The sequence below is a fragment of the Adiantum capillus-veneris genome, chromosome 1, assembly GCF_014529385.1.
Source record: "Adiantum capillus-veneris isolate H3 chromosome 1, ASM1452938v2, whole genome shotgun sequence".
NCBI lineage: Eukaryota > Viridiplantae > Streptophyta > Polypodiopsida > Polypodiales > Pteridaceae > Adiantum > Adiantum capillus-veneris.
In genome coordinates this window covers 69,969,600-70,113,778 of record NC_140931.1, presented here as the reverse complement: position 1 = coordinate 70,113,778, position 144,179 = coordinate 69,969,600, and the positions used below count along the sequence as shown (strand labels likewise).

Genomic DNA, 144,179 nt, shown 5'->3' with positions numbered 1-144,179 from the left:
CACACACACACACAGTAGTGTCTGTACTATATGAAAAGATTGAGGACTGAGGCCTGGGCCCGGGCTTGGGCTTGGGCTTGGGGAATGATCCTGATCCTGATCCCTTATTTTTACATAAGCTTTTTCTTTTTTCTTTTTCATTTTTGAAATTTCTTTTGATCTCAAATTTTTTGAGGGTTTTTTAATTAATTTTTTTAAAAACTTTTTCAAGAAAAACTTTTTGTGGATAAGGTTGTGCTGCATGAGCGTCGAGCTCATGTGCATAGAGTCTGCCTAACACGCGCAACTGCACCTTGCAGCTACAACACACTGCACACTAATGAAACTAGCACTCCACACTGCACACTAACTAACACTAACAACCTTCTCAACACTATCCACTGCAAAAAACCTACACAATGCAAAGCTGCTAACACTAATAAAAATGCTAAAACCTGTACATTATAGAGCTTAATAGATCTAACAAAACCTATTAAAACCTGCAGGTTGCAGCAGTAATAGATCTAATCCAAACTTAGAAAAACCCAAAAAGGACAGGAGTAAATGGTTTCACGAGGGAGCACTGAGTGCTCCTCGAGCTTGGTGCAAGGAAATCCCCGAAAATGGTGCCAAAAATGTGTGCTTCTACTGCAAGTGTTGGAGGCTGGGGACTTGCCAAACACTGTGTACGAGCCACAAATGGCTGCAAGCACACAACCAGGTTATCCCAGTAAGCTGAAAGTGGCAATGGTGTGTCATTGACCGCTCAATGCTTGCCGTGGTGAAGGATTTCGTTGTGAAGAAGAGGGAGCCGCCGTCGCCAAACTCAACCAGCTCGCCAACGTCGATGACATCGTAATGCTCGATCACTCTCTCTCTCTCTCTCTCTCTCTCTCTCTCTCTCTCTCTCTCTCTCTCTCAAGCATACACACACACACATACACACGTGAGCACACGATGGAGAAGAAGATAGAGGTAGAGCAAGAGCACTTCTTTAGCATGCACCTCAAGAATGAGGATTTTAGGTCAAAATGGACCTTTTTTATGAATCTGACCCATTCACACATGGGCGCTCACAATGGCCGGTCATAGCAAAAATAATGTAAAATTGAGATAAGTGGTGCGTCTTTCATCGGGGATCACCTACGCACCTATAGGACCAACATGCCTGATCCATGACTCAAATAAAGTGATAAGGCGCTGTCAAAGGTGATAGGGTGTTCGTAAGTGGTTAACAATTGCTCTTAGAATCACTTTCAAAACTTCACATTTCCACTAGCAAAACATTGTTGGCTCACATACCAATGCACCCACACTCTGCACAATCACTAGACAACAATCACCTTGATTTTTTCCGCTTCTAGCACTTCCACAACTCAACACCTCTCTCTCTTTCTCTCTCACATACACAGACTGTCCGGGGGATGCACACGCTTACACACATTGAAACCACACTAGAGATGAGCAAAGAATAAAAGGGGAGAAGGGAGAAGATTTGGAACCAAAATTGGCAATGATAGAATCAACTTCCATCAAAAACACCATTTACATTATTAATATACTATGCTCTAGGCCGCACCATAGCCATATTCTTCACTTCACATAGAGGGGTACCACCTCCCTTCCAATTTGACAGTGTTGGCACACACTTCAATGGAGAACCCTCCTCTTGGATTCACTTTGGTGCATTGACTCCCTCTTTTGTAGAGCTCTAACCTTGGAGCTCTCTCCAAGAACCCCATGAAAATGAAAAAATATCGAGCCCTTATAGGGAAAGTTGTCTATTTCTAGCATCTTCTATATTTATTGAGCACTTGTCAGGTCTTTTTAGCATGATTTCATGTGAATTGTTGCCTTGTCAAGATTCCTTGCATATTACAACACGCGGGGAGTGCTCTCTATGTAAGGCATTGGAGCAGGCGCTACTGGCCCCAAATCTCTTGTGCATGCAAGCCCTCATATAAAAAGGGGAGGGCCTCAAGGGCCCTGTGTGTGAACCTCTTGTTACGAGCTCTAGGCCAGCAATTGATGGCCATCGCCATCCGGCATGACACAAATGCCATCACGCCAGTGCGCCATCCAGAGCCATCACCAGCCCCGTCGGTGGCACCGCTCACACAGCACTCGCTTAAGATCGCCATAGCTCACTGAGAGGAAGCTCCCTCTCTCTCCACTTGCTTGTCCAAATGAGGTTTAACACAACATATATACCTCACCATTCTCCTCATAGCTCGACATTTGGGTTTTATGCCCGCCCACGTGGCATACCCCCCCTTAGGGAGTTCAAAATCTTCATGGTTTTTTTTAAAAAAATCTAAATTTTATTCTATCTTGAGAACCCTGCCACTTCCTTCTCATGGACCATATGCCCAAACCACAAAACCATGGTGAAAGCCCGTGTGTCGACTCCCATCCTCAAAATCCGCACCGCATTTCAAATTCTTTGTGACCACAAACTGTCGGTCCAAAATCGAGAAAATCATCTGGCATCACTCATGCAAGTGCTCCCGACTTTAATTGTGCATATCATCCCACTCACAATTTCGATTGATTTACCATAATTTCTAATGAGCTTCTCATGTTGCATAGTACCCTTGCAAACCCTGGCAAGGCTAGAAAACCACTTGATGGCATGGTTGCCAAGACGACCAACCTGGCACACAACTAACCCTGGGTGAAACTTCAACGACTCATAACTTGGCCATTTGACCTCCGATTGTCAATTTGAGAAGATTAACATGCACCGTAAGATGAGCACTTTAGGCCCACACACTCACTTCCACCATGATCCACCATCTGCTATCATCCACTACAGGAAGGATCTACAACTTGCTTCAAACTTCAAACGGCCATAACTCGCACTCCGTAGCTCTGTTGAGGATTCGTCTAGACCGGCCCATAGACCACCCTAAGGGTCAAGTCTGGCACTTCCATTCCTGCACTTTTCACAGTTCAACCAACCACCTTTGATAGGCACCATAACAGAGCATTCTAGCCCAAAAAACCTCACAAAGCATACATATATGATGCCGTTTGCCTATCCTTGACCTTCATAGTTCTGTGCCCCTTAGAGCACACATAACCTTGCAGTGAACACCTCATAACATTGACCAACTTTAGATGCACCAACATGCACAGCCCATTCACCTACAGGTTATCATCATCTAGTTGCCCCTCGCCATCGTAGCTACTTTCCATTAGTACTGAAACTTGGAGTCTTGCCAAGTAATCACGAGCCACTAAAAATTTGTTGTATAAGTCTTTAATGAGTTTTGTTTAGCAAGGAAAAACCCACCTACGTTTTTGGTATTCTATAGTAAAAGACCCAGCTCAAGCCTTTCGTCTTCCTGGATTGATTCTTACCACCGCTCACACTAGGAACATTTTACCTACAACTTTCATTTAATATAAGCTTGGACCTACAAGAGACTAAGGTCAACACATACCATGGGCAACCTATGGTGTGAAATGTGTAGTAGGCATTAGGCCTCTTAAAGGTTAAAATTGTTTTGGGGAGTCATGTGAAAACCAAACACCACCTAGAGGTTTCAAACCAAAAGAGTAACTTTCATTTTGATCTACCAAAGCGGATACTATGGATGGTCTTCAATTTTCAGTCTTGCTTTCCATGGTTTGAGGCTATCATCATGGCACACTCGCTTTACAGTGCCCTATGCACTGGTTGACTATTGTCTTGTCATCACCTAGAGTGCTATAAAACCCTATCGGAGTCGCCATTGGAGACAACTGCCTTGCTCGCACACATTGTGTATCTCTTGCTCTTGTTGCTCTGTCACCAATTTCACTCAACCTATAAGCTTGCCCCAGTTTTTTAATACTTGCAGTAGTTTGTCTCACCACCAAGTGCATGCAATCAAGTGCCTCATCTTGATTTCCTGTCAATTAGCAATGCTCCTTGAACCGACTTGCTAATGCGTTGTAAAGCGCTCGGACCAATCAACCCTTTTGAGCCTTAAGATTTCAAGGCACATAAGCCTTGTTCCCATTGGTCTTCTAGTTGACACCCTCCCGATGGCATGCTCATTGAGCTACATCATCAAGCCTTAATGTGATTTCCAAGCTCATCTCATCAAAAGTTCTCTGATGGCCTCAAGAGACACCCATTCAAGCATGGTTTTACTCAAAAGATCAACCATGTCAACCGCTCAAAGCAGCCAAAAGCTCAATCCAAAGCAAGATTGCAATGCATACCAAAGCTTTTGGGTATCTAAGTTGCATGGGGAAGTCCTACAGCAAGGTGACTTGCTACTAGACTTTGATCCTATTGAAGCGGTAGAAAAAATTGATCTCAAGTATGCAAACATGGTGTATGAAGTATACACAACCTCAATTGGATCCTATTTGAGAAAATGGTGTCGGAGATCTTTGAAGATGGAGAATATGGAGTCACATTGCCTTCCATTATGGGTCCCCAAGGGCTTTGACACCTTGGATTTTTTATGGGATTATGAAAAGGGGATTGGAAATCCTTGGAGCATATAAATCCATGCAATAATATTTCACTCCATAAGGAGATCCTCATTGGAAGATTACTTGAAAAAATTCTCTAACCTAGCCCTTCCTCCCTGCTCCACACTGCTAGATTAGAAATCTTGGAAGTGGCCTCGAGAAAGGCTCTTTAGTTCGCCCAAGACTAAAAGAATTTATAAAAAGCTTTGCTCTTCAAAGGATTGGATCAAACACCTCAACAGGATCTTGTCCAAAAATTGGGCTATGAGCAAACATAGCCAAGTAGTTGGAAGCATTTGGAAGGCCAAATATGAAGAGAGAGACAAAGTTTTCCTTTGGGAAATACTTTTTGGATTCATGCCAACCGAAGATAAGACAAAATCAGGAGGCTTAGGCAAAGGCACCTGTGTCAGATGCAAGCACCCAAATGAAACCCTCACACACCTGTTATTGGGGTCTCCACAAATCAAAGTCTTCACAAGCACAATCTGCATGTGGGTGTACCACATTTGGAAACTCCCTTCTTTAAACATAACCTTGATATGGGCTCTAGAAAAATTGACAATAAGGATCTCTTGACTGACATAGGTATAGTAAGAGCTACAGTATTCAGAGTAGTTTGGCAATATAGAAATTTTCTACTCTTTCAAAAGAAGTGTGAGCCTATGGACACAAAGTTAGTTCTGGAAACATGTTGGTGGAAACTCCTTAGTAGAAGGAATAGAATTGTAAGCTACATAAGAAAGAGTAGTCGGGATGGTGCAACACCATTGATTTTTTTTTTTTTTGGAGAACCCTCTGCAAAGGATATGCCAGGAATTGGTTGTATCCTTTTGGATTAATGCAATTCAACCTCAATTGAGCACTTAAATGATGGAGTCACACTACCTTCAAGTCCTATTAAGTTTTTCTTTTTGTCATGCATAAACACATCTAAGGTTTTTCTCCCTTTGTGGTTTTTTTTTGGATGTAAATATTCATGTAGTCTAGAAAAGGGTTTAGACACTATCCATGTGATTCAAGCATGAGGTAAGAGTTCTCTATGCATTGGCCGCAATAATCGCTTGGAAATAGTCCTGAGGCACAACGACCACAAAGCTAAAAACATAGATGAAGACCAATTTGTAAATGAAGAGAAAAAAGAAACACAAAGCACAATTTTACCATTTGACTTTGTATTTGCAAGGAGAGTCACGTCTGAGTCAAATCCATCAATTGAATGATACGTCCTTTCAAAATCTAAAGAAAAGTCTCCAATAGCTAGTTGAAGTGTAAAATGCGTGCACAATTTCCCTTTGGCACTGGTCAAAAAACAGCTTACCGCGGTGGCCAGCTCTGAAGGAGAGGAGCCGGGAGCATAGCAGAATAGGAAGAGGAATACGCACACACACTTACACACACACCACCATATCCACACACACAAGTTGGAGGGGGAGAGCCGACACACTGTGTGCCCCCTTTCTTTCTTCTCTATCTTATGCGCTAAGGCACAATACACATTGTACTTAGTGTTAGTGGCTCACACAAGTGTACAGATGTACACTTAGGGTTAGTAGCAGTTAGTGATGGGCGGTCAACCACATGGCCATTAAACCTAACATTCTCCCACTCGATGGCCGATGTGGGAGACCAAAAGAATGGAAAAGAACCACTCTTCACCCAATGCCTATCAACTCACAATATTGCTAAAGCTGATGGCTGGAGAGACTTTTAGTGAGTGCATCCACTGTGTTCTTTGACGTATAAATCTTCACTAAATCAAGGATCTTGTTTGCTAGGCATTCAAGACTGAAGTGATAATGCACATCAATGTGTTTCATTCTGGAATGAAACACTGGATTGTTAGTCAAGGAAGTAACACTCTGACTATCACAATGAAGAACTGGTGTACACTACTCCAATTCAAGATCTTTCACTAGGCGAGCCAGACAAATAGATTCTTTGCATGCCTCACTCAATGCAAAATACTCTGCCTCTGTGGTAGAAATGGATGTATAGTCTTGAAGAACGGATCTCCAAGAAATAGCAGAACTAGCAAATGTGTAAATCCAACCTGTTATTGATTTACGACTGTCAACACAGCCTACATAATCATTGTCTACAAGTCCTTGAATGGATGACTCTCCACGACCATAGCATAACTATCTATCGGCAATGCCACTCAAGTATCTGAGAATCGACTTGACAACAGCCCAATGCTTTTTACCAGGGTTAGACATAAATCTGCTGAGAACTCCCACTGCATGTGCAATGTCAGGTCTTATAGCCACCATGTGAGACTACCACAAGCTGAAGCATAAGGAACCTTAGCCATTGCAACTTTTTCCTCATCATATTTGGGACAATCGTTCTTGCTAAATTTTGAATATGCAGGCAATGGAGTACTCAAATTCTTTCTCTTCTGCATATTGAAACGATCAAGAACCTTGTGCACATAGTCTTTTTGAGAAAGTTACAACAACCTCTTCTTACGGCCACGAGTAATGCTTATGCATTGGATTCACCCACATCTTTCATGTCAAATTGACTTTTCAGCTGGGTTTTCAAGTTAGCAATGTCCTTCTTGGAATGACCAGCAATAAGCATGTCAGCTACAGAAAGGATAAGCAAAATAAGATGTCCATTGGGTTGTCTTTGAATCACGTAAAGACATGGATCCTCATTACCGCGCTTATAGCCTAGGGAACGCATAAACGCATCAAAATTTTGATACAATTGTCTGGATGATTGCTTCAAGCCATAGAGACTTTTCAAAAGCTTACAGACCAAATGTTCCTTGTCCTTTAGCACAAACCTCAAGTTGCTGCATATAAATCTCTTCATGAGATCACCATATAAGAAAGTTGTAATGACATCCATTTGATTAAGCTCCTAGTATCTTCAGTGGCAACCAAAGCAAGCAACATTCTCATTGTGGTCATCTTGACCACTGGAGAAAAGATTTCATGGAAATGGACACCATATTCTTGCTTGAAACCTTTGGCCACTAAACAAGATTTGTAATTGTAAATCTTCTTCTTGTAAACCCATTTACAAGGCAATGCTTTCCTACCTTTTGGCAATGGAACAAGTTCCCATGTTTTGATCTTTAATGCAATACAGGACAACTCCGTCTTCATAGCATGTTCCCACTGAACCTTATCATTGGCTAGAATAGCCTCTTTGTAACAAGAAGACTCACCACTATCTATCAGCAAAACAAAATCCACGCCTCAAACAAAACGTTCTGGCGGATGTGAGACTCTTTGAGGTCTTCGCGTGGCTGATCAGAACTCGTAGTAGCCTGTGTAGTAAGTGGCTTAGGAGCTGTCTGGATAGGAGGTCATACATCAAAAAATGTCACTTTCCAAAATTCAACCTCTTTCATTGGTTGTCTATGCATCTTAATATCATTAAAGACTACATCACTGCTACGGATCATTGATCAACTTTTCGGATCCCATAAACGATAGGTAAATCGACCATCTACACAGTATCCAATGAAGATGCATTTCCTGGACTTAGGATCTAGCTTAGCATGCAACTCCTTGGGTACATGTGCATAAGATTCACAGCCAAATGTGCGGAGTTTTTCATAAGATAATTTGTGTCCTGACCATAACTCCAAAGGTACACAAAATTGTAATGAAGCATGTGGTGACCTATTGATTAAGTACATGGCTGTGTATAATGCTTTAGCCCAAAACACTTGTGGTAAATTAACATGTGATAGCATAGACATAATCCGCTCTTGGATGGTCCTATTCATTCGTTCCGCAACACCATTGTTTGCAAGGGTATAAACTCACGCTTAATTCCCCTACTTGAACAGAAGTCTATAAACTCTTTGGAGACATATTCTCCACCATTGTCTGAGCGCTAAGCTTTCAACTTATGTTCAGACTGAGTTGCAACACTAGATAAGAACTTCTTGAAGCAAGAAAAGGTTTCATCTTTAAAATTCATGGCATAGACCCAAACATGCCGTGTTGCATCGTCAAAATGAATGTAACATAATAGGACGCACCACCATGGGATTTAGAAGGCATAGGCCCACATAAATCACTGTGCACAAGCTCTAAGGGTTTTCTTTCTTTGTCAAAATAATGTGTACGATGTGTCTATGTTTGCTTTCCATATTGACATTGCTCACAAAAGGGAAAATAAAAAAATGACAAAGATGGTAAGTAGCCAAACGAGAGATTGTCTCCATTCCCTTCTTTAACATATGTCATAACCGGCTATGCCACAAAGCAATGGTTGGCAGCTCGGTTATAGAAAGAACGTTTTTTTTATTAGATACATAAAGAGGGTAAAGTCAACCAACTTTAGAAACATGGGCTACAATAAGAAGACTTTTTGTAACACGCCAAGATTGCTGATAAAAAGTGACTTTGTAACCCAAGTCATCATGACGTCCAACCGAAATCAGATTGCGTGTCAAGGCTAGAACATGATGCACATTAGGGATGATAAATCTCACCCCATTTGCTATAACCATGGCAATATCATCTACGCCAACAATATCACAAGAGTAAATGTCACCAAGTGTAACAGAGCCAATGGTTTCCTCGTATGTAGTAAAGCAATGCCTATGAGGTGTGACATGCAATGAAGCACCCGAATCAAGAATCCATGTATGGGATACTTCACCCCTAACAAGGAGTTCAACTGGCATAGAACTTTGCAAAGATAGAGTTTCATGTGCATCATAAAAGACATCATTATTTTCAATCAACATAATAATGTCTTGCGCATCACTGTCATCCTGAACTATGTTTAGTTCTTCAATTTTAACTGAACTCTTTGGTTTCTCCTCTTTATCATCATGATCTTTGCCTTTACCTTTGCCCTTCTCTTTGTCACGCTTCCAAACATAACAATCCTTCTTTATGTGACCAAACTTATCACAATAATGGCATTGAACATTGTGGCAACCACGAGACTTTGATCTACCCTTTGATGCATCTCTATTGCCCTCTTTCTTGGACTCACATTGCGAAGAACGGCCCTTACGTTGCTTATCATCCCTTTCCACATAATGAGCTTCGCCATAATGCGAGCTAGTCATGGTCTTTTGATGCATCTTCTCTAACAAAAGTATACTAGTAACATCATCGTATTTTAGTGTACCATTAGGAGCAGAGTTACTAACAGCTATGTAAAAGATATCCCAAGAGGGTGGCAACGAGCAAAGCAAAAAGATTGCTTTCATCTCATCATCAATGGTCATGCGCTGTGCATGAATCTGGGCAAAGAGAGAATCAAAATCATTGATATGGCTGGCAACGCTAGCTGACTCCTTCATATGAAGGTTGAAAAGTTTTTGAATCAGGAAAACCTTATTGCTAGCCGTATCCTTTTCGTAAGTGTCGCATAATTTCTGCCATAAAGCATGAGCAGTCTCGCATTCTAACACTGAAAAGTACACCGACTCACCAAGGTGCAGTCTCATCGTATACCTACATAGCTCATCAAGCTCCTCCCACTGAAATTGAGTCATGTGTATATCTTCAGTTCTAATCGCATAGGCAATAGGCAACTTTTGCTTCTTTTGGACAAGCACATCATGCATTTGGTTCTTCCAAAGCTGAAAATTAGTGCCATCAAACTTCTTTATGTCATAAATGTCACAGTATTTGCTAGTAGACATGGTGACAAAACTACCAAAAGATTTTGGGAAAATTTTGGCAGAGTCTCCTTTGTATTTTGGACTATGTCAACCAAAATATGAGACAAAATGGTCAAGTATGTCACTCACAAAGAATAAAAGAGGGCAATGCCTCTCAAAAGCACACTGTATAGAGACCAATTGAGATGCATAAACTGTCAAACTGACCATAGACCGCCAACTTGGCGTCAAAAGAACCTATATCACTCTATATATGTCATATGGTGATGCCTCATAAGGGATGCTCCAGCTACCTATATCACCGAAGGTATGTCCACATTTGAGAATACCCGAGCTCAATGAAAACCTCGTGCTATCAACCTCAACAACATAGGTTATGCAGCAAAACGTATAGCCAAGTCTCAAAAAATGGCTATCATTCGGAACAAGTCTCAGAAATGGCCGAGACTGCCGTACTAGCCAAAAGATGGCTCCACAAAATCGTACAATGGCAATATCCACAAAGACATACAAGTCTATCACGACGCTCAAACAGGCACCAAAAGCATGTGCATGCAAAGAAATATCCCTACAGGGATATTTCAGTTGATACCGATGTTGTAGCCGAAGCCAAAATTGAGGCCGAGAAGCATAGAAAAAGCTAACCAAGCCGCTCTATGTACATGTACCTATACCTGTATTTGTACTTTTAGTCAAAGAAGACAATGCCGTCAAACTCCCACTGTGTGTGTGTGTGTGTGTGATTATGAGGCCACTCTGAAAGAGGCTACACACTCCCGAATGAGCCGTGGGCTCTTGTAGATGGAAGAGACTGTGACAATGGTACTTGTAATGGCTATGGAAGCTCTGCAGCACAAAGTACCAAAAGAGGGCTGAAAAATGCAGCTCCTGAACCGTAGCTCAAATGAGATTTTTGATCGCACGAATGGCCCCAAAAGGGAGGGAAAAGTTACCATCTACATGTGGTAGTGACGTGTGTGAACACACTAGGACCACTAGGGCATTTTTTCCCTCTTTAGGAGGTTTTTTCCACTGTGCATTGTATATATGCCCATCGCTCTAGGGCTATCTATCTTTCCATTGCACACTAAGTAACACACTCTCTATTGTGTGCCTTGAGATTCCTTTGTCTTCTCCAAGCTGTGTGCGTTTCTCTACAACCCTAATTCCAACAATTGGTATCAGAGTAGGTTGCGTCTCCCGAGCTCAGTTGCCAGTAGCTCCAGCACATGTCTGCTCACTTTCTCCGATTTCTGTGAGTTTTGGCAAGCGTTTGCAGGTCAACAAAAATTTCAAGCGTGCTCGTAGAGCTCAATCTGCTCATATTTTTTATTCGGGCTCATTTTGGCCTCCGTTTCTACTACAGGCTGTACTGCACAGGCTATTTTGTCATTTTGTGTAGAATTTTTGTCAGTGCCGTTTTTTGCATAACATGTGCCTTACATTCTTCTATGGTTTGTGCTATATAGCACGTGTTGTTCCCGCTTTATTTCTCCAATTTTCAGGCAGTTTGCACATCAGGTGCAGCATTTACCATGGCTAACAACAACACAGATTTCTTCAAGATGTTTGCTGCTGAGGACAGATTGGATGGGGACAATTACCCTATGTGGGCTTACATGATGCAACATGTTCTTGTGTCAAAGGGCATCTAGAATATTGTGTAGGGCATTGATGTACATCCTGGTTCTGAGGATGTAGGCGATGTTGAGAATGTTGCAAGGGTTACTGCTATTAGAGTTGTTTTGCCTACGGTCTTGTTGGGATGTAAAGGATGCGCAGGCTCATGCATTGATTGCGTTTTTTGTGAAATGCACCATTGTTCCTCACATTCGTTCAGCAAAATCTGCAAAACAGGCTTGGGATATTTTGGTTGGTTTCTATGCAAGTTGCAATGAGGCTAAAATTGCTTTGGTGCGTAAAGAGCTGGAGTCAAAGATTATGCATGAGGATGATGATATGGACACTTTCTTTGCTGGTGTCAAGGATATCAATGAGTGACTTATTTCTGCATGTGAAGTCATTTCAGACAGTTCCCTTGTGTAGACTGTTCTTAATGCCTTACCAGATTCTTACCAGACTTTTGCTAGTACTTGGAGACTTATGACCCAAGGAAATCCTGAAGTTGTCAAGTTTGATGCATTATGCAGGTTGCTGTTGCAAGAGTCACTTTCCAAAAAAAATAGGACTAGACATCATGCAATTGAACAAGCTTTTATTTCTTCTCACAAAAAGGGTGGTAACAGCAAGGCAGCCACTTCTTATGGTTCTGCTGCAACGAGTGGAAACACTTATGTTCCCAATGCTTCTGCTAGCAGCACTTCGTCTGGCAATTCTGGTGATAAGGGCAAAAAGAAGATGCGTTGCCATTATTGTAAATCTAATGATCACTTGATCAAGCAGTGTCCTAAGTTAAAGGCCAAAGAGGCTTAAGAAGAAAGAGGGTAGTTCAATTGCAAATGCTAGTTCCACTACCAATGTAGCCATTGTTGAGTCTTCTGTGAAAGGAGAATGTGATGCAGATGTTGATGCAGAATGGGCTTTTAGTGCAGAGTGCACTTACAATCATGTTGTCCATGATGCATGCATGCCAATTGCTGCAGATTCACATGTGTGGTATTTCGACAATGGTGCTACAAAGCAATTACCTCACATCGTGAATTGTTCACCTCTCTCGAGTCTGTCCCTCATGGGAATTGAGTCACTTGTGCCAAAAATTCCTCTTATCCAGTTCAGGGAGTTGGAAAGATTGTGCTTACTGCTGCAAATGGCAGTTCTTTCACACTTGTTGATGCACTTTATGTACCTGGGATCAAGAAGAATCTTTTGTCTGAATCTACACTTGCTAGACTTGGACTTGTAGTCAAATTTGTGGATGACAGATGTACGGTTCACGATCTCAGTTTTGGTGATGAAATTGTTGCATCTGGGCTTTTGTGTTGTGGGCTGTATAAGCTCACTTTGTATGACAAGTGTGGATAAAACTTTGGCATGCACGTTTTGGTCATCTGAATTTTGCCAGTTTGCTGCATTTGCAGTAATATGATATGGTTTCTTCTTTGCCGCCTCTTGAAGCACCTGTCAAACATGTTTGTGAAGGTTGTATTTTGGTAAAATGCTGCGTTCTAAGTTTCCAAAGGATGGTTCAGTTAGGGCCACATGCAGGTTGTAGCTTGTGCATAGTGATGTTTGTGGGCCCATGCAAAATCCGTCCTTGGGAAATTACCTTTACTTCGTGACTTACATTGATGATTACTCTAGGCATGGATGGGTATTTTCGCTGAAAGTGAAGTCCAAAGTTTTTATGTGCTTCAAACAGTTTGTGGCTATGGCTGAAAATGTCTCAAAATGCACTATGGGCACCCTCCGTTTAGATCGAGGGGGGGAGTATATGTCTCGTGAATTTAATGCATTTATGGCTAGTCGTGGGATAAAACACCAATGTACAGTGCCTTATATGCCTCAACAAAATGGTGTTTCTAAGAGGAAAAATAGGTCACTTATGAAAATGGCACGATGTATGGTCAAAAGTCAAGCTTTGTCGCATTCTTTTTGGCTTGAGGCCATCATGTGTGCCACTTATGTACTTAACAGGTGGCCTATGAAAGCTTTGCAGTCTATTATTCCATATGCAGCATGGCATGATAGAAATCCTTCTATTGAGCACATGCGTGTTTTTGGCTGTTTGGCATATGCTTTGCTACCACAAACACAACGCAAAAATTGGATGATAAGGCTGTCAGATGTATTTTTGTTGGTTATAGTGCTGAAAGCAGGTTACATGTATCATCCACAAACAAAGCGTATTTTGTTTTCACGGGATGTAGTGTTTGTAAAAGATTCTGTTCAGCCCTGCTGTCATGTACTGGAGACACTAATGTAAGCTCAGAGGACATTTGTGACACTTTGTTGCCTCTTTTCAGTGGTGGAAGTTTGAATGTAAATTCCCATGAGGCAAATGTACAGCCTATGGGGGTTTCAGAAAATGTTATAGATCAGCTTATTACTGATGCAGATGTACATGATGTACTTGATGAGGAAAGGGTTGAAAATGAGCAGGCTAGAGGTATGCCAAAATGGCTGGTGCATACATTGCGTGACAGTAATTGGGTGCACCTTTGTCTAGTCGTACTCGTTCAGGCTCTCGCCATGCATCTTATGCATCAGATTGTTATGCGTTGGCTGTGTCTAGCTTACATGATGTTGAGGAACCTCTGTCTTTTGATGAAGCACAAAATTCAAAATTTTGGATGGCTGCCATGCAATTAGATATGATGCACTTATAGAAAATGACACATGGACTTTATGTGATTTGCCTCTTGGCAAAAAGACCATTGGTACGAAGTGGGTTTACAAGTTGAAATGCAAGCCGGATGGTGAGATTGATTGCAAAGGGTTATGCATAGAAAAAAGGCATAGATTATGAAGAGATTTTTGCTCCCACTTGCTGTATGACTACTGTGCGTTTTCTATGTGCATTGGCAGCTCATTTTTGTCAGGATGTACATCAATCAAACATTGTTACCGCTTTCTTGCATGGTGACATATTTGAGGAAGTTTATGTAACGCAGCCTCACGGTCTTGTCAAGAAAGGACAAGAGGACAAAGTGTGCAGATGTAAGAAGGCTTTGTATGGGTTGAATCACTCTCCTCGTGCTTGGTATGAGAAAGTTGACACTCATGTGGTCAAACAAGGCTTTTGTAATAGTCCAACAGAAAGCACATTGTATGTAAAGCGTGAGGGTGATGTACTTCTCATTGTGGTTCTTTATGTAGATGATTTGTTGATTACTAGACCAAATGAGAGACATATTGCTGAATTTAAGGCCGATTTGAATGCTACTTTCAAGATGAAAGATTTGGGGTTGTTGCATCATTACTTGGCCTTATAATTTAAGGAGTGTGATGGCGGTATTGCCTTGTGTCATAAAAGTTACATAGAGACATTGCTATGTAAGTTTGGAATTGAGGATTGCAAACCTATTGCCACTCCCATGGAATCGGGTTTGAAATTGAGTCTTCATGATACTGGTGAGCCTACAGATGTCACTTTTTACCAAACTATTTGGATGCCTCATTTATGTATGCAACACGAGGCCGGATATTCAGTTTGCAGTCTCACAGGTCAGCAGATTTATGCATAGCCCAAGGTCTATATTGACAGGTTGTCAAGAGGATTTTTCGCTACCTTAGTGGCACTTTACATCTTGGCTTGTTTTATCCCAAGGGGGGATCATTGCTGCCAGACTTACACGCTTTTTCAGACTCAGATTGGGCTGGTTGTTTTGACACGCTAGTGTCCACAAGTGGTTTTTGTTTCATGCTTGGCGGTTCATGTATATCATGGTTGATAATTTAGTGTGTATGTCTTAGACGCCTTATGGCTGATTGGGGTGTTGGACAGGACACTACCAACACTATCTACACTGACAGTCAAAGCGCATTGGCAGTTGCGAGAAACCCAGTTTTTCATGCTCGCACAAAGCACATTGAGGTGCATTACCACTATGTTAGGGAGAGGCTTTCAGCAGGAGAGATCAGCTTGGCTTATGTGCCAACACAGGACAATTAACCTTGCAGATCTTTTAATAAAGGCATTCTCTCGTGAGACGCTCAAAGCTTTCCGCAAAGCTTTGGGCTTACTCCCCTTTGTGGACTGATCATGTCCTCAGGGCATGGCACTTCCCTTTACTCATGTGCCAGCTCTCGCTCACCGCATCACTCCAGGGGGGATTTGTTACCATATACATGTGGTAGTGATGTGTGAACACACTAGGACCGTCGGGGCATCTTTTCCCTCTTTAGGAGGTTTTTTCCCCCGTGCATTGTATATACACCCATCACTCTAGGGCTATCTATCTTTCCATTTCACACTAAGTAACACACTCTCTATTGTGTTCCTTGAGCTTCCCTCGTCTTCTCCAAGCTGTATGCGTTTCTCTGCAACCCTAATTCCAATAGTAAAACTAGATGACACATGCGGAAATGCTCTCGGAATGCTGAATTTATCGATGCCGAAGTTGGAACCTTGGTTGCACTCTTGGAAGTGCGCGCGCGTGGAAGCGATTTCGGGAATGAAACAGCTCTGATACCAGATGAAGGAGAGGAGCCGAGAGCACATCGGAATAGGAAGAGGAATATGCATGCAACACTCACACACACACACCACCATATCCACACACACACATGTTGGAGGGGGAGATCCGACACACACTGTGTGCCCCCTTTCTTTCTTCTCTATCTTATGCACTAAGGGACAATACACATTGTACTTAGTGTTGATGGCTCACACAAGGGTATAGCTATACACTCAGGGTTAGTAGCAATTAGTGATGGGCGGTCGTCCACATGGCCATTAAACCTAACAAGCTCATCCTTGGTGTTTTTCTTTATGGGGCAGGGTGCAATCCCAGGCAAAGCTCATCGGCTATCCAGCCCTGCAATCCTAAACCGTGGCCAAACGGTTGATTATGTGCAATACCTGACCAAAGGGTTCTACACTATTCGGTTCAACGACCCTGTTGTAATTGACAAAATATTGGCAAAAAGCCCGTTGTACCTAAATCGCTCCCCGGTTGCGTCACCATGGAATCCATCATTCGAATCTTTTGAGTCCTTCACGGATATGTATCCGTTGTGGGTGGACTTTGTAAACTTGCCGATCTGGTTGTGGGATAATCTAAGAGAGACCTTGCAACAAGTACCCTGGGTGCTCTGTTGTTCGTATCAGTGCACAGAAAGCTGGGGGCCACGGAAACTAAGGTGTGCATATACTGGGATGTTCGTAAGCCGCCTCCAGAGAGCATGGTAATTAATGTAGGTGCAAGTTCAAAAGTGATTCCTCTCATATTTGGTACGTTCTTTGGAGCATGTAGGTGCAAGTTTAAAAGTGATCCCTCTTAAATTTGGTATGTTCTTTGGAGCATGTTTCAAGTGCAATGGGTTCAGAAGTCTACCATCTGAATGATGCAAATGAAGCAGTAGAGGGTGGGGCTGAAATGTACAAGCAACCGCACCCAAAGAACCGACAATTGCCCACATGGAAGTCGAAGTTTCTAAGCAAGGTGAAGGTGGGAGCGGCACTAAAAATGAAGTGGTTGAATATGGCAAGACGGACACTCATTTGGACACCCCTCAAGACCACTCTATTGATGAGCTCAGGTCAAATGTTAGTAGCAGTCAAGCCACGGCAAGATTACAATTCTCTACATTCCCCGTGATCAAAACTCCAATGAAGCCTCGTCATAAAATTGCATTAGCCCCTACCCCGAGATGAATGGATGAGGGATGGCAACAAGTTTGTGTGACGAAGTGCAAGTGAGTAAAAACCTTGGTGCATAGAAACTTTCACCACAAGGAGAATCTCCCTGATAATCAAGATTCTCCCATTAATTTGGGAAACTTCTCCGAGGTACTTCAAGCCAAGAATGTGAGGGGCCTATTTACACATACCTACTCCTACCAGTACTAGTTCTTCCGAGGAGGCATCTTTGTGAGCCCATTTAGATGGGAGACATATACCCCACTCGAAGGACATTTGATTTAGTGTTCACAATTGCAAAGGGGAGAATTGTTGGGGTTGTGCTTACTGATACCTCATTCTTCATGAGAGTCATCTTTTACACATATCTGGCTAGGTACATTTAACATAGTGACTTGTATGCTTTGCTACATTTGGTAGATGCTTGCACACTAGCTAGGGTAAAGACCCCAATAGAAAGCCGCCCCCTGGAAAGGAGGACACAACTACCGTCTGCATAAGAATAAACTCGCACCAGAGATGAGACAAGCAAGCGCCAATGGGTGGGTGGTTTAAGGCATACATCTTGGCTGTTCGATGAGGAATTCAAACCCCCGTGGCGCAACGGTTGCTTTCATGCCCATTAGTGGTTCACATTACGCTCCAATTTTTTATACAAAGAGTTCGCTATTCGTCGTCATTCTGCATCTATGTTTCTCTGTCGCGATTCAAATTTTTGATGCGTGTAGGGTTCTTGCTCCACTTTCAACGCACCTCTCCAAGGCGAAAGTGGTGCAGCATCCTCTGTGAACGACGCATGCTCTCTTAGGTGGCCTTAAGTTTGGGGTTTTACCCTACATCATCAATAGGACCTAGTCAAGTCCAAATTGCCAAAATTGGTCTGACCACGACCCATGTAGCCTAGGTGCATATGCAAGTGGGTGCCCAACCCAAGTGCACACTAGTCGTATACATGTATGCATATCCTCTGCAAAGCATCACAATAGTGTAACTCTAATAGAGATGTTGACAGCTAGCAAGGGTTAGCACCGCGTCATGAGCCTCTACCCTCACCTTCCTGAGCAAGAGGACAACGTCATCGAGCACCTTTTCAAAGATGCAACAAGAGGGCTCCTCCATGGACCCTTTAAAGGTGATATTAGGGGGCGGGTCTCTAAACGAATAATGTAGGCTCCATAGGTTTTTTCCAAAAGTGAAGGAGTCCAAAGAGTCATTCTCCTAAATTTTCTCACACAAAATGCAAGGGGTGCTTCAATCAGCCCCTCTCGCCTTTTCCACTTGTTGTGTGTACTCTGTCTGCATTGAGGTGTAGAGTTGACGTGAAAACTTGGCTTTAGTAGGCATGATGGGCACATAGAAAACGTTCAAGCACCATACAAATTAAAGAGGGCGGCCGCACCTAGAAAGATGGTAGTTCAGCTGACGAGAGCCTTTATCCCAGCTGCCATACGAAACTCCGCTCCAACTTCATCTCCATATTTTTTTAGCTCCATGTGCATCTTCTCCGAAATAAAGCCGACTCCCAGCCTCCAGGAGGGCCATTCCCAAAAAGCCTGAGCTGGACTCTTGACTCTTGACTCTTGAGGGGATGCAAGCGACAACAGAGGACACGTGGATCGCACTAGACAGCCCACCACCAATGGCAAGATGCCAGACAGACGCTAAGCGTTTGTGGGATCACCCTCAACAAACATCGGGGAGAGGCTGCAAGCCACACGTCAACATATAATGAAGGAGTGAAGAGTCAAGGGGAAGGCCAGCTCCGGTGCGGCCGGAGACGCGGAGCCTCGACCTCGCAACGTCGCCGCTTGTTTTTTTCCTTCGCTGACTCAGCAACCCTATCCGCTTCTCTGTTCATGACAACTCTCTTTACCTTTCACGTTCTGCACAACTTTGCTTTCGAAACTTTACCTCCTTTCCACGCAAGCTCATATATATATATATACATACATGCACAAGAAGTTTTGGACAAATTCTCACAACATTTCCCACATTGTGACTTACGTCAACATCATGAGCTTCCCTGAGGGAGGCGCCACATACCTAGCTAGGTACGATTGGGGGCAAGAGACCGCCGACCCCCCCCCCCCCCCCCCCCCCCCCCCCCCCCCCCCCCCCCGCCCCCCTCCCTCTATGAGGGAGGCGCCGCATACCTAGCTAGGTACGATTGGGGCCAAGGGACCGCCGGTCCCCCTGGTTTCTTGCGCTGCATACCTAGCTAGAACGATTGGGGGTAGGGGACCGCCGGCCCCTCCATCAGGGGCCGGCGGTCCCCTACCCCCAATCGTACTAGCTAGGTATGCGGTGCCTCTCGAGCAGAAACTCATGATGTTATGCATTGTATGAAAAACACCGAGAAAGACTTTGTTTTCCTAGGCAACACTATCCATCGGCCTTGTGTACTTTTCATCAGCTCAAATCCCAAAATACATGCTCGAGAAAAACTTATTTGAGAGGTAAACTGACCATATCATTATTTTATTTTACTAGTTTTCTCTAAATTTTATGTGTTTTTTCGCCTTCATTTAGAGAAAAAAATTTAGGTGAGATTACAGTAAACCCTAGGTTTTTTTCGAGCAATGCTAGTAGTAGTAGTAGTAGTGATGATGCTACATATCAAACTTGTCTTGATAAAACCTACGAAATTTGACAGATTTTAGTGTAAATTTTGGCAAATCCTGCAAAAAGGAATTTTTATCACGTCCTTTTCTCACTATTTTTTAAAAATGTTTTTGTGAATAATGATCCACAATCATGTTTTACAAGCTTTTTCCACCACAAGGCTACTTTCTCTCCACACATTTGTTTAAGGCAACCTTTTCTTTTCTTTGAGAGAGATACCTAGAGCTTGAAATTACAACTCACACACCTGACTCGGGAGGTAGAGCATCCCAGTCGGATAAGGCGGTTCACTTGATAGAGCAAGAGCCTCTTATGTCCAAGGTCTTGGGCTCAAACCCCCTTGAGAGCTCTCATGACATGTATCCCTTAGGGTCTATTCCCCGTGTCTATCCGAAGGTGGCCTTTCTTGATAAAACACTTGAATTAGGGAACAACCATAATTGTTGGGATTAATATCATAGTGTCCCTAAACATGGCCAATACCAAAACAAGAGGAATCCCAATCACTATTGTCAACGGTACCCATTGCCCAAGCAAGTTTACGCCAATTTATGAGACCTTTGCACAATTTTTCTCGCCCAATTATCCTCTAGCATACACAATACTTGTTTAGACATTCCTCAAACTTTTTACTGTTCTAATTATGGAATTAGGACACTTTTCTCCAATTGGTAGTATATGCAACAAGAGTTGGGTCTCAATTGTCCATCACTTAAGTTATAGCATTAAGATCCCAACCAAGGCTTTGCATCCGTTAGCATGCATACACAACTCCACTTTCCTCGCTCTATAGAATGAGATCGAACGCTCTATAAGCTATCCATGAAGACCTAGACCTGGCCGTATGAAAAAGAGGTGAAAATGGATAACGGTCCCCTAAAAATGTGTAAAAGACATAGGACAACCATAAAAGACCTAATGTGTGTGAGAAAGTATTTAAGTGTTTGTGAGGGAATTAGAGAGCCTTGATGATGTTAGTATTAGCACAAAGTAGAGATAAGGGTGTACTATATTGGAAAAAAAAATAGGATAGGGCTTGTGGAGTATACCAGTGAGTCCCTAGACATCTTTTTACTATACAGAATCACAAATTGCCTAAGCAGAGTGCACTACCTTGGCACACTGATTGTAATGTCATCCTCTTGGCGGTAGGGCAAAGAACTATTACTTCTTCATATGGGAACAACATTGATTATTTTTTGAGGAGGATGCTTATTTGCAATGAAATCATGCACTCCTTTCAACTCAATCAAAAGTTGGTCATACTTAACACCACCTCAAGTCATATCTATGACTACAATAGAGCATTTTGAAGCCACAAGTCATGTAAACAGGAAGGGATACAATAAAGTGACCAACCAAATCCGAGCAAGTGATTATCGAAAGCTTTGAAAGGAGGAAGAAGAGGTGAGGATACCCTTACTATGTTTGCCTTTACTTGAGAAATAATGAGCAAAACAAGAACCTATGGTATGGAGGAGCCATCAACAAAGATCTTCCACTATGGAGACATTCAAAGTCAAAAGGTTGGGGTTTTAAAGAGGATTGATAGGAAAGCTACAGAAGCTAGCACTCCTCCTTTAGAAGTAATGATGGAGGTTCTCACTTCACTTTTATTTGTGCTACTATGCATACTTGCAAGTTGTATGTGGTATGTTTGTTTGTTTGTTTGTGTGTGTGTGTGTGTGTGTGTGAGAGAGAGAGAGAGAGAGAGAGAGAGAGAGAGAGAGAGATTATTGCACAAGAAGATTTAGAAATTTTCTCATGTAGGAAAATGGAATCTTTCTCAGTGTTTTTCATACAATGCATAGCATCATGAGCTTCTGCTTGAGAGGCACCGCATACCTAGCTAGGTATGCAACGCCTCCCTCACAAAATCCCATGATGTTGACATAAGTCCAAAACTTCTTGTGTTGGCATTGTTGCCAAAGCAACTTGCTAAAACACGTTGCATTTAATCACCTCACTAAACAATTTGGAGCTACAAACCTAAATATTTGCCAATCTATAAAGCAATCTAAGTAAATGATGAGGGTTTTAATTTGAAACCCAAAGTAGGCAGACTAGAAAAAAGGATGGAATGGGGCCACAAGATGTATGACCTCTAAACCTTATTAGTCGTGATCCAAATCACGCACGGAAGCAGTGGTCATCGCAAATCATTGACATGTTTCTTTGGCAAAGGCCATCTCCAATTCCTCAACTTCAAGGCAGTTTGTGTATCCTTTAATGGTCAGCACCACAAATCTCATAGTGTCAGTAAGAACCAAAACAAAAATTTATTCAAGATCAACAATACAATTTGTCCTTATTTAATTAACTTTGTATATAATTGCATATATATTTTCACTACTCTATAGAGGAGGCAAGAAAAGGACTTGCCAAAAATATTGCCATTAGATGTTGTGGGATATTTAAAAGTAAGCCATTAAATAAGGGGAATCATGAAACAAATTTTTTTCAAGAGGAGTCATTTAGGATCCATTGACCTAACAACAGCCTCCAAGGCATAGAAAGAGGCCTTTTGCCATGAACACATTAGGGCAGCACTTCGTTCATCTAGAAGAAACATTCTCGCCATGATACACGCTTCTGGCGATCTTTAGCCAAGATTACTACTTTTAGTGTTTTTAAATGTGCGGGCTGAACGATGTTACCCGACTATTGAATCTAAATCATCCACAATGCCTTCATATCAAATGTGGGATCAGTAATGCCAAATGATGCTTCACAAGAAATGTGAGGCTACCCAAATTTCCTAAGAAAAATCATGCATATCTTTGTTTCGAAATAGCCCATACCATCAAACTCCTACCAAAATGCCTAAGGGAAAATTTCAAGTCTTTGTTGCTTCATGAGCAAACATGTAGACCAAAGGTATGCCCATCCTCCCACAAGAAGTTTCAGAAAAATTCTCACAATAATTCCCACATTGTGACTTACTCAACATCATGAGTTTCTGTGAGGGAGGCACCGCATACCTAGCTAGGTACAGGGGACTGCCGGCCCGGGTGGGGGCGCCGGTGGTCCCCTGCCCCCAATCGTACCTAGGTAGGTATGTGGTGCCTCTCGAGGAGAAGCTCATGATGTTATGCATGGTATGAAAAACACTGAAATAGACTCCGTTTGCCTACATGAGAATATTTCTAAATCTTCTCGTGTCCATAAGCCAAAGATATGGAGCATAATGCTTGCTCTATGAACTAACAGTTGTGACAAGCTTGCAATAGTAGTCAACCATCTAGGTCAAGTTAGGACAAAATTTGATTACAATACTTAAAACTTCTGAGTTTCACGGCGGCATTAAATCAAATATAAGCATACATTAAAGTGAGTCAAATAAACTTTTTGTGCTAATATTCAAGTGACCTTAATAGGTGTTAGACCCTTCTCACAATATAGACATTCAGGAGCAAGTGCAAGGTGCTTTATGAAAGTACTAAGATGAAAACCAGTGCAACTCTCTCTCTCCAAAAAAAAAAACAAAAAACAGAGAGAAGAGAGGGTTGTATTACCATGGAAAAGACCACCACACAAGCAAATGTAAGGTCTCCTATAAACATGATTGATACAAGATAATAAACATTATCAAGGTAGCTAACTCCAAGCACCACCCATTCTGCTCAGAAAATGAGTACCTAACCTTGGTACTTGGAAATTGAATAAACCATTCTTTGTAAAGCAGATAAGCTCTTGCTTAAAAGCAAACCCACTACTGTGCCCTACCTATAGTAGATGAAGTAGCTGACAATCTTCTTGCCTTGCCATGTTAGTAGCAAAGGCTCTGACACCGGAGATTGACAACTCCGCCGTATCTACACTCGTCACAGAGCCCTCTGAATTCATCGATAGCGAGCATGGGCTCGACGCCCTCACTGCCTCAACCAATGAAGCATGTTCTCCTTCACTGCACAAGCTTCTCACAAACTCAATGTGATGTACATGGCTCTCTACATCATGGTAGGTATTGCCTCCTACTTTCCCATCATCACACCTCTCCATTTTCCTTGCACCCACCTTCTCCTGCGCATTCGAATTCAAAGAGAGGCCAAGCTCGACAATTTCCCGGCTCTGCCTCTCTTGCTCCTCTTGACAAGATGCCTGTTGGTGCCTTCTCACAACCATTGTAGCAAGTGCATGCCCACCTTGGGGATTCACTCTCCTGGCCACCGGTGCTATTAGCTGACCGCAAGGCAAGGCCGGACTCTGCTCTTGTCTGGAAGCTTCGCAATTCCCCAAAAATACTGGGTTGCTGGATGTATTTACCTCAAAGTCAGGCAAAAAGGCAGGCATGCTATGATCCATAGGAGCAACATCCACATTGCTCCGCAGTTCAGGTCGCTCATCGTGCCAATCTGAAGATCTAAACCTTTTGGCCTCTACACTGGAGCTCATGTTTGCCTCTGTCATGCTATGGGGTCTCTTTAAGGATGGGTTCCCAGGGGATTTGTGAGGAGGCATCGTAGATAGAGGGCAAGCTGTGGGCTTCAGCGACCCGCCCTTGAGCACGGTCTCGACCGCTGCTTGACATGCGGCCCAGTTCCCACTCCATAGTAATCCAACTGCGCCAAACACAGGATTCACTGTCCTTCCACATGCCTCATACAGTAGAGACTGAAAAAGGGCTGCACCCACAAAAACCACCATGGCAAGAGCTTCAACAATGGCTGAAAATCTACAACATAACCCTTAAATTCCACAAGAGAAACAGACTTCCTAATCGGGAGAATGTGGCAAATGCGCCAGAACATCGACATTGTGATCCATGTCACGATCATCTCGTTAAGCAGTGCCACAAATGGAGAAACAGAATATGAAGTAGACGTTTCTAGCACCAATTTCTATATACATAAGAAACTCTGGTCATGTGCAAGATCAGAGGGAACAGCTAGCCAAAAAAAAAAGCATCAATGCTTTGGGATTTTTATGTATGCAAGTTTCTAGAAGAAAGGACCCCTAGTTAATTTACCTGGCCTCTGGCTCTCTGCTACACTATTGATAAAGCTTAGCATGCCGGCACGGCCAAAGAATTTTGCGACGAAGACTGTCGCATGTCCCTGTGCTTCAGGGGACTCTATCCACTGCAAACAGGACCTAAGGATGCATGTGTCACTGCATCCTTTCCTCAAAACCCTGCATCCATTGCAGCTCATGTTGGTAATATTTTGTACCTCACCTGGACATCAACATAGAGAAAGCCAAAGTAAGCCCCATTATCATGCTGGCATATCCCCCTCATCATCAGAAGGAAGGGCTTGGCTTACCTCTTCTTGAGGCTGATGCCGGCGGGGTTTGAACTCGAGACGTCAAAGTTTCTATCGGACAAAGATTTGCACCGAAAGGAGATCCACGAAGGAGATTAGGAGCACTTGATGGTGCCTTTGGTTTGCCAGTTTACCAACTCACGGACGATTGGAAAGAGGAAAGTGGGATCTTCCAAGGTAGTGGGGGGAGGTGGCAGGTACTGATAAGCGCGAAGGCAGGGAAGGGATATTCAGCTCCCACAACAAAATGCAAGTATATAACGTGTGTGTGTGTGTGTGTGTGTGTGTGAGAGAGAGAGAGAGAGAGAGAGTGTGTGTGTGTGTGTGTGAGAGAGAGAGAGAGAGAGAGAGAGAGAGAGGGGTAGGTATATTGTGCAGCTCTGAAGAGCCAGAAGGGTGAAACTTTCATGAGAAGAGGGCGTCAATGGCCTCGGCCTCTGGGTCATCAAGCTTTGGCCCAGGGCCCTTTTAGAATATTCTGGATGCAGGGCTAAAGAGAGAAGAGGAGCAGGTCCGCAGGAGGCTCCAAGGGAGAGAGATTCTGCTAGAGAGAGAGAGAGAGAGAGAGAGTGTCATCAGAAAGAAAGGTCTGGTGGAATCATGGAGCCTGGCGGGAAGAGAGTAAGCGTGAGTGAGTGAAGAGAGAGAGAGAGAGAGAGAGAGAGAGAGAGAGGAATCCTGGTCTAGAGAGAGATAGGGCGGCCGAAGCAGCTCCGCAAGGCCAGAGCCATTGCCGACGTGGCTTTCTGCAAGGGCGTACATCCAGTCAGTGATCTCTTTGTAGATTTTTCATGTCCACGTGGCACAAGGGAAGTGGATATATTGCTGTAGACGCGCAAACTAGGGGCCGTTGCCTTGTTTGTCAACATTGACGACATGTAAGAGTGGCTTCGCACGAACATAGGTCGAACTGGGACCCAACACGAGAGCTCAAAACAATGGGAAGCTGGTTGCAGCCTGAAGAGTCAAGGGGTGTTCTCTCACTTTAAGGCAAGTTTGTCATAGAGGTGTTTTGCACGGGTGGGTGTTGCAAGTAATTGGCAACCCCCGTTGGCCCTTCTAGCAGCCTCCACCTCTTCAACCTTCGCTTTCGTACGCATAGAACCCCGGCCAGGTGACTCCTCAACCGATAAGAATTTCCAAGCTCCACCCATTTGGGTGCAGTTACGAAATTGGGCAGGGTTGACCCTCGTCTATCCTCACAAAACCATCCACAGTTGCACTTGTAGAGGTTTACCCCCTCCCTTGTGAAATGCCTCATAGTAGTTAAAAAGAGCTCATTTTTTTGCAACGCACACATCATGACATCACACTAACGTAATGAGTAATGTCTTCACTTGACCAAGTTTGTATGGAAAAAACCTCACCTTTGAGAAACTACAAAAGAAAAAACAAGACACTAAGATAAACTTATTGTACTAAGACATTCTTCAAAAAAATCAAAAAAAGTAGATCGTGCATGGTCTACATGCATGCCATACGAAATATATATGGAGAATGGGCACATTGTCTCTCCAAAATTAATTAAAAAATGGAAGGTGTGCTCTGCCCAGTGGTCCATTTCCTACTACGTAGTCAAGGTATTCAAGAATAAGGTAAAGAACCTGAATCTCTCTCTTGTAATTTTGTATTCAAGTCCTTGCCAGAGCCATGTTCAATGTATCCTATAATCAACATGTTCCAAGAGACAACATTTTGAATAGAAAATTGTTAAGATTTTTATGTGCTTTTGTAACAGTACCAAGGTTGGTATGCATATCCATTTTAAAGCACAACATGTTTCTCCAACACCCCCTAACTAGGAATGTTGTCATGAATTTCTCACCCATGTGAGGTCTTACGTAAGGTCAGAGGTCTTCAAGGTACAAGCATCGGCGATTACTTTTAGCAAAAGGCCTCCCCTTTGCATTTGGTAAAAACACCCAAAGCGTCCTTGCCATTGCCATGTTGGGCATATCGTGCAATCAACGCATTCCAGGAGACAACATTCTGAACAAAAAGCTCACTGAAACCTTGATGTGCTTTTGTAAAGGCACCACTTTTGATATACATATCAAAGCATTGCCCAACATAGCATGTTTCTCCAACTCATCATGAATTCTCTCACCCATGTTGAAGTCTTACGAATGGCCATATGTCTTCAAGGTGCAAGCATAGGTGATTGAAGAAAGTCCATCCCTTCGCATTTGGTGAAAAAATCCCAGAGCTTTCTTGCCATAGGCATGTTGGGCATATCTTTCAATCAATGCGTTGCAAAGAGATGACATTTTGATAGAAATCTCATTAAGATTGATATGTGCTTTCATATCTTTCAATCAATGCATTGCAAAGAGATGACATTTCAGATAGAAATCTCATTAAGACTGATATGGGATTTCATAAGGGCTCCACATTTCGCATTCAGATAGGAAAAAGCATTTCAAAGCGCAACAGGATAGTTGTCTAGCAAGCTCATTGTCAATGATGGCATGGAATCTTCCCAAGGACGATGTAAGATCCTTTAGGATGGAATTAATCATAGTCATTTGTTGCTACTCTCTCGACTCTCTCCTCTCTTTGGCTAAAGTAGATCGTGTCATTGCAGCTCTCTGAAGTGAACCATCTAGATTTCTTACAATTTTCACATGTGACAGATCAATGGAGTACCTTGTTTGCCCTGTTAAGAAGGTTCATTAAGCTCAATTTCAAGCTCCTCAAAAAAATTGGTAAAATTCTTGAAGATTGGGCTTCATTTGAAAAGGTCTCCTTAAAACCCAAAAATGAATTAGAAAGAGATTGGGATGATTGCAACGAAGCTTTGCAAAGAGGCAAGCCAATACTTACTTACAAAGATGAATATAGTGAGATCAACCTTAAACTTTAGGGTATCGTTGACTTTCATATGACGCGAGGTTTCATCATGGGGGAAGCATTAATTCAAAAGAGAGGTAAAAAGGAGTGCTCCTAAGACTTTAGAAGATGCAATTAAATTTTCTTAAATTCATGAAGATCACACCTGCTTCGGTGGCATTTCAAACCCTGTTGATTGTGAGCCCAAAGGAAGGAAATAGGAACTTCACTACCATCTCTAAAGGGAAAAAGAAAATCTCCATTTTCAAAGGACAAGAAACCACCTTTTAAGAAGAAAATGATAAAAGGGCCTAGGCTTAGTCAAGAAGATTTTGAGAGCAAAGAAAGAATATCTTTGTTACACATGTTTATCTCCAAACCACTCTGCATGGATTTTCCCTAAGGCTACCATCTCACATGGCTCCACAATTTAGAGTATATTTGATCATGCTCATATTTTCCTTTAAAGATTCCAAAAACTCACTTTGAATCTCTATCAAGAGAAGAGAGTTGATAACAGGCATACGGGTAAGAGCATCAACTACTACATTGTATCGTCCTTTATAATACCGAAGCTTCGCATCATACTCCTAAAGAATGTCAACCCATTTTTTCTTTCGACCCTTCAAATTGGCTTCTTGTGTAAACCATTTTATACTTTCATGGTCAAACACAATCTCAAACTGAGTCTTAAATAATGTCTCCACGTTTTCAAAGTAGACACTAATGCATTGAGTTCTCTTTTGTAAGTAGAATAATTCTCATGTGCAAAATCAAGTTTTTTGCTTTCCAATACAATTGGCCTTCCCTCTTGTAGAAGAACTGCTCCAATAGCACCATTACTAGCATCCATTTCTAGTACAAACAATTTCATAGAGTCTGCAATAGCTAAAATAGGACCTCTAGCTAATGCGACCTTGAGAGCGTTGAAACTTTGTTGTTAAGATTCTCTCCAGTGAAAGGTTTAAGATTATTCTCTCCACTGAAAGGTTTCTGCGTTGGCTTTCAGTTGGTCAACCATCGAAATATAAATACTAGCATAGTATTTAAACAATCGTTCATAAAAACCTACAAATCCCAAGAAAATATGTAGTTTTTCTAGATTTCTGGGAGAATTCCATCGTCTAATGACATCCACTTTGGATTTATCCATATGGAGTCCGAAAACTTCAATTACATGTCCCAAATAGTGAATTTTCTCCTTGAGAAAATTACACTTGGATTCCTTGGCATATAACTTATTTTACCGTAATTCCTCCTTAAGAGATTGTAAGTACTCTTTCTCAAAGGCCCTATATACCAAAATTTCGTCAAGAAAAATGATTAAAAAAACTTGCCCATCTATGGTCTCAAGAGATTGTCCATAAGAATCATGAAAGTAGTTGGTGCATTGGTCAACCCAAAGGGCATAACCAAAAACTCGTAGTGTCCATCAAGAAGCAGTTTTGGGTATATTAGCAAACCTAATGCGTACTTAATGATATCTTGACTACAAATGTACCTTCGTAAAGATACGAGCATGGGTGAGTTTGTCAAATAACTAATCCACTCTTGATAACGGATACTTGTTCTCAACAATAACCACAATGAGGCCACAATAATCTATGCACATGCATATACTACCATCCTTTGTCTTCACCAACAAGATGGGAGAGGCCCATGGTGAAGAGATGGATAGTGTAAACCCTCTATTGAGGTAGTCAACAAGGTGATGTTCCACCTCAGTAGCCTCAGAATGACCAAGTCTATGGGGTGGTGCGCAACACGTGTCTATGGGGTGGTGCGCAACACGTGTCTATGGTAACCCTAGTGGAAAATCATGCAAAAACACATCCTTGTATTTTATTAATAATTCTTTTAATCTACTAGCAACGTTTTTCTTGTTCTGGTGAGAGAGAAGTAGGCATATATGGAAGAGAAGAGAGAAGAACACGGTGTTGAGGAGTTGTAATTTAAAACATTATCAACATTTGACAAAAAATGACACTGTGAGTAATGAGCTTCATAAGCTTGGTTGTACAAATAAGTGGCAAGAAAGGAATATCCTTCTTCCTCAATAGTAGCACGTGCACACCATTGGATTTGCACATCAAACTATTATACTCATAGCTACGTTTTAATGATGACCCTAACTCATATAACCACTCTCAACTAAGTACCACATCTTCTTGATCCATATTCATGAGTTGGAAATTGAAGGATGTGTGATACCCTTGAATCTCTAGTGGTACATCCTTTACTTGTGTATCCAACACATTGACATCATGGTTGTTAATCATTTCTACCTTGTAGCGATGAAAACTAAGAGTCTGAGGTAAATTGAGCCATTTTCACTAATTTATAGCTAATGAAATTGTGCAAAGCACCCTCGTCTACCAAGATTCTCACCTTGTAAGCTCGAAAAGACCTATGCATGTGTACCAGCTTGTATGGACCAAAGGTCGACTACCACATTGAGGCCATAATATAGCACTCATGCACCACTTCGATGTGTTTTACTTCCACATTGGAAATGTGAGAGGAGGACTCAAGAGGAAATAATTTCACCATGTGCACCTCTTTCTCTTTACCTTGTGTAGTAGATTTGCCCTTGGGACAATCCTTTTTGCCGTGTCCACTCCCTAAATGGTTAAGATATACCTTTTCCTTCTTTGCTTTCTCAAACTCTTCACTAGATAGATGGCCCCTAGGTCCCTTCACCTTCTTGAATGCATCAAATGCAGCTACTATAAATTTTATCATATGACATGTTTATGCATTTGCATATATAATGTTAGGCGCATGAGTGTTATGCAATGCTTTTTCATCGGGATCATCGTGTATATCCGCTTGCACTATAGCTTCAAGAATCTTGGATTCTTGGATTTTAACAGGATTCTTAAGCTCTAGTGTTAACCCATGGATGAACCCACACACTTGCTAAAAAGATATCTAGACCCTCCAACTTGAGAATCACATCATGATAGTGCGAGATATGCTCTAATTGTGTCTTATGCCGACGCATCGAGCACTTGTCCCAAGTAGACCAATTTCTGTCTGCTTTATTTGTGGGTAGAAATTCCTTTTCAAACACAATTCATCTACCTCTTTTTGAGACAGAAGGTGCAACCCCTCCAAATTGGAGCCTTGCTCCTACAGACCAAGTGTGTTTCTGCCAGGCATTGCGGTCACAGAAACCCTAGTCCGCACATTAACTTAGCCCTTGGCCGACTGTTGCATGAATTGCAAAAGCATATCAAACATCTTAGTGACATTCACATTCAATTGTGAAAAAATAGCCTATAAAACAGTCATACATGTTTGCGATGCTTTATACTCTTGGTGGATGTCAAGCAATTCAATGCTATCATCTGCCTAGCTGCCGCATGAGCAACCTCCACGAGAGTGGCCGACCGCAAGGTAGTAAAAAGTGAAACCGAGGCGTGGTTCTCAAAATCAAAGGTATGCTACATGTTAACATCCAAATCCCTTGCGTAACGTGCTATGCTAGCAAGAGAAAATATGTACCTTGCAATGTAAAGGTCGCTTGATGAAATCAAAGAGTAACCGGCTAGAAACAACTACAAAATAAATTGACTAACCTTGCTAAATTAAAAGCATCAATTTGCAATCAATTGCCGATGTCGATCTCGAATGTCGAAAGTCACCGTCCAATCAAAGAACTTGCCGACAAACTTGAAACCCCGCCGTAATTGACCGTGTCAACTTCGATGAAGAAAAAAGTCTTGCTATTCATGGGGCTGACTTTGATTTATCACCCGCCTTTATAGAGAGAGAGAGAGAGAGAGAGAGAGAGTAAAGGTCGCTTGATGAAATCAAAGAGTAACCGGCTTCTGTACTAAAACCTTCAGTCCTACTCTTGAAAGCTCTCACAATCTCGGAGGATATTTTCTTTTTCTCCTCATCAGTGAGGGCATGATATTGTTGCTCAAATTTCATTTGTTTCTGCTCCACTCCCGTTGTTTCCTCTTTCTTACTCTCTCATAATCCCTGATTATAGAAAGAGCTAGATCTTGGGAGTTGTAATTCATTCCCTCTAGTGGCTCTTTTTTTCTTTTTCCTGAGAACTGTAGACGTGCATAATCTGTTACTTACTTAAAATCACTTAAATGTATAGTTGTCAACACTTGATGCTATAATACACACATACTATGAACAAATGCCCTCACAAAACTATAGATGTGACCAACAAAACCAATGACTTCATTTGGAGTGGGTGGGCTACATATAAGATTTGCTTACCATTACATTACAGTACGGCTCCATTTACAGCATTGGAGATAGTGGCAATAATGTTGATTGATGGTTCTCCATTTCTGTAGGTCTGTGTCGGAAGAAGAGAAAGAGCTCAGCTTTAACAACTCATCTTTGAGGCAGGATGCCCGGCGCAAGGGGGGGGGGGGGGGGGGGGGGGGGAGAGAGAGAGAGAGAGAGAGAGAGAGAGAGAGAGAGAGAGAGAGAGAGAGAGAGATTCTCCATGTCGTCTTCAGTAACTGAAAACAGAAGCACATGAAAAGGGAAAATAAATTTTTTATGGAACATTTGAAATTCAAAGGACTTGCCCATCCATTTTTAGTGTATGCTAACAAGCACAAGTAACTAGCACTGTTCGAAACAACATATTCAGTGACACGTTAACAAGTAACAAGTAACTAGCATTGTTCGAGACAACATATTCAGTGACACGTTAACATGCTTCTACCCAAATATTGTTGCTTATCAGGAAAAGTCAAATTGCTTCCTTTGAGTGATCAGCCGATGGCTCAAAGATTTGATGCAAGGGGCTACTACCAAGATCAAAAAAATTCTTAAACACATCAGAGCATATAATAATGTATTGGATTTTGATTCTCTAAGTACTCATGTAGATGATCAACTTGAGTGGGGGAGAGGTGTATACACATTTAAAGTTTGAGCTCAACAATATATTGCATCATGTGCTAGATTTAGATAGAGATTCCTTGCATAGTTTGTAGACTATGATGCATCCTGTTAACCCATATGCAAATGCCTTTTGGTCTACTGCTATAACAATGCAGAATGAAGGAATCCCAAACATGAAGATGGTCATTATTGAAAAGCGTACAAATGGTTGGTAATATTTAGTCCCACATGGATCTAAGGTTGTAGAAATTATGCCAAGGCAAGGAGATGAGAGAAACATCCGCCATCATGATATTATAGTGCAGTATCGTGATGGGGGTCTTAAAAGTATCTCCATCCTGCATCAATCATACATGCCTTTATATATGGTCTATTGTGATGGGTGGAATCCATATATACCGCGGACTCACAATGAGCAGCAGTTTGCTACACAAAAACACTTTTACACTTTTAGGTTGCAGATTAGGAGTGACACCATAGAGTTCCTTTTACGTGAAGGACAATTGTTGCAGCAGTACATTGTTGATGCCTACAATACTATGGAGGAGTCAAGGTTATTATGGTTTAGAAACAACCAGAGATCAATTCATGTAGAAGTGTATCAAGGCCTTGCAGACATGGTTGCTTTTAGCGATGGTGCGCATGGATTCATGGGTGTTAATGCTAGAAGAAGAATTGTATTGGCTTCATCTTTTGTGGGGGAACCTCAGTACATGCATCAATTCTATCAAGATTCCATGGAAATTTTACATAAGAGAGGAAAGAATAATCTATTCATAGCTTTCACATGCAACCCAAGGTGGAAGGAAATAGAAGATGCATTATTGCCAGGACAGACTGTTTCTGATTGTCTTCACTTGACTAGGCATGTCTTTTATCATAATTTTAAGATTTGATGGACTTTATTCTTAAAAGAGCTATGTTTGGAAAGGTTGTTGGACATGTTTGTGTGATAGAATTTCAGAAGCTAGGTCTTCCCCATGCTCATTTCTTACAGATTCTTGCATTTGAATATAAGACAATAGAGACGTGGTATTATGATAGAATGGTTTGTGCTGAACTTCCAGATAAAAATATCTTTCTTGATCTGTATGATGTTGTGAGTCGTTGCAATGTTCATGGTCCATGTGACACATTGGATCCAAACACTCCGTTCGTATGGTAGATCAAAGATGTAGATTCAAATACCCATGCAAGATTTGTGAAGCTACTTCTGTTGATGGCCTAATATATTGCGTTTGCAAGTGCTTCTCCCTCAACATAAAACTCTGGGATGTCCAACGTAGACCGTTTTGTATCATTTGGATGTGGGAGTGGTTTGATAGCAAAGAAGAGAGGATATTCAATGCAAAAGAGAAAACGAATTTAGCCATTTGTATGGAAGCATCTTTAAATTGTGGGCAAAGAGTTGCTTATAATGAAATCATGCAATCAATTGACTCAACAAATGGGAGAGTTTTTAATTTGTTTTTTTCTTGGATGGACCCGGTGGGACTGGGAAGACTTATCTCTATAATGCCCTACTTTGTCACATACGTGGTTAACAGAATGTGGCTTTAGCATGTGCATCCTCGGGGAATTGTGGCTTTACTTCTTAGCAATGTACGTACAACACATTCAAGATTTAAGATACCAATAGAAGTGCATTGGGAATCAACATGCAACATCAAAGTAAGTAGTCAACTTGCAAAGCTTTTGAGATTAGCATCATTGATCATCTGGAATGAGGCTCCCATGATCCATTGCTATGCTTTTGAGGCCTTGGATAGGACATTGAGAGATGTTATGCAAAGTGATGCATTATTTGGGGAAAAGGTGTTTCTCCTTGGGGGTGGTTTCAGAAAAATTTTGCCAGTTGTGCCCAAAGAAAGTCAAGCAGATATTGTGGATGACTCTTTGTGTCGAGCTTATATATGGAAACATGTGAAGACTCTAAAGCTACTAGAGAATATGCGTGTACTTCATTGTTCCAGTGACTTGGTTGAGAGAGACTTTGCAAAATGGGTAATAGACATTGGCATTGTGAATGTTTATGATGGGGATTTACTTGATACTGTAGCATTTCCAAGTAGTATGATACTCAAACATAACAATGTTCAAGGCCTAATTCACAGTATATATGGTGACTTACAAAATGTCCGAAGACATGCAAAATTCTTTAGGAACAAAGGTATTCTTGCACCATGCAATAAGGATGTTTCTATAATCATTGACTTGGCTATGCGTAAAATGAGAGGACTTAACAAAAAATACTTGAGTACAGATTCTCTTTGTACATCAGATTGTAATGGTGGGTTATATCCGGTAGAGTTTTGAAACCCATTGGATCTTGGTGGTGGCTTCTCACCACAATGCTTACACCTAAAAGAGAATGATTCAATTATGCTCTTTCGCAACCTAGATCCAAAGCGTGCTTATGCAGTGAGACAAGATTGATATGTAAGCATTTTATCACAGGGTCATTGAGACGGAAGTAAACACAGGTTCTCATGTTGGAGATAATGTATTCATACCAAGGATCAACTTTATCATAGGATGTTCTGAAGGATTACCTTTTGAAATGAAGCGCAGCTAGTTTCCTATGAGAATTGCATTCGGAATGACCGTCAACAAAGAACTGTTGGAATTAGGGTTGCAGAGAAACACACACAGCTTGGAGAAGACGAAGGAAGCTCAAGGCACACAATAGAGAGTGTGTTACTTAGTGTGCAATGGAAAGATAGATAGCCCTAGAGTGATGGGCGTATATACAATGCACAAGGGAAAAAACCTCCTAAAGAGGAAAAAAATGCCCCGGCGGTCCTAGTGTGTTCACACACATCACTACCACATGTATTGATGTGTTCACACACATCACTACCACATGTATATGGTAACAAATCCCCCCTGGAGTGATGCGGTGAATGAGAGCCGGCACATGAGTAAAGGGAAGTGCCATGCCCTGAGGACATGATCAGTCCACAAAGGGGAGTAAGCCCAAAGCTTTGCGGAAAACTTCAAGCTTCTCATGAGACAATGCCTTTGTCAAAAGATCTGCAAGGTTGTCCTGTGTTGGCACATAAGCCAAGTTGATCTCTGCTGCTGTGAGCCTCTCCCTGACATAGTGGTAATGCACCTCAATGTGCTTTGTGCGAGCATGAAAACCATGATATACATGAACTCCCAAGCATGAAACAAAAACCACTTGTGGACACTCGCGTGTCAAAACAACCAGCCCAATCTGAGTCCGAAAAAGCATGTAAGTCTGGCGGCAATGATCCCCCCTTGGGATAAAACAAGCCAAGATGTAAAGTGCCACTAAGGTAGCGGAAAATCCTCTTGACAGCCTGCCAATGCTTAGACCCTGGGCTATGCATAAATCTGCTGACCTATGAGACTGCAAACTGAATATCCGGCCTCGTGTTGCATACATAAATGAGGCAGCCAACATCAGTTTGGTAAAGAGTGACATCAGCAGGATCACCAGCATCATGTAGACTCAACTTCAAACCTATTTCCATGGGAGTGGCAATAGGTTTTCAATCCTCAAGTCCAAACTTACATAGCAATGTCTCTATGTAACTTTTCGGACACAAGGCAATACCACCATCACACTGCTTAAACTGTATACCCAAATAATGATGCAACAGCCCCAAATCTTTCATCTTGAAAGTAGCATTCAAATCAGCCTTAAATTCAGCAATATGTCTCTCATTTGGTCCAATGATCAGCAAATCATCAACATAAAGAACCACAATGAGAAGTACATCACCCTCACGCTTTACATACAATGTGCTTTCTGTTGGACTGTTACAAAAGCCTTGTTTGACCAAATGAGTGTCAGCTTTCTCATACCAAGCACGAGGAGATTGCTTCAACCCATACAAAGCCTTGTTACATTTGCACACTTTGTCCTCTTGTCCTTTTATGACAAAACCGCGAGGCTGTGTTACATAAACTTCCTCAAATATGTCACCATTCAAGAAAGCAGTAACAATGTCTGATTGATGTACATCCCAATCAAAATGAGCTGCCAATGCACATAGAAAATGCACAGTAGTCATACGACAAGTGGGAGCAAAAGTCTCTTCATAATCTATGCCTTTTCGTTGTGCATAACCTGTCTACAAAGAAAACCTAGAGGTAAAAAATGTTTAAGGTATCATACTATCTTTCATCCATGCATTACTCTTTGTCATTAACTTTTTGTCAATTGAAGTTTTATATTAAACTTACTTTGTGTTACTGTTTATAGATGGCCATACGATCTACGGTTAAATATATAATGGATAGGGTATTTGAATATATTCGAGGTAATTTGTTGAAACTTTACAAAAAAAAAATTCTCACATGTTTTCAATGTTTGAATGAGTAAAACATACTAACCATGTTGTATGAACCATAGATTCATCTTTTTGGAGAGGACCTAACCCAGCAAATGATGTTGTCCATATCTGAGAATACTTTGATGTCATAAGGTACGACTTACGACTTTTGAATCAATATTTGTTATGTCTTGCAATAGCTTTGGATTTTTCTTCAGATACTCTTTTTTCTTTGTAGAAAACACTATTATCCAGCCCATCTCTTGGTAGTCTTTATGAGTCCACGTGCTATTTAGGACTCATAGGGTACTATCATGTTTGCCTAGAGTTGGACAAGGCAGCATGACGGGGTCATCTCTCTCTTAGAGAGATAGAATATCAACGGCCTATAAATGCACTACCTTCCTTTGGATTTGAAGCAAAGAATTGGAAAGTGAGAATGTATATTGTCGATGATACTCCTAGGCGACTTGGACGAAGTGTATGATACATTGGGTCCTGAGTACTATGGGTGTGAACCCATGTCTTTTGCAAGCTTTGCTTGAAACCCAAATGATAACTCTTACAATGAATTTTGTGTTTAGGACTATATCTAAATTAGATGGGGTTTGGTTTAATCACTATAACATATGCGCGGTATTATCGCCTGCATTACCGCACAAAAACAAATAAACTTGTAATATGAAATTTCTTGTAAGCGAAAAAGCGTGCGGCAAAGATTGCGGCAATGGTCTAGCGGTAAAGTTACGGTAATGGATGCAGCTAAATTCTCGCATGTATTACCGCGTTTATTACTGCAACCATATCCGCACTCATTACCGCCACTCTATTATCGCAAGCATTACCGCGCGCTGGTTTATTATGAAAAAATAGATGACCGTTTGGATGATCCTTTGCAGGACCATCCAAAAGGTCATCTATTTTTTTATTTATTTAAAATATTTTTCAAAATTATTATTAATTACAAGAAATTTAATTACAACAAAATATCAATTCAGCAAACTACAATTGGACAATACATTGAGCCAAAAAAATGATTGATAATTTTATTTACATAAGTGGAATTACAATTGGACAATACATTGAGCCAAAAAATGATAGGTAATTGCATTTACATAAAGAGGGCAAAAAAAGCCCGCGTATACAAATTAGAGGATGGTCATGGCCAAAACGCTAACGCGTTTGTGTAATTTGCTCATAGGGGAGAGGGCGGCATTTTGCGTGGAACTCCTTGACTCTGAAAATCAGAAAAAGAAACAATTAACACTTTGTTATTTAATATTTGATATAAAATCAATAATTTGATAATTTAAATAAGATTAAACTTACATGTTGCAGACTTCTGCACGCATTTTCGAACTCCTCTCGAGAGATCATTTGATTTTCAAAAAACCAACACCAAGTTTGATACTCGCTATGGTTCTCTCTATATCTCTGCACATCTCTAGTCGGGTGACTCATGGTAATATTATACTGACAAAAAAATAGCAATGAATTAATTAAATGAAAAACATTAGGTTTTTTACAATAAAACTAATATTTTTACTTACATATTTGTCTTTCCAAGCCGTTTTTCCTCTCGAACCATAATGCGTAGGAGTCTGATGGGATCCGGCCTCAACTTGGCGCATATACATCCTCACGCCCGTTGCCCTTTCGTCCTCTTTCTCTTCCATAGCTGTCTCCCACTCCACATCCTGGACATTTCCTGGCCGATAGCTGTGCTCAAGAGACTCCATTGTCTTCTTTGCAGCTCTCCTCACACTAGATTTTTCGTTCTTGAGAAATGTTTTGACATGCTCTTGCAACCAATGCCTTGAGAATTGTTGCTCCTCAGGGTTGGGGAAACGCATGTGCATGGTTGTCTCTATATATGTGAGGTTGTAGGGATCCTGTTGTGATCAAATTTGAGAAAACAATTGATATATGTGGAGTGGATTAATTGGTTGACGTGTGTGCGGAATCTCCTGCCCTGCGTTGTCCCGAGATCCACCATACCTCCTCTATGAACCTGGTAGTATAACCCGCGAGCATCTGGTGCACGCATGTCATGGTCCTCATCTTCTGCTGGAGCAGGGAGTAGTGACCGTGGAGGAGAATCTGTAGTACTCCCCCCCCTCCAAAACAACAACTAGCTCCGCTCCCTCGTCGAGATCGATCGGTGCTAGCGCGCGAGCTGCCCTTGCGCTGACTGCCAGAAGAGCATCGACGTGAATCTGAGGTAGAAGGTGGGATAGGTGATGGATAGGTGGACGCCCGTGGCGTCAGACCCTATGGTGTCACACCCAACAGCGTCGGACCCTGTGAAGGAAAAGATGAACATGGAGCTGTAGGTGGAAAACTCTGCAGGTACGGAGTGCCACCAGTCGGAGTAGAGACCTCATAATCCAAACGTTGCTAGTTGCGCCGATGAATAGTGCTGCGTAAGGGTCTGCTGCGAACCTAACCACTCAGCTTGAAGACGCAATGCCCTCTCCACATCTGAATCGGTCATAGGTACGGCAGCGGACCCACCAAGAGCGTCTCGAAACCAGTCGAACCCTGATGATGACTGCTGAGGCGACGGCTGTGAATGATAGACAGAGAGAACGTCGAGATATGACATCCCGTCCGCCATGAACTCCTCAATGCTACGAAAGCGTGGTGTGGAAGAAGAAGACATGGTCTGCATTTATTGCGACAAAGATTAAACTCGCTAATAAAAATTGAAATATATGCTTAAAAACTTACACATTGATTTTTTTCAAACATTGGATTTTTTAACATTGGATCAAAGCCTTGAGTGCTAATAAGATATTAGTGTGTGTATTGGCTAATAAGAGATTATTGTGTTTATGATTAGTGTGACCGATTGTGCGATCACTTGGACGGCCATTGGGGCCTAATACGTCACCTACGACTTAATCATGGAGGTATGTTTATGTTTTTGTGTTGATTAGTGTTTAATTTAACATAATTAGTGTGTGTAATTGACATGTACACACACTAATTAGTGTGTAATTGACATGAACACACATTAATTAGTGTGTGCATTGGCTTGTGCACATACTAATTAGTGTGTGTTAACATACACTAATTAGTGTGTGCATTGGCTTGTGTAATTGGCTTGTGCACACATTGATTAGTGTGTGTTAACATACACTAATTACTGTGCCATTGGCTAATGCACACACTAATTAGTGTGTGTTAACACACACTAATTAGTGTGTACATTGGTTTGTGTGATTGGCCGATGCACACATTAATCACACACTAATTAGTGTGTGCATTGGCTTGTGTGATTGGACAATGCACACACTAATTGGTGTGTGTTAACACACATTAATTAGTGTGTGCATTGGTCAATGTGATTGGCCAATGCACACACTAATCACACACTAAATAGTGTGTGTTAACACACACTAATTAGTGTGTGCATTGGCTTGTGTGATTGGACAATGCACACACTAATTGGTGTGTGTTACCACACATTAATTAGTGTGTGCATTGGCCAATCCTATTGATCAATGCACACACTAATCACACACTAACTAGTGTGCGCATTGGTCAATCACATTGGTCAATGCACACACTAATCACACACTAAATAGTGTGTGTTAACACACACTAATTAGTGTGTGCATTGACCAATCCCATTGACCAATGCACACACTAATCACTAATTAATGTGTGCATTGACCAATGCACACACTAATCACTAATTAATGTGTGCATTAACCAATCCCATTGATCAATGGATACACTAATCACACACTGAATAGTGTGTGTTAACACACACTATTTAGTGTGTGTAATCACACACTAATTAGTGTATGCACACACTAATTAGTGTGCGCATTGGCCAATCACATTGGCCAATGCACACACTAATTAGTGTCTGTTAAACTAGTGTGTGTTAAGTTTAGGTTTTTGCAAGTAAGTGTTAATTTTAACATGTGCACACACTAATTGGTGTGTCTTTACTTACACTACTTAGTGTGTGCATTAGAATAATGCACACAGTAATTAGTGTGTGTAAAGAACACATTAAGTAGTGTATGTAAACACACTGTGTGTAATCACGCACTAATGTGCATTAGAGTAATGCACATACTAATTAGTGCACACATTGGCATATGCACACACTAATTAGTGTGTGTAATCACACACTAATTAGTGTATGCACATACTAATGCATAACTTAAATTAACATATGCATGTGTGTGCGTATGTGTATTTGCATGCGTGTTAACTTGTGCATGTGTATGTGTATTTGCATGCGTGTTAACATATGCATGTGTATGTGTATTTGCATGCGTGTTAACTTGTGTGTGTGTATGCATGTGTGTGTATACGTGTGTATGAGTGTATGCATGTGTGTGTGTGTGTATGCGTGTGTATGAGTGTGTAAAAATCAAGAAACATAACAAGAAAACTTACATGGAATTGAAGAGCTTGTTGGGAGAGGGTAGGAGAGTATAGATGGAAGAGCAGAGATGATGGAGAGTAGAAGAGTAGGTAACAATGGTGTAAGAGCTCAAGGTTGTGAGGTTCTTGCTTTCGGCTTCTGTGAAGAAGACGATGAAATTTGAAATTTAAGGTTTTGAACTTCGCGGGGCACGCGGGTGTCCCTATTTATAAAAAAAATTGAAAAATATTTTTCTGCGCCTATTATCGCGAGCATTACTGCAACCTTTACCGCAGTGATTAACGCAACTATTACCGCACAGCAATTTCGGCGCAACCAGAGAGAAGGCCACGTTTTGACATTATGACCTTTGATTTTCAAAATCTATTGGTACTATGTTTTTTATGAAATGTATATAAAATGAAATGATTCCTAGTACTTTGAAAATGACATTTTTACCTAAAAGTTTTGATTACCATGCATGTTAAATGTATATAAAATGAAATGATTCCTAGTACTTTGAAAATGAAATTTCTACCTAAAAGTTTTGATTACCATGCATGTTAAATTTTTTAAAAACTTTTTGTTGATATTTAATTAACCTTTTTTTGTAATTTGATTTTAATTAGTGTATGTAATTTATTAATGTAGGTTGCTTGGGATGATTTTAGCCCGTCCACTGAACCGGATAGATCACGGTGGTTGACCGAGCGATTACCATACCCATGCGTGCGGTGCAAATGCGCCATTGCTCGACTTCGACGGATATGCTTGAGTTATGTAGAAGATTATGGACTATGGGACAATCCTTGTAAGCGTACACGGATGGAAACAAATGATCCGCAAATTGTAGCGGCTATTGACGTCACCCCTCATTGACGTGTGGTTGGTGGAGGAGGGGAAAGGAGGGTGGAAGAGCGCATGCGCCAGGAATCCATTAGAGAGGGAGGAAGCACATCAAATCAGCCAACTACTGCTCCCTCTATGAGTGACCACATCCCATCTCCTTACGTGGATGCAGAAGACGACCATTTGCATAGAATGGTTGAGGATCTCCTTGCACAAGAGGAGGAGCATGAACCAGAGTGTGCATGCGAAGAAGCTTCCAAAAGAACGAGGAGTGAGCTACTTGATTCGACACACACTGCACTACATGAGAGATGCTCTTACTCCATTTTAAGGGCATCTCTCGAAGTCCTTAACCTTCATACGATGTTTGGATGGAGCAATGCTAGTGTCGACGCACTTTTGAGGTATGTATACAGATTGTGAAGGATGCTTGTGGAATGCATAAATTAGCTTTTAATGTACTTTCTTCTTGTGATAGGTTGCTAAGAAAGATGCTGCTAGCTGGCAATCACATGCCAGAGAATAGACGAAAAGCACGCAAAGTGGTGACAGGATTAGGGATGGATTATGATCGCATTCATGCTTGCGTGAAAAATTGTGTGCTCTTTCGTAATGAGCATGCCGATTGTGACACATGTCCATCGTTGGGGGAGCCTAGGTTCAAAGAAGGAATGCAGAGCAACATAATTCCACGTAAAGTTTTGAGTCATTTTCCACTCATCCCTCTCATCGAGCACATGTTTAGATCAAAGGGTACGAGCGAGCTTTTGAGTTGGCATGCAAAAAATCGCTCCACAGATGGTATTATAAGAGTGCCAGCTGACTCACTAGTGTGGAATCACATAGAGGACACATGGACAGAGTTCAGGGATGAGCCTCATCACTTGAGGATTAGGTTAGCTAGTGATGGAGTGAATCCATTTGGGCACCGCTCTACTTCGTGGAGCACTTGGCCGGTGGTGGTTGTAAACTACAATATTCCTTCTTGGGAGGCAACAAAAAAGGGAAACATTTTACTATCACTTCTCATTCCAAGAAAGCACAAGGTAAAAAACATGGATGTATATCTGTAGCCTCTTATTGAAGAGCTTCAAGATCTATGGAGAGGCATAGATGTCATTGACATTTCACGACCACCACGAGACCGCAAAGCCGTCATCAAGTGCATCCTCATGTGGACTATGCATGATTACCCAAGATTTGGAGAGGTATCTGGTAAGTATGCACATGTTAAGTGTACTCTTTGCTTTAGGTTTATCATCTCATGTGTAACGTTTGTTTACCTCTTGGTAGGATTGTCAACATTTGGACATAGTGTGTGTCCAACTTGTGGCCCTTCCCTTGTGACAGAGAGACCTCCTCTTCTTGGGAAGGTGATCTATCCCAACAACCATCGCTTCCTGCCTCCTTCACATCGTAGATATGCTCCCCCTATCAATGGAGTGAAGGCGTTCCATTGGAACATGGATGATTGGGCGAAGCATTGGGAGGAGCATCACGGTACCTCACCCCCTCCCAATGGGCTGCCAAGGGGTATGTCGAGGTACTCTATCTTCTTGTCGCTCCCCTATTGGGCTTCGTTGAAAATTCAAGACTTGTTGGACCCTATGCATGTGTTCAAAAATGTTGGGCAAGCTATATGGGATCACATAATTGGCAAGAAGGATTCATTGGGTGCTAGGGAAGATTTAAGAGCGATGAGACGTCTCCCCCCTTCAGCCACACCCTGCATGGGGGAGCAGTGAAAGATGATTCACCCAAAAGCACCGTGGATACTATCAAAGGCAGACCAAGAGCGGACAAAGCAAGTTATGGTATCCATCCGAACTCCAACGGAATATATGCGGTTACTCAAAGGTGCTTTCACAAAAACCAAAAAGGGTGGCTCCACTCAATTGTATGGATTGAAATCCCATGATTGGCATAAAATTCTTCAGGTAAGAGTAAACAGTTTGTGGTGTCTATGTGTCCTTATATATAAGTTGACATTCACTAAGATGTTTTATTGTTTATAGTTTGTACTTCCCATAACTATTAGTGGTTATGGAGACACTAAGGTGAAGGCTTCAATATTCAAAGTGGGTGAGATTGTGAGGTAATGGGTTTTTTTTCAAGTACTATATCATGTTGTGCCATGTACAATGGAATTTTTTTTCATGTACTATATTATTTGTGCCCTGTAGATTTGTGAGCTCCAAGGAGATAGAAGTGGAAGCCATACCAATAGCCCATCAGCTAGCAGTAGAGACAATGTGTGCTATTGAGGATGCATTCCCACGTACAATCCTTGTTAGCCAAGTACACCTATTGCTTCACCTTGTTGAGGAGATTGCCATTTGTGGGGTGATTCACTCTAGATGGATGTTCTTCTTGGAGAGATTCTTGAAGACTTTAAAGGATTTTGTTAGATTAAGGTCACAACCGGAGGTATGCAAAATCAATACAATATAGATAGTATTTATACGCTATGGAGTTACTAATAAAAATATGTGGTTTTAATGTTTTCAGGCAAGCATGGCAGAAGGTTGGGTGGTGCAAGAGGCATTTGTGTATGTCTCACAGTATCTCATCACAGTGGATCCATCATTGCCTCGTCTGTGGAGTGAGGAAGAGGATCCTAGGAAAGCACTCAACCATTCCCATTGGAAAAGGCTCACTCTTGGTCATGGATAGAGAGTTTCATGCCATAGTCAACAACTACTGTTTACTCAATGCCACTATTATGACCAAATGGGTCAATATGTACTTGGAAGCCCGCACAACTAGAGAAAGGGATAGAGATGCATGGAAGAGGTCGCATGGAGGTAGACGCGCACCTCCTTTTCCTAAAGAGCTTACAAAATATCCCGATTTGATTCAAGTAGAGTGGATCCAATAATGCCATGACCAATGCCAAAGCACAAGAAGAACAAATAAGCCCTAAAGAATGGGAGTATACCCGAGGATGCTTGCGCAAGGTGAGTGTGTATATGTTATGTGTACATGTATGCAAATCACTTAACAAAAATGCAATGTAACCTCTTATGCATTGTGAGTGTAGGGTCTCACTTTCAATTCCATTTGGTCCGAAGGCCGACATTTCCGCACCCGCAAGATAGATGAGCGTCGGATTACTAACGATTATGGAATGATGGGAAACTTTGACACAGCAACAGATGAGGTCAGATATTGTGGTACTACAGAGAGAATAATCAAAGTGGATTTCAGATCTTTTCACAAATTCCTCGTTGAGTGCCGATGGTTTCCGGGTCAGGTCAAAAGACATGAAAATGGGCTCATTATGGTGGATTCTACCCAATTCCATCAGGGAAAAACCGAAAACTTGGTGTATCCTAGTAGTTGCGAGCAGGTAATTTAGGCTATGTGCAATCAACTTAAATTAAAAATTTAATATATGTATATCAGCTTATTCTTTGTGTGTGATGTACAGGTTTTTTATGTGCCATGTATATATCAAAGAAGACTTTGGTATGTCATTCCAATCACGCCGCGGGGTAGATCTATCTTTACAGAGACGGACATTGAGCCAGTAATTGATCCCATCATACCATCACCACAAGATGCAGAGGAAGATGTAGTTGAAGTTGAAGAAGGTCAACCAAGCCTTGCAACTAGTCATCTTGAGGAGAAGGAAGAGGGACAAAGCGATGATGATTCTACAGGAGGTGATGGAGAGGAGGAAGAATTTCTAAACTTGTTTATTGATTTGAATACTATGGGTCTAAATATGGACCCTAGTGCTTGTAGAGATCTTATACAAGATGAGAATTAATAAAACTCTCCATTCTTTCTTTTGGTGTAGTATATGATTAATTCGCAAATATTTAGTTATGTGCTACTTATGAATAGTATTTGTAATGGTTTTGTTGTGAGTATTATGATTTATGTAGAGAATTTTTAGAGTGAAAGAGAGATTAAGTGAAGTGAGCATTCTGGAGGGTGTAGGAGTTGTAGTGTGTAAATACATTTTGAGTTGTATTTGATTTAAATGGTAACTTGCGGGAGAGGGAGGGGGAAGGGGGTCTATGGCCTTGGCGGTAATGGGTGCCGTAATAAGCGCGGCAATACGCGCGGTAATACTGGCGGTAATACGCCACATGAACAACAAAGCGGTTTCTCTCTCCTCATTTTGAATTTCTCTCTCTTGTTTTGCGGTAATGGTCTGCGGTAAACACCACGATCTGTCATAGTGGATGGTAATATTTTTTTGGACTTGAGATTCCTTATGTTGTTTAAGATTGCTCTCTTATCAAGAAACTTCTCTTTTGTAGCAGAACTACTGGCGCAACTTTGTAAAAAAACTCAATACTTCCTAAGATTCTCCATTCACTCGTCATCCGTCACGTGCGTGCAGTGGTTTGCACAGTGCCCCCACCTTTGGCAAGTCGTCGCTACACCCCCTCCTCCTATGACCCACCTCATAACTCCTTCCTTTCATCGTCTCCTCCCTTTGCCCTTGTGCATCGCCAAAGAAGTGCCTTTGAGTATAGACACTGCTTGCATGTAGATAACTCTCAGAGAGAGAGAGAGAGAGAGAGAGAGAGAGAGAGAGAGAGAGAGAGAGAGAGAGAGAGAGAGAGAGAGAGAGAGAGGGGGGGGGGGGGGGGGAGCGAGCTTCTGCGTTATCCTCTGTGAATTCTCTCGCACAGAGCTTCATGACGTTTACACTTAGCCTTCTCTTCATCACTTTAACTGCACACAGACATGTAGCCTCACAATACCAAGTACAAGGCCTGCGTGTAATCGCATGGACAAGAGGAGGGGATGGCATAGGTGAAGTGACACATATGACCACTGAAGAATGACGACATCTCTCGTTTTCTCTCTCTTCTAAAAATAGAAATGCCTTCGACAACACATATACAACACATTCCCTATTGTTTTTTGCTCTATCGGCATCGAAAGATTCTTTCTTCTTTTCTTTTTCGAAATGTGTAACACCTACTGGCTCCTATTTGGAATCAAAATCATGTTGTTATCCACACACACATGTGTGTGTGTGTGAGAGAGAACCATGAAATCAACTAGTTAAAGTCATACAAGCACCATGTGTGTCATGATAAGACCAGAGTCGCACCCAAGGGCAGTGGGGGAAGTGGGGGGAGGAAGGAGTTCAAGATTAGAAAATGAGATTTTTTCTGCGTGATTGTAGAAGCCCCGTTGATGCTGTGATAACCCTTTGGAAAATGAGGGGGTTAAGCTATAGTTTCGGAAAATAACGTAGCAACGCATTTCTCTCTGGTTCTGTCCAATGAGCGACTATGCTTTTTCCCATATCCTCGCCTTTTTCATAGCTTTCTCTGTGCGAAACTGTAGGTGCGACCAAAGGTGAGATAATTTCCTCTTGCCCCTGTTGCACCCTGGTGCGACTTGGCTCTAAGAGCGAACTACTCTGGTTGAAATGTGAAGAGGTGCAAAGGTACAACCGGCCCGGCCCAAATCCACTAACTTTAAAATGCCCGCTATGTAAGTCTTGCTCCCACGTAGGGCGATCTGTCGCTTCCTCATCGTCTTGCTCAGATATAACGTCTTCGTCCTCCTCCTCCTCCTCCTCATCATCAACATTATCAGTCTCTGATGATGCATGTACTTTACCTCCCTTTTCCATGCTTCAAAAGCTTCTCTATTGGCGCGTTCTGCAATACCCAACTCCTGGTTCTCAGTCGAACTTGTGCTCTCTTTATCTTCTGATGTTGATGATGAAGCAGAAACTGATAGAGAAGCTTCTTCTGACAAACTCTTGTGGTCTCTCTCGGGATCCCAGCCAGGCCCATCAAAGAGGACTCCCACTTTGTGAAGATTGGCCGTGTCCTCCCCTACACACACCAAGAACAACCCATAAGAATCAGAGCACCCCTGCAGCTTGTCTTCTGCAAGCAAAAGAAGCCACAGTTTGAGAGACATGGACAGCAGCTGTTTCAAACTAGTCTCTGCCTTGATTGCCATGCTGCAAGCTGGAGGGAGTATTGTCACAATCGCACCTCATTTGCATTTTCATGACCGGTGTCGTCAGGATACCCCCACATGAATGCAGAATAATGCTGCCAGATCTCTTGTACTTCCAGAAGAAAATGTTTGGTGCAGTCGGGAATCATTCGAGTAGAGCGTGTACAAATCTTGCATGCGCCACACTTCTGTTGGTGTTGCGCGAAAGGAATTACCATCGCACACATGAAGGGGCATTGAAGCTTTAGGCCCAAGCTGCTTATTTCCTCTATCTCAGCTATGGTCTTAAAGCTGTTAAACATGTTAAACATGTAGGCAGAGAATTTCTGGAATTTCATGTAGCCCATTACCTTTTGCTGCGTGAAGGTCGGAGCCCATGACATGCGAACGGTGGGGTTCCCCGTAAATTGAGCCAAGCAAAGCAAGGCTACAATTTCCTGACTGTTTTTGTGGTCCATTGAGGGTATGGCAGATCGGGATATGGGCATACCATTGCCATTTCGTAGGCACTCAACTACATCTAAAGACTGCTGCTCCAGGCTTTTACCAGTCCTTACCGGCACTTTTCCTTCAATCTCAAGAAGTGCCAGAATAGACAGTAGCCTATCTTCGTCATGACCTTCGGAGCAATCGCACACGCTGATTTCTCGTATAGCTAAAGCGGCAAGCTGCAGTCTTCTGCACTTTTTTGAGAATTGACCTTTCTCCACATCAATGCCAAGATTTGTTACTCCTATACTGCCATATCCTTGCGCTTCCTCAAATCTACCTTAATTACGTGTTTGTTGGTTCTTGCAGGTTCACTCCCTCATCTATTTGATGTCTAATGGAGTCCCGCTCTTCCATTTCGCACCACCATTGAAGCAAAGACGGCAAGTGTTGCAATGCAGATATCAGATACGACCCGAAGGTAGCAGGGATCCTATCATTTGCGCATGATTTCAAGCTACTTTTCTCCATGAGTTCGAGGGAGCTCGATCTCTCAACATATACAGTAGACATGGCCAATATTGGAAGTATGGTTAAATCTATCCCGATTTCTGCAATGCGGGCACGGAAAATGCTTCTTGCTATTCAGCAAATGCATGGAGAGCTCATACGTTGGCCCAAATTTGGCTTTGGCACCATCATTCATATGCTCTTTTGGATACCATGTTAGCCCAGTGGAGCGACAAAATGCCATGCAAGAAAAATACCCCTGTGAAGCCCTCTGGGTGGATGCATGAATAGGTGGCTCGTTTTTAACCGGTTGAAAGTTGCTTTTGGAGGCTTAAAATTTAGGGGGTATGAAACTGGTGTTATGGGCAAGAATTGTTTGAATTAAATAATCGTGTGGAGGATACAAAATCGTTTGAATTTAATAATCGTGTGGAGGATTCAAAAACCCGTGTGGAGTTCACGTCAAACGAATGTTCAGTCGAATGTTTGCATGACTGTACTTCTCCATATCTCTGTGCCTTTCTCCTTCTGCGCTTTTCTTAGCTCACTCTATAGTTCCCTGTGCACGTTTCTTATGCTTCGCTATGGATAGCAATGTAAGAAAGAGCCCAAGGAATGCAGTCCGACAGGTCTTTCCCACAAAGACCCAACATTCTCCCAGGAAGGTACGTCACTTCTCTCTGTCTCTCTCTGTGTTGTGTACAATGGATTTGTATGTGTAGTAGAGTATTGAAGTGTGGATATATTGAGTAATGAATATGGATTTATTCTTTTCAGAGATAGAAGTTACAGTCTTCTCCCAAAATCAACTGCTTTGTTCACCTCAAGGATGTGGAGGTGCCATTAAAGGCATTCTGCACGACAAAGGAGGATTTTCACAGGGTATATGGGTTAAGTCTTGAGGGGAAAGATGTTAAGAAGTTGACAGATGCAGATGTGCCCATATTCGATTGGATGAAAGTTTTCACGTGTCTTCCAGTGAAGGAGAAAAAAGTGTCGATAAAAACAGCAAGGCCGGATCACTACAAGGCACTCTATCAGCTCTACAAGCAGGTGTATCAATCCAAACCACCAAACTATCTGCTGGGAGTGAAGTTTGCACGCGGATATGTTTATTTCGTATACACAGGTTCGGTAAAGTGGGCTGAGTTTGCATCTGAGGTGGTGAAGAATGTGACCAATGAAGATCACTTAGATAGGAAAAGAAAACAATGAAAGTTAGAGACTTTCCAAGTATCCACAAGAACCCCAAGTGGTTCTGCCATCTTGTTAGTAAATACCCCATCCGGAAGTACATTAGCCGGAAATGGGCTTTTTGCGACTACTCAGTCTGTGTTTAGTGTTGAAGTATCCACTTCCTTACAAGAACTACTTGTTGAGGTTAGAAAATCTCATGACAGTGTATCAATCGAGTGTCAGAAGGCTAAGGATTCTATGGTCAAATCTGTTGTTGATGTGCACCGTTACGAGGGTGCCCTTGACACCATCCGAATGCACTTCCCTGACGATGCCAATGTACCAACAGGCTTGCTTGCAGACAGCCTCCAAGAAAAATTTGACCAAGCAAAAGTCACCCTACAACAGGCACAAGTATTCTTTTAACTCCATCTGATTGTAATATAATACTTGCAAAGTACTGGTTTGGATGTACAATATACTATAGTCTAGATACTGTTGTGGAATGATTACACAATAATACCTATAAAGTAGATTGATTACTATAAATAATGATAACATACCTGCAAAGTAACGGTTGTAATACCGGTATTGGTATTCTATTGGTGAACATGTTACTATAAGTTTTATCAATGATCACAATAATGTTATGAAAGCAATATAATACAGGTATAACAACAAAATAATACCGATATAGTAACAAAATAAAACAGTAGTTTAACACTAAAGTAATGGTATGATTATAATAACCATATTGTACTGAAAATCTAATAGTGAAAATGGTATTATAAGTTTTACAATACCGGTATTATGGCTCTATCATGTCGGGATGGGTAGAATGTGGTACCACAAAACCGAATTATAAAAAAACATAATAGTATGACATTAACATCAATTCGGTAAGGGTAGATGACAATACTGGTATGATGTTATCATACCTACCGGTATGATTATATCCTACCGGTATGGTTACATTTTACCGGTATGGTTATATCCTACAGGTATGGCTAGATCCGATCGGTATGATTACACCCTAACGGTATGATAAAATCCAACCGGTTTGATGTTATCCTTCCGGTATAATGTTATCCTACCAGTATGATGTTATCGGATGTTATCCTACTGGTATGATGTTATACTATCCAATATAATAACATCATACCGGTGGGATAACATCATACCGACAGGATGTAATCATACCGGTATGATAACATTATTATACCGATCTTCAAGCATTCATACCAATTTTATACCTGTTTGACATTGTCTGATAACAGAGGTCTCTTGCCTACAGGAAGAATTATCCAAATGCTTGGAGCGTGAGAAAACCTTTGGTCTCTGTGGCACGTTTGCGACAGACATGATTAGTCAACCAATGCTACCTGAAACTATAGTCTTGCCTGCACGAGTTTCAGCTCCTGGACATAGTGTTGTTCTCATTGATGTGTGCAACGCTTGTGGTGTAAAAATTCATGATCACAACCAAGCCATATTGTTCTATTGCCTTGTTCACATGCATACCATGCATTCTGCTATGCTCACTTGGCTGAGAAAGGAAAGTGTCTGCTTAAGGATTGCCCCGGAGTTATTTCTGCAGAAGACCAATCCCTTCTAAAGAAGAAGCCACTTGAACCATGCCCAATAACATGTGAGAAAATTATTTCAACGGGTAAGAAACACACCATTGTTTTAATAAAGTGGTCGATTTTTGTCTTCTTTGATGTTTTTTCAGAGTCAAGCTGCTTCAGAACTACTGCCGGTAAAGACACTGGGAATGATGCAGTGATGCCTGCATACAAGACACTTGTGGAGGTTTTGCTTGATGAAAGTGTCCCTGGTAATACTGAGAAACCTGCTTCGGAACACCAGAAGAAGAACAAAACTTTGAGGTAAAGGAGCAGAGTACGACTGGTGCTAAAGGGAAAACCCAATATGAGGAAGACGATGTGTTGCTAGACACTGGCGTGCGGGTGACAAGATCAAAGACCTCGAGAAAACGAGGCCAACGTGGCAAGAATAAGTTTTTTCATTGATTAAGACTCTAATAAGTGATCTTTTGCTGCACAACTTTCTAAATCTGATGGTCGTGTAGATGTCAGGCTGGAGGGAAGTCCCGAGGAGACCCTTGCTCAACATATGAGAAAGGCAAAAATAAAATAAAAATCGAGAAGACTGCAGATGAGAAGCCTTAAATGGAGCAAAAAAGCAAGGAAGAGGAAGAGACCCAGGGACAACCAAAAGAGGAGATGGACATAGAAGACACTAAGGAGATGCAGAATATCGGCACAAGTTCTGACCCTAAACCCAGGGCCTATAAAAGGTTATAGTTTGCCCCCCCTATGTTTCATTTTATGTAACCACTTCTAAAATTAATATAACTTTCTTTTCCATTCAACTTCTCTTTCATCTTGTGCCTAATTTTTGAACATCGTGTATTTTTATTGTATGATTTCAATTTGTAGATATGTCCTAATTGCATATTTAAATTTGAGTCTTGTGTAATTTTGCATCTGCAAATATGTTTTCAATTGAAGAATGGCGCCTTGCAGATAGGTTCAGGGCTGACAAGCAGAATGGCAGGGCTGACATTCGTGCAATATGGAATTGGGCGTTGTCTTCTCCAGTGCTCATGTTTCCTCTATGGTATAGACTGTGTAAAAGAATCCCACTGATATGGCCAAGGCCACCACCTCCGTTGAGTGTCCAGTGTAGGGTTCTCATTTTGGACCTTAATGGCTTACTGCTCAAGAAATTTGATGTAAAATATGGTGAAGAATTGCCCTACTGGTCGGAAATGCGCCATGTTGTTGAAGGGGATACACAGTTTTGGGTAAGGCCCGATGCAAAAGTGTTTCTGAATTTTTGTTTCATATGGTTTGAAGTGTGGATATGGAGCTGCTACGAGTTTGAGAAGCTCAAACGCATGCTAGTGACAGTGTTCCTAGATCACCACAAAAGATTCAATAGAGTGGTAAGTCAGGCGCAGTGCACAAGGGCCCCTTTTAAAATGGGCAGGATAGATAAACCGGTGTTCCACAAGAATCTCAAAAATTTTCTTGACCTACCACTAACACACTTATCTTTGATGATTCTGGATATAAGCTAATGTTTAATTCATTGGGGTCATTTCTTGTTTTTCCCAAGCTAGAAAAGCAGTCTAAAGAAGTGTGTGCCTGTTTTCTGTCAACCATTGTTATAAACTGGCTGGCACACTGGTTGATCTCTAAGGATAGAATTGAGTATACAAAGAGGACTATAATTTGTGAAGACGGACAACGTGACGACACCTATATGTGCATCATTTTTATTGGAAATGGCGGATTAACTTTTCCAGAACAAAGGAACATTTTTTTTTGTAAAACAAAAGCTTCATAAAGTCTGTGAAGTGGGCGACTTTTGTCGATGTATTTTTTTGTCGATGGATGTAAATGGAGAATTACTCAGACTTTTTGTCAATCAATGTAACAGAATTCATGTATAATACATTTACAAGCAAGTTGCATGGAAATACGTTGTATTCTATATTTGAAGTATCTTGCAAATAAAAGGAGAGAGGGAGAGGGACAAAGAGAGAGAGAGAGAGAGAGAGAGAGAGAGAGAGAGAGAGAGAGAGAGAGAGAGAGAGAGAGAGAGAGAGAGAGAGAGAGAGAGGCTGATTAGGGTTTTTCAGAGAGTGCATCTTCTGGCGAAGGAGGAGGAGAAGCAGGCAGCAGGAGGTTTGGCAAGCAAGTTGTCAATGTTGCATCTTTCCTGGTTAGAGTGGACTCATAGAAGCACATTGATTCTGCTATGTCCACTCCTTTTGGTGGTGGGCGACCTGGTCATGTGAAAAAATGAGAAGAGTCAAATAGGGACTTGTATGATACCGGTATGATACTGAGAAGTGATTGGTTTCAAATACAGTTCAGTTTACAGTTAAAGACAGAGTTAGAGAAAGGGATTCTGCCATCATGTTTGTACTATTATTGTACTTATACTGTAATCTCCAACTTGTATGATACCAGTACAAACCATTAAATTGCCGCCTTTATAGAACCATTTTATTTAAAACGTAAGGACATGTAGTGATTCAAAGGGACAAACAAAGATATTTTTTTATTTTAAAAAGGAAGTCTGGACAAAAAATTTAAACAAACTGATTGCTACAGCTCAAAAGGCATACTATTGTAGATAGACTCACTGACATCAAGTGATATTGTATATAGTTTTGAGTTGCTAGGATGGGGTATCATGGGGATTTTGATTGCCCGAACAAGATGTGAATATATCAACACCTCTGGATTTTTGTTCAAAAGCTCGTAGGTCTTCTCATTTATCATACAATAGTAAAACCCTTTGATAGGTAAGCCAAAGTGAGCTTGTCAAGGACTATCTTGAGAGTTTTGAGTGAGCCTTAACCATGATAAATCATCCACCACCAGGGTTCTCTACTCCACTCAGAGACATGAAAAACGCTGTAATGCCAACAACAATGGGATTGGGAGAATACCTAGAGGATAAGCATCCACTGATCAACAAATTGAACGTGAGGTTCATCAAAGCCAATGAATCCATGAGAGTGCTCATAGATTATGCTCATGAGGAATCATATAGATTCACAAACGGGAATCCATACATCTTCTACATGTGTGTAAAGCCCAATGCTAGAGAGTTGACCACCCATAAGAATCTCTATTCATTCACGTATAGAAATGCCCATGGAGTGCAAGTTTTGATGGTGGATAAGTATGGACGTGAGTACAAACTTGTTGATCCAAATGACCTGGAGACATACCCATACAAGGTACTCCAATCTTTACTTACTTCAAGCCAAAAATGATGCCAGAGTACACATCAGAGAGGATTCCACCAGGATTCTCTCCAAGACGAGAGGAGAGAGCGAGAGACATCTTTACAAGAGACCACGAATTGGTTAGATTGGTGACTGGACATGTCTCACTCTTCAAACAAGTTTTGAGAGCTGAAAACATTGCGGATTTTCATACTCAATATGAGGGATTTGGGTTGACATTGGAAGGAACAACCTTGACTTGGTTCCAACCACTAAATAGAGATGATTTTCCCAACATAGTACAACTCTTACAAGAGTTTGTAGAGGAGTTCTCAAAAATGGGAATCTAACATAACACGGTGTCAAACATCTATGCTTTCAAGCAAAAAGTGAATGAGCGAGTGAAGGAAGCTTTGCTTCGCTTCAAACAATACATCAAGAGATGTCCTATGAGAGAGCTACCGCAAGATGAGAGACTATCAATTCTCTTCATAGAGGACATGAGGAATGAAACTCTCAAAAAAGGACGTGCATTTGAAAGGATGCACAACGTTTGAGCAAGTCACTAGAGAAGCTCTATACCTAATTGACAATTGTAAGGCCTACGGAGAGGTGAGTGAAGTACAGACAACACGACTGGTAGTGCCTCATCTCTGAAGAGCGAATCAACAACAAAGAAGGATGTTCAAACTCCTTGGGAACCAATCATTGATCAAGTGGTCGAGGGGGTGATTAGAAGAATAAACCAAGGCTACATACAGAACCCGATTGTACGGCAGCCTCAATTGAGGATATGTAACACTTGTGGATGGGATCATCCCACTCCATGGTGTAACACTCAACCAAAAATGCAACAAATTCTAGGGAAACAACCACATCTTTTGAATGATGGTAGAGTAGTAGTCAACTACACTCAGCCAACATGTGCTGCAACCCACAAGAAACCAGTACTCCATGGATGCAAATACGCTCATGTTCATAGCCAATCATCAAAGGTATGGTTCAAAGAACATCCTCACAAGGAAATAACAACCATCGACTAGATCACCAACTATGAAACAAGAATGTCCATGCTATGAGTGTGGAGGTGATCATTGGGCACAAAGTTATCCAAACAAGGGTCCACAAATTGAATTCTTTGTATTCTGTGAACGTTGTGATATAGACCATCTACGCCAACACTGTGCTAAGAATCCAAACTACAAGGGAAAAACAACAATGAACGTTGTAGGCATGATGCCTTCTTCAAGCGGATCCGAGGTAGAACCCGCCATTCCTTTAAACGTGATGACTCGAGCTCAAGCTCAAGAAGCTGCCAAAAACAAACTAGTTGAAGAATCCACATTGCCTGTTCAAACACAAATTGAGAACATATCGGTGAGAACCTTCGAAAGAAGATCATGGAAAGGCAAACGAGACAAAATGAAAGCGAAGATATTAAAGGAGAAAGCGGCTTTGGAAACTGAACTGAATCAAATAAGAGAGCAGCTTAGACAAGAGCAAGAAAAGAACAAAAATGCAAAGGGACCTAAAGAGTCAAAGACTAACTCGAGAGGTTCAGTCTTAGTAAAAAAAGTCTTTGAACCTTTAGATGCAATTTTGAAGGCCTATGAAACTAGGCTAAAACCCAACCAAACCCAGGAGGATAGATGGCTAACATATCCTCATCCAGGGTATGAAAAAGAGAGGTTGCAAATGTGCAAGGATCTCATCCAGAAGGACCAAGCTCTTATGAAACCAGTTTCAGATGCTCCAAAAATGGAGTCGCTAATCCGCAATAAAGTCCAAGAATTAGAGAGCTAGGGTATTGTAAATAGAGACCATGAATAACTGGGAGTTGAGGCACCTTTAGATACAAGGGAAGTAGCCAATACCACAGATGGGGTGGGTTCACAAGCAGTGATGCCTATTCCGGAGGTAGAAGAACCGTGGCCAGAATCCTTGTGGAAATCAATCAGAAATCGAAAAGATGGTAGTGTTACTTTACAGTCAGCACCGATCCCTGAGATAAACATGAATCATGAATTTTTCCTAGGGGATATAAGATCTTTATATGGGGATGTCAGGTCTGTTGCATCTGAAGAGAGTAAACAACGCTCTCTAAAGACTTTACCATCTTTCATAGGAGAACACAAAAGAAAATCAAAGGTTAAAATGGTACTTTCTCAGTGAAAAGCCACACCAAAAATGATGGATACCAAGAGCTTGCACGAATTGATGTCTTCTCCTATACAATCCACACTTTATCTCTCAGAGCTACTAAAATTTAGACCGCATCTATGGGGCCAAATGGGCAAAAACTGAAAAACATGGGGTTGAAAATCCCTTCACGTAACCAGCTTGTGGACAAAAACATGGATGACACCTCGCCTAAGAAACCACAGACAAAGCCAGTACTAGTAAATAAGGTGGGTGACTACTGTGAAGGAGAAGAAGGAAACACCACCTTACCACTTGAGTACAAAAGAGTAAAGATGGTTGCTATATTAGATAGTGGGGCAAGAATTGCCATTGCAACCAAAGAAATAAGAAAAAAAAGGGGAAAGCATGCTCTTACCAAAACTTGAATGAAACTGCAATTAGCAGATGGATGCATTGAGAGACCAAAAGGAATATTAGAACAAATCATTGTATCCTCATGTGGCATAGAGTATGAGCATACCTTTGCCATAATGAATTTTGACGAGAGCATCAACTTTGACATCATATTGGGTAGGCCATTCATGTGTCAACTCAAAATAGTACAAGGCTGGGGCTATGACTATATCTACCTAAGACACAAGGATGTCACTACAAAGATCAGTGTCACAGATCATATTTAGTAGAACGAACCCCGGGAGAAGAATTAAACTCCACAATTGCTTTCAAAAGTTAAGTGCATATTTGGATGTACGGAGCTCCTAAGAGTGTAAGTCTGAGGAAGGAGGATTGTATTCTCGATCAACCTGTGGAGGACACACACTATATTCTAGAACCATTTCCAGAGGAGTTATTTGAACCCTTTGGATGGGATCGAATCGGCTGACGACTCTTGATGTCTGCGTAAATTAGGTAACCCTGACTAAATTTTATGATGAAGATGGGTATGATATAACTCCCGTATGTACGATAAAAGTGTTGAAGGAAGCTAATGAAGTTTGTGAGTGTGAAAGCAGAAAAGGTGAGACAGATAGCTACATCTTGGAACATGATGCCAAAGTGCACATGAAGGAAGCAGAGAAACAACGAGAATATGTCATCATTGACATACCTGAAGAATTGACAAAAGTTGTTTCAAAGAAATCGACTCTAAAAAAGTGCAAATGAAAGCAAATGAAGGAGAAAATTTTCCAATTTCAACGTCAAATCTTCAACATACGCAAGATCAAAAGAAGAATAGGGATAAGGACGAAGATCGATTGTCTCCTACGATGACCAAATTCAGCATACGTGGAGAAACAGGACAGAAATAGGACTCAAAATCACATGTTCAGCTGTGATAGATCCAAAAGCAACAAAAAATCTAATGACTAATGGAACGTGGATCATGATGGGATAGCCATCAATCACCGAGCTAGAGGAGATCATGCACACAAGTTCAAAAATTGTAATTCCTAGCTTTGGAGTGGCAGAAGCTGTACTAAAGTTGAGTATTGGGGAGCTAAGTCGCACCGTACGTTATACGGTGTACGTATAATACGCCTTAAACGGGCGTATTATATGACACCCATTTTTATTCGGCCGTATTATACGGTGCCACATCAGCAAAAACACCGTATCATATAATTTCTTAGCAATTCGATCGAAATATTATTACGATCGAAATATTAGTTCGATCGAAATATTAGTTCGATCGAAATATTAATTGGATCGAAATAAATTTGTTTATATATGCTGAAACGGATTGTTTTGCTCATTCCATTGATCTCTCTTCTCTCATCTCACCTATAGGTGAGACTTACAAAACAAAGAAAAATCTAACAATGTTAGTTTAAATATGCATATTTTTTCTAGTGAAAATTTAGAGCTTGTATATATTTATTTTTATAGGCTTTGGAGTTTTGAGTTACCTGCTCTATGTGAAGTATATCTTACACTGAGAGGTAAATTAAGTTAAGATAGTTAATGATTACTTGCCTTGTGTAGAGGAAACTCACACTTGGAGGTGATTCAAGGTAGTTAAAGTTAGCGGTTATTTGCTTTGTGTTGAACTATGTTCACACTTAGAAGTAACTTTAGTTAAATAGTTAAATTAAGAGTTACTTGTTGTGTATTGAACTATGTTCACACCTGGAAGTAACTTACATTAGATTTATCTAATGATTGACTGTTATGTGTAAAACTCACACTACAGACAATTTAGGTAGATTAAATAATAATCTCTCTCTTTGTGTAGAGGTATTCTCACACCTAGAAGATATTTACAGAGTAGTGAATTTTGATTGCTTGCCACATGTAGAGTTACACTCACACTTGGAGGCAATTTAGACAGGTCTTTTAAAGATATCTTGCTTTGTGTATAGTTTACTCACACTTGGAAGTTATTGAGATAGATTAAGCGATTTATTTATCATGATTCATGTGCAAAGTGAAAGCTCACACTTAAAAACTTATTTTTGGTATTTATAATTTAAAGAAGTTACAAGAACGATGGATTTAAAAATCCTAAACCTCTCCCTGCAGTGCAACACGATGGTCAACAGCAACCAAAGACGAGGAATCTATTGAATCCAATCTCCTTGGAGTGCGACACGATGGTTAGCAGCAACCAAGGATGATGGATTTAAAAACTCGAAACCTCTCCCTGCAGTGCGACATGGTGGTCAACAACAACCAGAGACGAGGAAGTTATTGAATCCAATCTCCTTGTAGTGCGACGCGACGGTCAGCAACAACCAAGAACGATGGATATAAAAATCCTAAACCTCTCCCTGCAGTGCGACACGATGGTCAACAACAACCAGAGACGAGGAATCTATTGAATCCAATTTCCTTGGAGTACGACACGATGGTCAGAAGCAACCAAAGACGAGGAATCTATTGAATCCAATTTCCTTGGAGTGTGACACGATGGTCAACAGCAACCAAGGACAATGGATTTGACAACCCTAAACCTCTCCCTGCAGTGTGACACGGTGGTCAGCAACAACCAAAGACGAGGAATCTTTTTTTTAAAAATCCAATCTTCCAATAGTGCGATGCAATGGTCAGCAATAACTAGGAAGAAAATATGCATAATAGCTAACTCCTCCCTGTAGTGCGACTCGATGGTCAGCAACAACCAGGGACGGAAAGTCTAATTGTACAGCCTAAGCCACTCCCTGAAGTGTGACACGTAGATCAACAATAGTCAAGAAAGAAGCGTCTAAAGTCTAGCCCCCCTTGTAGTGTGTCACGAGGATCAACACAGCCAAGGACGGGTGTCTAAACCTGCAAACTAACACTGAGGTGTGAGCAAAGCTCCACATCAATAGCGCTAGCAAAAAACAAAATACAAATTAACACTGAGGTGCGAGCAAAGCTCCACAACAACAATGTTAACAAATTAACTGCAAAAAAAACATAAAAAACACTGAAAGAAACTCTATGGCTCGCTCGGGATGTGCTGGGCTGGCTGTCTACTGCTCTCTAAAGCTCTGCCAACTATCTCTATCTCTAGCAGTCACTATCGCAGCAGTTCGTTCAACTGCCGCGGCGCCTCTTTTTTTATAAGTATAAATATATTTCGATCGAAATATACTTCGATCAAACTCTTTTTTATTTGGATATGCGCATATAATACAGATATACAACGTATAAATCTGTATTATACATACAATTTATAATATACTGGCATATAAATGCAACTTAGCTGGGGAGTACAAGGATACTTCTACATAATCGACTCCCATCACATCAAGGAGAGTCTAGTCATGACAGAAAGCTGGAAAAATATCTTCTTTCAACAACAACCAAAAGCTTCAACAACAACATCATCAAAATCCCCAAAAGCACCTCAAGTCAATGCAAAGAACGAGCAACCAACCATCATGGGAAAAGGTAAAGAAAAGGTAAACATTGAAGTATATCAACCTCGCAAGATGACTTTACCTTCAACGAGCCTCCATCAAACTTCCTGCGAAGCCTCTACATCAAGAGCCACATCACCAACAATGCAATGGAAACCAAAGCAAAAATTCTATCAACCAAAGTTTCCATCACAAAAAAGCATCCAAAAGAAGCCAAAGAATGTCAACCAAGTGTTGGTATCCAAACGAGCACATTAAAGTCAAAGACCAGTATGGATACATGAAGCTCAAGTTCAAAATCAACAATCAAAGGTCATTGGGTGGGTAGCATCAAACGAGTCAATCACTGCTCAGGGCTACTTCCAAGGAAACACCAGTGTTTGGGCCAAAAAGCCTAAAATAACAGCTTGGATGTACTCACCTCAAGAAAGAAGTTCTACAAGGAGCGAGCCAAACTATCAACGGAATACAAAAAACTCAGGCAAGCGAAGGAACAACAACAAAAGGTAGACAAAAAGACCTTCCAAGCGGGCAACGCAAAAAGTATGGGTGCTGAAGTCAGACCTTAGTCAAGTTACCAAACAAATACAAGTGAAGCAACGGATGATTCCAATGAAGCACAAGGATTTTATGAAGGTAACACTCAAATATGGTTACCAAAAATTGTAGCTCAATCTGGAACAACCAAGAAAATTCATGCAGCACAAGCGTCTACTCCAAAGCAAGAAAAGAAAACCAACAGTTAACATAAGCCAATTGCAACAAAGGCTGCTACAATCTCTAGATGGATACCTTGTCATCAACTCCAAAATCAAGGCTGCTACAATCTCTAGATGGATACCTTGTCATCAACTCCAAAATCAAGGCTTCTACAAAGGAAATAATCAAATTTGGATACTGAAGCATAGTGTCCATCAAATTATAGAAGTAGGTAAAATGCCAAAGACGGTCACACAAGGACAAAAAACAAGATGGGTTCCAAAATCAATAGTGGAAAATCAATCATAGAGAGCCCACACATCTCACCAAACCGCTTCTCATGCGAGATATAGCAAACGCTACATCAGTCACTCAACAAGAAAGTCAAGAGGAGCCAAAATATACCAACCTACTTGACAAAATGGGGGCATCAAAAGACCAACATAATGGAAGAGGCCTAAATTTCCAAAACTTATGGAATTGGGTTTTTGGCCTTGAACAGGTAAGTCTAAGTTTCCATTAAACATACATGGAATAAAAGTTAGACTCGAGCAGCTAAGCCACAAAATCAGCGAGGCCTTAGTCCCGAAGGTTCATGTAATATTCTCTGTGGTCTAAGCGTCTTAGTTATTCTAGGTACTGCTCAAGCTGGAAGAGTTGAGTATAATTACGTTGTGTCGCTCATGCTGGTGTAGGTGAGCATAAGAGTCGAAGTCATTGTAGTATAGTGGTAAGTGAAGGAGGAAGTCCAAAAGACACTCACACACTCAACACAGTGAGGTATGAGTGGAGAAGCTTCTACATCGAAAACCTTTCTTGGAGACATGGAAGCTATTGAGACGTCTTTTGATGTCACATGTGCTACATTTGTTCCTTGAAGCACCCATCAACTCCATCACTTACACTGCATGCTTTTGTTTGAAAAATTCTCATAAGCATATAGAGTGTCCCATAATTGGCACTTGCATTAGGCACTCTTCCTTTGTTTCTCCCAAGCACTCACCTTGCATGACAAGTACTTCATGTCCAAATGCTAACTCCAATAAGAGCGTATACCAAAGGCACTTTTTTTCCACCGGTTTTTTTTCCTTTTGGTCATCCGAATTTTAAGACCCTAATCTAGAAACCCTCATCATTGACTTCTTGTATATATTCCTTCTACATCAACAATAAGGAAATGGCTACCCAAATCAATCGACAATGACTTGGAACAAAAATTGCAAGTCTCCATATGCTTATCAAGAGAATCTTTTATCTCCAAGGTCGACAACAAAGCTCCATAAAAAAATGGCAAGCTAACGAATGGCATACAATGCCAAGCAATGATGGCATCAGCAACAAGCGATATCTCCACAACAAACCATAGGGAGATGAACAATTTTGCAGCTAATGAAGTATTTCAAGTCAACCACAAAGGCAAACACATCAAGAGAAATCTTCACGGCCAAAAAGACACCAACAAGAAGAATGAGCAACAGATGCAAAATTCCCTCGACAATTGAAGTCCAACACATGCATAAAAAGAGCACGACAGATATGAATCACTCAAGGAAGGGGGGAGCGTCATCAACGATAAAGCACTTCCCAAAAGCTGGAGTCCAACCTTGAAGACATAGCTAAAGACAACTCGATGACAAGACTGAACAAGGTCGTGTCAAGGGACGACACGAATTAGGAAGGGGGGAATGTTTGAGAACAGATCAAACGGGCGCCCAACTAGTCAGACACGTAGTCGGACACCACATTTGTACTCTATTAGTTTTCCGAAATAGTGTAGTAATACTCTGTGTAAATCTTGATTCCAGAGCAATGGATCAATTCCATGAGTTGTAATGCTGTCATGACAATTGTAAAGGTCCATGTGATTCGACCATTGGCCATTTAGAATGCCCTAGGTATAAAGGTCAATAACCTTAATGTGAAAGGAAGCTTATCTTGAGAAGAAGAAAGGAGCTCTAAAAACGTAGCTCAAGCTATGAGGTGCTCCACCTTGTAATCATTGCAACTAATGAATGGGTAATCAGATTTCAGCTTTGATACTTGCATTGTGTTCCTCTCTCTTTGCTCTTTCTTTCAAGTGTAAGCATTGTAATTTTGTTGAGGTTTGCGACTATGTGTTAGTGAGCCTAATCTTCATATTTGAGTGCTTAAATCATTGTTTTTAGTCATTTTGACCATAGGAGAGTGTTCTTAGACCATAGGGCGACATTTTTGGATAGTTCTGTTGCAGTTTTCAGGACCTTTTTCATGATGGATTTTGATTTTGGTACCTTGTCGGATTGCGACCAGACTTGCTAGGATAGTGCCCTTAGGTGTCCTAGACCTCCACCTAAAGTTTCGTTGGCATTTCGAGTTCGTTCAAGTGCCAAAATGGCGTGATGACCTAGAGCTGTGAGAAAGGACATAGGCAGATTTCCCTGATCTTTGAGTGTTGGTTTGCTTGTCGAGTTCTTGTGTTAGCTTGTTAATGTTCACTTCTTAAGATTGACGATCTCAAAGCGTCTCCGTGCCCCATCCGAGTCACTTTCCCTGAGTATTGACATTATGTTAGTACCAAAAAGCTATGCTGCAAACGTCCGTCGTGGCGACCCGCTAACACTAGGGTACTCACAAAAACCCCGTCCACTAGAAATCACAATCAAAGCAGCACCTCTTGGCAAGCACACCACCGTTTGCACACATAACAACACACACATGCTTTGCATCATCAATTGACAACACACCACACCAATTTTCCCCCTTTACAACAAGTCCACAATGCACACCTCTCTCTGTTTCTCTCTCACACACAAACGGCTTGGGGGCACACACAACTCACACAACCGGCACCCAATATTTGAGCAAAGCAAGGTCAAGAAGGGGGGGAAGGGGCAAGAAATGGCACAAAAATCAGCTATGGTTTGCCCCAATTTTGACAATAAAACACCTTCTACAAACACCATACGACTTGCTACAACACGGCTCCGTCGGCACGACCTCGATGAGTGCAAAAAAAATTTGATAGTCCTCGACTTTGCCTCTGTGGAGCTCTCCTCATTGAGAGCGTGGGAAAATCTCTTGTTAGTGCCCTCGTTGGCTCCAAAGTTGAGCTCTTCCCTTGACTTCCCAGACGAGCTGAGAACCCCCCAAATGACAAAAAACGTGCCCCTTTAGGGTGTGGGCTGTCGCTTCTAATTTTTTCAACCCCTTTTTTCTATTTTGGGCCATCTTTTTGCATGAACTACCTCCTATTTTTGGCTTTTCCTTCAGCCCAAGTATCTCATGAATACCCCCGACAGTGCCGTCTGTGCCCCAACTTCATCCTCATAAAAGGTTGGTGCGAGAACTGTTTTGTTGCTAAGTTGCCACATCATCAGTGCTCCACTAGCCACCGACTGCAAGCTGTACTGTCATTCATGAGCATTCACAAAAACCCGCCTGAGCACCACCATCATCTCCATGCACCACCACCACAGCAGCACCGACGCTTGGAGGCCATAGCCCACACCTCAAGAGCTCCCTCTTCCTAGTGGTACCCCCAAATGCTTTACGCTGCAGGCTTTATACACATCTTTGTTGTCTCTTGACTGCACATATGGGATATGCCCATGACAAGCGGCAGCCCTCTAGCACTCACCCCTCAAGGCCTTGAAGGCCCACCCAAGAAAACTTCAAAAAAGTCTCATCAAAAAGTGTTTTTTTTCCCTAATTCAGTTCCCTGCCATTTGTGGCTCACCAAATTGATGACTGAGCCGTAAATTCCAACCAAGAGTCACCATTCCGAACTTCAATGCTTGCAAACCTTACCGCATTCTGACCATGCTGGACCCGTAAACCAAGTCAATCAAAATTGAAAAAAATCATGTACTAGTACCGCTCGACTGGCAACCACTATCGACTTCAAACTGTTATATGTTGCCGATCTAGACTCCATTTGATGTGCCATCAAATTCTATGGTATTCATATACCACATACTTTGCATAAATTTTTTGGCAAGGCTCCAAAAACCTCAGATGGCACACCGACCAAGGCAACCAAACCGTCACAGAATTGCCCCCCCTGATGAAACTTCAATTGGAAATATCTTGGCAACTAGGACTCTGATTGCTGATCCAAGAAGACCAACATGCTCCACAAGATGAGCACTTCAGCCCCATGCATTCACTTAATCTCTAATCTCTCATCTGCAATTGTCCAATCCAGTACGGATCGCCATCCCATATGGACCATTTTGAAGCCCTTTGGGCCTTAAAAACCACAAAAAGCATACATTTCCACTGCCTAGGTCCTCTATACATGTTCTAGCACTTAGCCATGCATCTATGAGCATGCATACCTATTAGCATGCTATGGTTGACACATGTTGGCTACACCAACGTCTGTTTATAGTCAAATCAGGTGGATGCACTTACATACTTGTTAACCTCTTTAATCACAAAGGAGGTGGTAGCCACTATACTCCAGGTTACCCTAGGGGTAATGTTGTCAAACATTCAACCAAGTCCAAATTTGAATGAATAACATATCACCCCTACTGTGACTATGGTTGTCTCTACCAATGTGGCAAAGAAAAGACTATCATTCCACATAATTTAAAAAGGAAAAGATGTAGCAATTTTTTTTTTTCATTTGTTTGAAGCCACATCAAAAGAAATATTGTCCCCATGCACTTGATCATTAAGACTTCATAAGATGCATTTAATAAGTTGCAATTTGTAATCTACAAGTAGCAATCTAGGTACGGAGTGTTCTAGTTCTTTGCATATGATGCATCAATACTGGTATATAAGAAGTATGTAGTAAGGGCTTTGCAAAATTTGGTTTCCTCTTTTCATGTTTGGTTCTTTAAGAGTTTGTTTAGCATACACACATGGTGATTCCCTTACGCATATGGTGTCTAGAACTTAACTTTTATACATATGACAATAAGTGATGTCAGTCCAAGGTTTTTTGGGAGGGGAAGGCCGCTTAAAATTAAAAACACATTCTCTTACTTGGATTTAATCAAAACATGTGCATCAAATTATTTGTTGCACTTTTGGCTACGAGCCTATCAACCTTTCTTTGATCCCAAACCGAATACGGCTATCTTTGGTTTAGTTAGTTCAACTTCCAATTAGTTGTTGCTATACTCAGGTATTTTCAAGATTTTATGCTTCTTTAAATACATGAGGGTCTAGGAGCCTAAATCATAGAAAATTCTCCATGATGCATATATAAGAAGTCTTTTTCTCTATTTTAGTGCATGAAAGTAGTGCATTTACGAGCTAAAAAAATAAATATTTTCAAAATATGCTACATAGGCACAAAGAATAAAACAGGAAACACATAAACATGGCATGAACTAATATATTTTCCTAAGGAGCTATATATTCCATTGCCACAATGTCAGAGTATGTTCTAATACATATGTCTTGTTGGATGGTGGCAAATATAAACTTAGGTCTTGTTCCTTAGAGGATTCGCACTTTCAAAATTCCGCCAGGCAATGGTGGTCTAGCCTACAGACCAATGGTGAAGCTCCACAAACATGGAAAGCTTTAAGAGCTTCCATTATGAAGCAGTTTTTGGCCACCAACGCAAAAGACAAAGTACTCACCAAATGGACAAGCTTGAAGCTCTCTCCCTATGAATCCATTCACAAATATGTAGACAAGTTTTGGGACTTACAACTCAAAGCCACTGTCTTCTAAAAGTTGGATTTTGGAGAGCAGAAGCAACAATTTTGTGCGGGCTTAACTGAAGAAATGGTGGAGTATGTCAACTCCCAAAGGCCACGCACCATATCGACGGTTATACTCCATACTATGGTGGCTTCTCGAATCAATTTCCAAACAGGGGCTAAGAGAAATTCTAAGCCCACGGAAAACAAGGGTTCCAGTGAGCCTAAGGGGAAGGACAATGTCCAAAATTCTCCTAAGGGCAATTCCAACAAAGCTAAGGAGAAGGGAGTTTACAAAGGCAAAAACAAACTCTCTCCTGAAGAGATTGAGCGTTATCGCAAGGATAATCGATGTTTCAAGTGCGGTGAGCAAGGGCATGCGTACCGTGATTGTCCCCAAAAGAACAACCGCCATGAACCTCCTAGAGCTACCTTGGTTGAAATCCAAGAGGAGGAAACTCACCACAAAGGATCTCCTCTATGCCATGCTTGGGGAAAGGTAAGAGAACATGATGCTTTTATTCTCTTTGCCCCTGGTTCTACTCACAATTTCATATCCACAGAGTTGGCCACCAAGCTAGGCATACAAGCTTACGAGATGGGAGATGTCCTACCCGCAGGCGGTGCTTTCAAGGGGCAAGAAGCTTCAGTCACTCCCTTAATCGAGAAATTGAGGCTCCATGTCCAAAGCTTGTGGACAAAGAGGACTTCTTTATCTCTCCTCTCAAGCACGAGGATGTAATCTTAGGGGCACCCTGGTTTGATCGCATGGCTGCCAATGTTAAATTCCTTGAAAGAAGAATCTACTTTAGGTTCAAGGAAAAAGATATGTACATAGATGCCAAGAAAATGGGTAACACCATACCCATTGTACATACGCAAGCTTTCAATAAGTCAATAAGAGCTCTATTTCCGTGTACATGATTTTTGTTAAAGATTCTCAAAATGAAACTAATGTTTTAACAAAAGAAAGTAAACACGCTCACAAGGAATTAGAGTTATCCAATTTTCTCAAGGGGTTTCAAGATGTCTTTATTGACGACATCCCTTGTGAGCTACCTCCTAAACGAGGCAATGATGACCATGCAATTGAACTTCTTCCAGGAATTTCACTACCTAATAAACCTCCTTATAGAGTTTCTCAATCTCAATAAGAGGAGATTATGCGGCAACTGCATGAGTTAGTTGAGAAGGGCATGGTTAGGCCTAGCTCATCTCCATTTTGTTCTCCTGTGCTGTTAGTGCAAAAGAAAGACGGCACATATGTGTGTCGACTATAGAGCACTAAATAGGATCACTATCAAGAATAGGTTTCCCGTTCCATGGGTAGAAGACCTATTTGATAAGCTACAAGGGTCCACCTACTTCATAGCATTGACCTAAAAAGTGGCTATCATCAAATAAGGATAGTTGATCAAGACATTGTAATGACCGCATTTTGCACTACATTTGGTCTTTACGAATACATTGTCATGCCTTTTGGCTTGACCAATGCACCAGCCACATTCAACCGCTTGATGGAGAAGCTATTCAGGCCTCACCGAACCTTTATTGGAGTATTCTTTGATGATATCATCATCTACTCTAATTCATTAGATGAACACAAGCAACACCTCCAAGTAATATTTCAAGTTCTAAGAGAGAATAAACTTTATATTAATCGAAAGAAAAGTGAATTTTTCTTACAAGAGATTCAGTATTTAGGTCACATTATCTCTCAAGATGGCATCCAAATGAATACATCAAAATTAGAGGTAATAAAAGGATGGCCCAAACCAAGGAATCTTCACGAACTAAGAAGCCTTTTAGGTATGTGTGCATACTATAGACGCTTCATAGAAAAATTCTCACTAATAGCAGGACCATTACCTGACCTAAAAAAGAAAAATGTTAGGTACACATGGGCTGCCAAGGAGAACAATGCTTTCAATAAGCTTAAAGAAAATCTTATCTCTCAACCTATGCTTACACTACCGGATCTCTCAAAGCCATTTGAGGTCCAATGTGATGCTTGTGGTGATTTCCTTGGAGTTGTTTTGCTCCAAGAAGGGCACGCCATAGCTTATGAAAGTTGAAGGCTTGACCCTATTGAGCAAGCTCTAGGTATATATGAAAAGGAACTCCTCGCAGTTCTACATGTCTTAGACTCATGGAAGCACTATTTATTTGGGACTCCTTTCATTTTGCGAACGGATCACCAAAGTCTTAAGTACTTCATGACGCAAACCAACCTCTCCGACAAACAAATGAGGTGGGAAATTTCCTTTTGCAATTTCATTTTCATATTGCTCACATTGCTGGCAACCATAATCAAGTAGCCGATGCACTCTCAAGACGGCCGAGAGTGAATGCGGTTTCCATAGCAACTCATAATGATCTATCTTCTATGATAGATGAGTATGCTATTGATCCCGATTTTAGAGATGTGATTTCAGCCTTTGCACTAGGGAAGAAAGAGGAACCATTTACTTTACAAGATGATTATCTTCTTTATGGCAATATACTATGCATTACTAACTCACTCCGTGAGAAATTAATGTATGAATCTCATGCTCCTCCTTATGTGGGGCATAGAGTGATTTAGTCCATGCTAAAGGGGATTGAAACATATTTCTATTGGCCTACCATAAAAGCGAACATACAAGAGTATGTTTCTAAATGTGTGGTATGCCAAAAGACGAAGTTTGATAGAGGGAAGCAACCTGGATTGCTTCAACCTTTGCCAATCCCTAATTCACCATGGGAGAGCATATCCATGGATTTTATCTTTGGATTGCCTAAGTCTATCCATGGGAAATACGGGAATATGGATGATAGTAGATAGGTTCCCTAAACAAGCTCATTTATACCTATCAAAAAGACTATCAAAGCCCATCAAATGGAAACCCTCTTCATTTCACAAATCTTCAAGTACCATGGCTTGCCAATGTCCATAGTGTCGGATAGAGATCCTATAATGACCAGTAATTTTTGGAAGGGTCTCTTTGAGAATTTAGGAACAAGGCTAAACTTCTCTTTGGCCTATCACCCGCAAATGGATGGCCAAAGTGAAATAGCTAACCTAAGAATTCTCGATCTACTAAAAGCCTATGTAACAGAAGTAGATCTAAGATACCAATGGGAGAAGTACTTACCATTAGTGGAGTATGCCTATAATAATACTGTACATACTTACACGGGAAAAACACCTTTTGAGGTAATTGAGGGGAGGTCAAAAAGTCCCCTGCTACTTAAGGTACATGGGAAGATCTTCATTGCAGATGAGTATAGTCGAGACCTACAAGAATCTTTCCAAAGGATTAAGGATGCCATCTCTATCTCAAAGCAAAGGCAAAAGGCTACTGCTGACAAGCACAGAAGATCCCAGGCCTTTAAAGAAAATGATTGGGTCTTACTCAAATTTCCCAAGGCTCGATTAAGGCACACCACGGGCAAGAATCCTATGGGACACCAAAAGTACTATGCTAGCAAAAAGGTACTATGGTCCCTTCCAGATTCTTAGGCCAATCAATGAGATGCCTATCAACTCAAGTTGCCCAGCCATTGGCTCATACACAATGCTTTTCATGTGAGCCTATTAAAGGCTTACAAAGGAGAGCCACCTCAAGAACCAACTATTGAAGACCCACCGGAGATTGAGGACCAAGAAGAGGTGCTGCAGCCCGAGTTCATCCTCCGACATGAAGACAAGGTACTAAGAGGCGGTAAGACTATCCGATGATATCTTATTAAGTTTAAGATTTATCCTTTTGAAGATGCTAGATGGATGTAAGGCATACAATTAAAGGATAACCTAAACCTTGTCAATGCTTACAATGCTTCCCAAGAGTAAGCAAATGTACAAATGTTAAAAATGAACAAAGTTTTTGTCTTATAAGACTCTCTTTTTCTTTATTGTGCACAAAAATGAAGTAGTATGCATGCTTAGATCAAGTTTGCGGAGACGATGTCTCCCAAACACCAAGTAGAGATTCTCACTCTACTATGGAAGATTGACCGGACTAATGTGCAGACATACTTGCGACAGTTTAGGCTCTTAAGCGCCAAATGGACTATTCATCCATTCTCGAATGATGTCGGAGGGTAACATAGGGATCCTCTATCCGCTAGGAAAAGGACTAATGAATATGATTTATCTTCTCTACCCCATAGTCGAGGACGAATATGATTTCAAGAGAGAGGTAATATCATACTAACTAATATCTAATTCTCCTAAATGATTTTCTCATGTTAAACTGATCATTTAATATGGGGAAGTTCCAAGGGAGAAAAAGCTAGAATATTGGTTAAGCTGGCAGACCGGCCACAGTAGGGGATCCAAAGGAGGGAAAATAGGGATCCAAAGGGGGGGCCATCTGCAAAAGAGCAAGGTGCAACAATGGGCTAAAAAGACCCTAAGGTTCAGCCCATTAAGACTTACAAAATGCTAAGGTTCCAAAATTCAAAGGTTGTGTCCAAAGGCCAAACACTAGGGAAATTGGATGCTTTGTGTGTGTCCCAAAAAGTCTTCATAATCCCTACATAGGAGGGGGCGAGCCTTGCAAGTAGGAAATGAGAGAGAAACACACACACACACACAAGCTCCCTTTACACAAAGGGAATGAGGGACACATGTCTGCTCCCTAGCCCAGATGCCCGCAAGGTGTACTTAAATCCTATTGGATGGCCATGGAGGTGGACCAATGAGAATTAGTATAGAGTAAATCTATTTTAATATTTAGAAACACTTAACAAAACAACCAAGAAGAATTAAGCTCTCTGGAAGACTATTGGACAGTCTCCCAAGGGGTCTAATGAGGATTCAACAGCCCAATGGCTTGCCTGATTCTTATTGGCCAGGAGGCAAAGGGGTCAAATGAGAGTTTAATTGCATTTTTTAATTACCTAAAGCTCTCACAAAAGGGGAAAAAGAGGGACACATCTCAGAAGGCTATCACTTATGCTTAATCTTAATACTCATTGTCTAAGCTTGGAAAGGGCCAATAGGGTTGCAGCATGAGCAAATAGCAAGAGGGGTCGACCAAGAGAGAGAGAGAGAGAGAGGGCTGATTTTCTCAAGGAATTATCCACACAAACTCACACAACTCATGTGTGAAGCAAGAAGACTCTCCGTCTCCTTCTCAAGCTTTAATGGAAAGCTTATCACCTACTCCAAGCTTGTAAGAAGGGAGGCCTACACCAACAACTCTTGGCTTTGTGATGAAAATCCAACCAAGAGCCAAGATTCAAAGCATGATCATCTCCTCTACCATGCTAATTATGAAGCTAAGCTATGCACATATGAGTGATTATGTGAGGAGATGCACATATTTCTCGTAAGACTACTCCTTCTTCCTCTCAATCTACTCTCATACCCCACTAGCTCTCACCATCTTCAAAGGTGTGTGAGGTCTTGGGTCTGAGATCGTAAGGGAATTGATGTTGTATTTGATAATTGTTTTGCTTAATGCTTGAAGTTTCCATCTTCATTGCACTAGCCAGTATTGAAGGAACACAAAGAATTTATTGTAAAATGTCTCTCTTGATGGGAGAAACCATAATACAAAGCCTTTTGGAGGGGGGACCGGCTCCATGAAAATCCGGTCTTCAACTGCTGTCAATTGCTTATTTTCTCTTTCTTTTGAAGTATTGTTCATGCTATCTAACAAGGTGTTATACTTTTTGTTTCTCTCTCCACCCAAGCACTCTTGTTATTCTCATTAGGAATCTATTCTAATGAAATGCTCACTATGATCATGCTATTTTCTGCTACACACAAGTTACTAGACCATTAGAGGTTACTCTCTCTCTCTCTCTCTCTCTCTCTCTCTCTCTCTCTCTCTCTCTCTCTCTCTCTCTCTCTCTCTCTCTCTCTCCAAGAATGCATTACCTTCTGGGGATCTAAGCGAGCTCGTTCACAAATTGGGAGCATGGAGAAAAGGAAAGCAGACATGCCTCACTATATATATGCATATTCTACTCTCTAGCTTTGGAAGACAGGGACTGATCAAGGAAGTGAGAGAGGAGGGCAACAACTGTCAACTCAAGCTGACATTCACTAACAAATGGTCTTCTACTCTATGAACCCTAATCTCTCTCTCTCTCTCTCTCTCTCTCACACACACACACACACACACACACACACACACACACACACACACACACACACACACACACACACACACACACACACACACACACACACACACACACACACACACACACACACACACACACACACACACACACACACACACACACAGTAGATGATAAAGTTGCGAGATCTATGGGATGGTGAGAGAAAAGCAGCATGATTGCTCAAACAGGAGGTTGATGGGGTAGCAAGTACGGGTGAAACATGGAAGGAAGTGGGTGTAAGACTCAAACTAGGGTGGATAACAATTAGTCACATTCATAATTAGGGAATTAAGTTAATGTGTTGATTTAATAACTAATGTAGGTAGCACAAGTACAAAATAGGTAGATGTATAAGTTGCATATTCTTTTTGTACAATGAGTTGTGTGCTTATATAGCACTATGAGAGTGTAGCCTCAAGCCACATTTCCTAATACATGGCATAGGAGGTGGCACTCTTAGATGAGAGGTAGTGGCATGTAGGTGGCACAAAGGTAGTCATGCAAAGTGTGGGGTTTCTTCCCACTAGAGTGTGTGAGGTAGTTCACATAAGCATAGGATGTAAGCGGATTTATCCCTAACAATCACCCCCTTAAACTTGATTTCATCCTAGGATTGCCTAAGATACATCATGTCTGGATTTCAATGGACTCAATAGGTCATGGTTCATACAAGACTTCCGTAGGTACATGCATGGGTTCACATTTGGATACATCATGCAAGTATAGAGGGTAATTTTAGTGTGTAGGGATTCAATATCGACATCCTTAGAGTAATGTGATCCTCGTTCATCGTGTCATAGTCATCGTGTTGGTGATGTTCTTCACAGTCGGTTGTCGATAGTCCACCCTCCAAAAAGGTTGATATTGTTGCCTCCTTTGAGTGCATGTCTTTGTAATTTGAGGTTGATTTGTTGAGGCACTATCAGTATTGTCAATGAAAATACCTTTACAAGTGGCCGTGAAGTCGACTCAATGAAAGGTTATTGAAAAAACAAAAGGTGTGATTGCTTTCTTAATTCAAACAGAAAAGGCTTGTAAAATTTTAAAGAAAATTAAATTATGTTTAATAATTTTGAACGTATGATTACTGCTGGCAACTTCCTCTATTTATTTAGTATGTTTAATAATTGTGAACTTCTCAAAACAAGGCAACCCAAAGAGGCTGATCTGTCGGGCTATGAGAGGATGGCAATAATGCATGACGATTACTTGATGGGAGCTGTCCAAAGGGTGTAATAGTAGTAGTAATGTGCGGGGCTTGAAACACAATAGCGCATGCAGAAGCTCACCACCAATTGATGGGATTTGCACGGATCGTGGGCTTGTGTGCGCTTATATTTCTGGTGCTAACAGTAGGTTATGTCGTGCAAGATGCAGGTAAAGGATGCCAACCTTATGAAAAACAAGCCATTGAATAGGACGTTCTATGAGCGACTGCCAATGCTTGGTTGTTGGATGGGAGGCGAGTTGGTGTTGGTTGTGAGTTTTCTCTGAAGCCAAAGAGAAAAATGGACGTGAGTTTTCTCTTAAGCCTTCAAATTAAAGGTTCGAATGTCTCATTGATCGAATGACTAAAGACAAAAAGTTCAACACACTTGACACTTGGCTTAGACTTTTTGACTTCTCTATGCCACTTATCACGAGTATAGTGAGACACTTAAAAGGGGAAAATAAAGATATTTATAAAAATAAATGTTCTCATTAGTCAAAATAAAGCTAACAATAGATAAACAAACCTTACATTATCCTCGATAGCACTTGTAAGGCTCGAGTTAAGGCGGATAATGGTTAGTTGCATTCATAATCAGGGCATTAAGTCAATGTGTTAATCTAATAACTAACATAGGTAACATAAGTACCAAATAATACAAAATAAGTAGATTGATAAGATGCATATATATATATATATATATATTTTATTTATTTATTTATATGTATATATATATAGTGTGTGTGTGTGTGTGTATTCTATAACGACAAAGGGAGTGCGTTTTACACGTGTCGAAAACTGTGAAATGAAGGCTAAAGTCCAAAAAAGAGAAACTCCTTTGCGCATGATAAAGATAAAGAGGGGGAGAGAGAAAGAGAGAGAGGCCGCCGAAGACGGCCAGCCATACTAGTATATATATATATATATATTGTACAATGAGTTGTGTGCTTACATAGCACTATGAGAGTGTAGCTTCAAGCCACATGGTGTGCCACATGTCCTAATACATGACATAGAAGGTGGCACTCTTAGATGAGAGCTAGTGGCATGTAGGTGTCACATAGGTAGGCATGGAAAGTGTAGGGTTGCTTCCCCCTAGAGTGTTTGAGAGTAGCATCATTAGGGGTACTTCACATAAGCAAAGGATGTGTCATAAATTCTAACCAACCCAAATGACTTTCTTATATTAAATGGATCATTTAATATGGGAGAATAAATGGGAACAAGGGTTAGAATATAGACATGTGCTCATGGATCTATCTCAACACGGGGCCAATGTTAAAGGGGTCCAAATGAGAGATGGTATGTCAAAGAGCAAGGCTAGCTAATGGAGCTTAAATACCTTAGGGTTAGATTCATTAAAGACCTCCAAAGGTTAGTGCTAAAAGTCTTTTGACCTTAGGCAAAATCTAGGACTGTGCTTAAGGTGGGAACCCGGCCCAAGCTTGAGGTGCTTGTCATACTTGCTGACTAAGGTGTTTGAGGTGCTTGTCGTGCTTGTTGACTAAGGTGTTTGAGGTGCTTGTCGTGCTTGTTGACTAAGGTTCTTGAGGTGCTTAATGACTAAGGTGCTAAGGTGCTCCATGACTAAGGTGATTGAGGGGCTCAAGGTGTCCAAAAGTCAACAAGTATCCATACTCATGGGCATGCGAGCCCTCATTGTAGGAGCACGAGAGAGAACACACACACCCTCACACAAGTCAAGCCTTGCCTAAAGAAGCAACAGGGACACATGTCAATTTCCTCTCCATGTTGCCCTCATAAGGTGCCTAAAGTCTATTGGTTGGCCTCTCAAGGGGTCCAATGATAATATAGCTAATTTAATTAATTGTTCATGCATTTATCAAGTCCTCTCTCTCAAAGGGGAAAGGGGGACACTTGTCCCAAGGCTAGCATGGTTGCTTGATATGCACTCTGTATGTGATTGGTTAGGCTTGTAGGGGTCCAAAAAACTTCTAGCATGTGCTACAAGGGGGTGTCGATGAAGGAAGCTAGGGGCTAGCCTGGGGGTATACTCTCCCCCCCCCCCCCCCCCCCCCCCCCCCCCCCCCCCCCCACACACACACACACACACACACACACACTCTCTCTCTCTCATTGTGTGAGGTACAAAGTGCAAGAGCTCCATCTCTTTCTCCAATCTTGTTGAGAAGTTGAGAGTCTACACCAACACTCTTGGCTATGGAATGCAAATCCAACCAAGAGCCATGCGTCAATTCTTAAGCGTGTCATCTTCTTCATCATCATTATTATGCTATTATGCTATGATATGTAAGAAGAGTGATGATAAGTGAGGAACTATCTGTTTTGCGTACGTTACTTCTTCTTCCTCTTACCTACCCTCATTCCCCTCTAGCTCTCTCCACCTTCGAAGGTGTTTGAGGCCCTGGCACTGAGACTGGGGATGGTTAATGATTTTACAAGACTATGTTATGCTCGTGATGCATGAAGCTTTCCATCTTTATTGCATCACCTAGGTCACAAGAAACACAAAGATTGTATTGTGCCAAGTCTCTCTTGATGGGAGAATCATCAAGAGATCTATAATACAAAATCCTATTGGAGGGGGGACCAGCTCCACATAAATCCGGTCATCAACTGTTGTCAAGTTCTCTAACTCTCTCTCTTGGAAAAATATTCTTCATGCCAAGTTAATTAAATATATGGTTATGCTGATGTCACTAATTAAGTTCACCCTCTATGTTCTCAAAGTAGTCTCATGAAAATGCTCACTCTAAATTCTCTTAATTCCTCTATTCTCAAAGTTTTTAGGCCATTTCCATTACATTGGTATCAGAGCTATTGGTTTCTCTTTTCTTGCTTTAGAAGAGAGGTCCTCAAGTTGTCCATGAAAGGTTGGACTTGTTCATTGCAATAGGGTAAGTGGGACAGGGATCTGTTATCTTGGTTGAAAAGGACTTAGTTCAAGGTACACCATTGGGAACTATAGTCTTAATAATGGAGTCTCTCGAGGCTTGCCTTTGGCTTAACCATTATTGAGATACAAGCAAGCTCATCAGGAACCATAATCAACCGAGCAATGTTAGACCCTCTCCACTAGTCTTTTCAATCAACAGACTCTAAACCACGAGTGTGGCTGCTTGAGGACTAATTTTCAAAGGTAAAGAAGAGTAGTGACTAAGGTTTTTGAGGGTAGTAAAGCACAGAGTAATCTATACATAAGTTTAATTAGCATGGCTGATAATAACCAAGAGAGGAGAATGAACATTGATGTTTGATTTTCCACATGAGGGTTCTAATGATGATGTCCCTCATGTTTGTTAATTATCTTGTTACTAGGTTGCAGCAAGCTATGGGCAACCCTGCTTTGCAAGCCAAAGTTACTCAACAACTTTGTACTTATGGGATTTCCCTTCCTCTCGAAGAGAAGAGAGAGCTTAGGAGGCCTCTTGATAAGACTCCCAAAATAAGACTCTCTCCCATAAGAGAGGAGGAATCCAAAGAACAAGAAATCAACAAATACCTAAGTTCCTCTGAAGATATGGCTCCACAAAGATGGCAAGTCTAGATGGTCGCCAACTCCTCCCAAGAGGAAATGGTCAACTCATAGTCCTCCTCGTCACTCTGAAATAGAAGAGAGGAAACAAAGGAAGAAAAATGAAAGAAGGAGGTTACCCTCTTCTCCTTCTTCTTCACCTTTCGCCTCTTTTGACGGAAGTAGTGGATATTCTCCTAGAGAATACAAGAGGAGAGAATCCTACCCTGCCTGGAGAAGGTTCCAAAGCTCAAGAAATTCAAAGATGGAGGAAAGAGTGTCTCTTTTGTTACTTATGATGGAACCTTTGGTGCCATCGACAAAGTATTGGCCTTCATCCAGCAATTCGATGCGGCCTTTGGAGACGAGGGCTTCATAGAGTCCTCCAAGCTAAGTCATGTAGCTATGTACTTCCAAGAATCTGCTCGTCAATGGTGGGCTAGCCTTCATAGAAACGGTGAAGCCGTAAAGACATGGAAAACTCTATGAGTTTCCATCATGAGGCAATTCCTTGTAAGCGATGCAGAGAACAAAGTGCTTACCGAATGGCAGAGTTTGAAGTTGCTCTCCAATGAGTCTATCCACAAATATGTGGACAAGTTTGGGATTTACATCTCAAGGCTACTGTGTTTCAAAAGATAGACTTTGTCAAGCAAAAGTAACAATTTTGTGCGGGATTACCTGAAGAATTGGCCGAGTACGTCAACTCTCCATGGCTTGGTTCAATCACCGAAGTAATCCACCACACTATGGCTGCTTCGGGCTAAAAGGAATGCCAAGCCCATGGAAAGAAAAGACAAAAATGATGCAAAGGGAAAAAACAATACCCAAAATTCTTCCTAAGAAATTCCAACAACAACAACAACAAAAACAATAGGTCCAAGGAGAAGGGAGTTTACAAAGGTAAAAATAAACTCTCTCCTAAAGAGCTAGAAGCTTTTCTTAAGGACCACAAATGCTTCAAATGTCGGGAGCAAGGATATGGCTACCGTTCTTGCCCCAAAAGAAATGCTTGTAACGAGACTTTTAGAGCTTCAATAATTGAAGCTCCAAAAGAGGATGCTCATTGCAAAGGATCACCTCTCTCCTATGCTTGGGGAAAGGTAAGGGAGCATGATGCCTTCACTTGTTTGACCCTGGCTCTACTCAAAATTTCATATCCATGGAGTTGGCCACAAAATTAGGCATTCATGCTCATGAGATGGGAGATATTGTTGTAGTCGATGGAGCCTTCAAGGGGCAAGAAGCCGCAATTACTCCCTTGATTGGAAAATTGAGTCTTCATGTCCAAGGCTATGTTGACAAAGAGAATTTCTTCATTTCTCCTCTCAAGCATGAAGATGACATCTTAGTGGCACCATGGTTTGACCATATGGCTGTTAATGTAAAGTTCCCTGAAAAGAGGTTGTACTTCAAGTATAGGGAAAAGAACATGTAAATAGATGCTAATGAGCCTGGTTGTACCATACCCCTTGTAAAATCTCCTGCTTTTGACAATTCAATGAAAAGCTCAATTTCTACGTACATGATTTTTGTCGAACAATCTATAAAAAGTCCTAATGTTTTATCAAGATGGTAGGAATCAAGAAGAGTTAGAATTGTCTAATTTTCTAAATGGATTCCAAGATGTTTTTATTAGTGATATCCCTTTGGACTTACCGCCAAAAGGAGGGGATGATGACTATCCAATTGAGCTCCTACCAAGAAGCTCACCACCTAACAAACCTCCTTATCGAGTTTTCCAAGCTCAGCAAGAGAAGATTATGAGGCAAGTACAATAATTAGTAGAAAAAGGGACGATGATGCCTAGCTCCTCTCCCTTTTGTTCTTCAATCCTTTTAGTGCAAAAGAAATATGGTACATACCGCATGTGTGTGGACTATCGAGTGCTAACTCATATCACTATATATATAAAAAAAAGTATTGTGGGTAGAAGATCTATTTGCTAAGCTACAAGGTTTGACTTACTTCAGTAGGATTGATCTTAAAAGTGTCTATTATCAAATAAGGGTAGTGAATGAATTTATCGTAAAGACCGTTGTCGTGATGTGACACGAACATAGTGGGAACAAATGCTACAAGATCTATGTTATAACTTTTTAGATACATAAGTATATTTTCTATAATGTGCATATGTATATCTAAGTATAATAATAAGCTTTCTATCTCATCCTATTATTTATCTCAAGGGTAACATATTCTTACTTTATTGTCAAAAAGTACTATGGGGAAAGCGTTGTTAGGAGTTTTTTGGAGCAAGGGATTGCGCATATGTACATACCCATGCATGGTGCATCAAATAAAGTATTGTCCATTTTCCAGAGCCAGGTGGTTACGTGGGGCCCACATGTGTACAGGTAGGACACCATGTACATAGTGCATCGATTTTCATCGTTACTAGCTACATTGTGTTTTTCTACAATAAGGAGGAGTTGGTAGTGCGTAAAACTTCTTGAAGAAGCTATCTGCGGGCCGACGACGTGAGGTCAGCAGGTGCGTCAGATGGCATCTAGTGGCGTCAGGAGGGCGAACGAGCTCAATATTTGCACGCAGATGAGGACGGACACAACGTGGGTGTTTGCTTGTGAGAATTATGCAGAAAGGTCATCATGAGGACCTTTTTTTGGGGCCACTTCACGTGGTGGCGAGGTGCATTATTGGAAAAAAGCTGATTGCCAGATGTGCGAATGATGCAAAAAGGTGACAACTATGCACTGCGAGGTCTGTTTTTGGCCTGTTCGGGGTCCGTTTGAGGTCATCTAAAAGGCCAAGGGTGCCCAACTAAAAAATCTAAGTGTGGGAACTGAAAAAACAGAGAGAAGACCAGAAAAAATGTGGAGAAGAGAGGAGGAACAGCCGTAGGTGTGTTTTTTGGGTTTTTGGAGCCTGTTTTGGCCGTAAACTGCTCATCCGAGGTCGGATTTGAGCACTTTGACATTGTAGACTGGGATTTTGGGCCGTTCCGAACGCGATGGCGCTGTCCATTTTTCCAAATTCCTCACTATTTTCCTGCTGTTTTTCTGTGTGAGTTTTTACTATGAGCGAAGTTTCTGCTCTAGTTTGTGATTGTATCTGGTATCTTTTACCCATATTATGTGAGCTGTTTTCCCCATTGGTGTTGGCCCAAGCTCATTTGTATCTAAACATCAAAAGTTCTCCTCTTTTGAGCTGAGTTTTTGTGTGTGTGTGTGTGTGTGTGTGTGTGTGTGTGTGTGTGTCTGTGTGGAGTGGGCAAGTGGATAGTCTCTCTCCTCTCACTCTAGAGGTGTGTTCCCTGTCTCGGCCAGGTGTGTTGTGTAAGCCGAGTGGTGCCCCATAGTGTGTGTGTGTGTATCTTCACAAGAGTGTGTGTCGGGTCGTTATAGAGGTGCTGTGTGTGTTTTCATCCCGCTCACATTCTTTTGGCGCCCCCACGGAGGATCTTCTTCGGTGATTCACACAGGTACAGGTGATTCACACAGGTACATGTAGCTGGAGTACAGTGATATACTAGCAGTGATGTCACTTACAATTGTTGTCGGAATGCATCACTTGGCGCCTATTTGAGCGCATTGTCTGCTGGATTGTACGTTACTTGTGGAAACTGCCATTGTACGCATTTGTGGAGCCATACTTGGTTGTATTTGGCAGTCCCAGCCATTTCTGAGACTTGGTCTGGAAGATAGTCATTTCTCAGACTTGACTATATGCGATTTGCATTAGCCTTCGTGTGAGGGTCGATAGCGTGAGGTTTTTATTGAGCTGGGGGATTCTCAAATGTGGAGATCCTTTCGGTGATACAGGTAGCTGGAGCACCCTTTTCATGACCTCGCCATAGGCTATGTACTAGTGATTCCTACTTGATGCTCGGGTTCTATTGTTGACAGTTTATGCATACATAGACAGTCTATATTTTGGGTTCCTACTGCTCTACTTCTGGGGAAACTCTGTCAAAATTTTCCCAAGTTATGATGGCTGGTTTTTTGGTATTTTGAGCCATTATGCTGTTATGCTGCTGAAATTTTGGCAAAATCAGAGGTTGAGTCAGGTGTGCCTTCTTGGGAGCTTCATGGTTGGCTTTAATGGATGATCAAAATGGCCCTCAGTTCACTCCTTTTCATTTAACTCAAAGAATTCAGATTAATGTTCATGTGTCCAGGAAGATCTTTTTCCAGCAGCGCATAGTCTTTATGTTTGGGCCAAGAAGATTGAGAGAGATCCTGGAATGTCCGTTGCCTGTTGTAATTCCGATGATCAACTATGAAAACTCATTTGATGTGCATGTGTTTGTCCTTATCTAAAGTTGAGCTCCATTGAAGTTTCTGGGGATTGGGTAGTGAAAAGTTTTGGGTTCTTGCACGTGTGTTCGAAGGGGTTCTCAAAGCATCATAATTTGGGTAGCCATGGCTTTCTCTTATCCGGAGTTTCATGGAAGAAGTGATGAAGATGTGGAAGAATTTTTGGAAAAGATGGAGGTTGCCTGCATTAGCAACCAGATTCATGACCCTACACAAATGTTACGCCTTCTCCAAATTTGTTTGAAGAGTGATGCACGAGTTTGGTGTAAAGCATTTGAAGAGGAGTTGCGTGTGGCTGATCCACCTGTAAGGTTGAGTTGGGACAATATACGAAAGTTTTTATTGGCATGGGAGCGGATGTGCAAGGCTTTAGCACCACAGGTACCCCCGCCTGACATGATGAAGAAGGACAGGTTCTTGGCTGGTCTTTGGGAGAATATACGTTGGAGAGTGGAGCTAAAGAAGCCTAGGACATATGAGGATGCACTAGAGGTAGCAAGGAACAAAGAGTGGAAGCTGAGGAAAATGAGCCAGTTAGGGGTGGAGTCTTTGCCAATGAGGTCTGAATTTCAGCCTATAGAGTCTTTACAAGGGCGCATGTCAGGGGTTCATCATGAACCAGTAGTTCCTGTTACTACTCAGGTTATGCCAGCAGTGGTCACTACAGAAGTGCAAGATGATGGCCTAAGGCAAGACATGAGGCAAGTGGTTGATTTGATGAAGAATCTCACCCTAAACATGCTAGGTCAAGTGGGAAATAATCGAGGTCGAGGGCGGTTTGCAAATCAGCCAGGAGGTGAAGAAAGGCCTAGGAATGGTGTTGGACAAAGCAATGGTAGGTTTTGGAGGCAGACGTCCACATGTTATAATTGTGGAGAATTGGGTCACATCAGCCCGCAACGTGATAAGCCACCAAGGATGGGGGGAGACATGTATCCATTGCCAAGACAGGTGCTAACTAGGTCAAATGATTATGGCATAGAAATTAAAGGAGATGAAGGAACCAGCGAATTAACCCAGGAGGAAAAGGGAAAGAGAAAAGTGCTAAGTGTAGTCACCTTGCAGAAGGCATCAAAGCTAGAGGATACATTAGTGATGCCTATTGGGAAGAGGACCACAGAGGAAAAGGAAGGAAGAAGTGCCCCAGGTCCTAGTAAGAAGAAAGGAAAGAGCCATGAAGGCGAGGATGTCAAGGCCAAGAGCAAAAGGAGGGCTCATCGCAAGTTTCATGTTTCAGATTTTCCACTATGGGATGGGCAATTAAGCTATGACTTGAAGGAGGATCTAACCAGCAGGAAGGCAGATGTTACTTTTGGGCAGCTTATAGAGATGGTGCCTAAGCTAAAGCGCTGGTGGAAGAGGATGGTTAACCCAATGGAGAGAGAGCCAGAGAGAGGTTCAGTAAAGGTGTTGGCAATGGATGAGCTACCAGACATTTTCCCAATAGTAGATGTGTGGCACAAAAGAAAAAATATGGGACAAGGTTATGTGGATGGCGGAGCCCAAATATGTGTCATAACGCACTCATGCGTTGAGAAGATGGGTCTTACAGTGACTAGGGTGTCAGGTTTCCAGATCAGATTGTTAAACCATCAAAAAGTAAAATGCTTGGGTGTTGTAAAGAGCTTAGAAGTGGAGGCATATGATGCAAAGGCAGTGGTTGATTTTCATGTGATGCCAGCAAGGTTGGGAGCATATCCTATTATACTGGGCAGACCATGGTTACGTGCAGTGGGAGCTGTTCAGGATTGGCGACATGGTACGATTAGCCTCTATGGAAAGACAGGTACGAAGAAGCTTTATAATATGGACACAAGGAAACGATTAGAGGAGCTTTATGAAGATGAGGATGAGTCTAGTGATGAAGACTCTTCCACGGTGACAGATGAGGACAGTGATAGCACTACCAACAGTGATGAGGATGCTGATGTTGCATTTCTTTTGATGGATAAAGAAATCCAGGAGTGTGGTTTAGTCGCATTTGCGAATGAAGTTGAAGATGAAAGTGAAGGGCCTTATGAAGTGATTGAAGGGCTGATGCAAACCAAGGTTGAGTTGTCAAAGAAGCAGGAATTAATGACGCAAATGATCAGTGGAGACCTCTCAGCTATGGAGAAGGATATATATTTGCACATGCTGGCTAGTTTTCCTGATTTGTTCATTACTTCATATGAAGAGATCAGAGGGTTCAAGGGCGAAGAGATGCATATAGAGCTGAAAGAAGGTGCTAAGCCAGTGCGGCAAAGGCTAAGAAGGATGGGTCAAGAGCAAATGGAAGCCTTGAGAGAAGAGGTGGACAAGTTATTGAAGGCAGGGTTCATAGTCCCTGTGGAGACCACAGAATGGGTGAGTCCAGTAGTAGTCAGTCCAAAGAAGGATGGGAAGTGGAGAATTTGTGTAGATTTTAAACCCTTAAACGCAGCCACTAAGAAGAACCCATATCCTCTTCCATTCATCGATCAGATCTTGGATTCAGTGGCAGGTTATGAGAGGTACAGTGTGTGTGATGGTTTTTCAGGCTATTTTCAATTGAAGATTGCTCTTAAAGACCGCACAAAGACATCATTTATTACGCCATGGGGCTGCTATTGCTACACAGCGTTGCCGTTTGGGTTGTCAAATGGACCATCTTTCTATCAAGAAAGAGCAAATTGGGTGCTGGAACCATTCATTGGTAGTTGTTTTAAGGCTTTTATGGATGACTTCTATGTTTATAGCAGTAGGGCTGAACACCATGAGAAGCTGCAGATGGTATTGGCTCTATATGATGAATGTGGAGGACAACTAAATCCAAAGAAATGTCATCTAGCACAGCCAAGGGTGAAGCTATTGGGCCATATGGTGTCAGAAAATGGCATTGAGGCTGATGCAGATAAGGTGAAGTCTATTATTCTTCTTCCATCACCTATGAGTACGAAGCAATTGGCAACCTTTATACACAAAGTGAAGTACATGGCACGGTTTATTCCATTGTCTTCGCAGCTTCTTTATCCATTACAGCAAGTGGCAAAGCATGATCCATTGCAATGGGATGACAAGTGTGAAGAAGTGTTTCAAGAGGTGAAAGAGGTGTTAGGGGGGTTGTCAGCCATGCAGGCCCCTGATTGGGAGAAAGTTTTTTATGTAAATCCATCAGTAGGGGATGATGCCATTGGAGTCATGCTATTGCAAAAGGGGAAGGGCAGCCATTATATGAGGCCAGTGTATTGTGCAAGCCGAGTGAAGTTGGTAGCGGAGAGAAAGTTATCGGAAGTAGAGCTAGTGATGGCCAGTGTAATATTTGCTTGTCGACGATTTCGTCATTACTTGCTACCACGGCCTTTTGTTTTCTTGACGAGTTATGACTTTTTGCCACAGTTAATTAATGGTATTAACATGTCAAATGTGGTGAAGAAATGGGTAATTGAGCTGCAAGAGTTTGAGTTCTCTTTTCTAGTGGAAGATAGTACAAGGGCTACCCTAGCTGATTTGTTGACCTACAAGGAGAATCCCCTTATTGTTAAGGAAGAGGTGGTGAGAAAGGTAGTTGAAGAAGTGCCACAGATCAGCAATGCACATGTGTTGTTCTTTGATGGTTCATACAGAAAGAGCCACGATGCAGCTTCAGGGGGTATAGCACTTTATGATCCAGAGGGGAAGCTAGTATGCAAGAGAGGGTTCAAATTGGATGCGCATAGTAACAATGAGGCTGAATATGCTACATTGGAAGCAGGATTACACATTTGTTTGAAGCATGGGGTTCGAAGGTTGAGCATAAAAGGTGATGCCTTGTTAGTGGTGAAGCAAGTGCTGGGTGTGTGGAAGAGCAAGAACACCTCATTGAAGGAAATGTGCTTCAGAATTAAAGGCCTGTTAAAAAAGTTTGAAGCATGGAGTATTAGACACATTGAACATGCTCTAAATGGAGAGGCACATGAAGCAGCTCAAGGCATGATTGGGGAGCTATTTGTGTTGAGGACCACTTTACCTCTTTATCATGGCCGGGAAAGTTTGGCTCAAGAAGAGGAGTTTTTGCTAACAGGAATCATTCGAAAGGAGATTCAGAAGTCTAAGAAGTATGGCTTTGTGCGTAGAGCATACAGGTACAAATTGATTGGTGATGTCTTATACATGAAAGGGGCTGATCTCGTGTTGAGACGTGTACCTTGGCGGGAGGAGCTTTACAGAGTGTTGGAAGAGAATCACGAAGGCGCATGTGGTGGCCATTTTGCTCTAAAGATCACCTTGCATAAGATTTTGCAAGAGGGGTATGTATGGCCTAGTTTGCACAAGGATGTTCACCATTGGTGTAGGTCTTGCAATAGGTGTCAAGCATTTGGGAAGAGAGTGTTGAAGCCAGAGCTACGAAAAACCATTATGGCGTTTGATGTGTTTGGAAAGTGGGAAATTGATGCAATAGGCCCGTTACCTATCACAAGTAGGGGCAAAAGCTATATTTTGACGGCAGTGGACTATCTCTCTAGATGGGCAGAGGCTATAGCAGTAAAACAGATCACTGCAAATGATGTGGAAAAATTTGTGTATGATGAAATATGTTGCAAGTTTGGGGTGCCACTGGAGTTACTTTCAGATAAGGGTCCTGACTTTAGAGCTAAACTGCTAGATTTTTTATGTGCAAAGATGAAGATTAGGCACCAGCATACCACTCCTTATTACCCGCAGTGTAATGGCTTGAATGAAAGATTCAATGGTGAGTTGGTACAGATTCTTTCGAAAGTGACAGAGCACCAAGGAAAGAATTGGGATTTGGAATTGCCTAGTGCATTATGGGCTTACCGTACTTCGGTGAAGACAGGTACAGGGTTTACTCCATTTCATTTGGTGTATGGAAAGGAAGCACTATTGCCTGTGGAGGTAGAGTTGCCTGCGGTCAAGATGTTAGAGAAGTTGCTTGGGCCGCCTAGTGATGCATTCAAAGAGAGGCTCTTGCAGTTACAAGAGGTCCAGTTGGATAGGATGAGCGCATTGGAGCATTATGGGCAGATGCAGGATAAGGCTTTGACAAAGATAAATGAAAAGGTCAAAAGTAAGGGTATCAAGGAACATGACTTGGTTTTGCGCTACAACAGTAAGCTGGACAACACCTTCCAAAAGAAGTTTCAAATTAAGTGGGAAGGCCCTTTCAAGGTAGTAGAGTGTTTTCCAAATGGCACATATCAGCTGGCTAACCTGGATGGTGTTCTACATAAGTCAAGGGTAAATGGATTGCGTCTTAAATTGTATCATGCTAGATTGATGATGGTGGAGCAAGATGAGTTGTCGGTGGAGCAAGAAATGTTGGTGAAGGATGAGGAGACTTGTGATGCGGCGAGTCTCATATCTCTCTTTGCTGCTGCTGATCATGAATGATCTAGCAGGCTAGGGGATGGGCAAATTATGTCAGGAGTTTTTTGGAGCAAGGGATTGCGCATATGTACATACCCATGCATGGTGCATCAAATAAAGTATTGCCCATTTTCCAGAGCCAGGTGGTTACGTGGGGCCCACATGTGTACAGGTAGGACACCATGTACATAGTGCATCGATTTTCATCGTTACTAGTACCATTGTGTTTTTCTACAATAAGGAGGAGTTGGGAGCGCGTAAAACTTCTCGAGGAAGCTATCCGCGGGCCGACGACGTGAGGTCAGCAGGTGAGTCAGATGGCATCTAGTGGCGTCAGGAGGGCGAACGAGGTCAATATTTGCACGCAGATGAGGACGGACACAACGTGGGTGTTTGCTTGTGAGAATTATGCAGAAAGGTCATCATGAGGACCTTTTTTTGGGGCCACTTCATGTGGTGGCGAGGTGCATTATTGGAAAAAAGCTGAGTGCCAGATGTGCGAATGATGCAAAAAGGTGACAACTATGCACTGCGAGGTCTGTTTTTGGCCTGTTCAGGGTCCGTTTGAGGTCATCTAAAAGGCCAAGGGTGCCCAACGAAAAAATCTAAGTGTGGGAACTGAAAAAACAGAGAGAAGACCAGAAAAAACGTGGAGAAGAGAGGAGGAACAGCCGCAGGTGTGTTTTTTGCGTTTTTGGAGCCTGTTTTGGACGTAAACTGCTCATCCGAGGTCGGATTTGAGCACTTTGACATTGTAGACTGGGGTTTTGGGCCGCTCCGGACGCGATGGCGCTGTCCATTTTGCCAAATTCCTCATTCTTTTCCTTCTGTTTTTCTGTGTAAGTTTCTCCTATGAGCGAAGTTTCTGCTCTAGTTTGTGATTGTATCTGGTATCTTTTACCCATATTATGTGAGCTGTTTTCCCCATTGGTGTTGGCCCAAGCTCATTTGTATCTAAACATCAGAAGTTCTCCTCTTTTGAGCTGAGTTTTTGTGTGTGTGTGTGTGTGTGTGTGTGTGTGTGTGTGTCTGTGTGGAGTGGGCAAGTGGATAGTCTCTCTCCTCTCACTCTAGAGGTGTGTTCCCTGTCTCGGCCAGGTGTGTTGTGTAAGCCGAGTGGTGCCCCATAGTGTGTGTGTGTGTGTATCTTCCCAAGAGTGTGTGTCGGGTCGTTATAGAGGCGCTGTGTGTGTTTTCATCCCGCTCACAGCGTCAATGGCTCCGCCTCTTTAACTAGGGGCAAAAAGCATTGGTTCTTTCTTTCTTCTATCTCATTATTACCTCACACACTAGCTTGATACTATATCTAGGGTAACTTTCAATATATATATATATATATATTCTATGCATTTTTTATATTTCTTTTTAGTAGATACTAGGAAGGAGTCAAATCCTAGTGGGACACTACCTTGCATGATTCTCAAAGATTCACCTATTTTAATGCATTATTGCAAGGATGATTACAAAACTGTGTCAAGGAGTAATGTCATGCTTTCATATTGCATGAGGTGTCCATTGGAATCAAATGAATGTCTAGGCTAAAGGGACCACAAGAAGTTTTTCGCTGCCAAAATTGTACTCTATTTTGATGATTTTTTCACACAAGGTTCCAATCCGAATTGGAAAAAGTATACAAAATATGAGTCATAGTTTATGAGCTGAATTTTTTGCCCCTATTTTTACTTTTTTATTTGGAGCCATGGTGTCGTGCTGTGGCACGTATATAGTGGGAACGGGCATTAAATGATTTATCTTGTAACTTTTTGATGCATAAGTATACTTCATATAATACTCATATGCATAAATAAAATCTTTCTACCATACCTTAGTATTACCTTTGAAGTAATATAAATGTACATTACTATTAGAAAGTACTACAAGAGAAGTATCAATGATTGTGCCTCTTTTTGTCTGGAGGAAAAGCATTTGTATTTCTTCTAATATCTCAGCTATACCCTACCATATATAAATTATTTTCTTCTTTTCACATTTATTTAATAATATAACCATTCAATAATGCATACCTTCTTGGATACATACAAGAGGGAAGGGCCTACTACAAGACTTTATGAAAAGGAAGATCCAAAGCTTCTTGGACCATCCCAATTTGAAAACCACAACATAAGGGCGTGGAACAAAGGCCAAAACCAAGTCAAGCTCTTTTAGTAGGACAATTTTGCCTTTTGAAGCATGTCAATCCGAGTTACAGGTCAAAAGTTACAGGGAAACCAGTGAAAAACCCTCTCACAACTACACTGCAAGAAGAGATGGTAAACAAGTGAATCAAGTGAAAAGAGGTAATCTTGGTCTTTTTCCATAAAATAAGATATTTTGCGGATAAAAGACATAAGCATGTGAATGTGACACCTCAAACATGCCTTGAAGGACAAGACACACAAGTTGGGACCCCCTACTGGAGCCACACAGAAGATGCCTAGGTGGGGCCCATATACATCATGCATCCACATGGAGCCTCAACGACCAAAAATGCTGAATTTCATGATATTTTGAGTCCTAATATAGCCCATTTTAAGAAATATCCAAAGAACATTTGATTTGGGCTAACTCTTTAGCCTAATCAAGTGATTATGTAAAACATGGCTCCCTTACCTATAAAAAGGGCAACCTTCTCTTCATTGGGGAAGTTATGAGTGAGTGAGAATAGCTCAATTCCATTGTGACACACTCATCTTAGTGCCACACTTTCTCTTGAAGAAAGGCTGAAGTCTTGCCTCATCTTCTCTCTCCATTAAGGTGGTGGCGATTGCTCTCATGTAAGATATATGTTGCTAGTTTTACTTTCATTTGCATATCTAGTCCAATACTTGTCTCTAACTCTATCTCTATCTCTCATTATCTATCTTTAATACCACCACCATACTTAGATCTATCTCTAATTCTATCTTTACTCCTCCTTTGATCTCTCTTGTTGTGTCCTAATTGTTTCATTGGAAGGTATTCAAGCAGAAACCTTGTCAATGTAATGAGTACAACCTTCTTGCGGGAAACAATTATGTAAACAAGGTTAGTAACCATATCTTCATCTTCCACAAGCATCTCTCTATCTTAAGGTTCTAATTCTCTTCCACAAACTCTAGAATCTCCTTGCTACAGGTACTTCTCTCCCCGCAGTATCCTTATTGCCTAAGGGCAACAATAGGGCTTGGGAGAGAAACTCTCTTCTTCTTCTCCTTTCACTTCTTTCACACCTTTATCTTTGTGCATACTAAGTATATCATTGATGAATAACCATAATCCACATAGAGGTAATTTCTTTCAATTCCATTCAGTGCAATCTAGTAGGGTCAACATTTGGATTAGTCAAAAGATTCACTTTCAGCAATGCATAGTGTTTCTATTTGGTCCTGAAAGGCTCAACGAAATACTTCTCTCACCAGATCCCATCATACTACCTATTATTGACTATGACTTCTCTTTTGATGTGAATGTGGTTATTTTATTATGAATCAAGAGGATTTGTACTCACAACTAATCCCAATCGCTAGACAAAACATATACATTATAGTAAGCACAAAGCTACAGTTCCAAAGAGCAATCCGCAGCTTATTTGGACAACAAAGATTAAATATCATTAACTCATCCATTAACCCTTTTATCCTACCCATGATACGATATGATTGTAATCTCGATGTTTTCATTTTTGTTTTGTTCTGACTATCTTTCATGAGTTCTCTCCATCACGTGTGTGTTTGTAAGAGAAAGTGAGCGGCTTCTTTGGCTACATTTCTTCTTTAGCTCTAGAAGCTATGTTATCTACACCTTAACTCTTTCTCATAACCCTTGAGCTTCCTCACAAACTCTCACAGCAAGAAGCCCGGTGCCTTCCTGGCAAGACCGCCTACTTTTTGACAACGGTTGAGGAGATATGATCAAAATACTAGACCCCAGTATACCCACATCATGCAGGGACAGCCCATTTCAAACTTTTTTAGTTTCTGTTCACACTGGCTCTTCTCTTGTTGTGTAAACCCTTCGGGGTTCCCTTCACCTTTAAAAGGGGACCTCTTCTTCCTTGAAATTCATTCAAGCCATTCATGAGATGAATTCATGAGGGAGTGAGAGGATTGATGCCTAATTGTACTTAACCATTAACATAAGCCTAAGCCTACACTTGCACTTAAAGGAAGATTAGCCGTTCTTGTAAGCTATCCTTGAAAGATTAACTCTAATAAAAGAAGGTCATGAACTTGGTGCATCAATTAAATTTTAAGTCTTCCCTGTTCTTCTCTCTCCATCATAATGGTGAATAACACCGAAGAGTTTGTCAAGTAAGATATGTTCTACTTTGATATTTTGTTGATTTGTTGTTGTTTTCTTTTTCATCTCTAATCCAACATATATCTCCAATTTTGTATCCTTCTCTAACCAAACCTATCTCTCTCACTCTTTAAAATTCATTCCCTCTACAAATTCTACGTTCTCCTTGCCACATGTACATCTCTCCCCGCAGTATCCTTATTGCATAGGGGCAAGAATAGGGCTTGGGAGGGAAACTTCTCATCCCTTCACTTCTCTCATATCTACATTTCTCACATAGTATCCTAGATGAATAATCCAAATGATGTGAATTTCTATCGCTTCCACTCTGTGCAATCTATTAGAATTAACATATAGATTAGTCGTAAAATACACTTTCAACAACATATAGTGTTTCTCTTTGGCCTAAAAAGGCTCAATGAAATAATTCTTTCATTGGATCCCATCATACTACCCGTTATGGACTATAAAGTTTCATTTGACATAAGTGTAGTTATCTTGCTATGAACCAAGAGAATTTGTACACACAATTAATCCCAATCACTAGACAAAACATATATATTATGGTAAGCACAAAATTACAATTCCAAAGAATAATTTGTAGCATGTTTGTTCGGCAAAGATTGAACACCATTAACTCATCTATTAACCTTTTCATATTACCCATGATACGTTATGACCATAGCCTTGATGTTTTTATCTTTGTGTTATTTTGATATTCTCTTTTGTGTTCTTTCTTTGTGTGTGTGAGTGCAAGAGAGAAAGAGTGGGACTTCTTTGATTGTACTTCCTTACAAACCTTAGACTTCATGGCATCTATGTTTTAACTCCTTCATATAGTTTTTGGAGCTCTCTCACAAACTCTCACAGTCAAAAGACCGCAAATTTCTCAACACCCCGTTTCGTACAACATTTGGTTTTTATGAATATCTAGTCATGCCTTTTGGCTTGACTAATGCACCGGCCAAATTCAATCATTTAATGGAGAAAATATTTAGACCCTAATGCAAATTCATTAGAGTGATCTTTGATGATATCATTATCTACTCCAAGTCCTTGAAGGAGCACAAGCAACATCCCCAGGTGATTTTTCAAGCTTTGAGTAAGAATAAGATTTTTATCAATCAAAAGAAGAGTTTCCTTCAAGAGATTCAATACTTAGGTCATATTATCTCTCAAGATGGTATCCATCAAAGTTGGAGGTAATAAAAGCATGGCCTAATCCAAGGAATCTACATGAGCTAAGAAGCTTTATTGGTATGTGTGTATACTTTAGACGCTTCATAGCCAAATTCTCTCAAATAGGGGGACCATTGCATGACTTAAAAAGAAGAACGTTAAGTACTCATGGATTGCTAAAGAGAAAAATGCTTTTGACAATCTCAAAGAGAAGTTTACCTCCCAACCAGTCCTTATGCTTCGAGATCTCTTAAAGCCATTTGAGGTCCAATGTGATGCTTGTGGTGATTGCCTTGGAGCAGTTTCTCTTCAAGAAGGGCATGCCATAGCATATGAGAGCCAAAGGCTCAATGTCGATGAGCGAGTCTCGGGCATATACGAAGAAGAGCTTTTAGATGTTCTACATGTCCTAGACACATGGAAGCACTATCTACTGGGGACTCCGTTTATTTTGTGAACGGATCACCAAAGTCTCAAGTACTTTATGACGCAAACCAATATTTCCGACAAACAAATGAGAGGTTGGCAAATTTTCTTTCGCAATTTTATTTTCATATTGCTCACATTGCTGGTAAGCATAATCAAGTGGCCAATTCACTTTCACGAGCGATGACCAAGAATTAATGCGGTGTGTATAGAACTCATAATGATCTATCTTCTATGATAGAAGAGTATGATATTGACCCCAACTTTAGAGACATAATGTTAGCCCTTGCATTAGGGCAGAAATAAGAACCATTCACCTTGCAGGATGGTTATCTTCTCCATGGAAATAGGCTATGTGTTACCCACTCCCTTCATGAGAAAGTCATGTATGAATCCCATGCTCCTTCCTATGTGGGACATAGAGGCATTCAACCTACTATTCAAGGAGTACATACATACTTCTATTGGCCTACCATGAAAGTAGACATACAAGAGTATGTTTCAAAAGGTGTGGTATGCCAAAAGACCAAGTATGATAAAGGGAAGCAACCTGGATTACTCCAGCCATTGCCAATCCCTAATTCGCCATGGAGAGTATATCCATGGATTTTATCTTTGGATTATCCAAGTCTATCCATGGGAATACAAGAAAATGGACAATAGTCGATAGGATTAGCAAGCAAGCACACTTTATTCCTATCAAAAAGACTATTAAGGCACAACAAATGACAACCCCCTTGATATCTTTGATTTTCAAACACCATGGATTGCCAACATCCATCGTGTCAGATAGAGATTCTAGAATGACCAGTAATTTTTGGAAACGTCTCTTTGACAATCTAGGTACAAGATTGAATTTCTTTGTCCTATCACCCACAAGCAAAAGGCCAAAGTGAGATAGCCATCTTACAATTCTCAATCTACTAAAGACTTATGTTACAAAAGTAGATCAACACTCACAATGAAAAAAGTACTTACCCCTTGTAGAGTATGCATACAATAATATTGTCCATACTACTACTAGAAAGGCACCCTTTGAGATCAGAGAGGGAAGACCTAAAAGTCCCTTGCTACTTAAATTACATGGGAAGATCTTTGTTGCCAATGAATATAGTTGTGACCTACAAGAATATTTTTAAAAGATTGAGGAGGCTATATCCATCTCTCAACAAAGGCAAAAAGCTACTGCTGACAAACACAGAAGGGCCTTAGCGTTCAAAGAAAATGATTGGGTCTTACTTAAGTTTCTTAAGGTTTGATTGAGGCAAACGACGGGCAAAAATCCTACGAGCCATCAAAAGTATTATGCTAAACTAGCAAAAAGATACTATGTTCATTTTCAAATCTTGAAGCCAATCAATGACATGGCTTATTACCTCAAGTTTCCCAACCATTGTCTCATACACAATGCTTTTCATTTGAGCCTACTTAAGCCCTAAAAGGAGAGCCACCAAGAGAACTAATTATTGAAGACCCTCCAGAAATCGAAGACCAAGAAGAGGTGCTACAACCTGACGCTATCCTTTGGCATGTAGACAAGGTATTACAACAAGGTAAGATTATCCGATGGTATCTTATTAAGTTCAAAAATTATCCTTTTGAAGATGCTAGATGGATTCAAGGAATACAACTTAAGGATAATATAAACCTTGTCAATGCTAACAATGCTACATTAGAGTAAGCAAATGCACATGTCTTTTCTAAATGACAAATGTTTTTGTCTTACAAGACTAATTCTCTTTTTCTTGTGCACAAATTAAGTAGTATGCATGCTTAGAATCATGTTTGTGTTGATGGCGTCTCTCAAACACCAAGTAGAAATTGTCACTCTACTTTGGAACTATGATATGGACTAAAGAGCAGACATGCTTGTGGTAGCTAAGTCTCCCAAGCACCAAATGGATTACTCATCCATCTTGGAATTATTTTTTAGGTAAAAAGGGATCCTCTACTCGCTAAGAAACATCAATCAATAACTACGGGTTTCTCTCTTCTACCTCATAGTCGAGGACAACTATGATTTCAATATAGAGGTAATGTCATAAAATCTAATATCTAACCAACCCAAATGATTTTCTCATATTAAGCTGATCATTTAATGTGGGAGAATGAACAAGAACAAGGGTTAGAATATAGACATGTGCTTATGAATCTATCTCAACACGGGGCCAAGGTTAAAGGAGTCCAAATGAGAGATGGTTTGTCAAAGAGCAAAACTAGCTAATGGAGCTTAAATACTGATAGCCATTTTTCGGCTCCCATAATTGCCATACTAAGTTACTCCACCCTACCAAATTCACCTAAACGCTATGGCTATCCCTACCATTTCACTGTACATAGGCGTGTATGAGTTAGGGGGCTTTTTCCATATCTTCTTAAAATCCTCAGCTAGCTAGTCACTGGGCTAGTTGAGTCAAAAAAATAAAAAAAATAAAAAAAATAAAAAATATTATGGCCCATTTGTGTGTAAATATTGCATTATATATATGGCCTAAATATAGATATTTTTATAATTATTATGGTATTTTATTTAAATATTTATACTTAGGTGTGTGTTTTATTAAACCTGTGTATGCCTTCTTTCATCCTCTTACACCATAATTATATTTTTTGCCAATATGTACATACTCTAACCTCATATTTTTTCTTTATACAAATCACTCCCACATTTTCACCCTCACCGTCGTGAAAACAAAAAATTGATTTCTACTCATTGGTTACGTTTATTATATTATTTACTTGCATACCTTTTCCTCTTTCACCCAAAATAATTCAAGGAGGGACCATATCATATGATTCCAATATCTTTCCATGTCCATAACTCCTCCATATTTTTATTATTATTTTTTACTCATTATTCTAACACCATGTGCTCATTGAGCTAAAGTCCATGAATAGTCCATACACTATTCCCACCATGTATATATTTCTTTATTCACCAATAATCCTCCTCCATGTATGGGTCAAGGGCAACTTGGATGCTTTGTATTATAATATGACAAAGGAGGGGCTCACTCTTGGATGCACTGTACAAATTCAACAAAGGAGGGGGCCACTAAAAGACTTTTGCAGGCATAAAATACAGGCTTTTTGGTGAGAATTTTGGCACCTCTTTCCACTCCGAATTTGGAGCGGTGGTCAAAAAAGAAAATTTAGCCCACGCTCTGAATAATCACCTCAAATTTTTTCATGATTTTTGGAGCTACCAGCGGTGAGCTATGATTTTTTGAGTGGACCCTAGTCTGTCCACTTTTCTCACAAGTAGCCCTTAGTCTTCTCTCACCCTTCCACACACCTACTCACTCTTACACATCCCTCCCTCTCCTTCCCTCACTCAAACCTGCAATTTCCATGGCTTCTCCCACCCTCTTCACCATTACCCTTCTCTCTCATCCCTATAGTTCTTTTATGAACCTCTACATACATACACCCTCTCCATGTCTCTCTCTATTGCTTCTATGTTACAATTTCATTTACCTCTCCTAAAAATATCTAAAATTCAGCATCTTAACCATGATAACTTCTGAAAATTGAGGATTTTTCATCAACAAATCCTCTTTTCATCGTGGTGGTCAACCGTGGCGGCGGCGTAAAGAACCGAAGAAGAAGAAGAAGAAGACCAGCGATCATTTTTTCCACAATCTACACAAGGGTGAGTTCAAGCTTCTTCAAAGCTTCACCATCTCAATGATTCTCTTTTAATTCACCCCTCTTCCTTCATCAAATCAACTCACTCTACCCATTGTAAATGTAACATTAACTTTCTAGTGATTACTAACGACTAACATACTAACACAAAATAGCATTGACCTAACCATAAAAGACACCTCACCTCAAGACATGTACAAAGTAACTCTCTCTCTCTCTCTCTCTCTCTCTCTCTCTCCTTACTTACTTTCACCTTATCTACCATCAATAATGCTCTCTTTTGAGCCCACACCCATGACTCAAGCAGACAAAGAAGGCCCACAATGTTTTGATATTCAAAAAAATCATAATCCTGATTTGTTAGCTTGTAAATTAGGATTTTCAATAATCTTTATGAGGGGTCTCCAACCTATAAATAGGCCCCTCTCCTTCTTGTAAAACAACCTCCAACATCTCACATAGCACCCCAACACTCTATGCGTGAGGAGAGACGTAGGTGTAGCAACCACTTGTGAGCTTCACTCTTGGTGTGAGAGAAGCCTTCAAGATACACATTGCAAGTGAGAGAGCGTGAGTTCCACAAATCTCAAAACCACTATTGTATATGCTCCTTCATCATCAATAAATTGAGGTTTGGTGCATCAAAGGCGTGATTCGACGTTCAAATCTTCGTCCTTCCATTTGTGCAATACGGTTTGTTGAATTCAAGGTGACTTGTGTATTTTGAGTTTTTATCGGTTGATCTTGATTTTAGAAAGTGTTTTAGTGTGTTTTTCATTGCCAGTTTTTTGTCCATTGTAAGAGGGTATTGTGGTGAGAGGTCTCCCACAGCCTAAGACAGTGTGTGTGTGTGTTTTGGCAATGTTTAGCAATCACTAAGCATTGAGTGATTTTTGTACAAGCTCTACGATAGCATCATAACGAACCATCTGCATTTGCAAGTCACAAATAAGGTATTACGCAAGATCCTTTCCTCTCTCTCTTCCCTTTGCTCTAGCTCTCTCTGGTCCATTTCATGTGTGTCTTGGTGTGAGGTTGCTTGTGTGTGTTGTGTGGTGCATCTTCTTGGTTGTGCCAAAATCTCTCTTGCGTCCTAGTTCGCATACCATAACTAGGTGGTGCCCCTATCTTGTTTGGGTTTGGCTGTGGGTTTGTTGTTTTGTTGTGCTTGTGGTTGCCCCAGCTCCAATTGAGCAGCACGGGAGCCTTGAGGGGTGTTTAGAGGTCGCCTCTCTTGTTGCCCGCCCCGGACCGCCTCAATACCTTAGGGTTAGCTTTATTAAAGACCTCCAAAGGTTAGTGTTAAGAGTACTTTGACCTTAGGCAAGCTAGGGTTGTGCTTGAGGTGGGAGCCCGGGCCCCCAAGCTTGAGGTGCATGTCGTGCTTGTTGACTAAGGTGCTTGAGGTGCTTGCTGACTAAGGTACTTGAGGTGCTTGAGGTGCTTAATGACTAAGGTGCTAAGGTGCTCCATGACTAAGGTGCTTGAGGGGCTCAAGGTGTCCAAAAGTCAACAAGTATCCCTACTCATGGGCAAGCGAGCCCTCATTGTAGGAGCACGGAGAGAACACACACACACACTCGCACAAGTCAAGACTTGCCTAAAGAAGCAACAAGGACACATGTCAATTTCCTCATCATGTTGCCGTCATAAGGTGCCTAAATCCTATTGGTTGGCCTCTCAAGGGGTCCAATGATAATATAGAGAATTTAATTAATTGTTTATGCCTTTATCAAGTCCTCTCTCTCAGAGCGCAAAGGGGGACACTTGTCCCAAGGCTAGCATGGTTGCTTGATATGCACTCTGCATGTGACTGGCTAGTCTTGTAGGGGTCCAATCAACTTCCAGCATGTGCTACAAGGGGGTGTCGACCAAGGAAGCTAGGGGCTAGCTTGGGAGGTATAATCTCCCCCCCCCCCCCCCCCCCCCCCCCCCCCCCACACACACACACTCTCTCTCTCTCTCATTTTTTGAGGTGCAAAGTACAAGAGCTCCATCTCCTTCTCCAAGCTTGTTGAGAAGTTGAGAGCCTACACCAACACTCTTGGCTATGGAATGCAAATCCAACCAAGAGCCATGCTTCAATGCGTAAGCTTGTCATCTTTTTCATCATCATTATTATGCTATTAAGATATGCTATGCAACAAGAGTGATGATAAGTGAGGAACTATCTATTTTCCGTATGTTAATTCTTCTTCCTCTTCACCACCCTCATTCCCCTCTAGCTCTCTCCACCTTCGAAGGTGTTTGAGGCCTTGGGGACTAAGGCCAGGATGGTCAATGCTTTTACAAGACTATGTTATGCTCGTGATGCATGAAGCTTTTCATCTTCATTGCATCACCTAGGTCACAAGGAACACAAAAAATTGTATTGTACCAAGTCTCTCTTGATGTGAGAATCTATAATACAAAATCCTATTGGAGGGGGGCGGCTCCACATAAATTCGATCCTCAACTGTTGTCAAGTTCTCTCTAACTCTCTCTCTTGCAAAAGTATTGTTCATGCCAAGTTAATTAATTATATGGTTAAGTTGTTGCTGTTAATTAAGTTCAGCCTCTATGTTCTCAAATTAGTCTCAAACAAATGCTCACTCTAATTCTCTTAATTCCGTTATTATCGAAGTTCTTAAGCCATTTCCATTACATGATGGAAGCGGGTTTAAGCCTAATAGTGGGGTGAGATTTAAGTACCCCCCTTCATCCGCAGTTTAAAAGTGCCGGCCACAACTCATTAGGTGGAGGCTATGTGTCCGTAACCCATAGCTCCAACAACTGAAGGGTGGAGACACTCCACTATTTCCCACAACCTTTAATGGCTCTCGTACTTCAAGAGTGAATCCACAACCCATCACGGCTCCCATAGTTCAAGAGTGCAGCTTGAAAATTTGCAAGGCAGCTCCAATGTCAGAGGAGCAATAGAGAAAACTCTAGTATTATAAAGTAGTATCTTCCAATTAGTGGCTACCATCATCGACCTACATGGCAACTCAAGGGGTTGTCTAGAAGCAATAGTTGTAAGCTTGTGCTCCATGGTGCCAACATGGAGAAGATGGTGAAGAAAAGGAGGAGGGAGGCCATAGTTTCATGGATTTGGAGCCACGTGGATTCCTCACTCCAATTTTTTTAAAAATAGAATATAGATAGCGATATTTTGATCCACGCTACTTACTCTCAAGAAGATGCACAAAGCTTGTAAACAAGGGAAATGGTCTTTCTACTGAGGCGGTAAAGCCGTCATCCAAGAATTTTGAACTCCTAGACCAGTGCCTTCGTCTCTTGACCCCCCCTAGGATTTTCTATTTTCCTTTTTCCTCTTTTTCCTTCCAATGGACCTTGAGTCCTTAACTAATATGTATCTCTCTGAAGTCCCATTGTAATGATCTCTTTTTTATCTCATGGGTTGTATGTGACCTCCAAGGACAATAATGAAATCAGTCTATCTATCTATCTATCTCTCTCCCCTCTTCTTAGCCTAGCCCAATACACAAATATAGGCACGTAGTAGGGTTTGATACTGCCAGCATTTTATATTGAAAAACATTACCAAGCCAATGTACCATTGATGTCCCACCCTTCAGTTGTGCTGATGAGCATGCGATATGGTTGCTCAACAATAAGGTGTGGTCTAGCAATGTGCTTTGCACCCCCCACCCCCCACATGTCCCTCATGCTTGCTAGTATTGATAGAATCCACACATGTTGTTGCTATTGGTTTGAGAGGCGGTAAAAGCTGGCAATGGTGGAAGAAGTGAGCACATCATTTGAGCCTTCTACATTCTACTCTGTTGTCTCTTGTTGTCATGCATAGGGTAGAAAAAGGCAAGTTTAATGGCATTGTTAGGTCCAAAAGAGGTCATGGCAATCTCTCTCTCTCTCTCTCTCTCTCTCTCTCTCTCTCTCTCTCTCTCTCTCTCTCTCTCTCTCTCTCTCTATCTATTTATCTATCTATCTCGTGGTGCCACTCTCCCAACATTCGGCCGATTGATTAACTTGGTCCACCATTTTTGGACGTTTTTTGAACGCTTGGCCAACTAAGCCACTGCACTCAAATGCCATCCTCCATGTGTTTGCAAACGGCCACACACTAGAGTAACATTTTCCCCCTCCAATAGCTCTGCTCCAGTGCTACACTAGGGTATGTTCCTCTCTCTCCTCTCTCTCTCTCTCTCTCGCACACACACACACACACACACACACACACACACACACACACACACACACACACACACACACACACACACACACACACACACACACACACACACACACACACACACACACACACACATGATGTACAAAAATTGCAGCCAAGGGGGATTTCCCTTCATGCACGTGCATGATGTTGAGAAGTTGGTGTGCTTGCCACGAAGGTACCGTACCTCTGGTTGTGAGAGCTTGTGAAGAGGTAGCAAAGGATTCACTCCATGAAGTGTGGTGTTTGGTGGTGAATTAAAGTCCACTCATAGAAGACTCTCTCTCACCCTCTCATGTACACATAGAACTCTCAAAATAAGACAAAGATGAAACATCCAAGCTTTGATAATTTATAATCAAGGGTAGGATGATAGGATTTATTGATGCATTTATAGCGGCTAATATTTGTCTTCCAAAAAAACCCTGAATTTTTCTTTGACAAAACCTTGAATTTTTCTTTGACACTTTAATTTTATACTCACAAAGATCTATATATTTTGCCGAGTGATTGGAATGAGTTGTGTATATAATTCTTTATGGATCATAATCGATCAAGACTCACTCTCTAGAGCAAAATAATTATGTGTACATCAAATGAGTTAGAGTAATCTAGGAGTGGTAGAATAATGGGGAGTGGAGAGAGAAAAAATTATTGTAATCTTTCATATCCAAAAAGAAATACAATTATTTTTTGGAGGTTAATTTTTTGAATTAAACGCACATTAACCCTAAGAGATTGTACATTATGGAAAGGATGAAAGTTGGCATTGTGTGGGTTATTCATTTTAGATAATATAAGCATATAGAAAAGGATCTGGTTATGTCCGGTAGCTAAAGATAGAGGTAGAGGCTTATGTAGAGATAGATAGGTGATTATGGAGCAAGATAGTTGGAAAGATAAATTAGCAAAGAATGTAAGGGAGAGAGAGATAGATTTGGTTAGTGAAGGAGATAAAGTTAGAGATATAGGTTGGATTAGAGATGGAAAAGAAAACAACAAGAAGCCAACAAAACCTCAAAGTAAAACAGATTCTACTTGAAAAACCCTTCGGTAGGTATTCGCCATTTTGATGGAGACATAAGAAGAGGGAAGGCCTCAAGCCTTGATTGATGCACCAAGTTCAAGTCCTTCTTTGATTAGAGTTGATCTTCAAAGATTACTTACAAGATTGGCTAGTCTTTCTCAAGAAGCAAGTGTAGACTTAGGCTTATATTTATGACTAAGTACAATTAGAAATTAATTCTCTCACTCCCTAATGAATTGTTTTCAAGGAAGAAGAGGTCCCCTTTTATAGGTGAAGGGAACCTCCAAGGGTTACACAAGAAAGAGAGGATCCAGTGTGAACAGGAAATGGAAAAGTTTGAAATGGGTTCTCCCTGCATGATGTGGGCAGACTAGGGTCCACCATTTTGACCATATCTCCTCAACCATGGGTCCAAATAAAACAAAAAATCCAGCTCATAATTTATGACCCCCATTTTATATGCTTTGTCCAATTTGGATTGGAACCTTGTGTTGAAAAAATATCAAAATAAGGCACCTTTCTGGCATCAAAGGGATCCCCTTAGCTTAGAATTTCATTTGATTCCAGTGGACATCTCATGCTATATGAAAGCATGAGATTTATTCTTGACAAATTTTTGTAAGCATCCTTTCAATAATGCATTAAAATAGGAGTATCTTTGAAATCTTATCACCGAATTGTCATTTTCATAATTGATGATCGACATCGGCAACGAAGGTGTAAAGAAAACAAGTAAAGGAGAAGAGGATTGGTAGTCATTTTTGACAATCTACACAAGGTAAGTCCAAGATTCTTCAAGGCTTCACCATCTCAAGGATTCCTACTTCATTCACCATCTCCTTTTGCCATCAAACTCATTCTACCCATTGTAAGTTGTACCACTAACTTTTGAGTGATTACTAATACTAACCACTAACCTTGTTGTAAAAAATGCACCCTCTACTATCCGCTAAAGTAGGCACTCCCAAGTTATTCACTCAAACCTCTCTTCTTTAAACCTCAATAATTCTTTGTCCTTGAGCCACATTCATGCGACTCAAAGGAAAAGAGAGACCCACTCTCATTTTAAAATAAAATAAAAATCATAATCCATGTTGCTCTTATTAAAATTGATTAGGTTTAATCCTAATCGGGGCTTCCAAGAACCTATAAATAGAGTCCTTCTCTTCTTTGTAACAAAGGATTGCACACATAATATAGCACTTTCCAGCCCTAGTTGTGTGAGGAGATTGTGAGCTTTGAGAGCTCTCTATCACATTATAGTCGTATGTGTATAGAGATGCTTTGAGGCTATTGAGAGGAATTGAGTGATGTCCTACTGTCCATCACATTTGTAGCTTCCACTTGCTCATAAATAAGATTGATAGTTTGCAAAATCAACTCGACAATTCGGTTCAATGGCTTATATAAGGTGATCTTGTCCTCAAGATTATTTGTATCCTTTCATTCTTTGTGGTTTTAAGGGTCTTGTTGAATTGTTTGCCTAGGACTAATTGTAAGAGGGTGATATGGTGAGAGGGCTCTCATAACCCTACGAAAATGGTATAATGCCAATAAGATCAAGCATTATGTTGTCTCTCTATTTTTTTCTAAGCTCGAAAGCATCTTATCTTTTATGCCAGGATCTAGTTGTTCAAGTTGATTTGTACTCTCTACCTTACTCTCTCCCAAATCCCTACGGTTGTGAAGGACTATGTTTGGTGTGTTGGTGTGGCAATTTTACATTCTTCTCTTTGCACGTTGGGCTACACACTATTTGCGTCCTAGTTCGCATCCATAACTAGGTGGTGCCCCTTTCTTTGGTTGGGTTTGGTTGTGGGTTTTTTGTTGTCTTGTGGGCCCTTAGTTGCCCGAGTCCCAATTGAGCAGTATGGGAGGCTTGAGGAGTGTTTAGAGGTCGCTTCTCTTGTTGCCCGCCCCGGACCGCCTCAATTTTGGTGCCCCCACGGAGGAGGGCTTGTGTATGTTTTGGTGTAGGTTCAACCTTAGAATAGTCAAGTATGATTCTTTCATTCCCATTGTAAGGAAAAAGATACACATAACTGTTAGTACTTAGTTGCAATTTCAACGTGTAATTTGTAAGATTTTAAGTCCTCGTAGGTTGGCCGAGATAAGTGCTTGGGTAAATCCTTTTATTTTGCCTCTCATTAGGTACAATATTAGCTTAGACTTCTATATTTTTGTGTTATTTTAAGCATTAGGACATGCATAGGCCATGGATAATAGCCCAAGAATAGAGGTTTTTTCCTTTCATTTCACTCTACGCATTAGAATAAACATTACAATAAGTAGAAAAAATCATTTTTAACAACGTATGGTGTTCATGTTTGGTGCCCAAAGAGTAGGAGAAATTTTCGCATCACCAAACCCTGCCATCTTGCCTCTTGTTGATTATCATAGGTCATTTGATGTGCATATTTTTATTTTGTTGTAGAATAAATTGCAATTAATGTGTAAATCTTTTCAAAAAATAAAAACAAAAACGTATTGTCACTTTGAAATTTGAAGAGAGTGATAGGAGATATTGAATGCTTAGAAATGTTTGAAGTAGTCCTTAGAAAAGATGTTAGCACTTGGTTTGACTCTCTATCTCAGGATGTTAAGGAAAACTATAAGGAAGTTGTTGATCATTTCAAGAGATATTTCTTTGACCCCCAAAACTACTCAAAAGCTATGGCAAGACATCGTTTCTCGCAAAAAAAAAAGGCCTTAGATGACTACTACATGTATAAACAAGGGTTTCTACGTCTTTGGGCTGTATGGGTGAGAAATGTTGCTAACCCTAGTGATGGTGCATAGTTCCTAAAGAAGGAAACGTTCATAGCCGGTCTCTTTTCCACAATCAAGATAAAAGTCGAGGCGGGTTCATCTGCTACCTTTCATGCAATTGAAACTAGGGCTATTAAGAAGTATAGGAAACTCAAGTGTCTAAGAGTAGAGGTTCCAATAGAGGGTCCTAGACCAAAGGAAAAATTGCAAGCATCAAAATCTAGAGAGATTCCTGAGGTAACAACTGAGGTGATTGAGAAGCTAAATGAGTCCTTGGAGCAACTTGTCAATTCACCTTGCACAAGCTGTAGGTCCCAAGGGACAAACAAAGAAACCAGAAGAGTGAGAGCCACAATCTAGGAAACTTTTGCAATGTTGGAATTGCAAAGAGTCTAGAAATGGGATGTATAATTATTTTTGGCCCCATGGGGAGCCATGGAGACCTAACTTGAATTACCCAGTGATGAATGCAGGTGAAGGAACTAGTCAACAACCAAATCTTCTACAAAGGCCAAATGGAGCAAGACCACCTTCATGAGGAGTGGAAGGAGTTCCACCTTTGCCATATCCAAATGTGCATGTGGTAGAGGTGACAAATTCAAATGAGATTGACATGGAAGCAAATGGCATTAAGCGTGGGTGGGGAAGAGGTAAGGAGAAAGAAGGAGTCATGTCACAAAGTAACCATGGATGAGAGAAGAAGGCGAAGGAGACCAAGGAAGCCAAGAAAACTCGATGTCGTATCAACCTCCAAGACTTACCCCTTAGACATGGCATGTCTCCATACAACTTGTTGTAAGACATGAGAGGTAAGGGTCCTAATATCTCATGGCCTCAGTTTCTTGCATTATGTCCAAAAGCTAGGAGGGATTTAAAGAAGAAAGGTAAAAGAGAGTATTCTTGTTGTAAAAATTGCACAAGCTAAAATGAATGAGGATATTACACATGTGCTAGATTGTTACATCCAAGGAAGATTGGTTAGGAAAGGTCTAGTGGATGGGGATGAACAGATTTGCATCATGACATGCAAAAACTAGGCATGCACATCCATAAGATGCCTGAAATCAAAGTCAATATGGAAAACAATAGCAAGGCTAGGTACGTAGGCATTTGTAAAAATGTTTTTGTGGAGGCGTTTGGCATTAAGAAGGCACTAGATTTTTTGTTATGTCAACCAAGGGACGTGGATATCCATTTATCCTAGGAAGACCATGGCTAATGAAAATGCAAGCTTTGTAGGATTGGGAAATTGGAAATTTGATATGCAGGAATGACAATCATAATAAGGTTTTCTTTGACATGAAGGAGCAACGTCAAGAGGAGATCCATGAAGAATCATTGCAAAGTGAGACGGAGGAAGACTGGACTGATAACACTTCAGAAGAAGAAGGTAGCGGTGGTAGCACTACAGAAGAGGAGTCTTCTATTGAATTCATGGGGGTAAGGTTTAAGCCAAGCAACCAAGAGACCTCTTGCCTAGGCTTGGAGGAGGTAGGTACTCAAGAGAACCAAGGTGTGCAAAACGAAGGGATGCTATCAACCACACTTATAAAGGAAGAAAGAGGGGAGTCCAAATGTTTACTAAGGAAGTTTACTAGGATTTTTGTTAAAGAATACACCAACGTGTGTAGAGTAGATGATGTTCAACATAAGATCAGGCCACACCTAAGGCTCAAAAGCTACGAAGGCTAGGAATCATCAAGGACCATACTTTACTCAAGGAGGTAAGAAAGCTTCTAGCAACAAGTTGCATTTACCCAGTGGAGAATTCAGAGTGGGTCTCTCCCGTTGTTGTCACTCCCAAGAAGAACAGCAAGTGGAGGGTGTGTATGGATTACCGTCCATTGAATGAGGCAACAAAAAGAGACCACTCTCCCCTCCCATTTCAGGATGAGATACTAAATGAGGTAGCTGGTCACGAGAAGTACACTATGTGTGATGGCTACTCAGGTTACTTTCAAATAAGTAATGCATTGGAGGATCAGTTGAAAACAACCTTCATTACTCCTTGGGATTGTCATGCTTTTAGAGTCATGGCGTTTGCCTTAATAAATGCTCCTTTAACTTTCCAACGCTTCATGAACATGGTGTTTCAAGCATTTTTGGAAAGTCCATTAGGGGTTTTATTGATAATTTTTGCATTTATAGCTCGTGCCACATAGGTGAGGATGAAGTGATCTTGCTTGGTCACAAAGTTTCTTACAAAGGCATCGAAGTGGATCCTTCAAAGGCAAAGGCTCTTATTGAGTTACCATCACCCAAGAGTCTTAAGGAGGTCATCTTGTTCATTCAAAAGGTGAAGTATATGTCACACTTCATTCATTAGCATCGGAGTTACTTCACCCCTTGCAAAAATTGACACAATAAGCCGAGTTTGTTTGGTCTGATGAGATTGAAGAATATTTTTGTAACATCAAAGTCATTCTGCCAGAACTACCAACACTTATGCCTCCTTGTGGGGAGTACACATTCTTTGTTATCTCTAGTGTTGGGAAGAAACAATTGGTGTTGTTTTGCTACAACAAGATCCCCACAGTACGAGTTGCGACCCATCTACTTGCTAGCACAGTCATGAATACCTTGGAGAGAGGCTACACAGAGGTAGAACTCATGATGCTTTCTCTCATGTTTGCGGTGAAAAAGTTTAGATCCTACTTGCTACCAAAACCTTTTGTAATTCTCACTACAAAAAATTTGTTCTCTTGGGTGTCATCTCAAATGAATCTTAGTATTAGGATCTCTAAGTGGATTATGAAGTTGCAAGAGTTTCATACTCTTTCAAAGTAGAAGATTGTGTGCGTGCACAATTGGCACAGATTCTCACTTATAGGGTGCATGAAAAGGAGATTAAGGTGCCTGAAGTAAAGACCCTACCATTGCCACCACCTAAAAGTATTCCTAATGCTTTTACCTTGTTCTTTGATGGAGCTTTTTGACAAGCCATAGGAAAAGCAGGGGGAGGGCTAGTGTTGCTCAAGCCAAGTGGAGAGGTGGTCATGAAAGAGAAGGTCAATCTACCAGGTTCATTTAGCAACAATGAAGCAAAATACGACACACTACTTCATGGTTTAAAGATGTGCACTGGCCAAGGTATACAACGTCTCATGGTAAAGGGGGATGCACTTCTCATTATGAAGCAGATTTTAGGCTTTTGGACATGCAAGAATGAAAGATTCAGGACAAAAGTTCATGCCATTCCTAGGTTGTTTAAATAGTTTGAAGAAGTGCAACTATATCATATTCCTAGGAAACAAAATGAAGATGCAGATTTACTTGCACAACAAGCAGTTACAAGTGTTGAGAAAGAAGTGCAGGTCATCATGGTGGCAGCAGTTGTCAAGCAACTGAGATACCAGGGATTGGTGTCATTGGCTTCCATTCTTGGCTACATTTTGGAGGGCGAGTTTCAACAAAATTTCACAAAATCTTAGAAGAGGATACTCATGAAGAAGGAAAGTTTCTATCTCTTCTTAGAAGGCTCTCTATCTCAAAGAGCGAAGGATCAAGTGTGCAGAAGAGTACCAACCATAGAGTAAATTCCAGCCATTCTAAAAGGTTTGCATGAGGAAGCATGTGGTGGTCATTTCGCCCAAGAGTTAAATGTGAACAAGATTTTGCTCGTGGGTTATGTTTGGCCAAGAGTGCATGTGGATGTCCAGCATTGGTGTAAAAGTTGTCACAGCTATCAGGTAAATGGAAATATAAGATTGGTGGTCCGTAGTCCAAGGTAGATTGTGCTTGCAAATGGACCCTTTGAAAAGTGGGACATTGATGCTATGGGTCCTCTGCCTAGAACAAAAAATGGTAAACTCTACATTCCAGTGGCTGTAAATTACATGACTAGGTGGGTAGAGGTTCAAACTCTGGCAAGGGTACATGGAAAAATAGTGAGCATTTTGTCTACACTAATATTTGTTGCAGATTTAGCACACCTTTGGATATTGTTTTTGATAATGGTCCAGGATTCAGGAAGGGTTTACTCACGGAATTTTGTGAAGAGCTTCACATTCTACATCCTCATAGCATACCCTACAACCCACAGTCAAATGGTTTGGTGGAGAAGGCTAATGGTATCATTGCAGGCATCATTAGGAAGATGGTGCAAAACAAGAAAAATTTGTGGGGTGACTCCTTGGATGCTACCATGTGGGCGTATCAAACCACATATAGGAAAGCCACTGAGTTTACTCCATTTCACTTGGTTTATGGTCAAGAGGATTTGCAGCCTATCGAGCTCAACATCCCAACAATACGGTGTCATGTTGTGACACGTACATAGTGGAAACGAATGCTACAAGATCTATCTTGCAACTTTTTAGATACATAAGTATATTTTCTATAATGTACATATGCATATCTAAGTATAATAGTAAGTTTTTATCTCATCCTATTATTTATCTCAAGGGTAACATATTCTTTCTTTACCGTCAAAAAGTACTATGGGAAAAGCGTCAATAGCTTCGCCTCTTTAACTTGGGGCAGAAATCATTAATTTTTTCTTTCTTCTATCTCATTATTATCTCACACCATATCTAGATCCTATATCTAGGGTAACTTTCGATATATATGTATATAAATTGTATCCTATTTTTCTTATATTTCTTTTTAATAACTACTAAGAAGGAATCAAATCCTAATGGGACACTAGCTTGCATGATTCTCAAAGATACACCTATTTTAATGCATGATTGCAAGCATGACTACAAAATTGTGTTAAGGATCAATGTCATTCTTTCATATTGCATGAGGTGTCCATTGGAATCAAATGAAAGTCTAAACTAAGGGGGCCACAAGAAGACTTTTGCTTCCAAAACTATACCCTATTTTGATTATTTTTTTACACAAGGTTCCAATCCAAATTGAAAAATGTATATACAATGGGAGTCGTAGCTTCTGAGGTGAATTTTTTGCTGCTATTTTTATTTCTTTTTTTGGAGCCACAATTGAGGAGATATCATCAAAATAGTGGACCCTAGTCTGCCCACATCATGCAGGGATAGCTCATTTCAAACTTTGTCTGTTCCTATTCACACTGGCTCTTCTCTTTCTTGTGTAACCCTTGAGGGTTTCCTTCACCTATACAAGGGGACCTCTTCTTCCTTGAAATTCATTCTTGAGGGAGTGAGAGTAGTAATGCCTAATTGTACTTAGCCATAGACATAATCCTAAGCCTACACTTACTCCTAGAGGAGGACTAGCCAATCTTGTAAGCTATCCTTGGAAGATAAACACTAACCAAAGAAGGACTTGAACCTGATGCATAAATCAAGGCTTCAAGTCTTCCATATTCTTCTCTCTCCATAAAAATGGTGAATAGCTCTTGAAGGGTTTGTCAAATAAAATGTGTTTTACTTTGATATTTTGTTGGTTTCTTGTTGTTTTCTTTTTCATCTCTAATACAACATATATCTCTAATTTCATCTCCCTCTCCAACCAAATCTATCTCTCTCACTCTTAGAAAGTCATTCTCTCTACAAATTCTTGGTTCTCCTTGTTACCAGTACATCTCTCCCCGTAGTATCCTTATTTGCCTACGGGCAAGACCAGGGCTTGGGAGAGAAATTCCCTTTTCTTCACTTCTCTCATATCTACATTTTTCACATACTAAAGCTATCATGGATGAATAATCCACATGATTTGAATTTCTATCACTTCCACTCTATGCGATCTGTTACAATTAACATACGGATTAGCCATAAGATACACTTTCACCAACGTATAGTGTTTCTCTTTGGCTCAGAAAAGCTCAATGAAATACGTTTTTTACCGGATCCCATCATACTAACCCTTATAGACTATAACTTTTCTTTTGACGTAAGTGTAGTTAGCTTGCTATGAACCAAGAGAATTTGTACACACAATTAATCCCAATCACTAGACAAAACATATATATTATGGTAAGCACAAACTTACAGTTCCAAAGAATAATTTGTAACCTGTTTGGTCAACAAAGATTGAACTCCATTAACTCATCTATTAACCCTTTCATATTACCCATGATAAAATACGACCATAGCCTTGATATTTTCATCTTTGTGCTGTTTTGATATTCTCTTTTGTGTTCTTTCTTTGTGTGTGTGAGTGCATGAGAGAACGAGTGGGGCTTCTTTGATTTCACTTTCTTCTAAACCCTAGAATTCATGGAATCTATGGTATAAATCCTTCATAAAGTTTTTGGAGTTCTCTCACAAAGTCTCACAACCAAAAGCCAGGTGATTTCCTGGCAAGACTGCAAACTTCTCGACTTATTTTTGGTGAACCCGACGTTGTCAGGAGTTTTTTGGAGCAAGGGATTGCGCATATGTATATACCCATGCATGGTGCATCAAATAAAGGATTTCCCATTTTCCAAATCCAGGTGGTTACGTGGGGCCCACATGTGTACAGGTAGGACAACATGTACATAGTGCATCGATTTTCACTATCACCAGTACCAGTGTGTTTTTTCTATAATAATGAGGAGTTGGTAGCGCATAAAACTTCTCGAGGAAGCTATATGCGTGCCGACGACATGAGGTAGGCAGGTGCATCACATGGCATCTAGTGGCGTCAGGAGGTCAAATAGGGTCAATACTTGCACGTGGATAAGTACGGACACAACGTGGGTGTTTTCTTGTGATAATTATGTAGAAAGATCATCATGAGGACCATTTTTGGGGCCACTTCACATGGTTGCGGGATGCGTTATTGGAAAAAACTTGAGTGCCAGGTGTGTGGAGGATGCAGCAGGGTGACAACTATGCACTGCGAGGTCAGTTTTTGGCCTGTTCGGGGTCTGTTTGAGGTCAACTAAAAGGCCAAGGGTGCCCAAGTTATAAAGCTAAGTGTGGGAACTGAAAAAACAGAGAGAGGACCAGAAAAAATGTGGAGAGAAGAGGAGGAACAGCCGCAACTGTGTTTTTGGACCCTGTTTTGGCCGTAAATTGCTCATCCGAGGTCGGATTTGAGAAATTTGACATTGTAGACTTGGGTTTTGGGCCGTTCCGGAAGTGATGGCACTGTCCATTTTTCCAAGTGGGTTGTGTAAGCCGAGTGGTGCCCCATAGTGTGTATGTGTATCATCCCAAGAGTGTGTGTCGGATCATTATAGAGGCGTTGTGTGTGTTTTCATCCCACTCACATTCTTTTGGCACCCCCACGGAGGATCTTCTTCTAGTACCTTCAGCTTTGGGATGACAGGCTGCAGATCACAGGTTACAGGTAGCTGGAGTACAATGATATACTAGCAGTGGTGTCACTTGCAGTTGTTGTGGGTATGCATCATTTGGCGCCTATTTGAGCGCATTGTCTACTTGATTGTACGTTACTTGTGGAAACTGCCATTGTACGCCTTTGTGGAGCCATATTTGGTTTTATTTGGAAATCCCAGCCATTTTTGAGACTTGGTCTGGAAGATAGTCATTTTCGAGACTTGACTATACGAGATTTGCATAACCCTTCGTGTGAGGGTCGATAGCGTGAGGTTTTATTGAGCTGGGGGATTCTCAAATGTGGAGATCCTTTCGGTGATATAGGTAGCTGGAGCACCCTTTTCGTGACCTCGCCATAGCCTATGTACTAGTGAGTCCTACTTGATGCTCGGGTTCTATTGTTGGCAGTTTATGCATACATATATAGTCTATATTTTGGGTTCTTACTGCTCTACTTCTGGGGAAACTCTGCGAAAATTTTTCCAACTTGTGATGGCTAGTTTTTTGGGTCTTTTGAGCCATTTATGCTGTTATGCTGCTGAAATTTGGGCAAAATCAGAGGATAAGATAGGTGTGCTTTCTTCGGAGCTGCATGGTTGACTTTAATGGATGATCAAAATGGCCCTCAATTCACTCCTTTTCATTTAACTCTGAGAATCCAGATAAATGTTCATGTGTCCAGGAAGATTTTTTTGCAGCAGCGCATAGTCTTTATGTTCGGGCCAAGAAGATTAAGAGAGATACTGGAATGTCCATTGCCTGTTGTAATTTCGATGATTAACTATGAAAACTCATTTGATGTGCATGTGTTTGTCCTTATCTAAAGTTGAGCTCCATTGAAGTTTCTGGGAATTGAGTCAGTCAAAAAGTTTGGGTTCTTGTACGTGTGTTCGAAGGGGTTCTCAAAGCGTCGTAACTTGGGTAGCCATGGCTTTCTCTTATCCGGAGTTTCATGGAAGAAGTGATGAAGATGTGGAAGACTTTTTGGAAAAGATGGAGGTTGCCTGTATTAGCAACCTGATTCATGACCCGGCGTAGATGTTATGTCTTCTCCAAATTTTTTTGAAGAGTGATGCATGAGTTTGGTCCAAGGCATTTGAAGAGGAGTTGCGTGTGGCTGATCCACCTATAAGATTGAGTTGGGACAATCTAAGGCATGGATTAGAAGTGGAGTTTGTGAAGACAGAAGATCCTGACAAAGTGTGGCAAGAAGTACAGGCTTTAGTGCAAAAGGAAGGTGAGCCAGTAGATGCGTACATACGTAAGTTCTCATTGGCATGGGAGCGAATGTGCAAGGCCTTAGCACCACAGGTACCCCCGCTTGACATGATGAAGAAGGACAGGTTCTTGGCTGGTCTTTGAGACGTTGGAGAGTGGAGCTAAAAAATCCTAGGGCATATGAAGATGCACTGGAGGTGGCAAGGAACAAAGAGTGGAAGCTGAGGAAAATGAGCCAGTTAGGGGTGGAGTCTTTGCCCATGAGGTCTGAATTTCAGCCTATGGACTCTTTACAAGGTCGCATGCCAGACGGTTCATCACGAACCAGTGGTTCCTGTTACTACTCAGGTTATGCCAGCAGTGGTCACTACATGTGTGCAAGATGATGGGCTAAGGCAAGAGATGAGGCAAGTGGTAGATTTAATGAAGAATCTCAGCCTAAACATGCTAGGTCAAGTGGGAAATAATCGAGGTCGAGGGAGGTTTGCAAATCAGCCAGGAGGTGAAGAGAGACCTACGAATGGTGTTGGACAAAGCAATGGTAGGTTCTCGAGGCAGACGCCCACATGTTATAATTGTGGAGAGTTGGGTCACATTAGCCCGTAATATGATAAGCCACCAAGGATGGGTGGAGACATGTATCCATTGCCAAGACAGGTGCTAACTAGGTCAAATGATTATGGCATTGAAATCAAGGGAGAAGAAGGAACCAGTGGATTAACCCAGGACGAAAAGGGAAAGACAAAAGTGCTAAGTGTAGTCACCTTGGAGAAGGCATCAAAGCTAGAGGATACATTAGTGATGCCTATTGGGAAGAGGACCACAAAGGACAAGGAAGGAAGAAATGCCCCAGGTCCTAGTAAGAAGAAGGGAAAGAGCCATGAAGGCGAGGATGTCAAGGCCAAGAGCAAAAGGAGGGCTCATCGCAAGTTTCATGTTTCAGATTTTCCACTATGGGATGGGCAATTAAGCTATGACTTGAAGGAGGATCTAACCAGCAGGAAGGCAGATGTTACTTTTGGGTAGCTTATAGAGATGGTGCCTAAGCTAAAGCGCCGGTGGAAGAGGATGGTTAACCCAATGGAGAGAGAGCCAGAGAGAGGTTCAGTAAAGGTGTTGGCAATGGATGAGCTACCAGACATTTTCCCAATAGTAGATGTGTGGCACAAAAGAAAAAATATGGGACAAGGTTATGTGGATGGCGGAGCCCAAATATGTGTCATAACGCACTCATGCGTTGAGAAGATGGGTCTTACAGTGACTAGGGTGTCAGGTTTCCAGATCAGATTGGCAAACCATCAGAAAGTAAAATGTTTGGGTGTTGTAAAGAGCTTAGAAGTGGAGGCATATGATGCAAAGGCAGTGGTTGATTTTCATGTGATGCTAGCGGGGTTGGGAGCATATCCTATTATGCTGGGCAGACCATGGTTACGTACAGTGGGAGTTGTTCAAGATTGGCGACGTGGTACAATTAGCCTCTATGGAAAGACAGGTGTCAAGAAGCTATATAATATGGACACAAGGAAACGATTGGAGGAGCTTTATGAAGATGAGGATGAATCTAGTGATGAAGACTATTCCACAGTGACTGATGAGGACAGTGATAGCACTACCAGTAGTGATGAGGATGCTGATGTTGCATTTCTTTTGATGGATAAAGGAATCCAGGGGTCGGGTTTAGTTGCATTTGCAAATGAGGCTGAAGATGAAAGCGAAGGGCCTTATGAAGTGATTGAAGGGCTGATGCAAACCAAGGTTGAATTTTCAAAGAAGCAGGAATTGATGACACAAATGATCAGTGGAGACCTCTCAGCTATGGAGAAGGAGATATATTTGGACATGCTGCCTAGTTTTCCTGATTTGTTCATTACTTCATATGAAGAGATGAGAGGGTTCAAAAGAGAAGAGATGCATATAGAACTGAAGGAAGGTGCTAAGCCAGTGCGGCAAAGGCTAAGAAGGATGGGTCAAGAGCAAATGGAAGCCTTGCGGGAAGAGGTGGACAAGTTATTGAAGGCAGGGTTCATAGTCCCTGTGGAGACCACAGAATGGGTGAGTCCTGTAGTAGTCAGTCCAAAGAAGGATGGGAAGTGGAGGATTTGTGTAGATTTTAAACCCTTAAACGCAGCCACTAAGAAGAACCCATATCCTCTTCCATTCATTGATCAGATCTTGGATTCAGTGGTGGCTGGTTATGAGAGGTACAATGTGTGTGATGCTTTTTCAGGCTATTTTCAATTGAAGTATGCTCTTAAAGATCGAACAAAGACAACTTTCATTATGCCATGGGGATGCTATTGCTACACGGTATTGCCATTTGGATTGCCAAATGGACCATCTTTCTATCAAGATAGAGAAAATTGGGCATTGGCACCATTCATTGCTAGTTGTGTTAAATCTTTTATGGATGACTTCTGTGTCTACAGCAGTAGGGCTAAAAACCATGAGAAGTTGCAGATGGTATTGGCAGGGTTGTCAGGAAAAGAGAAGTACTCCGCCCCATTTATAACAATGTCCTAATGGTCTTAATATAGCCTATTGTGTTCCACCTTGAGGTTATCCTTAATTCCCTATCCTTCTCAAAGGCTTTTTTATTGGCACTAGACTATAGTGCCACATCATTGGTGTGGGATGAACCTTTAAGAAACACAATACGTGGTGATAATGTCATTTCCATTGTATCATGGTATCATATGTCACGTATGGTTTATTGCATTTTTTATTATTGCATTTCTCCACAAAGCCACACCACGGAAGGGGGCGGGGGCGTAGTCTTTGATTTTCATTATTCTTGAGATCATGTTGTCACCAAAATTGAAATTTCCTAAGAACCCAAATGAGTTTATAATTATCAAGGTACAAATCTGATCCTATATGATTGATTTTTTGTGCTTACTCTTGATGGCATACTATCTCCCTAGTTGAAATTAGATATGAGCCCAAGAGAGCTTTAGCCGTTATAATCCGATTTTGATACTTGATTTTGTCTAGGTCATACGGCAACACTATGCCTAAGAATTGCTATAGGCTTTTGGTATGATTGAGTGGAGGCCGGTATCTACTTCAATGGATCCCAACCATAAGATCTCCCTATGTGAACTCCCATATATAGCTACTGTTACAAAGTATAGTAAGCTAGTCGATTCTCTTCTTTGGTTGTGAAGCACTAGTCTTGACATCAATTTCCTAGTCATAATTATTATAGCCAAGGTTGCAAGAATGCACACACACACACAACTTCTTGGAGATGGAGAAACTCAGGGCATACAACATAGGATATATTACTAAGCGTGTGAATACAAGATGAGTTATCCCTAGAGTGTTCGGCGTATATACAAAGCATGAGGGAGAAAAAACTTTTAGTGGGGGTGGGGATGCCCGAGTGGTCCTAAGCTTGTTAACACACATCAATACCATATACAAGAATAAAACAATACAAGGATGTTGACAAAGGCACACATCTATTATAGTGATTTGCAACTCAATTCTTAACTTATATGCTACAGATAGCACATGAGATGCTTCAGGCATTGGATGTGGACTAGCCTAGGAGCCTTCATAGAGCAAGATAAACGATTTGCAGAGCAAAATAATTGTCAGACCTAGTACAAGATACTAGGTAACATACTCCGCCAAGGTTGTTTGGAACTAGAAAGGACTCCATATTAGAAGTTGAGGCTAAAAGTGACTCCCATTGCTTGACCTTGAGTGAAGATGGGGCAGGAGTGTCCACTCCTTTGAATGCAAACATGTTGAACTTCTTGAGTAGGGATTGAATGTTAGACTCTTGGCTAATCCGGATGAAGCCCTTTGAAGGATGGTGCAACACTTACTCGCTTGGGTTTCATCTTTAGGTTGAGATACTTTTATAGACCAAATCTGATTTCTTTCTGGCAATGCTCATTGTGAGGCCATATATTTAGTGTATTGTCAGTGTCTTGAGTGACCATATCAAACAAACTTTAGCTAATTAAGTCAGTTGAGCTATACGTTGCTGCTAGTTGCCATTGAGGTCAAAATTTGGAGCTTTTGAACTCGAATGGGTGCTTTTCCCTTTTGCATAATCTCGTTTCTGCATACTTGCATTCGTAACAAGGGCTAAGAAAGTCTTGGAGAGAGATCGAAACACAACAACACAACAAGACAACAAGTCAAACAGTCCGAAAAATCCTTAGGCCTAATCCTTAGACTCAGGACTCTATTGGTTTTTTCTTCATTACAAGGAGGTTTGTCTACTTAAAGGTAAATAAGTTGATTTGTTCAAAAATTAGTGTGGGAGGCCCATGATTGCATTACAAGTTTCTGACTTTTTCACTAGTTGAGAAAAAGGGCACTTTTTCCATCGTTATCAAAACAAGTTGTCGATTTTTGCCAAGAGAAAAACGTGCCCTTTAACATGCAAAAGTTTGACTTTTCCAACCATCAATGCGAATAGCTATTGTAACATTTAATGGCCTAGTAACTTGTGTGTAGCGGAAAATAGCATGAATACAGTGAGGATTTCATTAGAATAGATTCTTGATGAGACTTACAAGACTGCTTGGGTGGAGAGAGCAACAAAAAGTATAACACCTAGTTAGATCACATGAACAATACTTCAAAAGAGAGAGACATTAAGCTATTGATAACAATTGAGGAGTGGATTTACATGGAGCCGGTCCCCCCCTCCAAAAGGCTTTGTATTAGAGTTTCTCCCATCAAGAGAGACATTTTATAATACAGTTTCTTGTGTTCCTTCAATAGTAGCTAGTCCAATGAACACGAAAACTTCACACACTAAGAAAAACATGAGAGCTAGCGCGGTATGAGAGTAGATTGAGAGGAAGAAGGAGTATTCTTACGAGAAAGATGTACATCTCCTCACATAATCACTCATATTAGCATAGCTTAGCTTAGTAATTAGCATGGTAGAGGAGATGAGCATGCATTGAAGCTTGGCTCTTGGTTGGATTTGCATCACAAAGCCAAGAATTGTTGGTGTAGGCCTCCCTTCTCACAAGCTTGGAGTAGGTTGTAAGCTTGCCATAAAGCTTGAGAAGGAGATAGAGAGTCTTCTTGCTCCACACATAGATTGTGTGAGTGTGTAAGTGAATAATGCCTTTGAAAAATCAGCCCCCTCTCTCTCTTGGTTGACCCCTCTTGCTATTTTCTCATGCTCACTCCCTATTGGACCTACCTATGCTCAGCCGATGGAAATTAAGCAGCATAAGTGATAGCCTTTTTACATGTGTCCCCCTTTCCCCTTTTGTGAGAGCTTTTGCTAATTAGTTAATGCAATTAAACTCTTATTAGACCCCTTTGCCTCTTGGCCAATAGGAATCAGGCAAGCCATTGGGCTATTGAATGCTCATTGGACCCCTTGGGAGACTACCCAATAGTCTTCTAGAGAGCTTTATTCTTATTGGTTCTTTTATTAAGTGCTTTTAAATTAATTAAACTAGACTTACTCTAGCCTAATTCTCATTGGTCCACCTCCAAGGCCATCTAATAGGATTTGAGTACACCTTGTGGGCATCTGAGCTAGGGAGATGACATGTGTCCCTCTTTCCCCTTGTGTACAAAGGAAGCTTGTGTGTGTGTGTGTGTGTGAGAGAGAGAGAGAGTTTCTCTCTCATCCCCTACTTCTTGGGCTCGTCCCCTCCTTTGTAGGGCTTGAGAAAGACTTTTGGGACACACACAAAGCATCCAATTTCCCTAGGTTTTTGACCTTTGGACACAACCTTTGAATTTTGGAAGTCTTAATGGGCTGAACCCTAAGGTCTTTGGAGCCCATTGTTGCACATAGTTCTTTGCAGATGGCCCTCCCTTTGGATCCCTATTTTCCCTCCTTTGGATCTGTACTGTGGCAAGTCTGCCAGCTTAACCAGTATTCTAGCTTTTTCTCCCCTGGAACTTCCCCATATTAAATGATCAGTTTAACATGAGAAAATCATTTAGGAGAATTAGATATTAGTTATTATGATAGGTATAGTTCTTAGCAGTACAAAAGGAGAAAGTGTCAATTGCAATGCTCTATTGGATAAAGAAGCAAATTGCAATATGGTTGCAGAGAACATCCAAAGGATCCAGCAAATCACTCCATGCAAGCATGATAGCAAAAAAATGCTAGGGTTGCATACATGACATAAAGAAATGGTTTCTACCCTATAAAGTTTTAGGTCAAGCCTTCAAAGGAAATACTTGCAGCAGATACAAGTACCGTTAATGCTAGATTCAGAGTTGCAAAAGTCACAAGAATCAAAGATAAATATTGCAGACAAAGGTAAAGCTAAAGTGGTCCCTCCACCGATTAGCAAAGAAGGTGTGATAGCATATGCCTCTACATCAAAGAACCCTCATGGATAACCTACTTCAAGCAAGACAGCCTTTCAAAACTTCAAGTCAATTGCTGACCCAACTAAAACCTCTAAGGAGCCACCAAAAAAAGCAAAGGTATATCAGCCAAAGTACTCAAGAAAGCAAAGAAAACACAAACAAGTGTCGTTCCGGGCAATTTAGTGAAATTCAATGATTTGGTTTCGATTAAGGATGGAAATTACACACAGAAAGACAACCACATGGGATGGATAACATCACAATGCAGCTTGAAAGAACAGGAGTATTATCAAGGTAACAGATAGATATGGGTACCAAAACCGTAGGTTAGGGCATATGAAGTAGCTTCAAGTCCCTCCAAGAAAGAAGGCCCACAAGGTATCCACCTCGGAAATATCCTAGGATATCTAAAAAGCACGTATACAATAGAGAAACATCGAAAGATGCTAAAGTCTACCACAACTCTCCATAGGATAGAGAACAGAGATGGATCTCAATGAATTTTCCTCTTAGACAAGGATTCCACATAGGTTTTACAAAGATTTGGCTACCAGTTGACAACAAGCCAACTGCAACTACACCAAATCTGCATGGAGATCTCAAGAACTCAACAAGACCTAGAGCAAGGCAAAGTCAACAAAGGAGATACAAAGGTCATCAACAAATTTGGATTCCTAAGTCTTCCAATGCTCCTATTCAAAGTCAACAATCAACAGAGGCCTACAACAACATCAAAGACTCCTATCACCAGGCCCAATTGGAGAATCAAATAAATAATGGAGTTTTCACTGTCAAAGAAGGACAACCCAACCAATGAGAATGCAGATTTGAATACGCTAAAACAGGTATGGCAAAAGAAACCTTCAATGCCAACTTGGTCCTTCAGTAATCCTCTTTTTGAGGATTCAAGCTTTCTTTTACCTGAAGAAATGTTTGTAGTAAGCACAAGAATGTAAAAAGTCAAGTCGCCAGGGGCAAAAAACACTCTTTGGCATAGTCAGAGTCGGGCTGCTGAGCCATAAAATTAGCAAAGCATTAGTCCCAAAGCTTCATGTGATATTAAACTCTATCCTAAGAGTCGTAGTTATTCTTCTTGGCCTCAAGCTGGAAGAGTTGAGCATATCTAATTCATGTCGCTCATGCTGGATGAGATGAGCATAAGAGTCAAAGTCTATCAACTTACAATTGGTGGAGTTTCATAGAGTCCAACACTCACGAACAGTGCACAACAAGATGAGAGCACATATCCTCGTCAACGAAAACCATTCTTAATGGGTGCCAGCTTGCAAAGCCATGTCATATGCTTTGTAGCTACACCATATTTTTGCAAAACCCCTCAAAATCCTTCTTGCACAACATATTGTTTTCCATGCATTTTTGTGTATGCAGAAATAAAATGTCCCGTTATCATACATATGCATTAGACACTCTGTTTTTCTTCCACCGATGCACCTTGAGTGGACTACAACAGGCAAACCAATATTCCATCATGCTATCCTCTCACAACATATTGTTTCCCATGCATTTTTGTGTATGCAGAAATAAGATGTCCCGTTATCGTACATATGCATTAGACACTCTGTTTTTCTTCCACCGATGCACCTTCAGTGGACTACAACAGGCAAACCAATATTCCATCATGCTATCCTCTCATACCTTTTTAATTCCATATCTATCAGCAAATAATCCCTAGAGTACTTCATTAATATTTCTCATGCTACTAAGTACTCCAATAATGTATGTATCCCAAAGGCACCTTTTTCCTACTGGGTTCTTTCCCTTTGGTCATCCAGGTATTACACCCTAATTAAGAAGCTCATCATTTTACTTCTCTTGTACATAATTTTCATAAATAAATAATAGCCTTGTCATTATGCTATTACAACAGACAAGTGCAACATGATCTCTCACATCAGACCTATTCGGACCAATCAAGATGCTGCAGCAAATTGAGCCTAACAAGAAATTCAATGACAAATGAAGACAATCATCCTATCAACAACGAATCAAAAACCCTCCATAGCCTCCACGGAGACTTTTCAATAGTGCTCGAGGACGGGCATTACAATCGGAAGGGGGGATGTTAACTGAGTCAACGTCAGTTAGCAGAAGTTGCTAAAGACAGAAGACATACGGATGCACATTGAGGATGAATAGAAAGAAGCAGTAAAGATTGGAGTTACACATTTTCCACATTTCTCTAAATTGTCACGTATTGTAAATTCCCGTTTATCTTGTATCTGGTGTAAGAGCTGGGTATTCTCAAATGTGGAGATACCTTTGGTGATACAGGTAGCTGGAGCATCCCTTATGAGGACTCACTATAGGACATGTATAGAGTGGTATAGGTGCTTTTGACGCAGAGTTGGTGGTCTATGGTCAGTTTGACAGTTTATGCACCTCAGTTGGTCTCTATACAGTGTGCTTTTGAGAGACATTTCCCTTTTTTATGCTTTGTGAGTGACATACTTGGTCATTTTGTCTCGTACTTTGGTTGACATAGTCCCAAAAACAAACGAGACTCTGTCATAATTTTCCCAGAATCTTTTGGTACTATTGTCACCATGACTACTAGAAAATTCCGTGACATTTATGACATAAAGTAGCTTGATGGCTCTAATTTTCAGCTTTGGAAGAACCAAATGCATGATGTGCTTGTCAAAAAGAAGTAAAAGTTGCCTTTTGCCTATGTGGCTAGAACTGGAGATATGCACATGACTCAGTTTCAGTGGGAGGAGCCTGATGAGCTATGCAGGTCTACGATTAGACTGCACCTTGGTGAGTCGGTGTAGTTTTCAATGTTAGAATGCGAGACTACTCATGCTTTATGGTAGAAATTATACGACACTTACGAAAAGGATACGGCTAGCAATAAGGTTTTCTTGATGCGAAAACTTTTCAACCTTTGTACGAAGGAGTCAGCTAGCATTGCCAACCATATCAATGTTTTGGATTCTCTTTTTGCCCACATTCATGCACAACGCATGACCATTGATGATGAGATGAAAGCAATCATTTTACTTTGTTCGTTGACACCCTCTTGGGATATTTTTTGCACAGCTGTTAGTAACTCTACACCTAATGGTACACTAAAGTACGATGATGTTACTAGTGCACTTTTGTCAGAGGAGATGCGTCAAAAGACCATGACTAGCTTGCATCATGGCGAAGCTCATTACATGCAAAGGGATGATAAGAAACAAAAGGGCTATTATTCACAACATGAGTCCAAGAAAGAGGAAAATAGAGATGCATCAAAGGGTAGATCAAAGTCTCATGGTCGGCGCAATGTTTAATGCCATTATTGTGACAACTTTGGTCACATAAACAAGGATTGTTATGCTTGAAATCGTGACAAAGAGAAGGGCAAAGGTAAAGGAAACGATCATAATGATAAAAAGGAGAAACCAAATATTTTGATTTAGATCGAGGAATTGAACATAGTGCAGGATGATAGTGATGCGCAAGACATTAATATTGTGACTGAAAATAATGATGTCTTTTATGATGCACAAGAAGCTCTATCTTTGCAGAGTTCTATGTCTGTTGAAATCCTTGTTAGTGGTGAAGTATCCCATACATGGATCCTTGATTCGGGTTCTTCGTTGCTTGTCACACATCATAGGCATTGGTTTACTACATACGAGGAAACCATTGGCTCTGTTACACTTAGTGAAAGTTACTCTTGTGACATTGTTGGCGTAGGTGATATTGCCATGGTTATGGAAAATGAGGTGAAGTTTATCATCCATAATGTACGTCATGTTCCAACCTTGACACACAATCTGATTTTGGTTGGACGTCTTGATGACTTGGGTTACAAAGTCACTTTCATCAGCAGTCTTGGCGTATTGCGAAGGGTCATCTTATTATAGCCCATGGTTCAAAAGTTGGTTCACTTTATCTGGCCTCTTTATGTATCTAAGAAAAACAGTGTTCTTTCTGTAACCGATCTGCCAACCATTGCTTTGTGGTATAGCCAATTAATACATATGTCAAAGAAGGGAATGGAGACATTTTCTTGTTTGTGCTACTTACCATCTTTGTCATTTTCAAATTTTCCCTTTTGTGTGTACTCTCAATATGGAAAGCAAACACGGATACATTGTACACATTCTTTCGACAAATAAAGAAAACCCTTAGAGCTTGTTCACAGTGATTTATGTGGGCCTATGCCTTTTAAATCCCATGGTGGTGCATCCTATCATGTTACATTCATTGAGGATTCAACACGGCATGTTTGGGTTTATGCCATGAAGTCTAAAGATGAGACATTTTCTTGCTTTAGGAAGTTCTTGTCTAGTGTCAAAACTGAGTCTGAACATAAGTTGAAAGCTTTGCGCTCAGACAATGGTGGAGAGTATGTCTCCAAAGAGTTTACAGACTTCTGTTCAAGTAGGGGAATTAAGCGTGAGTTTACATCTCCTTATACCCCTACACAAAATGGTGTTGCAGAATGAATGAATAAGACCATCCAAGAGCGGATTATGTATACGCTATCACAGGATAATTTAACACAAGTGTTCTGGGTTGAAGCATTATACACAGCCATGTACTTGATCAATAGATCACCACATGCTTCATTACAGTTTTGTGTACCTTTGGAGTCATGGTCAGGATATAAATTGTCTTATGAAAAACTCCGCACATTTGGTTTTGAAGCTTATGCACATGTACCAAAGGAGTTGCGTGCTAAGCTAGATCCTAATTCTAGGAAATGCATCTTCATTGGCTATTGTGTAGATGGTCAATTTGGCTATCATTTATGGGATCCAAAAAGTCAATTAGTGATCTGTAGGGGTGATGTTGTCTTTAATGAGACTAATATTCACAGCCAGCCAGTGAAAGAGGTTGAATTCCGGAAAGTGACATTTTTTGATGTATCACCTCCTGTCTAGATAGCTCCCGAGCCACTTACTACAGAGGCTAGTACGAGTTCTCATCATCCGTGGAGATCTCAAAGAGTCTCACATCCGCAAGAACGTTTTGTTCCAAGTCTGCATTTTACTTTGCTGACAGATAGTGGTGATCCTTCTTGTTACAAAGAGGTTATGCTAGCCAATGATAAGGTTCAATGGGAACATGCTATGAAGAGGGAGATGTTGAGTATTGCAAAGAACAAAACATGGGAACTTGTTCCATTTCCAAAAGGTAGGAGAAAATTGCCTTGTAAATGGGTTTAAAAGAAGAATATTGACAATTACAAAGCTCATTTAGTGGCCAAAGGTTTCAAGCAAGAATATGGTGTTGATCTCCAGGAAATATTTTCTCCAGTGGTCAAGATGACAACACTGAGAATGTTGGTTGCTATAAGACCTAGGGTAACTGAACCTCGGATCCTCCTCCCTACCGCCCCTTATATAGGCTAGCTTCTAGCACTTGCCCTAAGCAGATCCCCAGTCCGCACTGGTCCAGCCGGCCCTTGGCCTAGGTCCCTGACCCCCTAGGTTGGGCCTTGCCCCGTAGGACCCTTGTCCTGACATTACTCCCCCCTTAACGAAGAGTTTTCGTCCTCCAAAAAACAAATAGTAATATCTTCTGAAGAATACTAATGTTCTCTTTATTGACGTCCCATAAGTGAGCCAGTTGTCTGTATGACCGATAATTGGTGCAGTGAGGAGGTTCAATGAAACCAACAACAATATCTTGATTTTCAACATTGTTGTCCGTTTGCAACCACTTGGGTCTAAATGGTAACTCCATTTATAAGTCACTTGAGGGTTGTAAAGGAGTAACCACAACTAAGAGTCCCTTGGGTTTAAATGGTAACTCCATGTATAACTCCCTTTAGTACTGTAAAGGAGTAACCACAACTAAGAGTTGTCCAAAGGCATAACCAGTTTTCAGATCTTCTGAAGGTACTGGAATAATACAAGGAAACCTTGGCATAACTTTCCATGCAGTTGTGAGCCAGATTTCCTACTCGCCTGAGTATCTTGGAAAATCCGTCGACAGGGAATGTCCTCGTGTTAGAATTCTGAATAGTTTGGAACACAAAGAACTACATGTTCATCCCTAATGAAGGTTACTTGCCAACATACTTTGTCAGCACACCTGGTCAGTCCTTGACGTATGAAAGTATTGACACAATCTCCAACCCCACCACAAGAGGTGTTCAAAGTCAAAAATTGTACTTAAGAAAATTCTAGAATAGGGAGAAAATCATCTATTCAGAAATGCGTTGTGCTAACGTATGCTCTTAGCAGATCCTTTAGCACAAGATTACTCTTTGTAATCTGCCTATCCCCTTGGATATTTGACAGTATTGAGGTGTGTTTTTCTCAAGGTTTACAGACAGTCTTCCCAGATGACTGGTAAACGGGGTAGTGTTTAACATTGGCGAAGAATCAATAATGTCCAAAATAACCATCGTGGTTAACTTGAAAAAATCCACAAATGCCCAAACCAAGCCATGACCTCTATTGGTGATTAGTAGATCCAAAAGTAATCTCATAGAGATAGTACACATAGAGTGCAAAATGCTTCATAAGCAACAACCTAAGGAATATGCATGCCGTTCCAAATAAGCCTTTGCTAAACACTAGCGCCCATAACACCTAGTGTGCGTGCATTTAGCAAAAATTAACCCGAACCTGTATATCCATAATGGTCCTTACCAATACTTATGGCAAATGTGATGCGCCTAACACACATTAAAAGGAATGTAAATAGTTATGAAAAGAAACTAAATACTTTTAGTTGCAATCTTTTGCAAGCCTTGCTGAAAACGTCTGAATCATAATAGAAGGTTAAACATTGATCACTTCTAGGTACAGAAAATGAAACTTTTTCATTAACAACTTATAGCCTTGCTATATGTATAAACAACCATCTGTAATGTTGTTTAGCAGTACTTGTACCTTAACAAGTCATTCTAAGTATTCGACAATTTCTGGCCACAAAATTGCCCCTGATACGTCGTGCTAAAAATGGTCTAGAAAACAGATTTGACCTGCACCTAGTTGGACTTTGTCGTGACACAGAATTGAAACAATGGCGCCAGTGTCAGTCCAGAGACTCATATTCTCCACATGTAGAATATGTCTCATGTAAGGATGTGTAAAAAAAAACATCCTTCAAGTACAAGATGTACTTGTGTGTGGAGGTAACTGCAAACACTCTACGACGGGAGTGAGAGGGACCCTCATTAGCCTTGCTCCACACTGGCTAAACCGAACTCCTTGAGTTCCTAGACCATGTTGTATCCCATGTGACAACATGTGCCAAATTGAATCCTACAAGGAGGTTCGTAACAGGATAAGGGAGAAAGAGAGATTGGACACTTGGCCCAAAATACTTTGTGCCGACATGCCCTTGGAATGGCTCTGTAACATTCAAGCGTACTTATACGTCTTGAAAAAACGAGCGAAGCATACAAAAAATGGAATGACACCAAATCAATAGATGCGTACCTGGAGATTTGAACGTAATGTACACTTACCTGTATACAAATGGAGAGGAGCATGTCCCCTACCTGGGTGTTGCCTTTGCAATCCAAGCCCTTGGATTAGAATTTAGGTAGTCAAACCCCTTGGTAAGACTCTTGGTAGAAACTACTCAACTAGAAGATAACGGTAACGAACATAGTCCACCGTGTCCAGAATGATTGGAATCAACTTGAAAAGTATGTCCATCCGCTATCGCGTTTGGTAGATTGCGGAATTATTTTCTTGAAAGTATAACTGGGAGAGATCAACTGTGATCCTCAATGCAAATTGAACTCTGATCCTTAATCCCTATGGGTGATTTAGTAAGCACCCGCTGGGTCAGCCAAAATTGTGATGCCATAGACACTCATAGTGGTATAGAGCAAGAAATCCTCCGAAATGACGAGACTCTTGCTCGTCCATTAAGTCAAGATGTTTGATGTGTAGTCCACTGGGCAAATATGTTCGATCCTAAGAATAAGAACCCAAAGAATGGCAATAGTTGGATCTTACCCAAGATCTACTGTTAACCCTCACCGCACACGGACACCCCATCACCTACGATGGACGCGTATTATGTATTTGGTAGAGTCAGGTACCGGGCTTGTCGGTCCAATAGGGAAAGGTAGAGTGATCGTCGATGAGAGGCGCACTTTAACTTGGACATTCAAGGGATTAGTTGGTTAAGCATGGGCGCCCAAGTGTGAATGGGGTGAGCTCCTATAAAAGCCAACTAAACCTAATTTTTACTCATTCTCTCATTTGTGCAATTGAAGAGTGCTCTTGCTCCATCTCCATCTTCTTCTTCTTCACCTCCTTGTGTGTGTGTGTGTGTGTGTGTGTGAGAGAGAGGGAGAGTGTGTGTGCGATCGAGCATTACGAAGGCACGACGGCGGCGAAGCGGTTGAGCGCGGTACGACTGCAGCTTCTTCTTCATCGCGGCGAGGAATCCACCACGAAGGCGAGCGTAGAGCGGTGAGTGACACACCCTTTGTTTTCTTGAGCTTGCTAGTTTAGGCTTGTTGTGTGCTTGGAGCCGTTTGTGGCTCGCATACGGTGTATTGGCAAGTCCCTTGCTTCGATAGTGCGGCAAGGAGCGCACATTTTTGGCGCCGCTGCCCGGGATATGCCCTACACTAAGCTCGGTTAGCACTTTACGCTTCATTGTGGTGCAATTTCTATCATAGGAAAGGCAGGGAAGGAGTGTGTGGAGATTTCTGTTTTTTGCGTTTTCTGCATTTGCTGTCAAGTTTCAATTTCTGCTATTGTCTGCGTTTTTTCAATTTCCGCAATTTCTGCATTTTCAAGTTCGGCGTTTTCAATTTCTGCAATTTTCTGCATTTCTGCGTTTTTTTAATTTTCTGCAATTTCTGCATTTTCTATAATTTCTGCGTTTTTTTCTGCATTTTCTGCAATTTTCTGCGTTTTTCAATTTTCTGCGTATCTGCGTTTTTTCAATTTCTGTATTTTCTGCACCAAAAAGAAAAAGAAAAAAAAATTCTGGGAAAAAATATTTTTTTAAAAAAAACGAAAATTAAAAACGCGAGCGAGCGAGCGGCTAAATTTTTCGAAAATAAAAAACGTGACTCTTAAAACGGACGGGTTGGTTTGTATAAAAGATAGATCGGGATTGGGATCATTTTCCCAAGCCCAAGCCCAAGCCCAAGCCCAGGCCCAGGCCCCAATCTTATGATATATACTAGACTCACTCTTATATATATACCCTACTCCCTCGAGAGAGAATGAGAGCATGTGGGACAAGTCCTCCACTCTCCTCCTTTCTCTTCCAACTTGCACCCTTAGACTTTCTAGTTTGGGCCTAGTTCCCTTCTGGAAATTGACAGTTTTAGGGATTCCGAGGGCATAGAGTGACCAAACGGAGGGCTATAAAGCACGGCACGACCCTCTGACCGATACGCTCGTTTCGAGCTATCACACGGCCCATTCCACGACACGCTCTAAAAAATCTAGCAAAAAAACAAACAAAAACACGCTAAAAACTAGTCACAAGGCCTCCTAGAGCAGCTTTTTGACACCTTAGGGTATCAAAAGCACATGCACTTACGCTCTGGGCGGGTGCTAGAACACGAGCATATTGAGGGTGCCTCTGTTCATACGGACACCCATTACCCATCCACGATAAGCTCTAGACCCTCAGCGGGGACACAAGGTAGCACCACTCAAGACCCTAAAATAGTCGCTAGTGATTCCTCCTCCGACTCAGAAATCATGGAAGCATACCCTACCCAAAACACTGAGAGAGAAGGCCATGCACCTCCCGAAGCTCCACAGCCTAGTACTAGTATGTTTAGCCGTTTCATGGAAACATTAGGTAGAGCTACTCGCTCGGAACCTGATGCAAATGAAGCACACGAAGGGGGTGGGGAAGTGGACTCTCCTTTCACATCGCACGTGGACCCCACACCCCCAAAGAGTGTCCATGTGGATATCCTACCAACTTCTTACCAAGAAGGCCCTGTTGAGCTGCCTCCTTCAGAAGTTCCCTCTAGAGTACCGTTGGTGACAAGTAAAACCACGGGGAGCAATATTGCTTCTACCTCACAAGAAACCGTTAACACGTCGACTCTAGAAGGATTGTTCATTAATGATCATTGGACATACGACCTCCACACTGAGGTGTTGACGGATCTACACTCTGGCCACGCCTACCATGTAGGATGGATAGAGATTGTACAATCCACCTCTAGTGCCACGAGCATCGAAGATCAACAGAAAATGATCTGTAATGTTATCCATGGCATTATTCAATCAGAAAGGCAAAACCGAGGGGTAAATATACTCTCAACTGGCCCCATGAGATTTTTGGATACGAGCAAGGCTCAACAGCCTACTCTATCACAAATGGAGACTCCTCTAATGAGCCCCATGGACCCATCTTACGTCATTTCACCTGGGGTCTCTATGCAATTTGAGCCTCCGAGCGACAACTTTAGCTTCCCTAACTTGGCTCAACCCTCTATCAAGGAAAACACAGTGCTCACTCCAGGGATAAGCCTGCCAGAGAATGTACCGATGACATCTACGGTTAGCGCAGTGCCACTACCTAGTGTCGTAGTACCTAATATGGGGCCTCGACCATATGTGCCTCTAGCCCCTTATGCACACATGGCCCCCACACCTCCAATAGTACCACTTGCTTATGCTCCTCGAGTGCCGCTCCCTAGCTCTTATCCGAGTGGACCTATGCCCGGTTATGTTCCATATCCTGCATCATCCACACATATGCCAAGACTGGTACCCGTTCCTCTCCCACATATGATTCCAAGAGTACCTCCACCGGCCCTGCCTCCTCACATAGGTGACTTGGCAGCGTTTGCTCAAACCATAGGTCGATCTATCGCGGAAAATATGCGTCATGCATCTGATAGAGAGCCTAGAAGTAAGGCAGTACAAATTGCCAAACTCACGCAAAAATTCAATGGGGACGAAGATGCTAGGAAACACATTGAAGTGTTTGAACAAGTATGTGATTCCTTAGGGGAACGCAACGAACTACATAAGTGCAATGCCTTAAGCTTGACATTAAGTGGGAAGGCTGGAGATTGGTATAGGACCCTAAGGGTGGACGAGAAAACAATCTACCCTACCCTTCGAAGGTTGTTTCTAAAGGAGTACATACGAGAAGGTGTGCTTTGGGGTGTAGCATCTCAGCTACAGAAGGCCGAACGTAAGGAAGGAGAGTCAGTAAGGGACTTCATTAGTCGTCTAAAGCACTTAAACTCTCGCTGCCCTGTAAATGAGCGCTTCAACAATAACCAACTGCTTGATTGATTCATTCGAGGGTTGAGAAATGAAGGAATCTATAATGGACTAGTGATTAGAGGTATCACAACCTGGGAAGATGTCACTGCCAATGAAATCCAATTAGAGGACAACTTGATGTTAGCAGGCATGAGGGTGTCTACTGACACGAGATCCACTAGCAACAATGGTGTTCCATTTGCTTAGGTCCACATAGCACTAGTGAGTGCCCTACGTTTAGAGTAAAATTTAATGGAACTTGCAACGCATGTGGTAGGTATGGTCACCAAGCTAAGGATTGTTTAATGATCAAACGTATGATGGCAAATAGACCACCTGTAGCCTGGACGGATGCGCCTCGAGCTCCTGTATTGATGCCTACTCCACCTGTTGAGCAACTACCGCAACACATGGTCCCTAGATCTCAAAATGTTGTACAAGCTACACCGCTACCACCTCCTGTGCTAGGACCGCAGCCCCCGCATCCAAGAGTCGCCCCTATGAACCAAGTGGGTTGCGAGCCATCAAATGCTTATCTAAATGGCTGTGAGGAGGAAATAGACACTAGTATTGCCTACGGACTTGATACATTGGAAGAGTGTCCTATATACTACATGGAAGATTGTTGGGGACAAGTCAAGCCGGTTTATCAAGCTGCTGCTCTCGCATCCAGAGGTCAAAATATCAACACCCAGCCTAGGAGGCCACCTCTTCAATGCTACGAGTGTGGTGGACCACATCGAGTAGCGGAGTGCCCTATTAGGCTGCAAAAGAATGCTGCACAGATGCAAGTGAATCAAGGGAGCACGTCTGCAATGCCAATACTCACATGTAATCGTTGTGGCATAGATCACTTGATTGCCCAATGCCCCTATAACCCAAATGCGCCTAAAATCACATCCCTGAATTTGGTTGAAATTGCTAGTGTGACATCGCCAATGCCACCCGTCGCACCCGCTTATGCGATTACACGGTCCATGCTTCAAGGGCCAGGCCATATCCTTGAAGAGAGAGATACCGCGTCAGTTATCCAAGCAAAGAAAAAGAAGACACGAAGGAAGAAGTCGCAGAATACGGAAAATTCAAAGCCAAGTTCCAAAACAAACATAGGAATAGGAGATGACCCCGTGTATATGAATGACCTCGAGGATGATTCAGATTCAGTCGAGACAATGGAGACTAGAACCAATACCACAAAGAGAAAGACCGACACAGAAAACCGTAACATGGAACCAAATGAAAACCGAATAAGAGAAAACCATAAAGAGCCTCTGAAAACACCACAAGTGTTTCCAAATCCAATCCAAGACCCCCAAGATAAATCGCAGGGGCAAAAAGGGAAGAATCGTAAAAAGAAGATTGGGACGTACCCAAACCCTGTAGACGAGATTAAGCAGGTGAAACATCTAAGAGGTTTAGTGGAGGAGACTCAAAGGAAACTAGAACCAGAACCCATGCATATCAAAATTCATGACACAGTGTTTCCCACGCAAGTTCATCCACCCCACATGAACCATAGACCGTTAGCCATATCTAGTATCATCCAAGAAGGGAGTGAGGACGGGACATCAGAAAGTGAGCATACACCCTTCTTGTTGGAAAGGATGTTTAACGAAGGAATACCTGATCCCATTGAGGAATATGAGATTCCATCCTCACCAGTTCTTAGTGAAGGACCTACACCCTGCAAAACGCCAATGAATGTTGCCAAGCTAGTGGACTTCATGTCTTCTGAGGTCCGAACCACGATCATAGCAAAGCTTTATGGAGATCCTGAGTTATTCCTTGCACTTCGAGCATTCCTTAACGGAGAGCTACGAACGGGATTACCGCATTTTGCGCAACCAAATAGGCCTGACTCGATTATGATTGATGAGGAAAATCATGTGCAATCACTTGACTTAGATGGACATGAGTCTGTGATCGAGGTACCCATTAACGAATTAGGGCAGTATTTTGAAGGCGACGAGTCTAATGCGACCCTACCCATCACTACCAAGGGATTAACTATAAAGGGAATTCTTGATGGTGGTGCGGGAGTTAGCATCGTTACAAAAGATTGTTGGGAATCCATGGGAAAACCCCGCCTCAGTGTTACTAACATTGTGGTAAAGATGGCAAATGGTACCATAGCCAAACCTATGGGGATGCTCAAGGATCTTAAGATCAAAGTTCTAGGACACAAGGTACGACATACGTTCATTGTAATGGATTTCTCTAAACACCTTATGTCATATGAAATGATTTTAGGACGACCATTCATGAGGGAAGCACAAATGGTTCATGATTGGTCTAAAAATCATGTCTATTTGCAATTCCAAGACTCTGTCCTTAGAGTGGATTTGGTGACTGGTAAGGTACACCCCTTAGGGAGTAAAACCATTATTGATCATTGCTCTGACACCACAGTTCACTCGGCCCCACTACAATATTGTTACACTTGTAAGAAGGATACAGACATTGGCCAAGATTCTCCTTACATGGATGTGTTACCGGGTATGACGGAATCAGACAATGTGGATTGGGTCCACCTAGCATCAACCATAGACACTTGGGGAAATAGAGGAACCACTTGGGTCACACATGAGGGGGATGAAATGCCTATACCCTTAAATATGCTACAAGCAATGCATATCGCTTCCAACAAGACTCATCCTAAGGTAACGAAGAAAACATACAAGTGGGTCCCTAAAGCTTCCTTAGTGACCATAGCTAGTGCTAAAAAACAGAAGCCTTGTAAGAAACGTACCACTCGCTCCAATAAAAGTAAGAAAATGTTGCGATGGATCCCTAAACGACTATTGGAAGCCCAAGGCTACTATCAAGGAAATGATCAAATCTGGGTGCCAAAACGTAGATTGTGCTCTTACCTATCACCTGACCCAAGTGAGCCCAATCCCGTAGCTCCAAAACGAATCAATGATCGTGGAAAGGAAAAAATCACAAAATGCTACACACCCGCTCCCGAGCTAGTTTGGGTACCAAAGAAAGAACGATTTGTTCCACCTAGCTCAGGAAGGGGAGAGTCCCATGAAGATTCTAGCTCATCATGTAATACATCCATAGAGGTAAAAGCTTCTACACAGTCTCCATCTATAGTAGTGGACCTCCATGAAGCTACAAAAGAATCCACACCTCCCAGTGTTCAAGAATCACCTAATGAACCACTTCAAGTTCGATCCTGGGAGAGTACCTTACCACCGTTGCAACTTGACAAGGCACCTAGGGTAATAGAAAACTACTGGCAAAAATCCTCACCTATTACCAACTGGAACAATTGGTTTCAAAGGGTGACAAGCTCATTTCAAATGGTATGATCTACCCAAGGAAGGGGGGAGTGTTTGCTGACAGTCATCATTCACTTGTTTCCCTCTCAACCTTTTTCCCTGACCTCTTAATCACCAATCTTAGGGAATGTACATATAAAGCTTTATACTCACAAAAAAAAATTAAAAAAAAATAAAGATCAAGAGCAATTAGCAAACGAGTATGCACATTAAAAGTCAAAACATTGACTCAGACCTACACATGTCACATCTGGTATAGTGAAACAGAAACCTATGCCATAAAACACCTTTGATCCTCATCACTTGAGTGATGGAGGGTAGGTAAGATTAGTACGATAGGAGTGTTTCTGTTTTAGAGTTGAGTGATTAGCAAAGTTCTCTTTTCCCACTGATGTTCCTCCTAGAGGTATTGTTTGTGTTCATAGTGTGTACAGGAGCGTGTTGCTATTGATAGGATTTGGACCTTCATGGAACCTTTCTCTCGTTCACACTTCGAATCAAGCGCGACCATCAACACAAACAGGTGTTTCTTGTCCATTAGCATTGCCGTTATCTTTTTGCATCTATGATTGTCTGCTTTGATTGTGATTGGTAGCATAATATTCAGTGCATTTGCTTAGTATCAAACATTTAATTCAATGTAATGTTTTGTCACTTGTTTAGGTGTAAAAATCAAGCAGTCCGACTAAGCTAGTTTGACCAAGCTAGGTATTAGAAATCTTCTCTTAATACCATGGGGAATGCCTTCCTAATAAGCAATGGTTACTTAGGTTCTTAATCCGATTTAGGCAGCATTGTATGAAATGTACTAGGGCTTTCTAGTGGGCTTAACCCTATCGACCTTTAGCTTAAGTATTATAAAGGGAGTTTACTAATGTGATGAGCCTGGGGAATGTAACAGTGTTATATGACCTCCCAAAGTTACAAATTAAAATGCTGAAAATGAACAAGCAAAAAATCAAAGTGCCACAATGTAAAATTTTAAGCTGGAAGAGAAATCCTGGCTTGAATTGGTACTTCACTCACATGTATTGCCTATGGTACTAGAGCCCCAGAGGTTCCCAGTGTGGGCGCTTTTCCTTGAAAAGCAAAAAACCCAAGGCATACAAAATAAGCACCCACTTCAAAATTGAATCAGTGTGAAAAGACCTTGGGGGGTCAAAGAAAAAGTAATCAGTCATCAGTCAGGCGATGATTTCATGAGAAATTCCTTTTATGGTAGCTTAACTACAAAGTCTTCTGGATATAGCCTCTAGTCAGCCCTCGAACATGAATACTTGGCTCTCGTGATTAAACAACTTAATTGACCACAGAAAATTAAGAAGCTTACCCATGGTATTAATACTTGATCTCTAGTGCCTTTCGACCGTCAAATTAGCGACCCCAGACTTGTTTAATTTTCTACCTTTACATCTGTTTATACATTTGATTACATTGACATTTAATGTTCATTGCTAACAAATTCTTTGAAATTCTTTTACCAATCAATGTGTCTACCTAAAACTGCATATGCTTTTTAAGAGAATGCAATTACTGTGCCAATGTTTTTTGATTTTGCAGTGATTGAAGAAGGCTAAGGACATTCATCTCAAATGCTCTTCCACCTCGACGACCCAGCGTCAACTCAATAGCTTCCAAGGACGGAATCTACATCAGGAAGGGGGGCATGTTAACCCTCACGGCACACGGACACCCCATCACCTACGATGGACGCGTATTATGTATTTGGTAGAGTCAGGGACCGGGCTTGTCGGTCCAATAGGGAAAGGTAGACTGATCGTCGATGAGAGGCGCACTTTAACTTGGACATTCAAGGGATTAGTTGGTTAAGCATGGGCGCCCAAGTGTGAATGGGGTGAGCTCCTATAAAAGCCAACTAAACCTAATTTTTACTCATTCTCTCATTTGTGCAATTGAAGAGTGCTCTTGCTCCATCTCCATCTTCTTCTTCTTCACCTCCTTGTGTGTGTGTGTGTGAGAGAGAGAGAGAGGGAGAGTGTGTGTGCGATCGAGCATTACGAAGGCACGACGGCGGCGAAGCGGTTGAGCGCGGCATGACTGCAGCTTCTTCTTCATCGCGGCGAGGAATCCACCACGAAGGCGAGCGTAGAGCGGTGAGTGACACACCCTTTGTTTTCTTGAGCTTGCTAGTTTAGGCTTGTTGTGTGCTTGGAGCCGTTTGTGGCTCGCATACGGTGTATTGGCAAGTCCCTTGCTTCGACAGTGCGGCAAGGAGCGCACATCTACCAATGGCTCTTAGCCAGCCTGTGTGTGGCTCCTAGCTCTTACGATAGTTAGTATTCAATCAATAAACCGATAAAAACTAATGTGAATGGCATCTTAGCCCATTTCTAGTTGAGAGTTAGAGCACCTTGGCTCATGCGTACTTCAAACAAAACCTGTATGAAAAGCTTCGTAGGAAGTTTTCATTATTCTTGAGAGAAATAAGAAAAAGAGAGAGAAGAGTAGCATGCTGGAGCTGAGGAACTTTCCTTCAATTTCTAGAATGTGTGCTCTTAGGCATCTTATGCCTGATGTGCAACTTATCCTATAAGCATGCAACAGTCTGCCTGTATAATGCTGTCATCGAGACAGGAAAGAGAAAAACCAAGCCACAGCTTGCCCCACTTACCATGTATGGGGTCGTGACTTTAGGACGACTTAGCATTGGCACTTTGCCCGTACAATAAGTCCTTGATTTAGGTTCCTTGTAGTGTTGGTGTGTGTTGATAGCAACCAACAAGCAGAGTAAACATTCCATCCTTAGTCTTTCCTTGACAGAGTTGCGAGTGTGATAGCGGAAGCGTAATGCAGGAAATGGTAGAATTAAATCCACCTCACTAGCATGCCTTGCATGCGAAATTGTAAGCCCTTGTGGAGAGTGATGGCCTCAAACGTGAGAACCAAAACCATAAGTGCCTTGCACAGTTTAGACTGGTAGGGATTCTGTGAGTTGATATTCCCTATTTTGTCAGTTTCTTAAAGCCGTGCTTCTTCTAAAATTGCCAAAGCACGTTGTGGTGCACAATGACAGTAATTGCCAAGTAAAGTATATACAGGGAAAAACAAGAAAAACTTAAACTTGGCTAACCTGGTCGTTGTTGCTGCAATCGGTTCTCATGAAATTTGGAAGGAAAAACTCATTCCAAAATGGCTTATACCCATATCTGCACAGACGCCGTCGTATATCCTACACACCCGTCTGGTACATAAGGAAATCACCTAGAATATGAAATAACCTGCAAACACATTTCCTATTCCTTCCCAAGTTTGGATGCGTAAAATAGATGCCAAACGGGAGAAGCCACAATGCAAGATCCCTAAATTTAAGCCTTGCTTCACCAAAATCTATTAGTTCTAATAGCCCAAACACCCACTAGCAGTTGTTGGAAATTGTGACAAGGAGTTGTCCATGCCGAGCAACTGGATGTGCTAATTTCCTTGAGAGTCCAAAACACTACCAATTGTCTATAGAGTGGCATCAAATTGAACCGCTAAGAAACCGTGCTCATTAAGTACACCTGCCAAACAACTTTGTACCATTGAGCAGTAAGAATTATCGGCCGTGCCGATCCCTGTAAGTATCACTTCCTTTTGCATGGCTTGAATACTGTGTAGTCAAGCCCTGCTCGATGTTGAACTCTCAACCAAACAGTGGCTCTTTGCAAACAAAGCAGTGGAAAAAAGTTGATTGCGTACGGAACTTGTCACAAGGTGTGCTTGTGCCTGCATGCAAGAGCTACATAGCATGTTTGAAAGCATAATGAAACCAAAACAAAAGCAATTTCATACCTTGGCGATGATTTCTGTGGACTTCTTGAGTCATGATTGAGGACTTGTTGTAGCCCTAGCCATGGTCCTTACCATGGTAGGGTTTATCTTTTTGAATTGCCCCCTCAAGCAATGTGTCTTGAATCGACCAATAACCATCATCCATGTTGTACTCTCCTTGTCGGGATTGCTCCATGCTAGAAGACATGGACTTGCCATTGCATGATATAGCTTAGTAGCCCGACTTTTGATGCTACCCGTGGTATTAAGTACATGTGCCAATTTTCAAGGTGAAAATATCAAAAGAATGAATTGTCGTACTTTGCCCTTGCTGAACTAAGGCAACCTTTACTTGCCATGCTTGAAGTACGGGGAGACCTGAAAATTTCCATTAATTTAGGACATAAAACCTTTAACTTAACGTGCTTACCGGCTTGTATGATAATGCATGTCGTAGCATCCACAAATCCAATGTAGTAGCTCTTAGTTGTCGTCTATGACCCTGTCAAGCATCGTGACTACCTTCCTCAACCTATGCATCCCTTGAATATGCAGTGAAAAATAAATAATTTTTCTTTATGATTCGGAAACCTCATTGCCAATTGTCTTTGTTGGACCACAATCCAAACCATGAATAGATCTCGAGGTCCATGGTGTCCCGTAACTGGTCCTCTTTGCCGTGACTCGACTCATAGCCGTGGCATGATGGAGCTCGAATTGAGTCCCAAATTTAAAGTAGAAATGGCCCTTCTCCTTGGTTCGATTGTGATTGTTATCATCGCCGCTTGGTGGGTCTCCGAAAAAATTCTGCAGAAAAATGTCGAACATCGGGCTGCATCGCTACGGAAGGTGAGCAGAAATACTCAAAGAATTCGCTCCACACGCCCTTTAGACTACATATGTACTTGAAGGGGTGTGTGCCGGTGGTTGGTACACACCCTTAATGAATTAAAGGTGCCCAAACCTTGGACGGAAGGTGTGAAAATACCTTCCCTGTAGCGATGGCGGATCATCCAACAGCGCCCTCGTTACAAAACCGCTAGCCTTGCCTCCTGCAATGATCGTATGCACGCGGGCAAGACACGATAATTGTCCAGCGTTGCAAGGCGAACATGTTTGGTTTCGCTCCCGCCCCATTTGGCCCTGGTTGCTGCTACGGTTTTGTCTCAACAAGAAACGGCACCCGCGTTGTCGCCTCAATTGTCCTCCATACAAGAAGTCATGCAAGTCATGCATGCTTGCATGCAATCCTTCTCGCACCCTCGTGGGTTGCAGCCTCCTCCCTGGTGAGAGCCATGCTTCACCATGCCAAGATCCACGAACGAGAGAGGGAGAGAGAGAAATCCATGCCTTCTCCTTCGCCATGGCTCCACCCTCTCCACATTGCTTTGATACCAATATAAGACCTAGGGTAACTGAACCTGGGATCCTCCTCCCTGCCGCCCCTTATATAGGCTAGCTCCTAGCACTTGCCCTAAGCGGATCCCCAGTCCGCACTTGTCCAGCCGGTCCTTGGCCTAGGTCCCTAACCCCCTAGGTTGGGCCTTGCCCCGTAGGACCCTTGTCCTGACACTTGCTTTGGTCTCCGTTGAAGATATGGAGCTTGATCCAATGGACAACTTATTATGCTTATCCTTTATGTAGATGTCATGCTTATTGCCGGTCATTCTAAAAAGGACATTGTTGACTTGAAAACCAAGCTGAAAAGTCAATTTGACATGAAAGATTTGGGTGAAGCCAATCACATTTTGGTTATGCACATTACTCGTGACCATAAGAAGAGGTTGTTGTACCTTTCTCAGAAAGAGTATGTGCACAAGGTTGTTGATCGTTTCAACATGCAAAAGGGAAAGGCTTTGAGTACTCCATTGACTGCATATCTGAAACTTAGCAAGAACGACTGTCCCAAATCTGTTGTGGAAAAACCTGTGATGGCTAAGGTTCCTTATCCTTCAGCTTCTCGTAGTTTCATGTATGCCATGGTGGCTACAAGACCTGACCTTGCACATGTAGTGGATTTGTCAATAGATTTATGTCTAACCCTAGTAAAAAGCATTGGGATTTTGTCAAGTCAATTCTCAAATGCTTGAATGGAATTGTAGATAGACAGTTATGCTATGGTCGTGGAGAGTCATCCATTCAAGGATTTGTAGACAGTGATGCAGGTTGTGTTGAAAGTTTTAAATCAACAACATGTTGAATCTACATATTTGTCGGTTTTGCTATTTGTTGGAGATCTCTTCTTCAAGATTGTACATCCATTTCTACCACAGAGGTAGAGTATGTTGCACTGAGTGAAGCATGCAAAGAGGCTATTTGGCTTGCTCGCCTAGTGAAAGATCTTGGATTGAAGCAATGTACACCATTTCTTCATTGTGACAGTTAGAGTGTTATTGCCTTGGCTAACAATCCAGTGTTTAATTCGAGAACAAAACACATTGATGTGAGTTACCACTTCAGTCGTGAATGCCTAACAAACAAGAGCCTTGATTTAGTAAATATTCCTATGTCAGAGAACACAGCGGAAGCACTCACTAAAAGTCTCTCCAACCATCAGTTTCAGCACTGTCATGAGTTGATGGGCATTGGGCAAAGAGTGGTTCTCTTCCATTCCTATGGTCTCCCACATTGAGTCTGATCCAGATAAGGTTAAGTCTATTATTCTTCCTCCATCACCTACGAGTACGAAGCAATTGGCAACTTTTATACACAAAGTGAAGTACATGGCACGGTTTATTCCATTGTCTTTGCAGCTTCTTTATCCATTACAGCAAGTGGCAAAGCATGATCCATTGCAATGGGATGACAAGTGTGAACAAGTGTTTCAAGAGGTGAAAGAGGTGTTAGGGGGGTTTTCAGCCATGCAGGCTCCTGATTGGGAGAAAGTGTTTTATGTAAATCCATCACTAGGGGATGATGCCATTGGAGCCATGCTATTGCAAAAGGGGAAGGGCAGCCATTATATGAGGCCAGTGTATTGTGCAAGTCGAGTGAAGTTGGTAGCAGAGAGAAAGTTCTCGGAAGTAGAGCTAGTGTAATATTTGCTTGTCGACGATGTCGTCATTACTTGCTACCACGACCTTTTGTTTTCTTGACGAGTTATGCCTTTTTTCCACAGTTAATTAATGGCACTAACATGTCAAATGTGGTGAAGAAATGGGTAATTGAGCTGCAAGAGTTTGAGTTCTCTTTTCTAGTGGAAGATAGTACAAGGGCTACCCTAGCTGATGTGTTGACCTACAAGGAGAATCCCCTTATTGTTAAGGAAGAGGTGGTGAGAAAGGTAGTTGAAGAAGTGCCATAGATCAGCAATGCACATGTGTTGTTCTTTGATGGTTCATATAGAAAGAGCCATGATGCAGCTTCAGGGGGTATAGCACTTTATGATCCAGAGGGGAAGCTAGTATGCAAGAGAGGGTTCAAATTGGATGCTCATAGTAACAATGAGGCTGAATATGCTACTCTGGAATCCGGATTACACATTTTTTTGAAGCATGGGGTTCGAAGGTTGAGCATAAAAGGTGATGCCTTGTTAGTGGTGAAGCAAGTGCTGGGTGTGTGGAAGAGCAAGAACACCTCATTGAAGGAAATGTGCTTCAGATTTAAAGGCCTGTTAAAAAAGTTCGAAGCATGGAGCATCAGACACATTGAACGTGCTCTAAATGGAGAGGCACATGAAGCAGCTCAAGGCATGATTGGGGAGCTATTTGTGTTGAGGACCACTTTACCTCTTTATCATGGCCGGGAAAGTTTGGCTCAAGAAGAGGAGTTTTTGCTAAGAGGAATCATTCCAAAGGAGATTAAGAATTCTAAGAAGTATGGCTTTGTGCGTAGAGCATACAGGTACAAATTGATTGGTGATGTCTTATACATGAAAGGGGCTGATCTCGTGTTGAGACGTGTACCTTTGCGGGAGGAGCTTTATAGAGTGTTGGAAGAGAATCATGAAGGCGCATGTGGTGGCCATTTTGCTCTAAAGATCACCTTGCATAAGATTTTGCAAGAGGGGTATGTATGGCCTAGTTTGCACAAGGATGTTCACCATTGGTGTAGGTCTTGCAATAGGTGTCAAGTATTTGGGAAGAGAGTACTGTTGAAGCCAGAGCTACGAAAAACCATTATCGCATTTGATGTGTTTGAAAAGTGGGGGATTGATGCAATAGGCCCGTTACCTATCACAAGCAGGGGCAAAAGCTATATCTTGACGGCTGTGGACTATCTCTCTAGATGGGCAGAGGCTATAGCAGTAAAACAGATCACTGCAAAGGATGTGGAAAAATTTGTGTATGATGAAATATGTTGCAAGTTTGGGGTGCCACTGGAGCTACTTTCAGATAAGGGGCCTGGCTTTAGAGCTAAACTGCTAGATTTTTTATGTGCAAAGATGAAGATTAGGTACCATCATACCACTCCTTATTACCCACAGTGTAATGGCTTAAATGAAAGATTCAATGGTGAGTTGGTACAAATTCTTTCTAAAGTGACAGAGCACCAAGGAAAGAATTGGGATTTGGAATTGCCTAGTGCATTATGGGCTTACCGTACTTCGGTGAAGACAGGTACAGGGTTTACTCCATTTCATTTGGTGTATGGAAAGGAAGCACTATTGCCTGTGGAGGTAGAGTTGCCTGCGGTGAAGATGTTAGAAAAGTTGCTTGGGCCGCCTAGTGATGCATTCAAAGAGAGGCTCTTGTAGTTACAAGAGGTCCAGTTGGATAGGATGAGCGCAGTGGAGCATTATGGGCAGATGCAGGATAAGGCTTTGGCAAAGATAAATGAAAAGGTCAAAAGTAAGGTTATCAAGAAACATGACTTGGTTTTGCGCTACAACAGTAAGCTGGACAACACCTTCCAAAAGAAGTTTCAAATTAAGTGGGAAGGCCCTTTCAAGGTAGTGGAGTGTTTCCCGAATGGTACATATCAGTTGGCTAACCTGGATGGGTTTCTACATAAGTCAAGGGTAAATGGATTGCGTCTTAAATTGTATCATGCCAGGTTGATGATGGTCGAGCAAGATGAGTTGTCTGTGGATCAAGCAGTGTTGGTGAGGGATGAGGAGACCTATGATGCGGCGAGTCTCATATCTCTCTTTGCTGCTGCTGATCATGAATGATCTAGCAAGCTAGGGGATGGGCAAATTATGTCAGGAGTTTTTTTGAGAAAGGGATTGCGCATATGTACATATACATGCATGGTGCATCAAATAAAGAATTGCCCATTTTTCAGAGCCAGGTGGTTACGTGGGGCCCACATGTGTACAGGTAGGACAGGGTGTACATAGTGCATCGATTTTCACTATTACCAGTACCACTGTGTTTTTTCTACAATAAGGAGGAGTTGGTAGCGCGTAAAAATTCTCGAGGAAGCTATCCGTGGGCCGACGACATGAGGTAAGCAGGTGCGTCAGATGGCATCGAGTGGCGTCAGGAGGCCGAACGGGGTCAATACTTGCACGTGGATAAGTACAGACACGACGTGGGTGTTTTCTTGTGATAATTATGCAGAAAGGTCATCATGAGGACCAATTTTTGGGGCCACTTCATGTGGTGGCGAGATGCATTATTGGAAAAAAGCTGAGTGCCAGGTGTGTGAATGATGCAAAAAGGTGACAACTATGCACTGAGAGGTCAGTTTTTGGCCTGTTC

General features: G+C 41.4%; 3 protein-coding genes and 1 pseudogene across 3 annotated transcripts; 2 read left to right on the top strand and 2 right to left on the bottom strand.

Moving 5' to 3' along the window:
- Window positions 1-23,435: 23,435 nt before the first annotated feature.
- On the bottom strand, window positions 23,436-25,922 carry LOC147464938 (uncharacterized). Its single transcript, XM_086517135.1, has 3 exons — window positions 25,208-25,922; window positions 24,913-25,119; window positions 23,436-24,568 (listed from the first exon to the last, which is right to left on the bottom strand). Exons 2-3 carry the CDS (start codon window positions 25,094-25,096, stop codon window positions 23,670-23,672), a joined length of 1,083 nt encoding a protein of 360 aa, XP_086373261.1. The 5' UTR covers window positions 25,097-25,119; window positions 25,208-25,922; the 3' UTR covers window positions 23,436-23,669.
- A 17,555-nt stretch (window positions 25,923-43,477) lies between these two features.
- Window positions 43,478-44,911, top strand: LOC147464937 (uncharacterized). Its single transcript, XM_086524785.1, has 3 exons — window positions 43,478-44,397; window positions 44,476-44,555; window positions 44,644-44,911. The coding sequence occupies exons 1-3, from the start codon at window positions 44,209-44,211 to the stop codon at window positions 44,909-44,911; spliced, it is 537 nt and encodes a 178-aa protein (XP_086380911.1). The 5' UTR covers window positions 43,478-44,208.
- A 65-nt stretch (window positions 44,912-44,976) lies between these two features.
- On the top strand, window positions 44,977-46,232 carry LOC147464936 (uncharacterized). Its single transcript, XM_086524728.1, has 3 exons — window positions 44,977-45,417; window positions 45,501-45,809; window positions 45,891-46,232. The coding sequence occupies exons 1-3, from the start codon at window positions 45,343-45,345 to the stop codon at window positions 46,230-46,232; spliced, it is 726 nt and encodes a 241-aa protein (XP_086380854.1). The 5' UTR covers window positions 44,977-45,342.
- Window positions 46,233-47,528: 1,296 nt separating this feature from the next.
- Window positions 47,529-138,730, bottom strand: LOC147464935 (uncharacterized; annotated as a pseudogene).
- Window positions 138,731-144,179: the final 5,449 nt, after the last annotated feature.

Excerpts from the sequence above, each read along its gene's own strand:
- LOC147464938 (XM_086517135.1), bottom strand. The coding sequence starts at position 25,096 with ATGAGCTGCAATGGATGCAGGGTTTTGAGGAAAGGATGCAGTGACACA. Across the intron at positions 24,569-24,912 it reads AGCAGAGAGCCAGAGGCCAG|CCCTTTTTCAGTCTCTACTG; the intron begins GTAAATTAACTA and ends TTGTGGGTGCAG.
- LOC147464937 (XM_086524785.1), top strand. The coding sequence starts at position 44,209 with ATGATTCACCCAAAAGCACCGTGGATACTATCAAAGGCAGACCAAGAG. Across the intron at positions 44,398-44,475 it reads ATTGGCATAAAATTCTTCAG|TTTGTACTTCCCATAACTAT; the intron begins GTAAGAGTAAAC and ends TATTGTTTATAG. Across the intron at positions 44,556-44,643 it reads AAAGTGGGTGAGATTGTGAG|ATTTGTGAGCTCCAAGGAGA; the intron begins GTAATGGGTTTT and ends TGTGCCCTGTAG.
- LOC147464936 (XM_086524728.1), top strand. The coding sequence starts at position 45,343 with ATGACCAATGCCAAAGCACAAGAAGAACAAATAAGCCCTAAAGAATGG. Across the intron at positions 45,418-45,500 it reads CCCGAGGATGCTTGCGCAAG|GGTCTCACTTTCAATTCCAT; the intron begins GTGAGTGTGTAT and ends TTGTGAGTGTAG. Across the intron at positions 45,810-45,890 it reads ATCCTAGTAGTTGCGAGCAG|GTTTTTTATGTGCCATGTAT; the intron begins GTAATTTAGGCT and ends TGTGATGTACAG.